This window comes from Boleophthalmus pectinirostris, unplaced genomic scaffold (assembly GCF_026225935.1).
Source record: "Boleophthalmus pectinirostris isolate CB_2022bp ecotype Guang Dong unplaced genomic scaffold, ASM2622593v1 HiC_scaffold_3, whole genome shotgun sequence".
Lineage (NCBI taxonomy): Eukaryota > Metazoa > Chordata > Actinopteri > Gobiiformes > Gobiidae > Boleophthalmus > Boleophthalmus pectinirostris.
In genome coordinates this window covers 22,932,005-23,053,180 of record NW_026571299.1, presented here as the reverse complement: position 1 = coordinate 23,053,180, position 121,176 = coordinate 22,932,005, and the positions used below count along the sequence as shown (strand labels likewise).

The 121,176-nt window shown below is 40.5% G+C and overlaps 1 protein-coding gene across 1 annotated transcript; it reads left to right on the top strand.

Moving 5' to 3' along the window:
• The first annotated feature begins 47,069 nt into the window (after positions 1 to 47,069).
• Positions 47,070 to 105,876, top strand: c1ql4b (complement component 1, q subcomponent-like 4b). Its single transcript, XM_020923244.2, has 2 exons — positions 47,070 to 47,615; positions 105,697 to 105,876. The coding sequence occupies exons 1-2, from the start codon at positions 47,076 to 47,078 to the stop codon at positions 105,874 to 105,876; spliced, it is 720 nt and encodes a 239-aa protein (XP_020778903.1). The 5' UTR covers positions 47,070 to 47,075.
• The last annotated feature ends 15,300 nt before the right edge of the window (positions 105,877 to 121,176 follow it).

Here is a 121,176-nt window from a genome sequence, read left to right as displayed (position 1 = left end):
CAGGGCGTAGCATGGTCTAAACCAGGATTAAATCAGGTCTACACCAGGTCAAACTAGGATAAAAGCAGTTGTCATGCACCTCTGATACAGATAATCCTTTAAGAGTTACATTTGAGTCATTTTTTTGTCCCTGTAAAAAGAATATGCTGTGGATAGTTTGTTTAAATCAAAGAAAAGCAGCAGACTCTGGCAGACTGTTGTGGTGCTGAAAGAAGCTCTGTGCTAATGCCACTTTGAAAGATTTCCTGTGTGAAATAAAGCCATGATTATTTAGCAAAATGATAATGAGGCAGAGGACAGTTCTGAAGATGTACGGCCCGGAGACGTGAGATTTCAGATTTAGAGACGGGTCTGTGAACGCAGCACATTATAACTCAACATCGGCGTCGTCAGGGCGCTCTCTCCTGATCACACACTAAATGAGAGGGTTTTCACATCATTCAGACCTGTTTTTACTCCGAAGAATAGACTCTGAGCTCATAAATATGTACCAGGCAGTCAATGTTGTTTTTTTTTTTTTTTCAGAAACACATTTGTGGCCACAGGTCTTTTCATTTGAACAAAGCCACAGATACAAAAATACCAGATAACCACCGACCCTGTACAGCTAACATCATCATGTCAACAACATGGACGTTGGTTATAGAAACTGTACTGGTATATGAACGCACGGCTGCTTACGGTACGATACAATATTTATTGCGATATTTTATGGGGTCTATGCTATTTTTTCCTTTTAAAATGCCTTGACAGTCCTTTGGTCTGTCTTTTCTTTCATCGTCCAAAGAACGAAGGTTTACACCACTAATTACAGTACAGTACTAATTTCTTCATGCTGAAATGAAGCAGAGGATCATAGTCTATGTAGCTCCCTTGGCTTTTTTAGTTGATGCAATACAAACAAAAAAAACAAAACTAAAAATTTAAACTAAGAGAATTGTAATTCAATATAAATATCTGTGTGTATATATATATATATATATATATATATATATATATATATATATATTTATATTATATTTATATGAATGTGTTGGGAAGGTTACTTTTAAAATGTATTTCATTAGAGATTACTGATTACATACCCCAAAATGTAGTTTGTAATGTAATTCATTAAATTACTTAAAGTGAGTAACGTAATATGAATACTTTGGATTACTTAAGTAATCCAATACTTAATAATAAGTGAAGTGTGTGTTGGAGCTTTGCCTCAGATCCCACTTCAAGTCGGAGCAGGCCCATGCCCCCCATGGCGGGATGCATGGGCCACCGCCAAGGGCCCTGCATACGACCGCCCGCTGGCCAGCCCTGCTTCACTTCTGACCCCTGACAAGATTTGAAATGATTGTAAATATTTGTCTGAATAAATCTTATGGAAATCTGCCTTGGTGCCTTGGAGTCCAAAAGGTCGCTGTCATCGAATTATCATCAATGAATCACTGAACTGTCTTTGTAATAGTTTTATTGTGAACATAAACATCAGTGCACTGCTCCCTGTCAAACATATGGTCTTTTATAGCAGTTTGGACACAACCAGATGTCCATGTTCCATTTTGTCCACGGCTCTTTTGTTAATCCAGTTTTCTAATGTCCTAAAACATCTGGATCTGAACAGCACTGAACAGAGCACATCATAAAAACACTATTATCTTTGGGTAATGTGGGTATATGTCACCGGCAAATTAGCAATACCAAACCAGATTATTGAACAACTGTATTTAATATTTTTACTTTTAAACACAGCAATTTATTGTAATATCATTATAATATAAAGGACACACAAAATGTTCTGTTCTCTAGACTATACATCAAGAAAATGGGGGTTTCAGACTTTACCCTCACCAAATGATTTAACCTCATTCAAAAGTCTGTTTTTGAAGTTCAACAAGATCTGAACTAAACAAAAAACTAAACCTGGACTACAGAACCAGTTTTATTTTGTTGACTACAATGTTCTGGAGCTTTCTACCATGTTATAATGTTCCCTTGTCAAAAACGTGTCTGAAGAGGTTTTAGATGTCATCCATGCATGTTTGAGTAATCTAGTGATCTCTCCTGGGCTCTATTCACACTCTTCTTAAGGTTAGATCAGGGGTGTCCAAACTTTTATTCATTTCACTTTTTTCAAGAGCCACCTATCTAAACACTGTCAAAGCAGAGGGCCGATCAAGGGCAGTAGACTGGTGCTCAATACAGTGAATAATTGAAATATGAGCATGTTTAACACATTAGAATAAGCCAAGATCCTTAAAACCACACACCAATATTTAATATGAGCCTTATCAAAGTAGATTTTGAAAAAACTTGCAGTAAAAAGTTAATTTTTAATTGATGCAAGGTCATTTGGGCAAATTCACCTGGAAAAATTTGTCTGGGGGCCGCATTTGGCCCACGGACCATAGTTTGGACATGCCTGGGTTAGATGTAAGATTCTGTCCAAGGATCTGCCCATAAGCCGTAATCATAATACAAAACAACACACTACAACTTCACAAACCTGATGCGATGTGCAGTTGTTTTGTTCATGGGACGCACGCTGATTGTGTTGTGATGGTGCTCTGAAAGGGGGTTGACTTAGCGCAGAGAGCAAAAATGTGATATGTTAGTAGTTAGTACCCGATAGAAGTAAAAGATCCTCTCTTAAAACTAAAAGAAATACAAATTCCTAAACGCAAATGAACTCAGACAAACCAAGTCTACAGCAGGACTAAACCAGGATTATACCAGGAATAAATCAGGACTGAACCAGGACTAAACCAGAATTAGACTAGGACTAAAACAGGACTAAACCAGGAGTAAATCAGGACTAAATCAGGACTAAACCAGGATTAAAACAGGACTAAACCAGGATTAGACCGGGACTAAATCAGGACTAAACCAGGATTAGACCAGGACTAAACCAGGATTAGACCAGGACTAAACCAGGACTAAATCAGGACTAAACCAGGATTAGACCAGGACTAAATCAGGACTGAACCAGGACTAAACCAGGACTAAATCAGGATTAGACCAGGACTAAATCAGGACTAAACCAGGACTAAACCAGGACTACACCAGGACTAAGCCAGGACTAAACCAGGATTAGACCAGGACCAAACCAGTACTAAATCAGGAGTAAACCAGGACCCAGGCCACAGTTTTAGAAGCTTTTGCAAAGTTGAGCCTGCTGAAATGTTCCAGTACTTTGTGAGACGCAGAGATAAAAATAAACCGACGTGGTGTGTTTAAAGAAGTGAACATCGGAGGAGTGTAGGAGGAAAAGAAAAAGACAGGAGCATTTGTTTCAGTAATAGGGTCACTTATTAAGCCAGCGAGAGAAAAAGGACTGGAGACTAGACACAAGATTTCCAAAGAAAAGTTATCTAGATATAGACTAATATAACAGTCTTACAGTTTTAAACACATCAAGACTTTTAAAGCGGATCTATTCTGCAAAATGGACTTTCAGAGTTTTTGTCCATGATATAGTTGTTTCTTTGTAGCCCTGTTTTTACCTCCACCGGTACACGCCCACTGTGATGTACAAATGTATATTTCAAAAACTGTAATTGAGCTCCTCACTCTATCTCTAAGGGAGCGCCCAGACACCCTGTGGAGGAAATTCATTTCGGCTGCTTGAATCTGCGATCTCGTCCTTTCAATCATTACCCAGAGCTCATGACCATAGGTGAGGGAAGGAACTCAGATTGACGGTAAATCGAGAGCTTTACCTTTTGGCTCAGCTCCGTCTTCACCACAACTGTCCGATACAGAGACCGCATCACTGCAGACGCTGCACCGATCCACCTGTCAATCTCATGCTCCATCCTCCCCTCACTTGTGAACAAGACCCCAAGATACTTGAACTCCTCCACTTGAGGCAAGGACTCTCCATCCACCTGGAGAGGGCAAGACACCTTTTTCCGGTCGAGAACCATGGCCTCGGATTTAGAGGAGCTGATCCTCATCCCAGCCGCTTCACACTCTGCTGTAAACTGCCCCAGTGCACATTGCAGGTCCTGGTTTGATGAAGCCAACAGGACAACATCATCCACAAACAGCAGAGATGAGATCCTGTGGTCCCCAAAGTGGACCTCCTCCGCCCCTGACTGTGCATAGAAATTCTGTCCATAAATACAATGAACAGAACCGGTGACAAAGGGCAGCCCTGGTGGAATCCAACATGCACTGGGAACAGGTCTGACTTACTGCCGGTAATGAACACAGCTCCTGCTCCGGTCATACAGGGACCGGACAGCCCTTAAGAAAGGGCCCCGAACTCCACACGGTCGAATGCCTTCTCCAGATCCATTAAGCACATGTGGACTGGTTGGGCAAACTCCCATGAACCCTCGAGCACCCGATGGAGAGTGTAGAGCTGGTCCAGTGTTCCACGACCAGGACGAAAACCACACTGTTCCTCCTGAATCCGAGGTTTGACTATCGGTCAGATTTTTTCATGATATTAAAATTTTTTGAGACGTATTACTTCATTCATAGTACTACAAATTTTATTTTCTTAATAGTGATACACATAGAATTCAGCAGTGTCGTGTCGTCATTTTGGTACAAATGAAACCAAAAATGCTCTACTTGTTAGTGTGACGTGCAGCTATCCACAGGACGTTACAGCATACAGTGCTCTGTTGTCATGATGTTTACGGCGATATCAGCTCCCACTGGACACTACAGTTTTCTAACATTAAAATCACCTGACTTGTTTCTTTTTTTTTAAGTTATTTTAGATCCATATTGTGATTTAAAATGTCCAAATGATAACATAACAATCCACAGGTGTCATAAATTAGAATCACAGCAGATACAAGCACAATTGTTCATCTTTAAAATGGTAAAAAATGTCTGTTGAGTTTCAAGTTGCATCTTTTCTCGTCTGTGTTTTGCTGTCATTTACTGTTACTACATAATTGAATGTATACTTTCTCCCATGTTTGCGTTATGCTAAATTATGTTAAGCTTAATACAAATATCTTGGGATCTTTACCATAAGAGATTTACATATGAGATCTGCCTACAGGCCAATTAAACCCACATAAATCCACACATGGATCTGAGCAACATGCTGCTGTACACATGTAGAACTAATTGAAAAAGGGTTAAGCAGATGTTTGAATGTTAGAATCAGTAAAAAACACAAAGTATGCAGTTCTTATAGATCATATAATGTCCTCTACAAACAGCATGTTCTTAATCCAGTGGGTCTTAATTGGGTCTGACTTTTACTGTCTTCAAAACGTGAAAAATCAGAACTAGTTACTCACTTACTTTATGGATTCTGAGCCTCCTACTTATTCACCACGATGAATTTAAAAGTGTTTGGAGTAAGAAAACTTTCAGAAATATTTGTGTACATAGGATAGAAATCTATGCATATTTATCTGTAGCTGAGCATAAAATAAAGTATGTTGTGTGTGTTTTAGAATACAAATTGAAAAGTTATGGCATCAGGAATTACAATCTTGAAATGAAAATGTACGATTGCACTTTCTTCAGTATGAACATAAATTCACAGAAGCGACTTTACTGTCTAAAATACAACATCACTTCTCAGGCATTATTTATTGAACAGAAGAAACATCGATCGAGATGCCGGACTTTTGTACCGCACACGGACTGAACCGGGACTGACCCAGGACTGAGTGTCGGGATGGGCCCAGAGGTGCGCCCACATAGACTGTCGGGTGACTGCAGGCGAAAGGACCGGCTAAGCACAGCTGTCACCCGATCGATCGCACTTTGCGGACACCCTGCTCTGCGGCTCAGGGTTCCCTCTCTCTCAAGCCCAAGATTAGTCCTGGTTTAGTCCTGGTGTAGATCTGGTTCAGTCCTGGTTCAGTCCTGGTTCAGTCCTGGGATCAGTCCTGGGATCAGTTGTGGTTTAGTCCTGGTATCAGTCCTGGATTAGTCCTGGTTTAGTCCTGGTTCAGTCCTGTCCTGATCAGTCCTAGTTTAGTCCTGGTTTAGTCCTGGTTCACTCCTGCTTTAGTCCTGGTTTAGATCTGGTTTAGTCCTGGTTCACTCCTGCTTTAGTTCTGGTTTAGTCCTAGTTTAGTCCTGGTTCAGTCCTGGTTCAGTCTGTGTGCAGTGCAAAAGTCCGGCATCTCGGTCAGTGTTTCTTCTGTTCATTAAATAATGCCTGTGAAGTGATGTTGTATTTTTAACAGTGGGTCACATCTGTGAATTCATATTCATACTGAAGTAAATGTAAATGTAAATTTCACTCTATAGAAGTGCTTTTCACAGCTTCCAGAGAGCAGAGTGGAGCTTTACCGTGTGATGGTGAAGCAAACAACATGCTAACCATGCACTTCCTGATTATCGGACAATAAAACGCTTTATAATGTGATGCAGACAGTCTAATTATTTTGACCTCAAGAGCTGCTTATACAACATACTATGCTCCAGCCATAAGCCTACGTCACCCACACTCCCACACAACTGTCCATAAATATACAAAAAAACATGACACAAAACATACACTACGACTTCACAAACCTGATGTGATGGGCAGCTGTTTTGTTAGCAGGATGCACGCTGCTCTGAAGGTGAGGTGACATAGCGCAGTAAGCAAAAACAAGCGTGAAAAAAAACAAAAAAAACAATAAAAAGGTAACATGGTAACAACAATAAAACGCTTGATAATGACATGCAGACAGAACACAGCAGAATTATTTTTACTTTAAGATCTGCTTATATAACATATTTGTACTGGCACACATGTTTCAGATTGTACACTGAACTGAATTTTGACTTTATGTTATGGTATGGCAAGAGGGACCCCAAAGCAGAGCCAGAACTAAGTCAAGTTTTAAACAGTTTATTTTCCAAACCAGAGGCAGGCTGAGGAGGCAGGGAGCTGGCCGGCTTTTCCAGAGGCTACGGCAGACGACCACGGTGACACCTGGGCAAAAACAAAAGCAGGTAAGTCCAAGAAGAACATAGAAGCAGCAAGCAAAATGGATAAATTTCCAAGAGCCTGACAGTAGTGATGTGACATTCCGTATTGAGGCTTCGAAGCGTGTGTCGAGTAGGGAGGGTGCGTTTCTGCGATGCGGGTATCGAGGCTTGTTTCATTTAGGGGAGGAGCTGAAAATGATGACGTCCGAAGCCTCGCTGCGCGGCTGTACCACGTGACTGATTCAGGAAGTGGTTTGGATTTTGCTGCTATTCACATTTTCATCATTTTCAAATAATGATTTTCCCTACTTCCAGTATATAGATTTGCCCAGCACTACCAAACAGGATGGAATTATCTGGCAGAGTAGTGGTGAGAAGACCAGGGCTAAGTACAGAGGCTGATGAAGGAACTGATAGCAGGTGTGTCTCATCTGCTCTGGAAGAAGCCAGCCACGCCCCCTGCCACACTCAAGCTCTGCAACAAAAAGAGGGAGGGGGAGAAAACACAAAAAAAACAAAATACTAACATTTATAGGCGAGTTTCAGCTGACATCATTCTTATTAAATCCCACGTTGCATGCTGGGAAATATTTTGGTCGGAGGCAAGAAACACGATAGCGGTCAAACACAGTGCGTAATTCGCGTATTTATCCTCGATAATGGTAAATTCCTGCTGCATTATCGAATGCACAAAAAGAAGCAGGGAAGAAGGAAAATGTCTTTTTCGTATTCTGAGTGAAAAGAATCGCTAACGGTGAATTAAATGGCTTTCAAACATCCGCAGAGCAAACGTAGAAGATCCAAGCAAACCGTGGACTCCAACAAGTTCAACAACACATCGAGACTCTTGAAGGCTTTCGTCTTTTCTGCTGTGAATGGCCCAGGAGTTTCCACCAAGTCATTATGGATATCGCCAGAAGTGAATATTTAGCCAGGTAGTTGGTGATTCTGACCAGAAATTTGGTTTGGTCCACCTTTTGTAGGGGTTGAAAAGGGTGATTTGTCGTCCATCGATGCTTATGACCAATTTCTGGTCAAATCGTCTTGGGTCCTCTGCCGTTAGAGTTGATAAATAACCGGGATCAATACCCTTTACCCTTCTCGCTCTGTCCATCATGTTGAATTAGTGTTTCTTGCCGCCGACCAAAATAATTCCCAGCATGCAACGCTCGCTTTTGTTAACAATGAAACTCGCCTATATCTTAAATTGCAAACTGAATTAGAATTTAAATATATTTTACTAGATAATTCACAGTTAGTTTTCTTTATTTGGTCTTTTTATTACTACAAACAATGAAGCAGGAAAAACAACAATCTTCTCCCAAGTAAAGTTCAGTTACACTCATTTACTGCTCCATGTGTGAGATGAGCTAAACTAGCAGCCAGTAAATGTAAATGATAAAAACAACTACAAAATAAACATTTATATTGGTATAAAGACAGAAAACTATTATTACCGTTGATTTTTGTCCCCATCCTTCATAAATGATTTGATTCAATCTGTTTGAACTATTAAGTGTAGTAAACATTAGTGGGCATTAGAGGGCGCACTACAGCGGATCTGTGTATTTACCACAGGGCCCAGACGTCCTCTTTGTCCTGGACATGGACATTTTGAGACCCAAACAAACGTTCAGGAGGAATTTCTAAATGAGCCCAAAATGTCCAGGAGTTTGACTCCGTTAGTTTAGGTGACGATCAAGGTTCATCTGATCACATACAATCACCAGTGCTTCTCCAGCACCGTGCGTTTAAACTCTAATACTACAACTACTGCTACAACTAATACTACAACTACTGCTACAACTACTGCTACAACTACTGCTACAACTACTGCTACAACTACGTTAAGACCCAGCTCTGCTAGGGATAGGGAAGTAACAAAAATAAAATCAAGATGTAAAGTGGAATAAATTAAATAATGTTTAATTAACAGGAATGTAAAAGTAAATTAACAAAACAGACTAAAATATACAGAAAATAACCTAAACTAAGAAACAAAACAACAGAGAATGAGTAGACACACCCCACCAATCACAAGCCAGGGCTCCCACAGCAGGAATCAGGAGAGCTCAGCAAAATCACACAAAATGGCAGGCCTGGGGCCGTAACAACAACTACAACTACTGCTACAACTACAACTACTGCAGCCACTACTACTACTACTACTATTACAACTACTGCTACTACTACTACTACTACTACTACTACACTGACACAGCACCTCCTTTTGATCAGAAAAGGCACCTACATATATTACGTGTACTGTGAAGACTCTCCACAACAGTGCACAAACCAAAAATATTTTGTATACTTTCACAGAGCAGGATTTCAGCCGCCTGTGTACTATAGCACAGAGTATTACAGAACAGAGTGTGGAGTGAGTGAAGAGTGAACGTTGTGCTGCTGAGAGGCGTCTAGTGTATGACTTTATTACTGTTATTATACACACTTTTCACTCACACACTCAGAGTGTGTGTGGAGCTAAAGCTACAACAACTAATGAGTTCAGTGAGTCATATGTCACATCCACATATTTATAATCCACAAACAACAGAACTATAGAACCACAGGACCACAGAACCACAGAACCACAGGACCAGAACCACAGGACACAGAACACAGAACTATAGAACCACAGGACCACAGAACTATAGAACCACAGGACCACAGAACTATAGAACCACAGGACCACAGAGCCACAGGACCACAGAACCACAGGACCACAGAACTATAGAACCACAGAACTATAGAACCACAGAACCACAGGACCACAGAACCACAGAACTATAGAATCACAGGACCACAGAACTATAGAACCACAGGACCACAGAACCACAGGACCAGAACCACAGGACCACAGAACCACAGAACTATAGAACCACAGGACCACAGAACTATAGAACCACAGGACCACAGAACCACAGGACCACAGACACAGAACCACAGACCACAGGACCACAGAACTATAGAACCACAGGACCACAGAACTACAGAACCACAGAACCACAGGACCACAGAACTATAGAACCACAGAACCACAGAACTATAGAACCACAGGACCACAGAACTACAGGACCACAGAACCACAGAACCACAGGACCACAGAACCACAGAACTACAGAACCAAAGAACTACAGAACCACAGAACTATAGAACCACAGAACCACAGGAACCACAGAACTACAGAACCACAGGACCACAGACAGGACACAGAACTATAGAACCACAGAACCACAGAACTATAGAACCACAGGACCACAGAACTACAGAACCACAGACCACAGAACCACAGGACCAGAACCACAGGACCACAGAACCACAGAACTACAGAACCAAAGAACTACAGAACCACAGAACTATAGAACCACAGGACCACAGAACCACAGAACTATAGAACCACAGGACCACAGAACTATAGAACCACAGGACCACAGAACTACAGAACCACAGGACCACAGAACCACAGGACCAGAACCACAGGACCACAGAACCACAGAACTATAGAACCACAGGACCACAGAACTATAGAACCACAGGACACAGAATAGAACCACAGGACCACAGGACACAGAACCACAGGACACAGAACTATAGAACCACAGAACACAGACCACAGAACCACAGGACCACAGAACCACAGAACTATAGAATCACAGGACCACAGAACTATAGAACCACAGGACCACAGAACCACAGGACCACAGAACCACAGGACCACAGAACCACAGAACTATAGAACCACAGGACCACAGAACTATAGAACCACAGGACCACAGAACCACAGGACCACAGAACTATAGAACCACAGGACCACAGGACCACAGAACTATAGAACCACAGGACCACAGAACTACAGAACCACAGAACCACAGAACCACAGAACAACAGAACCACAGAACTATAGAACCACAGGACCACAGAACACAGGACCACAGAACCACAGAACCAGAACACAGGACCACAGAACCACAGAACTACAGAACACAGAACACAGAACCACAGAACACAGACCACAGAACCACAGGACACAGAACACAGAACCACAGGACCACAGAAACACAGGACCAGAACCACAGGACCACAGAACCACAGAACTACAGAACCACAGAACCACAGGACCACAGAACCACAGGACCACAGAACCACAGAACTACAGAACCACAGGACCAGAACCACAGAACCACAGAACCACAGGACCACAGAACCACAGAACTATAGAACCACAGGACCACAGAACCACAGAACTATAGAACCACAGGACCACAGAACCACAGAACTATAGAACCACAGAACCATGGGACCACAGAACCACAGAACTATAGAACCACAGGTCCACAGGACCACAGAACTACAGAACCACAGGACCACAGAACCACAGGACCAGAACCACAGAACTACAGAACCACAGAACCACAGAACTACAGAACCACAGAACTATCAGAACCACAGAACCACAGAACCACAGGACCACAGAACCACAGAACTACAGAACCACAGGACCACAGAACCACAGGAACCACAGAACCACAGACACAGAACACAGGACCACAGAACCACAGGACACAGAACCACAGGACCACAGGACACAGAACACAGGACTAGAACCACAGGACCACAGACCTACAGAACGACAGAACTACAGAACCACAGGACCACAGAACCACAGGACCACAGAACCACAGAACCACAGAACTACAGAACCACAGGACCACAGGACCACAGAACCAGAGATCTTCTTTAGTTTAGTCAGGACTTAATGACCATGTGAATTTGGACAGAACTGGAGAACATGGACAAAACCCTCTCTTATTTTCTGGAGAGAGGATAGAGAGACATTTGGGCAGGTGCGACAGGTGATATTGTGTTCCTTTGTGAGTGTGACTTAAGTGAAAGACAAACTAAATAAATCCACAGACTGATGCTGCTCTGTTTGAATCATTTCTGGTGAGAAGATCATGAAAATATGGTGAGGCTAACGAACGAAGTTGATCAACGCAAATTTGATAAACGACTCAAATTAAGCGACTGACACGTTTGGCAACAATAATTCCACTTGATGATGTTAAGTTTTCCGTGCGGTCTGTGCTCCGCTTTTCTGTAACTGACCTCAAAACGCCTCCTTCCCAATTTATCCCAAACAGAAGCCGAGTGTCCGAGAGCAGTTTGACTCTAGACGAACAGAGAATACAAAACTATCCACGCAAGAAACCCGACGGAGAGAGGGAGCGAGGGATGACAGACGAGACAGAGAGAGAGGAGAGAGGGATGACAGACGAGAGACAGAGAGAGAGACAGAGGAGAGAGGGATGACAGACGAGAGACAGAGAGAGAGACAGAGAGAGAGGGATGAGAGAGAGACGAGAGAGAGACAGAGAGGAGAGAGAGACAGAGAGACAGAGAGAGGAGAGAGGGAGAGGGATGACAGACGAGAGACAGAGAGAGAGACAGAGGAGAGAGGGATGACAGACGAGAGACAGAGAGACAGAGAGAGGAGAGAGGGATGACAGACGAGAGACAGAGAGAGAGAGAGAGAGAGGAGCGAGGGATGACAGATGAGACAGAGAGAGAGGAGAGAGGGAGCGAGGGATGACAGATGAGACAGAGAGAGAGGAGAGAGGGAGCGAGGGATGACAGACGAGACAGAGAGAGGAGAGAGGGAGCGAGGGATGACAGACGAGACAGAGAGAGAGAGACAGAGAGAGGAGAGAGGGATGACAGACGAGACAGAGAGAGAGAGGAGAGAGGGAGCGAGGGATGACAGATGAGACAGAGAGAGAGGAGAGAGAGAAGAGAGGGAGTGAGGGATGACAGACTAGATGGAGAGAGAGACAGAGAGGAGAGAGAGAAGAGAGGAATGACAGACGAGACAGAGAGGGCAGAGAGAGAAGCGAGAGAAGAGAGGGAGCGAGGGATGACATGAGACACAGAGAGAGAGACAGAGAGGGCAGAGAGGAGAGAGGAAGCGAAGGATGACAGACGAGACAGAAAGAGAGGAGAGAGAGAAATGAGGGATGACAGACGAGAGACAGAGAGGAGAGAGGGAGCGAGGGACAACAGATAAGAGACAGAGAGACAGAGAGAGAGAAGAGAGGGAGCGAGGGATGACAGACGAGACACAGAGAGAGAGAGAGAGACAGAGAGGGCAGAGAGGAGAGAGGGAGCAAAGAATGACAGACGAGACAGAGAGAGGGGAGAGAGAGCGAGGGATGACAGACGAGACAGAGAGAGAGGAGAGAGAGAAGAGAGAGGGAGTGAGGGATGACAGATGAGACAGAGAGATGAGAGAGAAAAGAGAGGGAGTGAGGGACGACAGACGAGATGGAGAGAGACAGAGAGGAGAGAGAGAAGAGAGGGATGACAGACGAGACAGAGGGCAGAGAGAGAAGCGAGAGAAGAGAGGGAGTGAGGGATGACAGATGAGACACAGAGAGAGAGACAGAGAGGGCAGAGAGGAGAGAGGAAGCGAAGGATGACAGACGAGACAGAAAGAGGAGAGAGAGAAATGAGGGATGACAGACGAGAGACAGAGAGGAGAGAGAGAAGAGAGGGAGCGAGGGACAACAGACAAGAGACAGAGAGAGAGGAGAGAGAGAAGAGAGGGAGCGAAGGATGACAGACGAGACACAGAGAGAGAGAGACAGAGGAGAGAGGGAGCGAAGCATGACAGACGAGAGACAGAGAGAGAGAGAAGAGAGGGAGAGAGGGATGACAGCAGAGAGACAGAGAGAGAGAGACAGAGAGGGTAGAGAGGCAGCTGCGATGGAGAGAGGGAGTGAGGAATGATAGAGGAGAGAGAGACAAAGAGGGCAAAGAGGATAGAGGGAGCGAGGGATAACAGATGGGAGGATAGAGAGAGACAGAGAGGGCAGAGAGAACAGAGAGGAGAGAGGGAGCTAGGGATGACAGAGGAGAGAGAGAGAACAGAGAGGGCAGAGAGGAGAGAGGCAGCTGGGATGGAGAGAAGGAGCGAGTGATGACAGACGAGAGGAAAGAGAGAGAGACAGAGAGGGCAGAGGAGAGAGGGAGTGAAGGATGTCAGACGAGAGACAGAAAGGACAGAGAGGCAGCTGCGTCGGAGAGACGGAGCGAGGGATGACAGAGGAGAGGAGAGAGAGATAGAGAGGGGAGAGGGGCAGCTGCGAGGGAGAGAGGGATGACAGAGGCGAGCGAGAGGGCAGAGAGGCAACTGCAACAGAGAGGGAGCGAGGGATGACAGAGGAGAGAGAGACAGAGAGGGCAGAAAGGAGAGAGGCAGCTGCGATGGAGAGAGGGAGCTAGGGATGATGGGGGCATTCGATGGATGAGAGGAGAGAGAGACAGAGAGGCAGCTGGGATGGAGAGAGGGATGGAAGGATGACAGGAGGGTTTAGGAGAGGGGAGTAGAGAGAGAGAAGAAGAGGGCAAGGAGAGAGGATGAGAGTTAAGGAAAGGGAGAGGACAAAGGTGGAGAGAGAGAGATCAGGGGATGACAGGAGCGTTTAAAAGAGGAGAGGAGGGAGGTCAAGAAGAGAGGGAAAGGGGCAGAGAGACAGCTGGGAAGGAGAAAAGGAGGAAGGGAGAGAGGAATCAGGGAATAAGAGAGAGAGAAAGAGAAAAGGGGCAAGGAGAGAGCGAGGGACAGAAGCAGCAGGAGGAGGAGAGAAATAAAGGACGAAGGATGACAGGGTTTAACAGGAGAGAGGGAGAGAGAATCAGCTGAGGCAGGGAGAGAAAGGACAGAGGATGACGGGGCATTCAAAAGAGAGAGGGAGAGGCACGGAGAGAGGAGACAAAAAAGAAAGGAGGGAGAGATATGAAGGAAGAGACCGAACTGAAAAAAAAAAAACTTCTGGGAGTAAAATAAAATCTATAAATCAACTGTGGTGATTTTTACACTGAAATAACATAAATCTGTGAGAACTACAACTTATTTAACAGCAAAGGACAAAATAAACTTATTGTCATCATGTAGTGGAGGTTTTGTGTGTCATGACTCAGTTCTACTGTAGAAGCACCAACATGTTTTAAAGGTATAGATGTAGATGTGTAGAACTGTAGATCTCGCACTGACGACCGCTGTCTATTGGAACAGATGTGTCAACAAAGCCGCCATCTTGGTTCTGGGTCACGCTGCTTTAAATGAACAAAGACAAGGAGACATCAGTGTTTCCCACAAACCAAAATTACAAATAAAATTGATTTTAAAGTTTAGGTTTTACCTGAACTTCAGATTCTTTGACAGTCAAGGAATGAATTACAAAAAAAAAAAAAAAAAAAATAAATCTTGAGAGTCTTTTTTTTTTTTTTTTTTTTTCAAATCAAATCAAGACCTGCTTAACCAATATGAAGTTGTTCTTGTATTTTACTTTTTTTGGGGGGGGGGGGTAAAACAAAATGAATAGTTTAATGTAACAATTATATAATAATAAAAATGAAATCAATAAAATATTATATAGACCTAAGAAATTACTAAAGGTAAAACAAGGCGACCAAACACTGAAACAGCATGAGTTTGTTTGGTGCATATACAGAACATCTCATTTTACAAGGTTTTCTGAAAAATAACTCAATGCTCAATCATAAGGGAACTCCGCAGGTCCTGGCCCATTTACTGAGTGGTCTCTCTTGGTCTCTCAAGACCAAGATTTGTAATGGTTTAGTCCTCCTGGTTTAGTCCTGGTTTAGACCTGGTTTAGTCCTGGTTTAGTCCTGGTTTAGACCTGGTTTAGACCTGGCTTAGTCCTAGGTTCAGTCCTGGTGCAGAAGTCTGGCATCTCTACGCTACTGTAAGGAGTATTATCTGTTCCATAAGGGTGAGTTGTTGTACAATTGTAGGGAATATTATCTGGTACATGGGGGGGGGGGTTAGACTTTGCGGACACCCTGATCCAATGGCTCAGGGTTCTCTATCTTCTCTCTCTCAAGACCAAGATTAGTCCTGGTTTAGTCCTGGTTTAGTCCTAGGTTCAGTCCTAGGTTCAGTCCTGGTGCAGAAGTCCAGCATCTCCACACGTTGATACTGTGAAAAAGCGCGGTCAGTGACACTTTAGACCATAGATGCCTGTACCAAGATGGCGGCATTATTAATGCACACCAAGAGGCTGAACGTGAGATCTACTGTTCAATATCTATGATACCAAAGTCCTTCTAGATAAATCCAGGCACTCAGTGGCCATATTGGCGATGCCTTCAGGCTTCTATTTTGGGTTAATAAGACCAGGTCCTAAATGAATGGCGGACGAGTTTACACACTTTCCGATGACTGAGGGACATAAATCTACATGGTTGAAACCACAACAAAAACGTGATTATATAAAAGTGGTGTAAACAGTGGTAGTATTTGTTTTTTGCCCCTTAAATGAATGCCTGACCACCCCAGCCATAAGCAGATCTTTTTTTTTGATAGTGATGATTGATGTGTCAGTCTTTCTGCACACATTTATTGTTTGTGATATTGGTGATATTATTGGTAATATTAGAGTAATGTAAGTTCATGTAACTGAGTGAGTGTCAAAAAAAAAAAAGAATAAATAAAAGCTCTGTGTTTGGGATTGGGACGGCGGTAGCTCAGTTAGTCGACCGTTTGTCCACTGATCAGAAGGTTGGCAGTTTGAATCCCACTCTTGACATAAACACCATGGTTTGAGCATCAGATCCACTAACCCATAGGTTGGCAGTGTGATTCCAGCTCCCAAAGATGAATGCTGTCGTCGTGTCCTTGGGCAAGACAATTAACCCACCTCGCCCCCAGTGTCTGTGTGCACTGGTGTGTGTGTGTGTGTGTGTGTGTGAGTGGTTCCTTGTTGTAAAGCACTTTGAGCCTTGAAGGTGGAAAAGCACTGTATAAAAATGTGACCATTTATTAAATATTAGACATATAATATTTACTTAATTATTTCATCACATCATGCTATATATATATATATATATATATATATATATATATATATATATATATATATATATATATATATATATATATATATATTCTAACTGTGGTAAGTGCAGCTGATTTACTGACAAGTAAATATTACAAGTACAAGTAAATTACATTACAGTATTAATTGTATTACAGCAGTAAAACTGACTTTACATGTATGAGTGCAGAAGATTTTTTCTAGTAAATCTTGAGTTATATTTTTTCAGTGTGGAGAGAAAAGAGGAGAAAAGGGGGAACGGAGGCAGCTAGAGCGGAGAGAGATGACAGGAGCATTGAACAGAGGAGTGGAGGAGAGGAGGAGAGAGAGGAGCACTCAAATGAGGAGAGAGACAGACACAGAGGCTGCTATTTTTGTGTATTTTCGTGTCCATCAACCCAAAACGTGCTCCATAGGTCCATAGGTCAAATCCTCCAGCTGAGGTACTCCTGACCAAGATATGGAGATGCTCCTGATAGGGTGAGTTGTTGTACAGTTGTAGGGAGTATTATCTGTTTCATCAGGGTGAGTTGTTGTACAGTTGTAGGGAGTATTATAGTATGATGTAGTCCTGTATGTTTCACTGTTTACCTGGAGCTGTGTTTTGTTTCATTCAGACAAAAATTAAACAAATGATTGTAACAAAGTCCCTCAAAGTCTAAAAACATAGTGGAGCACTCTGAGGCGGTGGCAATCTCAAGTTGCCTCTGACCAGCCCTTCCCAGGCTTCTATGATTTCTGTGTGACAATGTCATATTTTTGTCTGTTTTATGTTTTATTTTATGGTGTAAAGCCGAGTGTCCACTGCACGACTTTGGCCAGAGATTTATGATGATCTCAGAGACACTGGAACAAAGATTACATTTAGAACTGGGAACGACCAAACACGAGCTGCCACTAAAGCTGGGAGCAAGTCGCTGTTTTACAAATCTCAAGTGAGTCTCAAGTCACTGGTCCATAAGTCCAAGTCAAGTCCAAGTCAAGTCCAAGTCATCTGGTATGAGCTTCAAGTCATTTCATGTCTTTAAAAGAAAGTACCAAATATAGCTTAGATTTTTGCAATTTATATGAATTTGAAGCTAAATTGTACTTTAGCTTCATATTCAGTTGTATTGTACTATACTCATGGTATATGGGTGCAGTCAAGTGGTAACGGAGGGAAACAGGGGCAGATTTTTTATATTCAAATAGCTCTTATTCAGAAACTAGAGGGACTATTGAAATAAGTAAAGTATTAAAATGTAGGAAAGAGTTACACTCCAACAGGGTAAAGATAAACCTGTGATATTCTTTCAAGTTGTTGACAAAAAATTAAAAAAACTCATATCGGTAACGGAGGGAATGAAATATGCAGCACTTTTTGGGCAATAAAAACAAACAGCGATAACTAGTGATTCTCACTTACATATCCTTAACAAACTGGTTTGAATATTTGTTTCATATAGTTTTCTACCATATGGTACAAGATTAGGTTGAAAAACCTCTTACTTTTTGAGTAATGAGATTTTTTATTAAGAAAGGTCATGGTAACGAAGGGAAAAGTAACGGAAGGAAAATTGTTCAAGCAAGTAGAAGGTGCTTGCCTGGAAATCCAGAAGGATATTTCTCTGTATTTGTTATACAGCTCCATATCCGCCGCTGGTACAGCAATGAGTCTGGATTCGTCCAGGCAAAGAAGGTGCATGATTTTGCATAATTTGTCAGCTTTTTTCTTCCGAATACTTTAATATTACTTCAAAATGAAAGGAAACTATTTCTATAAAATATGTCAGTCCTTCCAAGCAATATCATTTTAAATACATTAAAAAAAAAATCATGTACCTTCATTAACAGTTCAAAGATCAAATAACACAAGATATGATGAAATACATCAATTTATTTACTTGATTTGCAGGTCTTTGAAATTTGGGAAATAATTTTTGTTCCTTGTTACACACATGGTCTGTTTAAAACTTATGTAATTTTAGAACTAAAAATGGTACAGAAAAAAGGTAAACAGTTTCATAAACTAGAGTACATATGTATCTGTTGAATACATTATATCAGATGCATTAACTTGAATTTTTGGCCTTGCTGTTTACTTCTGCTTGACCGGGCCCATATTTACATCTGAGTATTTATATGAGTTGTATAAATGCTACTTAATGTGAATCATCACAGTTAGAACAGAAAGAATTCAGATTTAAAAGTGCTTAATAGCAGTTATTTTGTTGTGTAGTTTGCACTGAAATGGAAGGATCATGTTCTATGTAGTTCCCTCTGTTTTACTGTATTGTACTGTATTGTACTGTATATTACTGTAGTACATTTGATGATACCATCTCACAGTACTTCAGTTCCATCCAAGGTACTAAGCAGAAGTGGGAGACATGTTCCAGTTTGTTCCTGTAAAATGAATCACCACATTTATGAACTGTAAAGAGAAAAGATTTTTCTAAAAACATATTATTTTAGGAGAAGCATCAAGTCTTATCAAGTCACAGACCCATGTCCGAGTCAAGTCCCAGTCACTGAGCTTCAAGTCTCCAAGTCAAGTCCCAAGTCTTAGTCCACTTTTTCAAGTCAAGTCCTAAAAATAGTGACTCAAGTCTGACTCGAGTGCAAGTCACAACTTACAAGTCCCCACCTCTGTGTGTGTGTGATCGTGTGTGTGTGTGATCGTGTGTGTGTGTGTGTGTGATCATGTGTGTGTGTGATGTGTGTGTGTGATCATGTGTGTGTGTGTGTGTGTGTGTGTGATCATGTGTGTGTGTGATGTGTGTGTGTGTGATCATGTGTGTGTGTGTGATGTGTGTGTGTGATCAATGTGTGTGTGATCTGTGATGTGTGTGTGTGTGATCATGTGTGTGTGATCATGTGTGTGTGTGTGTGTGATCTGATGTGTGTGTGATGTGTGTGTGTGTGTGTGTGTGATGTGTGTGTGTGTGTGATCGTGATCATGTGTGTGTGTGTGTGTGTGTGTGATGTGTGTGTGTGATCATGTGTGTGTGTGTGATGTGTGTGTGTGATGTGTGTGTGTGATCATGTGTGTGTGTGATGTGTGTGTGTGTGATCATGTGTGTGTGTGTGTGTGTGTGATCATGTGTGTGTGTGTGTGTGTGATGTGTGTGTGTGTGTGTGTGTGATCATGTGTGTGTGTGTGTGTGTGTGTGTGTGTGTGTGTGATGTGTGTGTGTGATCATGTGTGTGTGTGATGTGTGTGTGTGATGTGTGTGTGTGATCATGTGTGTGTGTGATGTGTGTGTGTGATCATGTGTGTGTGATCATGTGTGTGTGTGATCGTGTGTGTGTGTGATCTGTGTGATGTGTGTGTGTGATGTGTGTGTGTGTGATCATGTGTGTGTGTGTGTGTGTGTGTGTGTGTGATCATGTGTGTGTGTGTGTGTGTGTGATGTGTGTGTGTGATGTGTGTGTGTGATCATGTGTGTGTGTGTGTGTGTGTGATGTGTGTGTGTGTGTGTGTGTGTGATGTGTGTGTGTGTGTGTGTGTGTGTGTGATCATGTGGGGTGTTGGTGCAGAGTGAGACGTCTGTCATGAATCTGTGACCCTCAGTAAACTCAACATGTCCTAACAACAGAAGAACACCACTGTGAACAAGACCATCTCTACATTTTTACAAATGCACAAACAGCCAGCATGAAGCACTGGCCTCAGTGAAACACTTAACACATGGATCCTGTGGTACTGAAATGTGGCTTGGTGTTTTGTCTTGGTTTGTATTTCATTCTGTTGTCCATGTCCTGTCCTGTATGTCCACTGTGTGCTGCATGTTCTCTCATATTTCTGATACATTCTTGGCATTATTCTTGTATACTGTTGTCTACATTTGTATGTATGGACATTTTTCTAGATAAACACATGTGCCTTTAGGAGAGTTGTTTTAAAAATCTCCTCCTCTTGTCACAATTATGAGCCTGATGAAGTCTAAGAGCCCAATCGTTGTTATTTTATAAATAAAATCACTGGTGCTGGAAGAACGATGTGTAGAGAGACTTGTTCTCTCCAAACCAGAACTCTAACCTGTTTCCTAACTTCAAAAAAGAACAAGATTCATAAACTTCATTATTTTGAATGACCAGTCACAGCAAACACCCTCCTGACCCAACATTATCCACATTAACCGGTCAGAACGCATAAGATACGTGTGGAAGAACTTTACAACTTAAAAAAAAAACAGTCAGACTCAGGTACAGCGTCTTTAAGCAAAGTTATTTTTTTGTTCAACTCCAACATAATTCTGCATTTCACCCAAAATGCCCCGTCCCCTCATGATTCTGATTTGCAAAGATAATACTATATGTCCCTGGTTGCCAGGTTTGTTTTGGTGTCCCAAGGGTTGCCAGATCCATCTCATGTTGCTGTTGAAGCAGAGTCTGACCTCCAGGAGCCGCCACAGCAGCACAGCTCTTCAATTATTCACCACTTCACTTTTTTATTTCACTTTTTTGCTGTGAGTTGGTGGGACAAGGTAATTTACTGTGTCTGAATCAACTCTCTCTCTGTTTCTCTCTCTCTCTATCTCTCTCTCTCTCTGTCTCTCTGTGTGTCTCTCTCTCTCTCTCTCTCTCTCTCTCTCTGTGTGTGTGTCTCTCTCTTCTCTCTTGTCTCTCTCTCTCTCTCTCTCTGTCTGTGTGTCTCTCTGTCTCTCTCTGTGTTTCTGTGTGTCTCTTTTTGTCTCTCTCTCTCTCTCTCTTTGTCTGTGTGTCTCTCTCTCTCCCTGTGTTTCTGTCTCTCTCTCTGTCCCTCTCTCCCTCGCTGTCTCTCCGTGTCTGTCTGTCTGTTTCTCTGTGTGTCTGTGTGTTGATTGTCTCTTCTCAATCTCCTCCTTAAAACAAATCATCTGTACATGTTCTGGCTCTGGTGCGACGGCAGCTTTAAAATCTCCAGGTGCTCGATGCTGCGTCCATGTTTAGGCGACGTCTGTAAGTGTCGTGTCTCCAGTGCACATGTGGGACACTTTTGGAGCGTTTAAAGTTCACAATGGAGATCACATACAAATCACATTTAACTGGAAATGTGAACGACCTCGCAAAAACATCGGATTTCACAATAAAATCCAAATTGAGCATTAAGCCCTGCTGTCAGTGTCAAATTCAACTCTGAGGAGTGTAATTACATCACTTTATCCGGGCTCAACACTTTGGAAAATGTAGTTTTAACACATTCTAGTGTGGACCCCAAATGACACGGTAAAAGTGTTAAAATGAACAATATATGAGTTGGAATGACACTCTTGAATTTGTTGTGTGGTACTGTCTAACAATCAGGAAGTGCACATTTGCATGCTAGTTTCAGAGCTTCTAAATTAAACAGCAGTGAATAATAAGGATGCTCTGAATGCATAAGGTGCGTGAGGAAGAACTTTCAAATAAAACAGCTCTGTTTTTCACGTTTCACGATTTTCAGGCAAATGAGTGACTCCACTTCTTACCAAAAATGTCCTGAATATGTAAAGTTCTCCCAGAAAATGAATCCCCATAGAGTTGTACAGTCCTGCCTTCCATCTGAAAGTATTCCAAAATGTTATGAACCCACCATATATTCTTATCTTCTTGTTTTTCCAGTCTGTGCGCTCTCTGGTCTCTGGTCAGGCATACAGAGCAGCCTCCTCCTGGACACACATTTACATTCGGAGCGCATCCCAAGGTTAAATAAGCCCCTCTCCCATCACTAAATAACCATCTATCTCGCGCATTCATAACTGTATTGGCGCTCACTCATTACAGATTTGTCACCTACACTCTTTAGCTGTTTGGTGTCATTAAACTATTGAATCTCTATGTTCAAAATCAAGTTTTAAAGTCGACATATCTGATTTTTACTGTTTTAAGGGCCGTTCACACCAGAGCATCAGAAATCGCCTTAGACGCCTCTATTTGGACGCCTTTGCATTTGAGTTTAGATACACGATACACGTCACGAACGGGAGAAAAATTCTTGACGCGTATTCGTTGCCCTGGAAACAAGAGCCCGGTCCTGCTCTTTTCCTGAAACGATGTCAGACCAGACTGAGAGAGACTTTAGTGTTTTTATTACAAATAATCATCTGCTAATGACACTGGTCCAGTCCCGGTCTAGTCCCGGTCTAGTCCCGGTTTAGTCCTGCTGTAGTCCTGGTTTAGTTCTGGTTCGGATCTGGTGTTATCCTGGTGATCTCCTTGGTGATTGTGGTCTATACATGGGTCCGGTCAAGTGGTAACGGAGGGAAACAGGGGCAGATTTTTTACATTCAAACAGCTCTTATTCAGAAACTAGAGGGACTATTGAAATAAGTAAAGTATCAGAATGTAGGAAAGAGTTAACACTCCAACAGGGTAAAGTTAAACCTGTGATATTCTTTCAAGTTGTTGACAAAAAATAAAAAAAACCTCATGTCGGTAACAGAGGGAATGAAATATGCAGGACTTTCTGGGCAATAAAAACAAACAGCGATAACTAGCGGTTCTCACTTACATATCCTTAACAAACTGGTTTGAATATTTGCTTCATCTAGTTTTCTACCATATGGTACAAGATTAGGTTGAAAAACCTCTTACTTTTTGAGTAATGAGATTTTTTATTAAAAAAGGTCATGGTAACGGAGGGAAAAGTAACGGAGGGAAAATTGTGTAAGCAAGTAGAAGGTGCATGATTTTGTATAATTTGTCAGCTTTTTTCTTCTGAATACTTTAATATTACTTCAAAATGAAAGGAAACTATTTCTATTAAATATGTCAGTCCTTCCAAGCTAATTTTTATCATAAAAAAAAAAAAAAAAAAAATCACGTACCTTCATCAACAGTTCAAAGATTGAATAACACAAGATATGATGAAATACATCCATTTATTTACATGATTTGCAGGTCTTTGAAATTTGGGAAATAATTTTTGTTCCATGTTTCATACATGGTCTGTTTAAAACTTATGTAATTTTAGAACCAAAAATGGTACAGAAAAAAGGTCAACAGTTTCATAAACTAGAGTACATATGTATCTGTTGAATACATTTTTATATCAAATACATTAACTTGAATTTTTGGCCTTGCTGTTTATTTCTGCTTCTGCTATTTATACTCCGGTCATGTTTGTGGTTCCCGCTCTGGTTCTCGGGGCTTTCTCTTTCTTCCTGATAATAACACCTAGCGCGTTGATGCCAAAACAATGCCAGATTCGAGCCAATCTGATGCCCGAAGACGCGCCGTAAAAACGCCGGATGCCCTAGACGCGCGTCCATACATAGAAACTCGACACTTTGCTGCTTTGGTGTGAACCTCCCTTTACAAACATGAAAACACAACTGGTTCATTTGAAACAGTTTGCAGTCGTCCAAAGTTGTTCCTCACTTATCTAATGCATTCAAAACATCTGAATTATTCACAGCGAAGAGTTTAGTATAAACTCTTTTCACAGCTCTCAGAGACCAGTGTGAAGTAAAGCTAACAACAACTAGCATGCTAACACACACTTCCTACTTCATTATATATCATTATTTAATCATTATTTTAAAAAAAAACAATAACAACAACAACAAGAAAAAAAACTTTAAATTGTTTTCATTGGATATGGTAGTACCCAAGCAGTGATAAGCACGGGCTGAAAACTGAAACTGATATTTGGTGCTGCTGTGGTCCATAATCAATATTTAGAATATAAAGTAACTTTTTGGGTGTACCTGTTCCCAAGAATATTCCACAGTAACATTGTAACTCCATGGAAACAAGCAGTTCATAATAACAACTCCATTGAGAAAGAAGACAGGCTCATGTTGCTCCAATTGCTCAGGTAACTAGTAATTTATCCAAATTCAAATCCATTTTATTTCAACAACACATTTTACGAACAAAGCAGTTTCAAAAGTGCGGCACAGAGATCAGAGAATGAAGACAACAAAAAGGTAAATTGCTAAAAATTTGTCATAAAAATCCTAACACAATAAAACCAGAAAAAACAAATAAAAGCAAGACCATAAAATCATAAAATAGCAGTAAATAAGTCAAATAAATAAAAGGCACAGAGGAGCACACGACTCACACAGTTTTAAAAACCACAGAATAAAAGTGGGTCTTAACACGAGACTTAAAACTCTGCACTGCGGGGGGGCAGAGTGTTCCAGAGTTTGGGGCCGGTCACAGAGAAGGTCCTGTCCTCCTGGTTTTAAATCTTGTCTTAGGCTCCACGAGTTGGAGCTGGACCTCGGACCTCGGACCTCAGAGCACAGAGGGGAGTAAATCTGGAGGAGATCCGAGACGTAATGTGAAGCCAGAATATTCAAAGCTTTAAAAACAAACAATAAAATCTTAAAATCATCTCGAAAATGAACTAGAAGCCTGTGCAAAGACACTAAAATTGTGGTAATATATACACCAATCAGAACACAGGATTATGATTTGGGCAGAGTTAAAGGAGAACTGCCCAAACAAACCAAAACAAACACAGTGTACTTCAGCCTATTTTAGCACAAATATGGGCCAAAGATAAACGCTTTGTGTATTTGTGAACAGGGAAGATGTCTGATATATGCTCTGTTCACGTTTACAGGAACACGTTTACGTCTGGAAACATGCGGATGACGACTTCCAGTGTAGTTACTGAAACCGTGGATTCAGCAGCAGCATCTTCACAACCTGACAAAGGTTTCCAAGGAGGACTGACTCTAATCACAGCTTCAATGTCTCTTGCAGACATGTGGTTGGAACTGTTGATCTGCCGAACATAATGGAACACTACAATGATTTTTTAAGTTAGAAAAATTAATAGGCAATTTATAAAAGCAAAAAAAGAAATAATACATTTGCTACGTTTACATGAGAGCTTCAATTCTGAATAAAAATGATCTGATTCTGAATAAAAATTAATTCTGCTTTAAAAAGACCATGTAAACACTTCTTTCCTGATGAAAATGATTATTCGGAATTAAAGTTATTCCGAATTAAGTGGGTGGTTTATTCCAATTTTAAAGCCAAATTAATTTATTCTTGGATCATGTTTCACGTTTATTCTTGTTATAAAAGAATACTAAAAGAATGTTAGAAAAGAATCTCGGTGTTTCAGTTCATGCTCGTTGTGTCGTCCTTCTGACGTGATCCGGATGATCCGGCTCCACCAGTCCTGGCTTGGGACTTTCATCCACGTCTCTTTGGATTTGTGAGCGGGATGTGTAAGTGGGCTGAGGTAGAACAGCCTCACACTCACTTTGTCTTCTTCCTCCTTCTCCGACACTCTTCCCTCCTCCTCCTCAGCTGACAGACGTAAAGTGTGATGAGACAATTCTCCAGCTGCTGCACAATTATCATCAGAACAACTGAGGAAAAAGTTTGGATCATGTTTGTGTTCGTGGTGTAATGACAGAGATGGCAGAAAAGCCGGTAGAAGCTGAAGTGTGTGTTTTCTTCCAGCCGAAGTAAATACATTGGTGTCTCTGTCCAATCAGAACCTTCCCCACCCCCAGACACTGAGCCACATTAAATAAAGACGATTTAAAGAGTTTTCCATGTAAACCTCGATTCAGAATTATTATTTCCATGTAAACTCCAAGGAGAATATCTTAAGAAACTATGGGAAACCATCCCGTTGACATTAATGGGTCGAATAGAAGTAATTAGAATGAATGTTTTGCCCAAATTCTTGTTTTTGTTCCAATACTACCCATTCTGTTCTCTAAAGAAACTTTCACAAAAATAAATAAACTCATATCAGATTTTTTATGGAGAAATCAAAAACCAAGAATTCGGTACAAGCTACTTCAGAGCTCTAAAGAAAAGGGTGGTCTAAACATACCCAGCATTAAAAAAATGCTGTTGGGCCTCACAGCTAAGGCTACATTCAGACAGCAGGGCTTAACGCTCAATTTGGATTTTTTTTGTGAAATCCGATGTTTTTGCGAGGTTGTTCACATTTCCAATTAAATGTGACTTATATGTGATCTCCAGTGTGAACAGTAAATGTCCCAAAAGTGTCTCACATGCGCACTGGAGACACGATGACGTCAACTGCAGCGAGTGTGCTCTGTGTTTACGGAAGTTGTCCAAACATGGACGCACCATTGAGCACCTGGAGATTTTAAAGTTCCTCTCGTTCCAGAGCCAGAACATGAACAACTTACTTGTTTTAAGGAGGAGATTGAGAAGGAGAAGGACGAGGTTTTTAGTCGTGGTGTTTTTTGGGGCAGCAGCAGCAACATCTGTTGAAAGGAACATGTGGATGTGGAGATGTAGCCAAGAGTGATGAGTGGAGATGTGCTTCGCTTCAGTGACACGGAGTTCATTAACAATTGTCACCTACTTCAGCGCAGAATAGTGATGTTTGTGGCTTGTTGATAACGCGTAGGTGGATGAATGCACTTTGGCCGTTCAGACTGAAGTCGCATGTCAAAAGATCAGATATGTATCGGTTTTAGGAGCACATATCCAAGTAGCCTGGATCGCATTTGAAAAAATTGGATCTGTGTCGTTCAGACTGTCATTAAAAGATCAGATACGTTTCAGATATGGGCCAAAAAATTGGACTGGAGCAGCCTCACACTCAGTTTGTCTTCTTCCTCCTTCTCCGACACTCTTCCCTTCTTCTCCTCAGCCGACAGACGTAAAGTGTGATGAGAGAATTCTCCAGCTGCTGCACAATTATCATTGGAACCACTGCGGAAAAAGTTTGGATCATGTTTGTGTCCATGGTGTAACAACAAACTGAGATGACAGAAAAGCCGGCAGCAGCTGAAGTGTGTGTTTTCTTCTGGTCGACGTAAATACATTTGTGTCTCTGTCCAATCAGAATCTTCCCCACCCCCAGACTCTGAACAGAATTACATAAAGACGATTTAACGAGTTTTCCATGTAAACCTCAATTCAGAATTATTATTTCCATGGAAACTCGAACTAGAATTCAGAACAATTAATTTGGAATTAAAAAACATCATGTAAATGTGGCCAGTGACATCCAGATGAAGAAAACTGGACCATTTTCTCAGTTTTCCCAGAGTTCTCGCCAACAGAGCCCAAAAGTCATCCGCATGTTTCCAAACGTCTTCCGGTTTTGTGACTCACTGCATTTAACCGAAGTTTGATTTTTTGGCTTGTCCTGCTGTTGTGACACTTCGACCAATCAGATCCGAGTAGTCATCCTGATGCTCCACCTTTTTCCTAATCCCATTCAGCAAGAGGCGTTCCGGTGAGCCAGACAAGCCTGACGTGTCTGACGGGAATATTCATCTTCATTATTCAGCACTGAAATGATCATTGCAGCAACTTCAAATCTAAAACTGAAAATTTTAATAAAAATCTATATTCACATCCAGGGAAAAAAGTACTGTTTTGTCATATCCCAGTACTTTAGTTCCATAAATACTTCCATAATACCAGAGGAATGAGACACGAACTGATCCGAGAGAAAGAGGGAGAAGTGGAGGGAGGAGAGAGATGAAGAGAGAGACGAAGGGGAGCAAGAGAGGAAGGAAGGAGGAGAGAGGAGATAAGTTGAGAGGAGAAGTGAGAAGAGAGAAAGAGGAGAGGGGAGAAAGAATAGGTGAACAGGAAGGAGGGAGGAGAGAGGTAAGAGGAAATAGTGGAAAAACGAGAGAGGAGAAAGAAAAGGTGGAGAGAAGACAGAGAGAGAAGGAAGGAGGATAGAGGAGATGAGGGGGAAGAGGAGGAAGGAGGTCAGGAGAAGGAGACAGGAGTGTAGGGAGAAAAGGAGAGAAGAGTAAGGAGAGAAGAGGAGAGAGGGAGGAGTGGAGGGAGGAGAGAGATGGAAGAGAGAGATAAAGGGGGGCAAGAGAGGATGGAAGGAGGAGAGAGGAGATAAGGTGTGAGGAGAAGAGAGAAGAAGGAGAGGGGAGAAAGAAGAGGAGAAGAAACAAGAGGAAGACAGAAGGAAGGAGGTAAGGAGAAGAGGAAGGAGGGAGGAGATAAGGAGAGAGAAGGAAGAAGTGGGGTGGTAAGAGGAAAGAGTGGAAGAAGGAGAGAGGAGAAAGAAAAGGTGCAGAGAAGACAAGAAGGAGACAGAAGGAAGGGGAGAGGAGGAAGGAGGGATGAGGGAAACGAGAGGAGAAGATAAGATGACAAATAGTCAAAGAGAAGGGGAGAGAAGGGGTGAGGGGGCAGGAGAGGAGTGAGGAGAGAAGAGAAGTGAGGGAGGAGATAAGGAGAAAGGAGAGAGAAGGAAGAGAAGGAGGAGAGAGGAAGGAGGGGGAAAGAGAGAGGAGGGAGGAGAAAGAAGAGGTGGAGAGGAGACGAGAGAGTGAGAAGGAAGGGGATAAGGAGACGGAAGCAAGGAGAGACCAGAAAGAAGAGGTGGAAAGGAGACAAGAGGGAGAGAGAAGGAAGGAGGTAAGGAAAAAGAGGAGAGAGGAGAGGAACAGAGAGGAGGGGGTAGAGGAGGAAAGAAGTAAGGAGAGAGGAGAGGAGGGGGTAGAGGAAGAAGAAGGTAAAGAGAAGGAGAGGGGAGAGGGTAGAGGAGGAAGGAAGGAAGGAAGGAGAGAGGAGAGGAGGGGGTAGAGGAGGAAGGAGGTAAGGAGAGAGGAAAGGAGGGGGTAGAGGAGGAAGGAAGGAAGGAGAAGGAGAGAGGAGAGGAAAGGAGAAAGGGGGTAGAGGAGGAAGGAAGTAAGGAGAAAGGAGAGGAAAGGAGAACGGGGTAGAGGAGGAAGGAAGTAAGGAGAGAGGAGAGGAGAGGAGGGGGTAGAAGAAGAAGGAGGTAAAAAGAAGGAGAGAGGAGAGAGGGTAGAGGAGGAAGGAAGGAAGGAGAAGGAGAGAGGAGGGGGTAGAGGAGGAAGGAAGTAAGGAGAGAGGAGCGAGGAAAGGAGAGGAGGGGGTAGAGGAAGAAGGAGGTAAAGAGAAGGAGAAAGGAGAGGAGAGGAAGGAGAAGAGGAGGAAGGAGGGACGAGGGAGGGAGAGGAGGAAGGAGGGAGGAGGGAGGAGAGGAGACACGATGACAAATAGTGATAAATGGGATGTGTCCGGGGCAGCAGTGTGGAGCGCGTCTCATTAATACAGAGAATTAGAGAAGCTGTGCAACTCAATCTGTGCAGTGTCACCGGGAATCAGGGACAATGATCCGATCGACGCCGGACCAGGAGGAGGGAGAGGCCGAGACAGCCTACTACATACCTTTATTTATTTATTTATTTATTTATTTATTTATTTAAAGAGGGGTACTTTGCGTCAGTGGGGGATTATCTGCTGCAAACAGAACACATTTAGATGACTGAGTTACATTATGCTGTTTTGAAAATGCAAAATTTTATAGAAACAAAGTATGAATGTGTAACATGTAAATAACTCTGCGCTAAGTCACTCCCCCTTCAGAACGGATCACTAAATTACTGAAACATGTCGGCTGGGGCATGTTTTTGTCGAGGGAACAGTGTGATAAATGTTTGAATAATACCCCCTCTTTAAAATTCTCAGTTCTACATGTAGCGTTAAGCGATATAAAAATAAATGCATTCTGTGGAGGATTTACCATCACGGAGATGTTATTATTCCACAGTATGGCATTAAAGGTGTCTCTCAGTGGAGACAGGCAGGTCAAGCTACAGGTCAGATCTGTGGAATACAAGCCCCCTCACACTAACAATGTTAGTTGGTAAGGGACCATCCTCCAAGTGCTTGTCTCCATGGAAATGTTTTAACTTCCTGGGTTCTTTTTAAAGACAATACAGTAAAGTGTATTTTCCTTGATAACATGTTTCTGCTGCTGCTGCATCTTCAGAACCGTCACCAGTGTTGATGGTCTCCTGTCAATTATCGTGATCAGTTTTTTTTATTTTATTTTTTTTTATTCTGTAATTTTATACATGGAAGACTAACTGGTTCAATGCCACACTGTGGAACTTTCCAAGCAAAAATAACAACCAAAGAGGTTCATTTTGTCTTCTTATGTACTTTAACTTCTTCTTTTTTTTTTTTTAAGACAATACAGTAAAGTGTATTTATCTTGTTGACATGTTTCTGTCGTATATCAACTGTTGTTACTTCCTGTAGGTGTGGTCAGCTGTTGTTACTTCCTGTTCTCTGGATGATAGAGGAACTCTCCTCCAGAGAACACCGGGTGACAGGAGACCATCAACACTGGTGACGGTTCTGAAGATGCAGCAGCAGCAGCAGAAACATGTTATCAAGGAAAATACACTTTACTGTATTGTCTTTAAAAAGAACCCAGGAAGTTAAAACATTTCCATGGAGACAAGCACTTGGAGGATGGTCCCTTACCAAAATGTTACATCATTTACACTGGACTAAATATGGACATCTCCCCTGTCAACCTAAAACATACACAACAGGTCAGATCCTCCAGATGACCCAGACCAGCTCAAGATCTGGAGATGTCCCTCTGCTCCTGACAGGTCGCCCCAGCAGCACTGAAAAATGACTCAAATGAAGAGAACTGTAGGCCTATACCTTTTAATATAGTAGTAGTAGTAGTAGTAGTAGTAGTAGTAGTAGTAGTAGTAGTAGTAAGTTATTCTGTCTTTTTGCAGCTCTAAAAAACAAAATAAAAACATAAACTACATCCTTATGGATCATGACCGAAAGGGTTTAAGCTGAAGTAAAAGTATTTCTAACACCAAACCCTACAATGACAGAATTCCAAGAAAGAAAAGCAGAGTATAATCTGTAAGTTTACATTTACAATTTCACTTCTGACGATAATTTGATTATTGTTTTATCTATTTCAAAAGAAAATACTTTTTTTTTTTTTTTTTTTTTTTATAATTCTTTGAGAGTTTAATAATATGGAACCACTCCTTTATTGTCCAGAGTTATTCTCCAGAACACTGACATGTTTTGTGGCCTGGGTAAATTGAGGAAGGGCATCTGACATTAAACCTGCTAAATTATAAATAAAGAACAAGACACTGGCCAGAAGATGATTTTCTAGTGACCGCAACAGGACAGAAGCCAATTGAAAGAAACATCTCGTTTCTTCCTACGCGGACCGGTCTGTGCCGGTCTGTGCTGTTGTATGTAATGGCATGTTGCCCGCTGACCCCTACATTTCAATTACTCTTGTGTGACCTGAAGATTGCAGGTTGCGCTCTGCTCTTTCCTCTGCCTCTTACCTGGGCAATGTATGTGTGTCGATAACACTTCCTGGTTAAATGTCCTCGTTAACGCCATGGTAACCGCAGCTGTCACATGATCACTCTGGAGTTTAGATCGGATTGGTTTCGCTGATTGTTGTCCAGTTGTTAAATGGATTCTGTGCTGTCATTCTTATCTCATCACACCGTACAGCTGTGGGAAAAAAAGTGAAAAATGTACATGCAATAAAAAAATAAAAAAGAAAAAAAAGAAAAGAAAAAAAAAATCTAAATTGTTGTATAGAAATGTTCAATTCCCACTGAGGGATGTTTTTCCTGTGTCTGGGAGTGGATGTTTTTCTCTGTGCACTCCGGTTTTCCCCATCAATCCAAAATATGCACAACAGGTCAGATTGTCCAGCTAAGGTAGTCCTGACCAAGACTCGCTCGAGATCTGGACATGTGCTGTAGTTGCTCCAGGTTCAACTCCAGTGGTGTTAAAGTATCAGTCAAATGTATTAAGTCAAAATAAATAAGTTAATAAATGAATAAGAACACAAGTAAGGGACTATTGGATTGGGTGAAATGAGTAGTTTTTTTCCCCTGATATCCATGAACAGGACTGTCGTTCCCCAGTACGCACATGTTGCAGAAATTATCGTTATTTCCTTAGCCAAGACACTTCACCCACATTGCCTAGTATGAAAGTGTTGTGTGTGTGTGAGTGATGGCGGTGGTCGGAGGGGCTGATAGTGCAGATTGGCAGCCTCGCTTCTGTCAGTCTGCCCCAGGGCAGCTGTGGCTACAATAGCATTTTAGTGTGAAGTGAATGAATAATGATCTATCTTTGAGTGTCCAGAAAAGTGCTGCATAAAACTGTTGTATTATTTTTATTATTACAGTTGTCCTGGGGCAGACTGATGGAAACAAGGCTGCCAATCTGCGCCATCGGCCCCTCCACCACCAACACTCTCACACACACCACTTTTATACTAGGCAATGTGGGTGAAGTGTCTTGCCTGAGAATACAGCAACGGAACTTTGTCCGAGCAGAAACTGATTCTCCGACAACCTTTGGTTTGGGCGACCTGCTCTAACCACTGAAACACCGTCGCCCCAAACTGCCCTGACACAGATCTGACCAGTCCTTCTGTTAAACTGCACTAATTTGAATTTCTCCTGGGATCAATAAAGTATCTCTCTCTAATCAGATAATTATCTGGACTCCAGAACATGCCATGAGCTGAGAGAAGAGGTATTATGACACGTATACAGTTTACATTTTTGATCAAAGCCTAATCGAGATGTCTCGCGGCTTCACTTTGGCTTCATTTAGGATCAAATTGAGTAAAAATCTCTCATTTGCTGGCCTTTAATAGCCTAAACACTTTATAGATTAATCGAAAAATAATTGCGAGACAAACCGATCACCAAAATAAAAAGTTACTTGCAGCCATAGATTCAACAGGTTAATACGACTGTACCAAAGGAACTACCAATGAAAAACTACACAAAAAACACCAACACCACATCTTGAAACCCGCTCTTAAAACCCTTTCTTTTGTCATCTTGATTTTTAATTAAGCTGAAAAGAATCGTGACGTGTGCGTTGGTGAAACATCTTTTGTCGTAGATCACGCTGAAGCAGGCCCCGTGACAGACGCTATGGGCGGCCGCTTATATATTCACCACTTGGTTAATATTTCATGTGGCTCTAAAACCCTCATTCTGTGTAAATTGTTCCTCCTTGGTGGCCGTGATCATTTAAATGCAGGTATCGTCTCAGGATGTGCCTGCCACACATGTAAATTATATGTATATCTGGGCACATATGTATGCACGTCGCCCTCGCCAAGTCGCCATAAAACACACATAAAAACGCAACAGCTAAATGAAGATAGGAAGCAATGAGAGGGCCAGGTACAGTTGGCGTTAGCGTAGACCCATAGCATGCTTAATAAGCTTTCTGAGGTTTTGCCATGTTATGATGTTGTTTCCTCATCAAAATGTGTAAAAATGTTTCCTTTCATTCACAAATGTTTGGGTAGTTCCGCATGTTTATTATTGAGTCTAGCTTTTTTAGAGATCCCATAAGACCAAATAACTGATTTTGTCACAAGATCAACAATACATTTAAATTATATTGGAAATGGATATTGAAAACTTTATTATTCTTATTATTTGGCACCGATATTTAGCACTTTCTGTCTTTTATTCAATTGCAGGTGTTATCATCAAAGGAAAGTATATATACCTTGCATGGATTCTTACTGTGAGCAGGGTCTCCTCTCCACAGATCTAACCTGTAACTTGATGGTGATATTGTCAGTGGCTTGTTTTTCATGACCTATGAGAGAGTGTTTTAGAGACAAGTAGCACACTCAAAATTCACATTCCGTATATTGAAGCATACATTTTCAGTTGGGGGGCAGACTGGACACTAGTGTTGTACTCGAGACTGCTCTTGGTCTCCAGACCAGCACTGGGACCGTTTTTTTACAGTCTTGGTCTCATCTCGGACTCAGCCACGTTTGGACTTGATCTTGTCTTGGTCTTGAAGACACTTGGACTTGGTCTTGTCTTGGTCTTGAAGATGCTTGGACTTGGTCTTGTCTTGGTCTTGAAGGTGCTTGGACTTGGTCTTGTCTCGGTCTTGAAGGCACTTGGACTTGGTCTTGTCTCGGTCTTGAAGACGCTTGGACTTGGTCTTGTCTCGGTCTTGAAAACGCTTGGACTTGGTCTTGTTTCGGTCTTGAAGGTGCTAGGACTTGGTCTTGTCTTGGTCTTGAAGACGCTTGGACTTGGTCTTGTCTCGGCCTTGAAGACGCTTGGACTTGGTCTTGTCTTGGTCTTGAAGACGCTTGGACTTGGTCTTGTCTTGGTCTTGAAGACGCTTGGACTTGGTCTTGTCTTGGTCTTGAAGTGCTTGGACTTTGGTCTTGTCTGGTCTTGAAGACGCTTGGACTTGGTCTTGTCTTGGTCTTGAAGACGCTTGGACTTGGTCTTGTCTTGGTCTTGAAGGTGCTTGGACTTGTTTGACACTTGTTGATTGCAATCATATTTCATTACAGACGCTGCTGTCGACAGTAGGGATGGGCATTCGATAAAATTTTCTTAATCGATCTTTGGAAAAATGTACAATCGATTATCGATTAATCATTAACGTTTTTATATTAAAATGATCATCATTATTATTACTATCTGCACTACTAATCTGCATAAATAAATTCAACTTTATGACATATAAACCATAACCACTCTAGAGCCACATCAGCCCGTTTGACATTATAATGTGTTTAATGCAGATTTGTGCAAGTCTCACAGAAACAAAACTTAAAACCTCATGGCTAATTTGCATAAACTAAGCAAAGAAAAAAACAGCTCTTGTGCGCTGATGCGGTTCAACTTCTGTCAGACTAAAGGACACAACTCAGTGGAATATAGGATGGGGTGACCATATCTGTGTTTGTCAAAACCAAGACACCGTACGGGGGGTGGGAGGTGGAGCCTTGTCATTGACATTGAGCAACTCTCACCTGGCAAAACCTTTTCATGTTTTTCGGTGTCCTGGTGAACTTTGAGGGCCCTGGCACCAACACTGTGCACATGGCCTCCCACTTGTCTCAACTGGGAACAGAAAGCGGGGAATTTCTTGTACAAGTCATCGTTAACTGTGCATTTGTGCTTCGGCGTGTTGCAGACTGATCAACTGTTTGTGTCTGCTCGCTCCTTCTGAGTGCAGAGAGAGCTACAAGAGACAGGACGTGGAAAACTGACATGTCCGGGGAAAAACAGACGTTTGGTCACCCTGCACTATGCACAGCAACCCACATTCAGATTGTTGATTAAAAATTAATGTAACTGACAAAATTCTTAATGATCATGCCCATCCCTAGTAGGCAGTGAACTTCTTACTGTGACATGTGCCTGAAGTTTACCTAATAAATTGTACAAATGCATGTGTATTTGTCACATCGTGCATTTGGTAAATGTGCAGAGGCTGGTAAATCCCATTGCAAAACCAGGAAGAGAATGGAACTTGAAAAAAAAGGTTTAAAAATCCTCTCCACTTTTTTCATTTTATTCACAGTTTTTTGTAAAATGCCAGTTGAAGTGGGATTAAAGACGGGCGTGGGTGATGGTCAAAAAAATGGGTGCAGAGTGTTTCAGTGCAGTACAGTTACCTTGGATTATTTTAAGTGAATGAACATTAACCAGATAAAGTGGAAATAGATTTATAAAACCACTGATATATGTGCCAAAATAACTGTAAAATACAAATAAATGTAGAAAATGACAAAGACGGTCTCAATTTTGTCACGATGGGCCATGGTCTTGGCCTTGTCTCAGTCTCGACCTTTAAAATTCTTGATCTTGTCCTGGTCTCTGGACTCTGTGGTCTCAGACTGGTCTTGGTCTCGATTAGTGCCGTCTTGACTACAACACTACTGGATACACAATGGGCCACTATAACTTTTCAGGTGGAGGGGACCGAACCGACACAACCTTTTGCTTCTCTGACAGTGTTACTGCATTACTTAGAATGTTCCACAATATATGTTTCTTTTTTTTTTACCTTTAAAAGAAAATCATCAAACCTACAGTATGTATCTCCACCATCAGGCCAAGTTACAGCTCTTTGAAGAGGCAAACTTGTTCACAGTAATTATGTATATTTCTCAGTGTATTTCTGAGCATTTACACCACCACAAATTGACAAAAAAAAAAAAAAGCTAAAAGTAACTTGAGTTTAATGCCAAAAGAAATGCAATATTATCTCCATGGAGACAAGCGCGACCATGTATCATTTTCTATGGGATTTATTTAAAAGGTGCTTGTTTGCTTTGCCCAAACCTTTCATATTTCTGCAGGGCAAATTCATGTTCCACTACATTTCTTAGATCCAGTGGTTATTTTTCTAAATGCAAATGGAGCAGAGGCTCAGTTAGTGCCTGGGGGCTCTGGAGCTGACAGTGTTATCTGCAGGGGGAGGGAGGGGGCATTGATCCATATTCAATCTACTCAACACTTCTCTACTACACTCCTCTACTACACTCCTCTACTACACTCCTCTACTACACTCCTCTACTACACTCCTCTACTACACTCCTCTACTACACTCCTCTACTACACTCACTACTCTCTACTACACTCCTCTACTACACTCCTCTACTACACTCCTCTACTACACTCCTCTACTACACTCCTCTACTACACTCTCTACTACACTCCTCTACTACACTCCTCTACTACACTTCTCTACTACACTCCTCTACTACACTCTCTCTACTACACTACACTCTCTACTACACTCTCTACTACATCTACTACACTCTCTACTACACTCTCTACTACACTCTCTACTACACTCTCTACTACACTCCTCTACTACACTCTACTACACTCCTCTACTACACTTCTCTACTACACTCCTCTACTACACTCCTCTACTACACTTCTCTACTACACTCCTCTACTACACTCCTCTACTACTACACTACACTCTCTACTACACTTCTCTACTACACTCCTCTACTACACTTCTCTACTACACTTCTCTACTACACTCTCTCTACTACACACTCCTCTACTACACTTCTCTACTACACTCCTCTACTACACTTCTCTACTACACTCATCTACTACACTTCTCTACTACACTTCTCTACTACACTCCTCTACTACACTCTCTACTACACTCTCTACTACACTCTCTACTACACTCATCTACTACACTCTCTACACTACTACACTACACTCTCTACTACACTACACTCTACTACACTACCTCTACTACACTACACTTCTCTACTACACTCTCTCTACTACACTCATCTACTACACACTACTCCTCTACTACACTCCTCTACTACACTCCTCTACTACACTCTACTACACTCTCTACTACACACTCTATACACTACACTACACTCATCTACTACACTTCTCTACTACACTCCTCTGCTCTACACTCCTTTACTATACTCCTCTAATCTACACTCCTCTGCTTCACTCGTGTACTCTGCTCTACTCTGCTCTACACTTGTCTACTACACTCCTCTGCTACACTCCTCTATTCTACAATGTTCTCACTCAGTCCGCTTTACATGATCCTGACTTTTTTTTCTTTCAAGTATTTTGTCTATCAAAAAAATCCTATTAATAACCTAGATCCTGGCTCCAGATTGGCTGCTGTAACCATGAGCATCGTGAGCCTCATTTGACCGACGCTGAACTCTATGAGTGACGTCACACTGACTTAGTCCTCTTCTTTTATACGGTCTATGATTTAGACGTACTACCGCAAACAGAGAAGTTTTCATCGCATGTTTCCAAACGTCTTCCTGGTTTGTGAAGGAAGCGTGAATAGAGACTATTTTATTGGAGATGGATTTAAAAGTTTATCAGCACAAATCAGATCATCTGTTGTAGTTGTATCTAAATCAGTTCTTTGTTGTCGATTGTAAAAAAAACAAAACTCAAATTAGGATACTCCTTAAATAATAATAATTTTAGTCATCTGAACACTTTTTCTCTTTTATTGTTCAAGTGAAAGAAACACAGAAGATTGTGAAGAGCCCAGGGACGTTCATGTCACCATCAATCCATCTGTCACCTGTAACCGAGTCTGAAAGCAACTCTCACAATCACTCTCTCCTTTCTTTCTTCCTCTCTCTCTTTTCTCTCTTCTCCATCCCCTCTCTTCTCTTTTCCTCTCTGTCTCTCTCCTCTCTCTTCTTCTCTGTCTTCTTTCCTCTATCTCTTCGCTCTCTCTTCTCCCTCTTCTGTCTTCCGTCTCTCCTCTCTCTTCTCTACTCTCTCTTTCTGTCACTGTCTCCTGTCTCTTTTCTCTCTGTCTGCTCTCCTCCCCCTTTCTCTCTCTCTTCTGTACTCTTTCTCTTTCACCGTCTCGTGTGTCTCTTCTTCTTCCTCTGTGCTTTCCTTACCCTTTTCTCTCTCTCCTGTACTCTCTTTCTCTCTGTTCTGTTCTCTCTCTTATCCCTCGTCTGTCTTCCCTCTCTCCTCTCCTCTCCTGTTCTCTCTCCTCTCCCTCTTTTGTCTTCCCTCTCTCCTCTCATCTCCCTCTCTTCTCCCTCTTCTGTTCTGATCTCTCTCCTCTCTTTCTTCTCTCTCTCTTCTGTTCTCTCTCCTCTCCCTCTTCTGTACTCTCTTTCACTGTCTCCTGTCTCTCTTCTGTCCTCTTGCTTTCTTCTCCTCTCCCTTTCTTCTGTTCTCTCTCCTCTCCTTCTTCTCTCTCTCCTTTCCTCTCCCTCTTCTCTCTCCTCTCCTTCTTCTCTCGCTCTTCTGTTCTCTCTCCTCCCTCTCTTCTCCCTCTTCTGTCCTCTCTCTTTCACTGCCTCCTGTCTCTCTTCTGTCCTCTCTCTTCTTCGTCTCTTTTAAACTTCCCTCTTGGTCGTGTCTGAAGTCTTTGTGAAGTCCACGTCTCTCCTCACCTGCTGAGAGTCTTGTACTTTTAACTTAAACTGTAACCATGGCAACACAGCCACGCATTTGGACTGGAAAATAAAATGACATATTTTATTTGAAGTTTATTTTCTTGTGAATCATCGACGTGAATGTGAAAAGAAATTTTGCTAAAGCGATAATCAGTTGAAAAATTATGATCCATTTTGATTTTTGTATTAACTTTAAACTTCAGGATTCAGTTTGAGCACAGAGCAGGAGCGTTTTTGAACTTCTAAACTACAAGAATCGAATCATTTAAAGGTGCATTGTGTCACTTTTCTGGTGGAGGGTCCGTCAAATGCTTTTCTCTGTGGAGATGTTATTGCTTTGTCTAGAATGTTTCACAGTATGGCATTAAACCTTTCTTTTTTATAACTTTGTTTTTATTGGTTTTAAGTAACATTTCAAAACATACAAAAACAATATAAAATCTAAAACAATGTAACAACAGTCTGGAGTAACAGGTTCTTATTTAAACATGCATTTGGTGTTGACATTTTTATGTACTATGTTGTTTTACTGGTGTCATTTTGAATACATTCCACTTTTCCCATTGCTCATCGTATTTGTACCTTTCAGTTTAAAATTATAAGTTATTCTTTCCATCACTGAAATATTCTCCACAATCCTGATCCAGTCTTGTTGTGCAGGTGGATCTGTTCGGTCAGACTGCAGGGCTTATTGCTCAGTTTGAATTTTTTGTGTGAAATCCGATGATTTTGCAAGGTCGTTCACATTTCCAATTAAATGTGACTTGTATGTGATCTCCTGTGTGAACATTAAATGGCTCAAAAGTGTCCCACATGCTCACTGGAGGACACAATGACGTCAACCGCAGCGAGCGTGCTCTGTGTTTACGGAAGTTGTCCAAACATGGACGCAGCATTGAGCACCTGGAGATTTTAAAGTTCCTCTCGTACCGGAGCCAGAACATGAACAATTTACTTGTTTTAAGGAGGAGATTGAGAAGGAGAAGGACGAGGTTTTTGGCCATGGTGTTTTGTGGGACAGTCCAATGAAAGGAACGTGTGGATGTGGAGACGTAGCCAAGAGTGGTGGGTTGGAGATGTGCTTCACTTCAGTGACACAGAGTTCATTAACAATTTTCGTATGACGAGAAGAACGTTTGTGTACATTTGTGGCTTGTTGATAACGTGTAGGTGGGATGAATGTGACTTGGCCGTTCAGACTGAAGTCACATGTCAAAGAGATATGATCAGAGATATGTCAAAGAAATATGATCAGATCAGATATGTATCGGTTTCAGGAGCACATCTCCAAGTGTCCTGGGTTGCCTTTGAAAAAATCAGATCTGTGTGGTTCAGACTGTCATTAAAAGATCAGATACAGGTCACATAGAGGCCAAAAAATCGGATTTGGGTCACTTCAGGCTGCAGTGTGAACGTAGTCCAACTCTTTGTAATTCCCTTTTTAGATGCAGCTAAAACAATTTTTTGTCAAATACATGTCATCCTTCCTTAATACATCTGATATATTTCCCAGATACATCACAAGTGTTTGGAATTCCACATCCCAGAATACTCATTAAGGTTGTGTTTAATTGTTCCCAATATATCCTCATTTTCAGGCAACTCCAAAACACGTGTGTGATCAGCATCCATTTCTCCACACAACCTCCAGCTCTCCTGCAGGTTGGAGCTCTGCCTACTCTTGATTTTAGGTGTAATGAAAAAATGTGTTAAATTCTTCCAGCAATACTCCCTCCACAACAGTGAATTCTGCCATTCTGCTTTAACTGACAACTCTGTTTCCCATTTCCTTTTTAGGTAAAGAGTTGTTTCTTCTCTACATTCCCCCAGAGAGTTGTAGAAAGCATTAATGCATTAAAGCATTACCTTTGTATCTTCATGGAGTCCAAACCAGACCAAGTTACAGGTCAGATCTGCGGAGAGGCAACTCCGCTCACAGTCACAATGTCTGTTTTTCTAGGGATTTTGAGCTATAAATCCAGCTGTAATTGAATAAATGTAAGTTAGGCCTGTTTAATGTCACACTGTGGAACATTCCAGACAGAGCAATGACATCTGCAGGTAACGGAGCCCCATCCAAAATGTTACACAGTGCAGCTTTAAGAAAGTGTTTGTAGGTCTGAGGTTCGTCACAATACTTGTTATTTGCAAAAGACGTGAATCCAATACTGAACAGCTCCCCTTTGGTTCAGATTGGAAATTCCAGAGCTGAAATGATCCAAATGATTCTAGTGAAGGTGCATGGAGTTTAAAAACACATTCTGCATTACCCCATGACATCACAGGGTGGAACAGAGTGTTTTCTGTTTGAAAGAAGAGCAGGGTTTGGGTGTTAAACATTAGAACAGAGATCAGAAAATACCGTGATATGTAGGGGTGTGTAAAAATATCCAAATATTGATTTATCGTATCGCTTTATGTGATGATACAGTATCGATATTATACTGCTGTATCCATATGTCGCCACCAAGTATTTTTTTTGTATATTTTACTACATTATTTTGTTACAGCTCTAGGCAAGGCAAGTTTATTTGTAGCACAATTCATACACAAAGTCATTCAAAGTGCTTTACAGAAAAAGAAATTTACATTAAAATCACAATAAAAACAAATCAAAACATAAATAATCATCAAAATATTAAAAACAGAGAGACATTAAATGAGAGAGAAGAGTGTGGAATGAAAACCTTTCAGTCATATGCAGCTGAACAGAAGTTTTTAGAGCCTGGATTGAAACAGACTTTACAGTTTTGTTGTTTGTTTAGTGGAAGGAAACTTGTTTATGCAACTGCAGCACATTTGACATTTTCACTGAGTAAAATGTTTGTGTTTCATATGAACTTTGCACAAGAAGTGGTTTAACAAAGACTTCTAGTATCACAGCCATGATTTAGAATTATTTTTTACTGAACCGTATTGAGTCGATTTGAAATATATTGTATCAAAGCAAAAGTGCACTGTATCGTGGCCTATGTATCAAGGTAGACAATTTCTTAATGATCCCCAGCTCTAGTGACATGGGTCCTTTAAATAATTGCAGATTCTGAAATTAGTTAAATAATTTTGCAGTTTCATTTTTGATCTGATTTGACTGTGATGAACTGGGCAGTCCTACTGTCATCATTCATTTCTGTGATGTTGGAATGTACAGTGTGTTGAGTGATTTAGTGTTCAGTACACAATGTGAAGAGGCAACAGGAAGAGCTGTGTGTATCTGTGTGTGGGGTCAGTGTGTGTGTGTGTGTGTGTGTGTGTGTTTGTGTGTGTGTGTGCATTGGCCAAACATTCACAGCCTCAAGAGTTTTTGCAAAAAATAAGAAAAATAAAAGTACACAGATAAAGTAATAACTGTAAAACATAATATAGCAATACAAAAAAAGACAGAAATTGTGCTAAAATGATATTTAGTATGCACAGTGTGTCATTTATCTTACTATAGCAAAAGGAGAAATTCTGGACTAAAGTTTATTTGGTCAAATACGTTTCGCAGCTCATCCAAGCTACTTCTTCAGTTCTTGCTATATGTAAATATTTGTCAAGTTTTGTGATCAAGGTTTATAAGTTTCATGATCAATGTATTTTATTTAAGTTTCGTGATCAGTGTACATAAGCAGCCTCATTTTTGAAACCATGTCATGAACAGGAGTGGGTTCATCTAAGTTTTTCTTCTTCTACTCCTTTTCCACAAATGTTGATGTATGTGATTATTGTTTCTCTCTTGGCACAAAGTCAAATTAAAGTGAATGACTGAATCAGTGTATCAATTCTAAACTATAGACGTGTTGCTTTAGCTGAACAGGAGCCTCATTAGAGGGAAAAGGAAATATCCATGAGGCAAAACTGATCAAATACAGATGGAGAAAACTAAACTGAAACACGATTCTGACTTTGGTACATGCAGAGGTCAGGGCTCAGTCCACTGCATTGTGTACATTCATTTCACTTTATTTTATAAACTCACATTGTCCATAACCTGTAAACCCAAACTGTCCTCTGTGGCTCTGACTCCACAAGGACATTTTCCAATCATTTTTTTCCCCACAGACTTTTCCTAAATATCAAATATTAAAAGTTCAAAAGAGTTCAAAGACACTGCAGAGGTTAAGTTGCTACATGCCGACCACAGACTGTATAAAGAAGTGCACCAAGAGAGTGTGATGTCACCCAGAGCATTCAGCGTTGCTCAGATGATAAACTCTATCATTGTCTTTTCAGACAAATAATAAGAATTATAATAATAATGCATCAGTTTTATATCGCACTTTTCTTTACACTCAGACACTTTACAGATTATTATTCATTCACTCCAGACTCGGTGATGGTAAACTACTATTGTAGCCACAGCTGCCCTGGGACAGACTGATTTAAGGGCGGCTGCCAATCTGCGCTATCAACCCCTCCGACCACCGCCATCACACACACTCCACTTTCATACTCACCAATGTGGGTGAAGTGACTGGGGCCCCCTGTGGCTCCTGATTTTCCAGTGGTCTCCATCCAAGTCCTGACCAGACCCGGACCTGCTGAGCTTCTGAGATCTGACGGGATCAGACTCTGACAGGCCGGGATGTAAACGTGCCAAGAGCAGGAGTTTGCTTTCATACGTGACAGTTTGTTCTGCTGCGCTCTTCCTCAGGGTCACGTGTTGTTGCTGAAATCAAACTCTTGGTCTGAAAAAAGAACCTAATAACATAAATTATCGGAAGACCAAATGAACCTTATTGGACCAGTCCAGTGATGTTCATGATGTTCAGGAGCCTATTTGGAGCCAGGCTCTATGTTTTGAACAGGATTTTTTTGATGGACAAAATAGTGAAAAACAAAACACCAGGATCATGTACAGCGGATTAATACAAACATTTTAACACCAAAATGACGAGGCTCACGTCCATAACACAAATGATTTAAGTCCAACAATCACATTTAAAATGCAAGATTCTGGAAATCTTTTAATAACTTGGTAGTTTCTGATTTTAAATAAAGTTAAAGGTCTCGCTGTCATCAGTTCCCACGAAGCTGATTAGCCGCAAGCTTTCAAACTGTTCACATTCATTTTTTTTTAAGTCTACTGGAAAAACGGAAGAAAGTGAGTTCTGGCAGTGGAGGGTGAGCGCTCACTGTTGAGCTCCATAAATAACTTTTTTGAAGGCACCACTTCAGGCCAATGAAATATTATTGTTAGTGCAGAGTGACCAGATTTTCAAAAACTGGGACACCCCTTGGTTTATGGTGACGGTAATAATAAAATTGTGAACAAGTGCGTAATAGGAAAACTGCTGTGCACTCAACCCATTCATGACTAACAGTTTTAATCACATTTTCCTTGGGTTTTGTTCATTTTTAAGCAGCTTTTCTGTATTTTACCTAAACAAAAGACAGTTTATGTCTCTCTTTACTGTTGACAGGGATCAAATTGGTTAAAAATAGAAACACCTGGGACATTTCTTGTATAAAACTGGGACAAATCAGTGGTTTTGTATAAATGTGCTGGGACAGAGGACACAGGCTCAAAACTGGGACTGTCCCGGGTAAACAGAGACATCTGGTTACACTACGTTATCGATTCTACTGAAGACACTTAGAGTTACATTTAAGATAAGCCTGTTCGTTAGGGGAAGTGTTGCCTATAAGCTATATTACATTAAATTAATGAATAAACAATAATAATAAATAATAAAATAATAAAAAATAATGATAGGCTCAGTAAACGATATTGTTTATTTGAAGAGTGTGTGGGGCTGCTGCTACGGAGTCAGTGGCCAATTAAAATGTCAGGAGAAGATGTCAATTCAAATTCAACTCGTGGGCCAAATCTAAACTCCACCAAAAAAAAAAAAAAAAAAAAAAAAAAAAAAAAAACAGACAAAAAAACACTTGCTTTAACTGATGTGCTCGGCTCATGCGGGCTTTTGATTTGAAAGGACAGTCCAGAGACAAGAGACTATAGAGACCAGAGACCAGGGACCAGAGACCACGGACCGGGCGGAGAGGGGCTGGCTGGCGCAGAAGGGCGGGGGCAGAGGAGCTGGAGGCAGGCGCAGCGAGGAGAGCGACTCGGTGAATGGACACAACAAGTGAACGAACTGTTGCACCGCGGAGAGAACCATGACAGGATAGAGACGGAAAATAACGCTCGAATTGCGATCGAAAAGACGAAATGTGAGCTTTTTCCTCACCGTAACTCCGAAGACAGTCCGAGCGCGCGCTGCCATTGTTGTCTTTTGGAGAGCAGCGGAGACGCGCAAAGAGTTCTGGGTGAATAAGTTTTTAATCTCGGCGTTAACGAGACTTTGGAAGAGCAACAAGCGGGCTCCGGAGCGTCGTGCTGCAACTTTGACGGGAGCGGGAGAGGAGAGAAGAGCTGAGCCGCGTTTGGAGACAGTTTTCCCGTTGCGGTTCCTCCAGAAGCTGAGGAGAAAACGAAAAGCGACAACCAATAATAATCGGACGGAGTGAGTCAATTTTGTTTTTTATAATTTTTCATAAACATGTTTTACACAAATTGCACAAAATCGAAAGTTTGAAGGCGCTATTATTTGCGCAATTTCAAGTAGCATGGTAAGGATACAATAATGACAATTTACTACGCTACTTTTACAACTTTTTAACCGAATTTTATTGATTACTCATATACATATCAGATAATAAAGGAAATTAAAAGGTATTTGTAAATTATAGTTTATAGGTGTAGTTTTAAGGCCTACGTTTCTACATAAAAATATCAGATTATTGTGTAATTATTGTCACATACACTTTTTAAAATTGCATTAATAAATTGTTAATAAAACCATTTCTTATTACTTTATTATAATTGCTTTTTATTTTATTTTATTTTATTTTTTCTTCCACAATATGTGGATGGATACAATGTTTTTTTTTGTTTTTTTTTTAATAAAGATTGAATTAAATATTGTCTAAGTATAGAATTATAACCTAAGATGTTTAATTTTGTGCTTTTTTCTGTTCTGTTTTAGATATTTCTGACAATGTCGTCAGTCGTGAATCTACGTTAAGACGATTCTTCTACAAAATGGACGATAAAAATACACTCTCCTCTTCGCTGACAACTCCTCGGGCGCAGAGAAGAGTGGACTGAAGTAAATCTATCCTCCAAAACAAAACAAGCGTCACTGACTTGCAGGCCGCAGACAGGAGCAGACAGGTGCAGACAGGAGCAGACAGGAGCGGAGCCAGAAGGAGCAGACAGGAGCAGATAAAAGTAGACGGGGCAGACAGGAGCAGAGCCAGAGGAGCAGAGCCAGAGGAGCAGACAGGTGCTGACAGGAGAAGAGCTAGAGGAGCGAGCAGGTACCGGCAGGAGCAGACAGGAGCAGACAGGAGCTTTCCCCCTGGCTGTGGACGCTCTGTTTGTCTGTATGTGCGGTTGAGATGGACTCCTGTGGGAATGACCCCACCTGACAGCGCTGTGCTTCAGCAGCTCCTCCTCCTCCTCACGCACACAGGCCAGACTCAGGCTCGACTCTCTGGCCGCTCTGTGGAACCAACAGCAACGCTCAATTTGCTTTATTCAAGTGTATACAGTGGATACTGTGCTGTTGATGAAAGTGAACTATACGGATACAAATCAAATGGAAAAGCCTCATAGTGAATTCTCGTTAGCTGTGTCCTGATCCTGAGAGCAGCACAGTCTCTTCTACAGTGAATCCTCACACACTTGAGTAAACTGATTTCCTGCTGTGTAGTCTCTGCCCTCAGACTTCAGCCTGGCCGGTACAAGCGTCCCAGCGAAAGGCGAGGAGGACTTCCTCACGCTGGCCGCGTCTCGCATCAGCCGAAGGAAGCGCGTGATCGGGGCGGCGGTGGGCGTGGCCATGGTGCTGGTGCTGCTGGTGGCCATCCCTCTGCTGGTGCACACCACCAAGGCAGGGGGCAGCGGGGCGGGGGGCACGCACTACGAGATGTTAGGCAGCTGTAAGATGGTGTGCGATAGCTTCACTCCACCGCAGGGGGAGCTCACGGCTGTGTCGCCCCTGCCCCCGGACTATTCCAACCGCAGAGCCAAACAAGGCTACAGAGGCAGTCCGGGGCTCCCAGGACCCCCGGGACCCAAGGGACCCCCCGGAGACCCCGGTAAACCAGGCCCGCCCGGTCCTCCAGGGCCCGGAGCAGGGGGCTACGGCCAGTCCGTGTACAGCCCCAAAATTGCCTTCTATGCCGGGCTGAGGAAGCAGCACGAGGGCAGTGAGGTCCTGAAGTTTGACGACGTCGTGACGAATGTGGGAAACTACTACGAGCCGAGCACGGGGAAGTTCACCTGCCCTCTGCCGGGCATCTACTACTTCACTTACCATGTCCTGATGAGAGGGGGCGACGGCACCAGCATGTGGGCCGACCTGAAGAAGAACGGACAGGTGAGTCGCACCTGTCAGTCACACTGATGTTGGTGTTAAATTAAAAGACGAGATTCCCGTCAGTCTCGAGTGAAGGTGAGGGCTTAGAGTCAGGACATATTTTTTCATAAATACACCAAGTTTGCTTCATATGATTTAATGAGGAGTCATTAATAATCACATGAGGATCATCACGTGAATGCCACGTGTCATACAGTCATGTTTCATACAGGGCCCCCTTGTGGTGCGAGTAAACATTACACATTCCCACACTCTTCCCCACACTTGTGATGTGCATCTACAGTGCACACGGCCTCTGGAATACACACACTTAACATTAGGCCACTGCTGGCTTTGAACTGTTAGTTCATCTTTTGTTTGGAACTAACCTGAAAAAGCTTTTGCTTTTGAAACATTCAGATAATTTTGTGATATCAGAAGACTGGATTTAAAGTCCCATTCTAATACTATGTACCCAAATGTTCATATAAGTGTTGTGGCTGTGCTCTGGCCTGTCTGAGTGAACACGGAGCATAAATCACTCATTAATTCTGCTCAATGGGGACTGACAGTGACAGGGATCCTCCACATGTGTCTCACTGGAGCTGAGCCAAACCACAACAGCTGTGTGCTCTCCTCTGGGAGACAGCGCTTTACACCAATAAATAAATAAATAGAGAATGAGTGAAAACACAATGAAACGCTCCCATCTGGAGAGGGAACCCTGACAGGCTCAAAGAGAGAAACCACCGAACGAAGAATCAAACCAGAAAATATTGAGTGCTTCACTCTTTAAAATGGAAGTAATAGGATTTATTACACTTTACTCACTATTGCACAGTTGAAGCAATAGACTCGATACTCAATACCCATCCTGATACCACAATGATAATATCTTCATATAGATTTTCAACATTAAATGGTGGTATTTTCTTTTCTGTTCACATGTGTCTTATGTATGTGAGTAATACTCAGTGGGCTCATAGTGTCCATGTGTGTATACTAGTCTATGTGCTCTTACACTACTCATACAGCTCAACAACAAAGCTATTAACACTGACTTAAATGAGTATCTATAGTTTCAATACCAATTTTAGTATCAGTTAGTATCTGTTTTTTGATACTTTTGACATCCCTGGTTTCATTTGTGTGTGTCAAACGTTTTGGGGCAGTGGGAGGAGCTGGGATATGTTGTTGTTTAAATGATTTAAGTGTTCAATTGCTGGTTTAAGATGACATCACAACATTATATAGGCTAATAATGTTTAATACAGATGATTTGGAAGTACAATTATTTCTTCCACAAACAATATATTATTGTATACATAAAAACCTGTGTGATTCTTGTATTCGTTTATCAGTCCATATTTCAGTCTTTTTGTCAATTCTTTTGAACCAGTTTCAAAGCTAGGGCCCCATTTATAATCTAGGGATGACTTCAGGGGTGTGCTATTTACAAAAAGTAAAATTTCCTAAATACAAATAAATGTTGTCATTTTGCAATAAAATAAATACATAACTTTAAACAGAATCCTAACATTAAAACGTAACATTGTAAATTTGAAAGGGAAATCGTATCGTGATCATGGTATTGGTATCGAGTATCAAATCTATTAATTACTATTACTATTAAGTCAAAATCGCATTTGAAATTGTGAGAGGGCTCTGGCCGCAGACCTCCACCCAGAGGAGCCTCACCTTACGTCCATCCACAGGTCCCTAAAGGTAAACAGACAGAAACCAAAAGTGCTCCACTGTTTGCTGTCTGCTGGTTTCTACATAATGCTACAAAAGCTGACATAGTTTTACACAAAGACAAACTCAAAACACTTTTCCTAAACTGTACCACTACAGGTTTATCCCTCTTCTTTACAGGTTTATTCCTTTTCTTTATGCTTCTTTATCTCAATCAGACTCAAGGCCTACAGCAACTCACACGCTCAAAATGCCAATGTTATTTGTATTTATGCAATTGTGGGCTCCATGTTACCAGTTAAAGATGTGTTATGTTTGTGACAAATTTTTTTAAACTGTCTCTAGAGTAGAGACAACACACATACTTTCAGATTAGGACTGTTTTAGACAGGGGTGTAGCGGGCGTGGTACACGGGGTACACCCTCCACCCACTTCTCCTGATGTGAGATATAAAAAAATAAAATAAAATAGCTACAACTTAAATGTCAAATGTTTGTGGAGCTATGGGCAATGATGAAAACAACCTGCATAAGCTCATGATATCTGCAGAACTGTCCTATAGAGACTTGAACCAGGACTGAACCAGGACTGAACGAGAACTGAACCAATACTGAACCAGGACTAAACCAAGAATGAGTGTTGGGACGGGCCTGTGCCCGCATAGACCAGGAATCAGGTGACCGCCCCACGGGGCTAAGCAAAGCCGTTGCCCGATTGCGCTTTACAGACACCCTGCTCCACGATCAATCCTGTTTTAGACCTGGTTTAAACCTGGTTTAGTCCTGGTTTAGTCCTGGTTTAGACCTGGTTTAGTCATTTCATTCATTCATTTATTTATTTATTTATTTGTTTGAGCCAGGTACGACAAAATTCAAACACAATAACAAAAACTGTGATATGTACATTAACTTATTTGGGACCTGGTGCTCAAAAGGAGCAAGATGAAGTTTAAAAACCTTATAGAGTACTACCTCAATTGTTTTACATAATCACATGGTTTATAACACCTCTGGAGTGCGTACCTGTCATTATGCATAAATATACACACATGTATACAAAAACATATCCACACATACATACATATACATGTATACACACTTGTACACACATACATACATATACGCATCATATATATCCAGTACATATACTCAGTATAAATGTTTATACACATGTGCATAACACACATATACACAGTGTTGGGAAGGTTACTTTTAAAATGTAATCCCCTACAGATTACAGATTACACACCCCAAAATGTAGTTTGTAACGTAATCCATTAAATTACTTAAAGTGAGTAACGTAATCTGATTACTTTGGATTACTTGATATTGTCATGTTTTTTTAAACGACATGAATGTAGCAACCACATCCTGAAAATTCTTGTTTGTTGTCTTCAAATTGTCTGAGCCCAAGTCTCCATGAATAAACAACTGTTTGCTGTAGAGAAACAAAGACCACGACATCTTAATATAAGAGGTTTTGTCTGTTAAAAGACAGAAACAAGATCAGTCTTTCCTTCACCATATTAAAAAATATTATTGATAGAGAAATTATTTTTTATATGAGATCAACTTAAATTATGTCAACCTACTGTTAGGTGTCATGTTGTTTAGACCTGGTTTAGTCCTGGTTTAGTCCTGATTTTTAGACCTGTTTTACTCCTGATTTTAGACCTGGTTTAGACCAGGTCTAGACCAGGTCTAGATCAGGTCTTTAGTTCTGGTTTAGTCGTGGTTTAGTCCTAGTTTAAACCTGGTTCAGTCCTGCTTTAGTCCTAGTTTAGTCCTGGTTTAGTCCTGGGTTAGTCCTGGTTTAGTCCTGGTGTTAGTTCTGGTTTAGAGGCGCGGTTTACGCGAGAAAACACAGTCCACACGCGGCGCACGAGACGGCGGTGTCCACGCAGTAACTACGGAAGGAGACGTGGGCCGTGGTTCTCAGGTTGATGACGATGATGAAGGTGTGTGTTTGTGTGTGTTTGTGTATAGGACGTCGTGCAGATATTATGAGTCTATGCAGGTTGTTTTCACCAGTGCCAGTAGCTCCTGTTTCACATTTAAGTTGGAGGCGATTTTATATTTTGTTTTTGTTTTTTATATATATCTCACATCGGCGTTTGATGACGTTTCCATCGCTCTTATTGTCGCGTTCTGTTTGGGTTTCCGGCAATAAGTGGAATTACCGAAATAAAAAAATAAATAAATGGGATGTAGCACAAAATGTGAAAACAGGAAAATACCGCCTTGTAATCCACTTATTTCAGCAAAGTAACTGTAATCCAATTACCACTCATTGAAGCAGTAACTGTAACGGAATACAGTTACTCATAATTTGTACTCTGATTACATAACGGCGGTACATGTAATCCGTTACTCCCCAACACTGCATATACATACATGCAGAAACATATTTTCGTTTATGGTCGTACATACTAATAATAATGTTAATGTAGGCACAAACTTTATCATTTATGATTGTATAAAATAAACAGTAATGAGAATGAAAATTTAAGGATTTTTGTTGTCGTTTATGATTGTACAAAATAAAAGTCCTGGTTTAGTCCTGGTTTTCAATGGTTCGTCACATCGATGAAGTCACATAAAAAATCCTGTCACTTAAAAAATTACATCACTTAAAAAATCCCCACTACAACACATTTTAGAAATGTATTGGGGAATAAATGTGCAGTATGTGATTTAAACTGCATTGAAATGAGCTTTTAATAATATTTAATAGAAGGAACGAGGGCAAAAACTGATTAAAAATCTGTCATTAATTTCCTTATAAAGAGTAAACTTGTGAAAAACAGTGAGGGTCAGTTGGGTGGAGGTGGATCCTGGTGGAGGTCTGCTGGGTGGGGTCCTCTGGGTGCAAGTCCGCAGCCACACTCTGTTGGAGATGTTTGTATATCCTGACAGCACTAACACAGTGAGTACAAGTACAGGAGAGCAGTTTCCAGTTGGTTTGGAGCTGAGAGGAGAGGAGTTTGATGTAACTTTCTAAAAACCATCAGATGTGAGCAGGTTTGCGCTGACAGCAACGTGAGGCTCCAGACTGCCGCCCTGCTGGGAGATCACGGACACGCTTCAGTGGGCTCTGTTAAAACGCTTTAAATAAGAGTGTGGGTGTAATTCAAGAGGGACCCCGCTCCGAGCATCTGCATACATGTGTTTAATCTCTAATTAGGCTCTGTGTTAACAAGGATGGAGTGAACGCACGCAAATATGAGATACTAGTGAGGTCTCAACAACCTGCTGAGGGAATATCAAATGATACTCCATGTAAAGTGGAGCCAAACAAGACTAAACCAGGACTAAACAAGACTAAACCAAAACTAAACAAGACTAAACCAGGACTAAACAAGACTAAACCAAAACTAAACAAGATTAAACTAGGATTGAACAAAACTAAACCAGGATTAAACAAGACTAAACTAAAATTAAAGCAAGACTGTATACTAGGAATTAACCAGGACTAAAGCAGGACTAAACTGGAATGACTAAACTTAGACTAAACTAGGACTAAAACAGAACTAAGCAGGAGGACACAAACAAGACTAAACCAGGACTAAACCGTGACAAAACAACGACTAAACAAAGATTAAAGCAGGACTAAACCAAAACTAAACCAGGACTAAACAAGGATTTAACAAGACTAAACCAGAAGAACTAAAATGAGACTAAACTAGGACTAAACCATGACAAAAACTAGACTAAACCAGGACTTAACAAGATTAAACAAGGATTTAACAAGACTAAATTAAGACTAAACTAGAACTAAAATGAGACTAAACTAAGACTAAACCAGGACTAAACCATGACAAAACAAGACTAAACCAGGACCAAACCAAGATTTAACCAGGACTAAACCAGAAGAAGTAAAATGAAACTAAACTAGGAGTAAACCACAACTAAACCACAACAAAAACAAGACTAAACCAGGACTAAACCAGAACTAAGCAGAAGGACACAAACAAGACTAAACCAGGACTAAACCATGACAAAACAAGACTAAACCAGGACTAAACCAGAACTAAGCAGAAGGACACAAACAAGACTAAACCAGGACTAAACCAAGACTAAACCAGGACTAAACAAGGATTAAAGCAGGACTATTTACCAGGACTAAACCAAGGCTAAACCAAAACTAAACCAGGACTAAACCAGGACTAAACAAGGATTAAACCAGGACTAAACCAGAAGAACTATAATCTAAACTAGGACTAAACCAGAACTAAGCAGGAGGACACAAACAAAACTAAACCAGGACTAAACAAGAATTAAAAAGACTGAACCAGAAGAACTACAATGAGACTAAACTAGGAATTAACTACGACATGCACTTTAATTATCAGGATTCACGCTGATTGTGTTGTGATTGTTGTGTGTGCGCTCTGAAGGGGGAGTGACTTAGCACAGAGAGTAATTGGAGTTGGAGCTCAAAGCACCAAAAACGAAATTAAAGCAAATTTTCAACACGGTCATGTGAAAATGTTATATATGTGTTATTCCCCCTTTCTAAAGCAGATCGATTCTATAACATGGACTTTTCAAAACTTTTAACCATGTTATAGTTGTTCCTCTTCTCAACTGCTGAAGTTGTATTTGGAGTGATTTGTGCATGTTTGAGCAGTCTTTAATTGTTTATTTTCAAGACGCTATATTGCAAATAAACGCTGTTTTCAGTGCCACTGTCACACGGCCACTGTCACATACTTACTTTCATTCTCGGCAGCTTGGGCAGTCATTTCTAGCCTGATTCATCAGCTGGTTTCAAACCATCTGAACTCACAGCATTAGAATTCATTCGCTCAACGGTAGGCGGATACTTTTTTTAATTTAACCAATCGCTGCTGTTCTGTCGTGATGTATGTAATGCACTGCTAATGGGGCTAATCCACGTATCGTTCGTTCATTCGTTTTTCAATATAAAACCAAAAATAAGAAAATGAAAAAAACAACTATTTTCTTCATTATTTGTCTCCAAAACCAAAATGAAAAAACAGATCATGATTTGTTTTTTCAGTTTTCGATTTTGTGTTTAAATGAAAAATGAAAAAAACAGATAACGGACGTTTCCCGTTTACGTGACTTCTGTGACTGCGATGCCGAAATTTTGCACCGCATACCAACTGTACCAGGACTGATCCAGGTCCAGGACCATACTGGGACCAGAGCGCACTCCAAGCTTTGACTTTGCGGGGTCTGAGCCTCAGCTTCGAGCTCCGGCCTGCCATGGGCTCTGAGGCTCCGGTCTGGTTCCGAACTTGGATCAGTCCTGGTTCAGTCCGTACGGGGTGCAAAAGTTCGCCATCGCAGTCACTGAAGTCATGTAAACGGCCGTTATCCGTTTTTTCCATTCTTCATTTAAACACAAAATCGAAAACTGAACAAATTGTTATCCATTTTTTCATTTTGGTTTTGAAGACAAATAATGAAGAAAACTGTTGTTTTTTCATTTTCTTATTTTTGGTTTTAAATTGAAAAACTAATGAATGAATGAAACACGGATTGGTGATAACTGGTATATTAAGCTTTTCCCAATCCCGTAGGAAGAAGGACAATAAAGTGTTTCCCCTTGATAAAATTCACCAAACATTCTCTTTGTTCCGGCTTTAAATCCTCGATCTCTGGAATCGTTGCCAACACAGAATATATGTCTCTTCGCTGATTGGCTGGTGCTCGGACTCACACTTCCGGGATTTTTGCGAACTGTCTAGTGTATTCTGATTCCTGATCTAGTCACTGGAGAGAAATGAAATTGAGCAGAGGCACTAGGTGGTGCTAGTGGCTAAGTAATTTTGGTACAAATGCATGTGGAGTTTTGTTGTGATGACGTTGTTGTGGCGGCATCAGTTTTTCAGTTTTCTAACTCAGAAGTCTGTGCACTTGTTTCTTTGATTAAGATGTTTTAGATGAATATTGTGTTTAATGTGACAGAAAGATCCACAGGTGTCATAGGTTATAACTACAGAGCAGAGACAAGCCAAACAACAAAATGCATGATTCACTTTTTATTTATTTATTTTTACGATCAGATAATAAAGTGACTTGAGTCCAGATATCGAGCTTCCTGTTGCGTTGATGAGCTGCAGTGGGCGGGTAAGTGGACATCACGCTAAATGCCATCTTTAATTTGCCCCTGGTTTGGTACACATTGTCATTCCCGTCATCTCTGCATCTTAAATCTTTTATAAGCTTTAGATTAGCTATTCTCCGCTCCACCTGTGCTGGCCTTTTTACACATCTCCTGTACCACACTGGCAATCCACTTCCTACATTAATTATCTTTTCCATCAAATAAATTATTTAACCCAATTCAGAGCCAATCGGTCGGGTGATATTGGACAGCGCTGTTTTCCTGGGGGCAGATAGAAAGTGAGAGTTTGTGAATTGGCAGAAAGTAAATGACAAAGAGGAGAGGACAAAACATGCAGCGCTTTGTGAAGGAGGAAGAGGAAGAAGAGGAGGAGGAGGTGACTTTTACCTGTATTTGAGGAAAACTATTCAAGTATTCTGCAAAATCAACTTTTTGGAGCTTTCTACCATGTTCTAACATTGTTCCCTCATCAAAAACATATGTCAAGTTGGTTTAGATGTCATCCGTGCATGTTTCACTAATTTAGCGATCTCTCCCAGGCCCTATTGAAACCCGTCTTAGCTCTTAAGATTCTGTCTGATGCTCCACCCACAAGCCTACATCACCCATAATCCCATACAACAGTTCTCCATAAATATACAATTAGTAGTGATGGGCAAAGTGTGGAAGTGTCGGTCCCTCCCCCTACTGCTTCTCTCTGCGTGTCAATCGCTTCAGTGTGTCGAAGTGTTTCATTGGCTCAGTGAATGTTCCGCTCTGCGATTGGTTCAGAGTGCGTCAGAGTGTTCAGACCATGTCCGTGGTTTGACAAGAGCTAAACTGCTACAGTATAAAAGATGCACAAATATTTCTTTAAAATGTTGGGTAGTGAGGAGTATTTGTCATGTCCCGTTTGGTCCCTTTTATTTTGAAATTACTTACCCTGTTTTCTATTGCAGTTTACTTCCTCCCTCTTGTGTTCTCGCCTTTGATTACTGCCCCGCCCCAATGTGCTGCACCTGTGTCCCATTAGCTCCCCTTTTTAGTCTGTGTCTTGTCTTCCCCATTTGTCAGATTGTCTTTCTGTTTTTGTGGATGTTACTGTGTTTCTCAAGTCTTTTTGGAATCATTAAAACCAGTTAAAAACTTATTCGTTACTCTGGGTCATTTTGGAGCCAATCTTCGCACTACCTGACAGTATTGTGCGACGTTAGTGGTAATTTTTGGCATCTTTTGGCGACTTTTGGCGTTTGTTTCATTTTTGATGGCATCTACAAGTGGAAAAAAGTAATCCATGGTTTGGGATCACTTTGATCTAATTCCACCTAACAAGGTAACACCTATTTTCTTATTTACAGCTGCTATTTCTGTTGCTCTTTACATATTATTTTTAATCATTATTATTATTGTTGTTGTTGTTAGGTACAGTGTATGCTCTGCACACAAGTATTGTCCACTAGAGGTCAGTGTTTCTCCAAGGCCTCAGACATGTCGAACTATTTGAGACAATTTTACGACTGACGTGTCAATGCTTCACGAGGCTCCATTCGCCCATCACTAACAAACAGAGATGCACTGATACCACTTTTGAAAACCATATACAAGTACGAGTATAATCATTTCTGTACTTGCCGATACTGAGTACCGATACTGATACTTTAAACCCCCCCCACCCCCATGAACATACAATGACTAGAATGCAGATTTTATTTTTACTCTCCGATCATTACAAAATTTTATGCACAGTTAGCACAGCCAACTTAGCTGTTCCTCCAAATATCAGTGGTGAAGCTTGATGTCATGAAGCATTGACCTAACATGAGTTTTCAGAGCATCGAACACTTTAAGTAACATCACATCTGTGCTGTAGCGATGACTGGGCAGCTTGTATCTGGGCTCTAGAACATCTATAAGACACTGAAACCAAATATCGTCGACGACTGAAAATGGCTGCTCACTATCTTTGGACATTTTCTCTCGCTCCTTAAAAATTTTGGTTAAATTTGTCTGTTGACGACTTGTTCTGCTTTGGTGAACTCGTGTATTTATCAGTGCGCTATGTCTTCAAATGTTTGATTAAATTGCTCATTTTAAATGAGGTGTTTTCCCTTCCACCTCTCGACATTACATCATTTGCAATCTGCCTTACTCCTGTCATCCTCTCTGATAATAAAATACTTCCAAACTGCTGACGAAGACATGATTGAACATTATTTGCTCATATGAAGAGCCGTGTTTTGATTCTTTGTCTCCCCCTGGACACTTAAGCCGGTAGAACAACAAATGACCTCCTGAACGTGACTAGTGATGTTGTGTAGTGTCGTATAATAGTAATAGTATCAGTGCGTGGTATCGACAAATTTTTAACAAGTATATTAAGGAAGTATTGGGCTAATACCAGTATCGGTATTGGTATCGTGCATCCCTGTATACAAAAACATGATACAAAACTGTACACACCAACTTGATGCAATATGCACTAGTTTCATTAGTGGGATGCGTGTGCTGTGAAGGGGGAGTGACTTGGTGTAAAGAGAGCAACGGGAGGGTGGACTGAGAGCATCAAAAATAAAAGTGAAACTTATAAACATAAAAAGGCAACATGGTGATCTTACCAGTTAATTCTGGTCCCATTTTACGAGGAAATAAAGGCATGCATATATTTGTTTTTAACTAAACTTATTATTTCAAAAAGTATTTCACAATAACATTATTGCAATAAAAAACAGTTTACAGTTATCGAATACTGCATCTATATATCAGTATCATATAAAAAATATGTTATACTTATCAAATACTGTGTCTATATATAAATATCGTATCAAAAACATTTTATAGTTCTCAAATACTGCATCTATATATCAGTATCATATCAAACCCATGTTATAATTATCAAATACTGCATCTATATATCAGTATCATATTAAAAACATTTTATAGTTATCAAATACTACATCTATGTATCAGTATTGTATCAAAAACATTTTATAGTTATAAAATATTGCATCTGTATATCAGTATCATATCAAAACCATTTTATAGTTATCAAATACTGCATCTACATATCAGTATCGTATCAAAAACATGTTATAGTTATCAAATACTGCATCTATATATCAGTATCATATTAAAAACATTTTATAGTTATCAAATACTGCATCTATATATCAGTATCGTATCAGAAACACTTTACAGTTATCAAATACTGCATCTATATATCAGTATTGTATCAGAAACATGTTACAGTTATGAGATACTGCATCTTTCTCTCACCGTGTCTCCCTAATTGGCTTGTACAGTTTAGTCGATACCGTCCTGCTCTTATTATGATGTCATCTGAAAGCCGCTCGCTCTGGTCCATCTCTGCTTGTGTGTTTACCAGAGCTGTCGGGGCCTAACATTGGGCTGATCGATGTCTCGTCACGGCGCGGTGTCACTTAGCGGCGCCCCCTAGAGGGACGGGAGCCTCTGACAGACAGGCGGGGGACGGGGGGGAAGGGCATTTGTGTATTCACCAGAGAAGAGGCGAGGCGCTGCCGAGGAGGGGACAAGAACACACCCTCTGTTCTGTGTGAATGAAGGCAGAGGATCCAGAGGCCAGAGCTGTCACTCAAAGTCTCAACCCAACTGCACACTTGCTCATATCCAAATCTAACAAAAAAATTAATAAATGGAATAAACTTACCGGTGACAGCTTTAACGACATAATTTTGCATAGTGATGTGGTCTGCTTAATTATGGACAAATGGACATTAAAATGAAAGCCTAAAAAAAAAAGTTACTATTGAAATGTATTGTACTGTATGTAAATGTGAAAACTGGAAGATGAATATTTATTTTATGTTCCTGTTTTGCAAGTGGCTCAGATCATTCAGAAAAGAGTTTAGTTGTTTTTCAGTTACATTATTTTTAGCCATGGGACAAGATCTCGTGAGACAAAATTGCCACAAAATTGTGCACACATGCTCAAAAATCTTGTGAGGTTTTTTTCCCATGTTTTTACATTTGCATTGGATACAAAATGAAGTTAAGTACCAGCACTGCAAATTTCTCTGATCTGGCCAAGATTTTAAAACTTACAATATATCAGGTTCTTCATCTTGTTTTCAGATTTATTATCTACGTACGAGTTCTGAGATGCTTCATTCTAGTCAAGAAGTCATTTATGTCTAGAGAACTTGTCAAGTAAAATGATCTTGCTGCATGGACAGAGAATTTGATTACTTTTAAGTCATTTTCTGATAGATTTAAGTGTTTATATCTTAAATTTTGTCCAAGCTTTTTCGCAGTGTGTGAGTTACATTTTTTTTAGATCCTGTAGTCCCAAAAGGCACTGCTACAATGACTGTACAATCCCTCAGTGGTTCAGGTAGAATCCATGGCAAAAGAAGAAATTTAATTTGTCAACTGAACAAAAGTTTATTTGGTCAAATACATTTTGCAGTTCATCCAAGCTGCTTCTTCAGTTGTGGTCAGATGCTGGTGGACACTTCCTTATAGCTGCCTGAAGGGAAGAGCTAACTACACTGAAACTACTTGGTTTGGACATTTGCTCACTTACAGCTAACACAAAGCTGAAGAGCTAACTACACACACTAACTACTACACTGACTCTGAAACTAAACACACACACACTTGTTTACAGTTTCTTTTAGTTAATTAAGTATTGAACTTGCACTGAGTGTGGGGTGATATTAGCAGAATCATTCATAATCACTCAGTGCAAGTTCAATAGGCCTGTGAACTGTAAACAAGTAGGTGTTAATTTCAGAGTAGTTTCATTGTAGTTAGCTCCTCCTTTCAGCATTTTGACCAGAACTGAAGAAGCAGCTTAGATGAGCTGTGAAACACATTGGACCAATTAAACTTTTATCCAGTTGACAAATTGAATTTCTCCTTTTGCCACTGCTGCAATGACAGCAAAAATATTTAGTAAAGTAAATCAAAAATGGTGAGGCCAAAATTGGGAACTGGATTGCAAAATGTATTACTTATAAAGAAAGTCCAAAATCTCGTCTTGTCTAGTTCTTGTTGTGGAAATTTTATCTCGTCCCACTCCTAATCATTTCATATTGGACTGGAGATATAATTATTGTTTTGTAATGTACAGAAACTTCCCTCATGGATCGATAAAGTTTGTCTAATTGCAATCACAAATGAGATTGTGCGGTCGCTGATTGTCTGAGGACGAAGCATTGACCAAAGACGCCAGTGCACCAAATGTTCAGATTCCATATTTAGTTTGACTTAGATTTCACAAACTAAAACTCAGTCTGACACATGGAACTATTTTAGCTGATGACTCTTGTATTAACTTGACAAAAGTGTCTGTGTTTACATGGAGGCCACAAAAGTCCAGTGACAGCTGAAGCAGGTTTCTTTGGCGGCGGGGGCCTATAACTCATCACAGGACTCCTGTTGAGGTAGATGACCTTTTCAATAGATATATAATTCACCACCAATATGTACAGTGCCCTTTAACTGTGAGGAGCATGAATATTTATGGAACAGTGTGCGAGGGTCAGTGGTAATTCTGAAGGCACCATTATGCGGATAGTTACGGTACAGCTAACAGAGACACGTATTGGATCATTGTTAGTTTGGGTCAAGTTTTATTTACCTTATTTTTCAGACCATAAGGCACAGTATCAATAATGTTGAATTCTCTCGTCTATTTTCATACATAAGTTGCACCGGATGATAAGACGCATTAAGCGAAACAAACGGACAACACTTGAGACTGATCCTTAGCCCAGGCGTCCACGATCCATCGGCAGATCGTGGCATAATTCTCCCCGGTGTTGCCTCCCTGTCTTGGTAAATGTGGATCATGAATGTGAATGTGGCTGGATCATTTAAATTAGTTTTTTTTATTTCCTATGAGGGTGACTCAAATATGCACTGAGTAATAATGTGTTTAATGCAGCTTTGTGCACATTTATTTACATTTTACAGAAATTAAACTTTAAATCACATGACCCATTTGTATAAAATATAACTGAAAAAACTGAAACTGAAACTGAAAAAACAGCTCTCTCCTTGGGCTGCTGATGCAGTTCAGCTTCTGTTGGACTCTGTTGGACTCCACGAGGCTCCTGACTACAGCAGCCCTAATGCTCCAACAATCCATCAAGTGGAGCAGCTTTGAGGTTTACCAAAGTCATACAAAACATTTTGACAGATTTTTGAGCACCGGTTCAAGATCAGTAAGCACAACGGAACGAATACATACATACACAATTATTACGTGCTCTGGATTTTAAGGCGCTCTATCGATTTTTGAGAAAATTAAAGGATTTTAAGTCTGCCTTATAGTCCAAAAATACAGTATTTCAAATTTGACCAAAAATCATGACCTATCAGTGCCTCTAGGTAGTTAATCATGTTCAGATCAAATATAACAATTGTAATGGAAGTTTATTCTTAGTTACAAAAACACTGGACATGATTGGATGTTTTGGTTCTCAAGAGGATTATCCAATCAGAAAGCAGAATTAGCCTCACGAGTCCTCAGTGCTGAAATCCAGTCGGTTTACAGGTAATACATTACACTAATAATGACTGGTGGTGATAATTCTCAAGGCCCTTTTCTGTAAAATAAATAAATAACTATAGGTAAGTCTTAGATGTTGACCCCCAAATTTCCTAAAGATATGGTACAATTATAGAGTTACACAATGTGAGTAATGCCGCGCTGTTCACTGAGAAATTTACTTTTTGCAACACAGTGATTGCTTTGTAATTTTATTGTCATTTATGAGACCTGCAGTTTAGACGTTCATCAATCATGACTCCTAAAAATGTTGTTTCGTTTACTCTTTTAATCTGTATCCCCTCGATTTCTAATGTCATGTTTTCTTCTTTCTTTTCATCAATAAATAACATGAAATGTGTTGTTTTAACATTAAGAATCAATCCATTTAAATCAAACCAGTATTTTAACTTTTTTTTAGCTCTTCATTTTCTTTATTTGTGACTTTCCCTAAATATAAAACATTTTATTGTTCGCAGTCTCTCTGTACATTTAGGAATGAGAGCCTGTTGACTGTGTTTTTGGAAAAAGCTGCTTTAAAACGGTGCTTAATTCTTACTTCTAACTTAGAAACTGAACATCCTAACTTATTTACAGTTATAATGTGTATGTGGAATAATGGTTGAAACAATTGCTGCTCGTTAAATGTTTTTTTGTCAGCAAGAAATACTGAAGAAGTGAACGTAATCTCAACAATGGAATGATTCATGTCTGGTGAAAGTGTGTGGTCTTTAAAAACACAGAGTAGCATTTCTGTTTTTGATGAAGAAACAACATTCGTAAAACAGGTCAAATCTGAAAAAGCCACTTGAGCTGAATATAAAACAGGACCTTTAAAACTCTCCCGTATTGCACTTTACCTGAACGCTGCCCCCTGTTGACAGATGGTAACCTCATTATTCAGAATGTCTCCATAGAAATGCAGCGAGCGCAGGGAGCAGGCCTTATTAAACACTCTGCTCTGTGCTGTAGCTTTAACTATATAACTGTATAACAATATAGCAGGAGCACAGGTCACATGGAAATGACGGGGGGAAACCAGACGTGCCAGCTGGTGTAATAAATTCTGTCCTACCTTTACAATTATGTGCTGAAGAAGGTGTGATTTTAAAATTGTAGTGATTATTGATGAAATCTACTGAGCAAAATTTACTTTTATGAAATTTTAAAGTACACAATGTAAGTTTTCTCGTGAGGGGGCAGGCTGCTAGGGAGATGTTATTGCTTTGCTCTGGAATATTCCACAGTATTGCATTATACGGTACCTGGAATATTTTTCCTTTAAAAACTGAGAGTTGCTAGCCAGGCTGGCACCACCTAGTGCCTCCACTCAATGTCATTTCTCTCCAGCAACTAGGTCAGGAATTAAAATACACTTAGATGGTTCACAAAAACCCTGGAAGTGCAAGTTTGGGCACCAGCCAATCAGCGAAGAGTCATATATTCTGTGTTGGCAACGATTCCTGCGATCGAGGATTTAAAGCCGGAACAAAGAGAATGTTTGATGAATTTTATCAAGGGGAAAGACGTTATTGTCCTTCTTCCTATGGGATTTTGGAAGGGCTTAATATACCAGTTAGCCCTGTTAATGGCGCATTACGTATGTCATGATCAAACAGCAGTGACTGGATTTTTTTTTAAAAGTACAAATTTACCCGCCTACTGTTGAGCGAATGAATCCTAATGGGTCAAACGGTTTCTACAAAGTGTAACCGGCTGATGAATCAGGTTAGAGAGTTGCGGCTTTCCGAGCATATTTCCGGTATTATCCTACATCACATGCATCCATTTTGACTGGGCCAAACTTTGACAAAGAGTGTAGTGAGTCAAAATGGTCGATGCTCTGAGCGTCTGTGTTCGTAACAATTGAAAAAGTTGCTCTAAGTGCAGATATTTCTCAAATAGATGGAAAATTATGCATCTTGTTTGGTGTAATTGCGCATCCCTTCGTTATTTTTTATTTCAGTCCAAATGTCCAAATCCAAATGTAATAAACCCCATGGAAATGCAGGAAGTGATGTGTCTCTGTGTCCTGGACCTGACACCAGCTATTTCCATGACTGACACCAGGAAAGCCATAGGGCCATTGCACTTTTTTTTGTTTTGTTTTGTTTTGAGGCAATAAGGAGATTTTTACTTTACTTAGACACTTGATATTTTGCACTTTTGTAGCTAAGGCCCTAAATTAAGCATTTTTATGACCAAAAAGTTGTTTATACTTCTTCTATATCCACATCTGCTGTAGGTTTTGAATATGAATTTTATTTTATTTTTATTATTTTTTTACCTGTATTTCTGGTCCTGTAGTTTTTATTGCAGCCATATGACACAACTACAGCAGCAGGTTGTGAAATAACAGGTTGTAGTGAAAAAAAAGGATGTATAACACTTCATTAGAGGGTAAAAGGGAGAGTTTTAATTGCAAAATTAAGAAAAAAATCCAGGACAAATGTACTAAAATTGCATCCACTTAGGTCTGGAAGGTTTAAACACAGCTATGTAGCCTTCATTTCATTATATTCATTTTTTCAGTCCTAAAATACCTTTAGAAACATGCATTCTTCTGGGAGCAGCCTCTTCACTGTAATGTCACTTGGTGACAGTTTTGTCTCTTGCTTGTCTCCATGGAGATAGATTTAATGCTGGACTGTGCCACTAATCTGGCAAAACGATACATGTCATGATTCAAAATATCACCTGATACTAAAACAAAGGATAATATCTGTGATTTATCAATAATGATGTAATATTATGATTGAGTACACATTCATGAGAACAAAATTGAATGAAATACTGTTTGTTTAAATTTTAAAACATGAAAACAGTAAAAAATTGATTTGGACACATATTGAATCAATACGAGAATCGCGCTATAAAGTATCTCTTTATATCACTGAATCGATTTTTTTCTTACACCCCTACTACAGTGTGGAACATGCAAATCACATGTATTGCAGTACAGATATATTGTATAAAAAAAATAAAAGTCTGCTGTGTACTGCATTAAATTAAAGCATTTTTTTGGTCCCATAATCAGGAAGTACATGTTGCATGCTAGTTGTTGTTAGCTTTACAGTCCACTCTGGTCTCTGAAAGTTTGAAAAGTGCTTATGGTGGTGAATAATGAACGTTCTCAAGATAAGTGAGGAATAACTAAGGATTTTTGCAAACCTTTTAAATTGAACTACTTGTTTTTCTTGTTTTCAAGACAGTAAAAATTTTCAAGACAATAAAAATCAGGTACGGTGCCTTTAATTTGCAGGTTAAGTCAACCTAGCGTCACTTATGATTGTAGTTCATTTGTTAACCCAGTAAGAGCTCAGATTATACAGCCTACCTTTACAAATGGAAAGAAATGAGCTTTTGAATTCAACCCTCAAAACGTGTTGCTTTTGACGATAGGCACGGGGATTACAGCTATTATAATGATCATTAAAATTGCACCAAAAATGAAAAAAAAAATTGCAAGTATAACACGTTCTGAAAACAGGTTCGGAGATCGTGTTGAGAGGCGAAGGTGGTGACAGTTTTAGGCTCAATTAAAACCCGGAAATGTGGAGATGTGGCGACCGCGCCGCCTCAAAGCTGATAATTACTCTGCTCCTGACAACGTGCCAATATGAACACAGCTAATTAGACAAATGTAAGAGTTTTTTTTTACTATTATTGCTGCATTTAAACGTGTAATTAGTCCGACCAGATTTCCTTCACCAGTCGCACGTGAATGAGTCTGTAGTGAAGAGTGTTGTTTTGTGAGGAAAGAAGCAGTGTCCAGGGCGAGTGTAAAAGTACAGTTATATTTAGCTCAGAATGATTTTGTGTTGACACATTGTAGAATTTCCAGTTAGACTACAGTTAAAGACACAGTATGTAGCATTTTTATTTCAAATTTGACCAAAAATCATGACCTATCAGTGTCTCCAGGTAGATAAACATGTTCAAATCAAATATAACAATTGTAATGTTTCGGCAAAAAGTCTTCATCAGATTGTTTCTCTTCCTTTGGACCACAGTATATCGCAAGAAAAATGATCTGATGAAGCTTTTGGACATCGGCCATCTGAGTGTGCTGTGCTGCTCCTTGCATTTGTACATCCACAACAACTTCAGTGTGCGTTTTCTGTTTCATTTAATTAAAAATGCTTAACAAGTGCTTACAATGGCAGCCATGAACAGGAAGCTAAAAGTGAGATCTCTCAGAAACTGCGGATGGCTTTAGTTAAAAGGCAGTGTAAAGATGCTGTATGAAAAACTGTCCATTTGTTTGTGATAAAATTGTAATCTAGGTTCGAAGCAAATAAATCATACATTTTCTCATTCATACATGTACAGTAGGTTTATAGGGCTTGTTATTTCATTTCACATTCTTAATACTATGCAAAACCAGAATGTACTTCTCTTAGCCTATGTAAAAAGAGCTGTTTAGCACTGTAAGCATTCTTAATCCTCATATTTTATCTGTACTACCTGTGTGACATTAAAAGTGTTGTGCCTGATTTTTAGAGACTGTGGGTTCTTCCACACCGACAGCAGCTGGTGGTCTCCAAACATTCCATTTGAACCAGAAGCTCTTAGTTTCGGTTGTTTTTTGTTGGTGTGAAAGCTTCAATCGCACTTGGATCTGCACTAAATCAAGTGGACCGAGACCTCAAAAAAGCGGTGGTCGCGCTCCACTTGATTTAATGCAGATCTGTTATGACTCCGCTTCAAATGCCAAACTTTGGTGCGGTCCCTCTGGTGTGAATGACAGTATGTCCTAACCAACTATTCCAAATGCATCGTTAAGGGGTGTAAGGGGGGCCAGGGTTGGGTCCGGACACCTGCGAGTCCAAGTTCCGGGCCGGGAGACACTTAAGGCCAATTTATGGTCCAGCTCTAATCGTCTGCGTCACGACACAGAGAGTCTGTGTCGACGCATACCCGCTATGCAGAGCCTCTGCGTGACCAACGTGCACCTCCGAAATGTTCTAACTACGTGTCGAAACAATGCAGACAGCAGGGGTGTGATTGTGAAGTGACGCAGACGATAAGAGCTGTGATTGGTCCACTCTATCACTGCTCTACAAACATTGCTTGTACTCGGCTTTCCTTTCTTTCAATATACATTGAGAAATAATGTGTTTAATGCAGCTTTGTACATATGTGTTACGTTTTATAGAAACTAAACTTAAACCTGCATGGCTAATTTGCATAAACTTAACCGCTCAAAAAAACAGCTCGCTCCTTGTGCCCTGCTGCGGTTCAGCATCTGTCAGACTTAAAAAGGACACGACTCTGGATTATATGTGTTCTTTCTGTGACAGAGGGGTGTTCTGCTGATGGTGAGTCTTTTCTGTGCTTTTATCACGTTAGAGATGGTTCATGTTAAACTTTTGAGAGATAGTTCTACAGGTCACACGCATAGACTGTATATATGAATGGACATATATTCTAGCCCCCTAGCATTTTGGCGGTGAATTACTTCATGGTGCAGATCCATAAATCAAAAACGACGGCGACAAGGCAACGCGTTGAGTCGATGCAGAACTATACTTCACCGTCTCGACAGGGGTTCGAGAAACCGTGTCAGCTGGAAGGGCTCCATGGGAAGGCTACTGGGCTGGTGCATATGGGCCTCTCTTCCAAGATGTCTGTCATGTGGGAGAACCTCGGCATCCTCGAGCCATGTGCAGTGGAACCCACAATGCCTTGGATATATGTCAATCGGAGCAGTTTTGGTTGGTTTGCAGGTGTGAAAGGACCACACTGGAGTCTATGATACATAATAACAATTTTATTGCCTGGTGAGGACCAAATAATCGTAACAGCGATGTGAAACTGCCCTTAAAAACTGTTTCCAGTGGTCCAAAGTTCTTCCTCACTTACCTTATGCATTCTGAGCATCCTATTTACTCACCACGATGAGCACTTTCACAGACCAGAGCGGAGTTTTGTCACCACGGCAAAGCTAACAACAACTAGCATCCTAACCATAGACTTCCTGATGATCAAACAATAAAAATTAGACACAGTACAGAGCAGACATTTGTTGACCTGAAGAGCTGCTTGTATAATGCATCTGCACCGGGGCAAGACACATTTTAGTCATATTTATTCATATACGTGGAAAAAAATCAGGTGCAGGCCCTTTAGAAAGACACGGTGTATTTTCCTGTCCCCTTGCAGAGAACAAAGTGTCCTCTCTCACATACTTTTGTCCTGCTGTCTGCTTGGTCGGTGTTTCTTTTAAAACGCACTCTTTTTCCCACTGGGTGACCACCACCACCTCCGCTGCCGCACCGATGCCAGATTATTATTTTCCTATATATTCTTGCACTAATGGCCCTGTTATATTCAGCGGCCCGCCCGGTTGGTTGTTAGCGCGTCGTGTCCTTTGTTGTGCCTAGCTTCCCCCGCTACATTATATAATTATTTGTGCCCTCATCAAGAAGCAGCCTCGGCTCTCACTTCCTCGCTGCGTTTGATGGGGAGAATGCAGAGGTAACAATGACACAACTGGGCTATAGATTTAGAGTTTAGCCATGATAATTACAGGGCTATTAGCCATCAAGACGCTACCGCAGAGGTCATACTGTGGGCAAATGTATTTTATCTGGGCTTGTTAGAGAATATGTTTTAAAATGCACCTGTGTTGAGATGTTTGCAAATGTCAGTGTTGGTTAATGAGGCAACTTTTCTTTTTTTTTCTGTTTGTGGTGCAGGTGGGCACACAAGATCTGTCTATTGTTTCTTGAGAATAAGATTAGAAAGTCAGTATCGACCTGCTCGTACTAAGACAGGTTTCTAGACTTGACTAAACAAGGAAACAGATTAGGGCTGTTGGATTAAGCGCAATCGAAAACAAAAATGTGTTTTAAAAGGACACAATTAGCAAATTGCAAAAGATGTATAAAAAGTAGCATAATTTACTCACAAACTATAAAATAATAAAAAAAACAAAAAACAATGTGCATAAAACTTGTTACACTGTAGTAATTTCAGTCTTTTTGTCAATTCTTCTGAACATGTTTCAAATGTGAACAGAATCTATAAAATCTAATCACGATGCTGGTCAGAAAAATCCTGATTTGATGTTCTCCCTGATAGTTCAACCTTAACTCGGATCATGAGCCAGACTAAACCAGCAAAGTGTAATACACAATTACTTTTGTGAAAGTTCAAAATATTGACACTGTTTTGAAATTCAAGTTGATAAAAATGTAATGTAAAATATTTACTTCTACTTTTGTCAGTGCTGTTCCAGACAGTATTATCCTGCAGACAGACACAATGTGTATGGACTTTTACACCTGATCATATCTCAATATGAAACACCTCTCAAGTAAAGACCAGGCTGGACCAGTGCACTGTGAGTTTATAGTGGTAGAAATATTCCAATTCGCAGTAAAAGTACTGCCTGTATACGACAAGCCCTGGCGCTTAAACATGGCCGCAGATTCAAGTCAGTGGGAAACCATTCTCATTTCACCACTGCACTATTTTAGACAAGTATAATTTGCTTAATTTTAATAATTTTATTGGTTTTAAATATGGATGTTTTATCTATAAAGTTTTGCATGGACTCGCCCCTCCTCCATTACAGGATTTTATTAAAGTAAAGACTGTGAGGGGGATGGGAACTAGGGCCACAGCCCGGGGGAACTGTGACGTCCCACACAGACGCCAGACGCTCCACATTCGGACAATGTGTGTCTCAGTCAGAGGCGCAAAATTTTGGAACAGTCTGCCACTATCAATAAGAGAAACTCCAACTCTAGCCACCTTCAAGTCCTACTTAAAAGAGTGGCTAAAGAAAAAACAGACTTGTGGACACTTTTAGTATAGATTTGTTACTTGTTTTTGCTTTGTTTAAATTTGTGGTGTTACCTGCCTAGGGACTACAGATGGAAATTAGCAGTCTTGCTATAATCTGGCATATTTACACTGCAGTGTTGTAGATGTTCATTAATATGCACTGTCCCTATTAAATAAATAAATTAATTAATTCAAAAGATTAGCCTAGCCTGACTTCTCTGTCCACTGAGCATATGCAGAAGTGCTCGTCTCTCACACGGGCGCCAATCAGAGTGTGAGTAGTTAGAGCATTAGAGCAGAGCCAGAGCTAAGGATTAAAAAGGTGTTTTAAGACAAATGAAGGATTTTGAGCTGAGAAAAAAGTTTATGATGAAAATAGGTAAAAGATTTTAAAAGCTGTGATCCCTGTCTGCAGAACATCAGCAGTTTGTGATTACATTGTGCTCTGTGGGAAAAATCGTTTTTTTTTTCTTTTTTTCTGAAATATCAGTGAGTGGCTACTACGCCAACTCAAGACAGCTCAGAGTTCACAATATCCTCCACGTATTTTAAATGATCCATGTTATACGAGCATTTGGACTATGACTATAGGGTAATGATCAGGGACACTACCACAGACCTAACAGACTAATCAGTGCCAGAGGAATTAAAGGTGAACTGTGTAACTTTTCTGGTACAGGGTCCGCCACCTGCTTGTCTCCATGTTTTGTTTTTTTTCTATTGTTCTACAGTTTGGCATTTAATTTGTCTATCTCCATGGAGACAAGAAGGTAAAATCACTCGACCAAGTCCCAGGTCAGATCTGTGGAGAAGTGGAACTGCTGACAGAAATAATGCAACATCTGTCCAGGGACTACACATGAACATCTAAAGCTAAATCTGGTGCTTTAACAGAAATGTTCATTACTGTGCACTGTCCATGTCTAATAAATCAATACACAAAATAAATTGGCTGTAGTTTTGAGGAATTAAAAAAATCTGCAATTGAATAAATATAACACATATTTGTTTAAAGCCATATATCCTAAACAAAGCAAATAGTTACACAGTGCACCTTTAATGTGGTTCTAACAGACTGATCAGGAACAGAGGACTTAAAGTGGACCTAACAGACTGGTTGGGGACAGTTCAGAGGAGAGATGACTTAAACACAGGAGGAGCAGAACAGGAGAAGTGTTTTGATTCAGTTTGTTTTGTTTCACCGCGGCGACGCTCTGATCCTGGGCTAATAAAAGTGACAGGACTGTTTGGGCGTGATGTAGAGACCTCTCAGAGCGGAGCGGGCAGAGCAGAGGAGGAAGGGATGAGGGGAGGGAGAGAGGGGGAGCAGACATGGGGAGAGAGACTGGGAGGGGACAGAGAGATGGAGAAGGGGAGAGATGGAAGAGAAGAGAGTAGTAGAGACATTTTGTTCAGTTACATGGATGCTGAAGAATTTCAATTGTAGTTTAACAGTATTTGTACTGTACAGTGACATTAATGTGTAGAATTTCATTCAAAAAGTCTTTACAAAATCTTTGTCTTCATATTGTTTCATTGGTTATGCAGAGTGACTTTTCCAGTCGTGTACATCAAGGGGGGGGGGGCTCCTTTGTTGAGTTGTTTGTGGCTACACTGACCATATGTCCCCACATCCCCTCACCTGCCCAGATTCTGTTTTATTTTGAAGTTTAGAATTGTTTTTCCATAACAAGACCACTACTAATACTAACTAGCATGCTAACAGCACACCAGCCTTAATGTAGTGCTCAGCGGCCTGTAGAGCTGCTCGTACAGTGTATCTGTACTGAGGTTTGGATAGATTGAAACTTGTACAGAGTGAAGGGCCATAGACACAAGTGAATACTTCAAATGTTACATGTGATGAGTGTTTGAGCCACTAAGACTCACAACATTTATGTTAAAGCTATTGTATGTAACTTTTTAGCCAAAAAAGAGTCAAATAAAGCTTGTTTTTCATTATGGATGTTTTTATCACACTGAAAAACAACAACAACAAAAAAAAAGTGTTAGTCTGAGCAGGCTTGCATCTCCACAAACCTGACTCTTACTTGGCCTGGAGGAAAGCCAATCCTCCTGCTTGTTTCTGTGGAAAAACTGTGGAAAAGCTGTTCATTCAGCTAATATAACATAAAATACATTTATCTCCATGAAGAATATTCCGAAGTATGATTTTAACTCTCTATTTCCATAGAATCCAGCAATGACGTGTCCAAACAGTCACACACTATGATTTTAAAAACATGTTAGACAACTTAAACAAACTATATTGATCCACAAGGGAAATGGAAAATTTGGATACAGTATCTCACTCATCACAATATAATATAATTAGTGCTGTGAAGCAATAAATAAAAAAAAGAGATTAATTAATTATGATCTGTAATTAATTAATCTAATTAATCTCTTTTTTAATCTCACCTAAAAATTGCTGAGAAAAGTTTCAATTTGAGATATTTTCTAGAGCCCGACCGATATGGATTTTGTTGTGGCCGATATGATACCGATATAATGGAAGTTGGAGCTGCCGATAGTCGATATAATCGCCAATATATTTAGTGATATAAAAATTCACTGTAAATCTTTAATTATTTAAAAAAACTCAGGTTTGGCTCTTGTGGATTTTAAACTGGGTTTATATAGGCAACATTTATTGTTATTCTGTCTCTTTACATGATATGTCATAGGACTAAAGCAGGTTTAAGGCAGGTCTAAAGCAGGTCTAAAGCAGGACTTAACCAGAACTGAACCAGGACTGAAAAAGGACTAAACCAGGACTAAAACTGATTTAAACCATGTGTAAAACGGGACTAAACCAGAACTGAACCAGGACTGAGTGTCGGGACTTGGTCTCTATCGCCCTCCCTCTCTCGACCCCAAGATTAGTCCTGGTTTATTTATTTTATTAAATATATATACGCACACTTTTTTATCCTATGCACATGCATATTTTTGAAAGTTTCGTTGCCGCTGCCGCTGTCAAACTCCCATGAGTCTGCACATGGCGTGAAGAGAAAAAAAGTGAGAGAAAGAGAAAACACGACTCCCAGTCCCAATAAGGATCAGGCTCCCGTCGTTTGCTTCAAAGAGCCGGCTCTAAGAGCCGCTTCCTTCTCGACCGATCCATCACTACAAGCTAGTAAATAAACAATCGCTATTAACCTTTAGCCGTAAATGCTGCTCACCGCGGTAATTAATTATATGCGCAAATTTTATCATTCACACCTCTATTCACAGCTCATTTACATATCAATTCAGGTCCAGTAACAAATATATATAGTCAATATAGTCACTTTACAACAGACCAATAGAAAACAGCCTGTTTATGTGTGGGAGCTACAGCAGCTAACCGCTAACCAATCAGAACGAACCAAAACTAGCTTCAAAGTTGACATATTTCCAAGACTCACCGCTCACACAGGCTCCTCCTCACATCACAAGTCTGCACTAATACAGTCCCTGACAAAAATCTTGTCTCTTATCCATTTTGTAGAAACAAAAGCTTATAACCTGACTTTAAATTAATCGATTGGTTTTAGAAATGTCTCATATGAAAGCTAAAACCCTCCCAAATTATGCTCAATAAACTAACATAAATTTGCTTCACTGAAGAAAGATTGATCATTTAATGAACACAGAAAGGTCAGATTTTGGCAAGACAAAAGTTTTGTCGCCTACAGAAAATTGAACAAATAATTTACTTCAAATACAAAAATATGTTGCATAACATCAGTGAATTAAGTAGTGGTGCTGTGAGATCCATATTTAATATCTTGTTTGACTTCCATGAGCTTGAAGGACGCATCCATGCGGTTCAACAATGATTCATACAATTTGTTGATGAAGTCATCAGGAATAGCAAAGAAAGCGTCTTACATGCCTCCCAGAGTTCATCAAAGATTCTTTGGTTTTGCCTTCCATGCTTCCTCTTTCATTCTACCCCAGACATGCTCAATGATGTTCATGTCTGGTGACTGGGCTGGCCAGTCCTGGAGCACCTTGATCTTCTTGGCCTTGAGAAACTTTGATGTAGAGATAGAAGTATGTGATGGAGCACCATCCTGCTGCAAAATCTGACCCCTTTTATGGTTGGGAATGTAAGAGGAGCTAATACTTCTTGATATTTTAGGTTATTGATATTGCCTTCCACCCTGCAAATGTCTCGCACACCCCCATACTGGATGGAACCAAAGACCATGATTTTTCCACCACCAAACTTAACTGTTTTCTGGGTGAATCTTGGATCCATGGGGGCTCCAGTAGGTCTCCGGCAATATTTGCAGCGGCTGTGATGTAATTTGACCGAGGATTCATCTGAGAAATCCACATTCTGCCACTTTTCCAGTGTCCATCCTTTTATCAGGCTGTGGGCCTTGGCAAATGCCACACGTTTTTTTAATTGCCTTTTGTTTAGTGCTGGTTTCTGTGCACTGATTCGACCATGGAGGCCATTTCGAGACAGAATTCTACAAACTGTTGTGGTTGACACAGGGACTTGAGGTGACCAGGCCTGGTGGAGTCTGCTGCAGTGGAAAAGGGGCTGGCCTTGGATTTTCGAATCAACAAACGGTCCTCCCGAGCAGTTGTCTTGCGGGGTCTGCCGGACCTGGGCTTGTCAAAAATATCTCCACTCATTTCAGATCTTTTTCTTATTCTTTGTACTTGACGCTGAGACACATTGAAGGTGTCACCACCTCAGCAGTGGATCTGGTCTTCAGCCTCTTGATAATTAACGCTTTGGTCTCAGGGTGGATCTTAGGCATGTTGTCAGAGGTCAAGTTGCAGTTGATGTGAAGGTCTGGTGTGCTGGGGTTCTTTTTATACACACCCACTAATTGATTGATCAGTAACTGATCACAGGTGAGGCTGTAATCTAGGATTGGGTGCATCATATGACAAGGCGACAAAACTTTTGTCTTGCCAAAATCTGACCTTTCTGTGTTCATTAAATGATCAATCTTTCTTCAGTGAAGGAAATTTATTTTAGTATATTGAGCATAATTTGGGAGGGTTTTAGCTTTCATATGAGACATTTCTAAAAGCAATCGATTAATTTAAAGTCAGGTTAAAAGCTTTTGTTTCTACAAAATGGATAAGCGACAAGACTTTTGTCAGGGACTGTAAATGTCCTTTTAACAAACGTGTAAACAAACGCACGTGACTCTGGGGGTGTGTTCAGGGACAGTACTGATCCATGGTATTGACACACACACAGACAAATGACTCCGCAAATAAATAGTGATGAGGAGCCACATATTAGAACATTTATCTGACTGTAAATTGGATTAAATTCAGAATTGAGCGTTAAGCCCTGCAAGTCTGAACGTAACCTAAAGGACACGACTCAGTGGAATATAGATGTTCTTTCTGTGACAGAGGGATGTTGATGCTGAAGAAGAGTCTGTTCTGTGTCTGTGTCGCGATGTTTTCAAAGATCAGACATGTGCAGGTTTATTGCAGATGCTGTGGAAAAGAGAATGAAAATTAGGCTACAATTTTTTGCGGGAGCGAGCAGAGAAGGACTGTACAGTGTGGGACTGTGGCACATAAAAACAAATTTTATAATAAGGCAACTTGCTTACAGAAACAGTACAGTTAGAGATTAAAAATAAGATTAACGCGATTAAAAAACACAATGCACTAAATATGACTGTAATTAATTAATCACAATTAACGTGATCATTTGACACCCCTAAATATAATAACAAAGAGAAAAAATATAAATGGTAATGATAAATTCTAAATAAGTAGCAAAAAAGAAGAGACAGAGTCAAATAATACATAATTATGTAAATGTATATGTACAAGTCAGAATTTAATAGAAAGATAAGTAATAAACTATAATAAAATATAAATTTACAGTAGATCATGTCCTTCTGAACTTGTGTAGCTATTGGAATCCTTCCTCGTCTAAACACACGTCTGCATTTACATAACACATCTGAACATGGCTGGAATGAACCTCTCATCCATATTCCCAAAGGTAAAACCCTAAATGAAATCTGTGATCCCAACATGAGACTGATTTCTATAATGCCCTAGACCCTCATGTATTTCCCCCTGTACAGTCCCCCTCTAATGAAACGTGTGGTCCCCGCTCTGGGCCCCGCAGTCCCCTGGGTCTGTGCTTCCTAATAGGAGCAGTTCAAGTCACTGGAATTGGACGAACAGACAGGAATCCTTTCACTTTTGCATTCCGTCTTTGCCTCTGTTTACTATTCCATGGATTTTCCTCTCCCTCATGTATTCTCCTGTCTTCACAGACCAGCGTTTTCCTATAATTGCATGGAAACAATAACTTGAATGTGCAAAGCGTATTTTGGTTTGTGCACTCCTTTTACATGTGTGTCAGATATAACCAGAACTATTCCTCTTTCAGGATTTACAGCGTTTCATTAGGATTTAATCAGGAGACACCAGGGTTGAACTATACAAGAGAAACGCTAGGACTAAACCAGGACTGAACCAGGACTGAACCAAGACTAAACCCAGACAAAAGCAGGATTAAACCAGAACAAAACCAGGAGTAGACTGTAGCCAGGGCTGGACCAAGACACACACAAAAAAAAGAAAACCAGGATTTAACCAGGACTAAATTAGGATTAAACCAGGACCTAAATATAGGTACAAGATTATAGCACTGAGCCAGGACTAGAACCAAGCCAGAGCTAGACCGAGACTGGAACTGAACCTGGACTTGCTTAAAGCCAGGTCTAATTAAGAATTTAACAAGGGCAAGCCAGGACTAAACAAGTGTTAAACCAGGACTAAACCAGGGTTAAACCAGGGTTAAACCAGGGTTAAACCAGGGTTAAACCAGGGTTAAACCAGGACTAAACCAGGACTAAACCAGGACTAAACCAGGACTAAACCAGGGTTAAACTTGGGCTGCTCAATTATGGAAATAAATCATTATTACAATTATTTGGGTCAATATTTAAATCACTATTAATCAGACAATAAATTTTTTAGTTACAGGATGCATTTATTCAGCATTTCTCTCTCAAAAACACTTTGTTATTGATAATTTACGCAAAACTTCCAAACTTAAAATAAATATAGGCTATAAATCTGAACTGTAGAGCAGTTCTGCGATGTATAAAACAAAAAATGAATAAAATACTTTGAACATGAAATATGGCAGAAAAACAAATATATCCAAAATAAACTATATAAAAAAATAAAATAAATATACTTATTTATTTATTTATTTTATTTTATAAATAAAAATATCTTTTGTTAATCTTTAATCGTTTCAACACGATTATATGAGTTTGTAGATCGTTTGACACACAAATTGAAATCACAATGAAAATTCAATTAAGTTAAACCAGAAGTAAACCAGGGTTGAACTAGGACTTCAGGAGTAGACAAAGATGGCTAAAGTTGGACTACTCTTAACCAGGACTAAACCAGGACTAAACCAAGTCTTAACCAGGACTAAACCAGGACTAAACCAGGACTAAACCAGGACTAAACCAAGTCTAAACCAGGACTAAACCAGTCTAACCAGGACTAAAACCAGGACTAAACCAGTCTAAACCAAGTCTAAACCAGGACTAAACCAAGTCTAAACCAGGACTAAACCAGGCCCAGTCTAAACCAGGCCCAGTCTAAACCCTAAACCAGGCCCAGTCTAAACCAGGACTAAACCAGGACTAAACCAGGACTAAACCAAGTCTAAACCAAGTCTAAACCAAGTCTAAACCAAGTCTAAACCAAGTCTAAACCAAGTCTAAACCAGGACTAAACCAGAACAAAACCAAGTCTAAACCAGGTCTAAACCAGGTCTAAACCAGGTCTAAACCAGGACTAAACCAGAACTAAACCAAGTCTAAACCAGGACTAAACCAGGACAGAACCAGGACTAAACCAAGTCTAAACCATGACCAAACCAGAACTAAACCAAGTCTAAACCAGGACTAAACCAGGATTAAACCAAGTCTAAACCAGGACTAAACCAGCCCTTATTTTGTTTCCCTCACTGTATTTTGTCTCCTAAAGGCCAGTGTTGCTTCTAATTACTTGAAAACTAACAAAGCTTAAATTTAATGCCATGTATGATCTATAGCAGTATTAGATGTTTTAAAATGTCAGCTCTTTAAAATATGTACATAGTAAAATATTAAGTCTGGCTAAGTTCCCCACTGGGTCGGAGCCAGCGTCGCCATGAATAAATGAGCAGCATCTCCACTGTCTTAAACGGAGTGTTCGGCTCAGTGCAGATTCAAGCACAAACCCATAAATAACACTGTCCTTTGGCAGAAAATGTAATTAGGCAAAGTTCATGTTTAAAAGGCCAATTCAGCGAGATGCGCTGCTTATCTGCACACTGCTATTTTAATACCAGCTTTAATTATTATGTTGTGCAAGTCAGGTATTTCTGTGGGGTGTCTATTCGGAGCTGTAAATGTACACTGGATAGAAATATATATGAAAAATACATTTAAAGCAACACTGTGTAACTTTTTGGAGGTGGCATGTAGTGTTGTCTTGATTTTGATACAAAGGAAGAGACTCGATACTCAATACTGAAACTGATACTACAACTGTAATTTAAAAAAAAAAATCTTTAGACAATAGAATGTGAATTTCAACATTTCTTTTATATTACTGTATTTTTCAGACTATAAGTTGCTCCGGAGTATAAGTCGCACCAGCCAAAAAATGCATAATAAGGAAGAAAAAAAACACATCAAACCGGACTATGAGACTATCACACTTTTTGAGGAAATTATTTTTAAAAAAAATGTCGCACCGGTGTATAAGTCACAGGACCACCCAAACCATGAAAAAAGTGGGACTTATAGTCCGAAAAATACGGTACATGTGGTCTTATGTGTGTAAAATCCCTCAGTCGTCCAGATAGAATCCATGGAAAAAGAGAAATTCAGTTCGTCAACTGGACAAAGTTTATTTTGGCTGAAAACGTTTTAAAGCTCATCCAAGCTGTATCTTCACTTCACTGGTCAGAATGCTCCTTAGCTCCTCCCTGCAGACAGATATAAGGAAGTGTCCTCCAGTGTCTGAAGCATATCACACATTAACAGAGCAAAGCATTAGGTATTTACAGCATCACAAATTTCATTTTATAGAATACACATTAGCCTACCATTTCTACATATTACCCCTCCCCCTTTCTACAGGTTCACCCCTCAGGATGTTTTTCTATCTTTTTTTAACTATTATTTCCTGTTATCTTATATCTTGGGCCATCATGAGTTGATAGGAACCAACCCCCAACCAAAAAAAACCCCAAAACTTTTTAAAGTTTTATTTGCGAAATTATGTAACTGTAAATATTAAGGTACTGTAACTGCATACATGGCCAAATAACCTTAAAATATGACATGGTGTATCCTGACACATGGGGGAAACTAGCAGAAAAATATTCTGGGCCTTGCTGCCTTTCTACTGCCAAATATCACTGTCAACATACACCAAAAGACAAAAAAATGCCTGTCCACCTGTCCAATTGTCATCAAACGTGATCATTTTCAAGCATTTTAATACATAAATCACTGCCTCAAATGTACATGAAAATCTCCAAGTTTATAAGCTTCAATTTAAGCCCAAGATGACCTTTGTATCTGGAAGGAAACAGCTGCTCTGACCAAAGTTCTTCACTGTACCTCAAATCAGCAGAAAACAGAAATTTCAGGCATTACCATTACCTCTCATACATATGAGATTAAGCAGGATTTTTTTCATAGAAACAATATTTGAAAAGAGTTGACTTATGTACTGCTGCACTATATGATGTGAATTACATTAAAAGTGAATAATATTAAAACTCCAGGTGGACAGGGGTCAAGGTGCAAGGTAAGTGAGTCCACAGCTTGCAGAAAATACAATATACACACATTTCTATAGCGTGTGTTACTCACTCATTATCAGTGCTGCAGGTTTGTTTTTTTTTTAGATCCACATAGTTAGTTTGGCTTTTTAGTTCAGTTGGGAGATTGTTCCACTCTGTTATTGCATTATAATAGAAAGCTGTTTTTACGAATGGGATTTTGCATTTGATTATGATACACTGCCCCCTGGTGGAGGCACGTGTGGCTCTGGTTGTCACTGCAGAGGTCCATGTGTGTATACTAGTCTATGTGCTCTTCTACTTGTTCTGATACAGCTCAAGATCATTCTTAAAGACATTCAGGAAAGGTTCGTTTTTGTCCTGTGTATATGATGTTTTTAGAATCAATACCTGCTCAAACGAGGATGTAGTTAGTATCTGTTTTTTTGGTACTTTCGACAGCTCTAGTATTCTGATATTTGATGATCACTTTCAAATCCCCAGCAAACATGTAAAGACCCCTCTGTCTCTTCTGTCGTTTTTAATGAACCTCCCATGAATGCCTCGCAGCACACACGAGGCGTTTATGGTCTTACAGTGATGGGAGAGAACAGTTCCCAGAAGAGGGCTAATGGTGTTTAGGAAAAATCTGAGCGACAAGTGAAAGTGATGCGTTGAACATGGGGCATGTGTCTGTACAAGGCTCAGAGCAGACTCTCCCCAGACGCTTCACGCAACACACAGAAAGCCTGACGAGCTGCTCCGAGCCAGTACAGGGCTGAGGGTCTGTGGGTTGTAGGAAAAAAAAAAATGCACTAATGTCATTAGGATTATCAAAAGTATTGAAAATCAGATACTAAAGCTATATCGAAACTAGATACTCAGTTGAGCAGGTATCGACACTAAAAATGTCTCAGATATAAGTCACATGGGAAAGATAGAAAAGAAAGTACTACAGTTTAATTTAATTAAATAATTAATTAATTAAAATTTACAGCGATAAATTAATTAAAGAAAGAGTTTTGTATTATCATCGTAGTGTCAGATACAGTATTGTGTAGTGAGTCTGTTCCTTAGTATCGAAATCAAGTTTGAAATTTTACTATCATGAATAGGGATGGGCATGATTAGTCGATTAATCGATAATTGATCATTAAGAATTTCATCAATTACATTCATTTTAATCGACAAACCGAATGTAGGTTGCAGGGCGTAGCGTGACCAAACAGGAGTCCGTACATGTAGTTCTCTGCACTCAGAAGCGATTATTAACTATTCAGAGCGAGTCTGAGTCTGAAACATGCCGAAGCACAAATGCGTATTTAACGATGACTTGTACAAGAAATAAAACGCTTTCCGTTGCGTTCGGGACAAGTGGAAGGCCATGTGCACAGTGTACAAAGCAGCACATATGTTTTGGTGTCCAGTGGGGAAAAGTTTTGCCAGGTGAGAGTCGCGCAATGTCGGTGACAAGGCCCCACCTCCCACCTCCCGTACGGTGTCCTGGTTTTGACAAACGCAAATATGGTCACACTAACCTGTATTCCACTGAGTCGTGCCGCATCAGCGCACAAGAGCTGTTTTTTTTCTTCGCTTAGTTTATGCACATTAGCCATGTGGTTTTAAGTTTTGTTTCTGTGAGACTTGTACAAAGCTGCATTAAACACATTATAATGTCAAATGGGCTGATGTGGCTCTAGAGTGGTGATGTTTATATGTCGTAAAGTTGAATTTATTTATGCAGATTAGTAGTGCAGATAGTGATAATAATGATACATTTTAATATAAAAAAATGTTAATGATTGGGGCGGCAGTAGCTCAGTTGGTAGAGCATTCGCCCACTGATCTGAAGGTTGGTGGTTTGAATCCAGTTCTCAACATAAACATCACAGGTTGAGCGGTCAGATCCACTGACCCACAGGTTGGCTGATGTGATTCCAGCTCCCACAGATGAATGCTGTCATTGTGTCCTTGGACAAGACACTTAACTCACCTTGCCCACAGTGTCTGCGTACACTGGTGTGTGAATGTGTGTGTGAATGTGTGTGTGAATAGGTGAGTGGTTTCTTGTTGTAAAAGTGCTTTGAATGTCTTGAAGGTGGAAAAGCACTATAGAAAAATATGACCATGACCATTTAATTGATAATCGATCATTAATTCTCCCGATGATCGATTAAGAAAATTTAATCGAATGTCCATCCCTAATCGTGACCAGACTCCTCCCATCACTATCATTGACTGCACCAAACACCTCATGAACACTGAAGAACTGACAGAAGAATGGTGTGTGCTCTCGCGGTTGAGCTTGAGTGGATAATGTGAAAGCAGAGATCATGGGGCCTTGATGAGAGTCCATGGTCCAATTTGAAAACTGACCACTGGGAAGGAGGGACTGAAGAGGTGGAGGGATTACACGGAGCATTTGACACTATTTCAAGTACAAGAAGAGAGGAAGAAGATAAGAAAGATGAAGAAAGTGGTCATGGTCATGTTTTTATATAGACTTTTCCCCCTTCAAGCCACTGAAACATCAAGAGATTCCTTGATACGCTCCCATTCACACACTCACACCAGTGTACACAGATAATGGAGGCAAGTGAAGTGTCTTGCCCAAGGACACAGCAACTGCATTCATCTGTGGGAGCTGGAATCACACCTCCATCCTGGGGTCAGTGTGGACCTGACCACTCAACCAATGATGTTCATGTTGAGAGTGAGATTCAAACCGGCAACCTCTGGAGAGAGAATACTTTTTAACCCTCTCCAAGCAGATGTTGCAGATTTGCAACAGCTAAATGCCAATTACCTACTTACTCCAAATCCATATTTTATGAACCTTTTTTACTCAGGAGCCTTTTTTCCCATCCATGCTGATAAACAAGGACGATGCAGACTGTGCAACAGTGGCTACACGCAAACGGCCTGCCAGAAGTGCAAAGTACTTTTGTGCTTTACAAAAGGATAAAAATTGTTTCTTGGAGCACCACACGAAAAAGTTATGTTGTTCTGCCAGTGTAAAGCTCTTTTACACTGTGCTTTATGTGTATACCACTTTTCATAACAATGAAAACATAAAGTTAGCATTCATATCATTTTCAGTCTTCAGTGTTAATTTACCACACCGGACCAATGCTGCAAATCTGTAACATCCCAGAACGCATTGGATGTGAAGGTCTCTCACAAAAAAAAAATTACGACTGTATATTGCTACCCCATATGATCATGTTCCCCAAATATTAGATTTTTTCCTGTTACTAAAACTTAATTTGAGCCTGAGAGGGTTTTAAACTTTAATCACAAACCTTATGGCAGAAAAATCATGAGTTTATGTTTAGATGGGTTCAAATAGGCTAAGGTTAGTACTTTCAAACAATGTCTATTGTGCTTGTGCTCTAGAGTTATAATCTATGACACTCGTGGATCATTCTGTTAGAGTGTGCACCTTTAAAATAATAATAAAAAAATTGAATATATATTACATATACACACACACACACATATACATACACACATATACATATACATATACATATACATATACATATACATATACATATACATATACATATACATATACACACACACACACACACACATACATACGTGGTTCTCACCTTCCACGGTGGTAGGTCTCTCTCACCCTCATTCAGCTCCTCTACCAGAGGCCTGGGAGCTTGAGAGTTCTGCGCAGTATCTTTGCTGTTCCCAGTACTGCACTTTTCTGGACTGAGATGTCCATTGTTTTTCCCGGTATCTGTTGAAGCCACTCTTCCAGTTTGGGGGTTACAGCCCCGAGTGCTCCGATCACCACAGGCACCACTGATGCCTTTACTTTCCAGGCTCTCTCCAGCTCTTCCTTGAGCCCCTGGTATTTCTCTAGCTTCTCGTGTTCCTTTTTCCTGATATTACCATCGCTTGGTATTGCGATGTCAACCACCACGGCTCTGCTCTGTTTCTTATCCACCACCACTATGTCTGGTTGGTTCGCCATCACCATTCTGTCAGTCTGTATCTGGAAGTCCCACAGGATCTTGGCTCGGTCATTCTCCACAACCTTTGGAGGTGTTTCCCACCTTGATCCTGGGGTTTCCAGCCCGTACTCTGCACAGATGTTTCTGTACACTATGCCCGCCACTTGGTTATGTCGCTCCATGTATGCTTTCCCTGCCAGCATCTTACACCCTGCAGTTATGTGCTGGACTGTCTCAGGAGCCTCTTTGCACAGTCTACACCGTGGGTCTTGTCTGGTGTGGTAGATCTGGGCCTCTATTGCTCGAGTGCCCAGGGCCTGCTCCTGAGCAGCCAGGATCAGTGCCTCTGTGCTGTCCTTCAGACCAGCCCTCTCAAGCCATTGGTAGGATTTCTTGATATCAGCCACTTCAGTTATGTTCCGGTGGTACGCCCCATGTAGGGGTTTGTCCTGCCATGATGGTCCCTCCAGCACCTCTTCCTCTGGACCCCACTGTCTGAGACATTCTCTGCCGGGGGCCTTGTCCTTGATGTACTCAAGGAGCTTGGATGTTTCATCCTGGACAGTGGTTCCCACACTCACTAGTCCTCGGCCCCCTTCCTTCCGGCCTGCGTACCAGTCTCAGGGTGCTGGATTTGGGATGGAACCCTCCATGCATGGTCAGGAGCTTTCGTGTCTTAACATCTGTGGTCTGTATCTCCTCCTTTGGCCAGCTTACAATCCCTGCAGGATATCTGATCACTGGCAGGGCGTAGCTGTTGATTGCCTGCACCTTGTTCTTGCCATTGAGCTGGCTTCTAAGGACTTGCCTCACTCTTTGCAGGTATTTGGCCGTAGCCGCTTTCCTTGTTGCCTCTTCAAGGTTGCCATTTGCTTGGGATACCAAGGTACTTGTAACTGTCCTCAACATCTGCTATTGTTCCCTCTGGGAGTGACACCCCCTCTGTGTGGACTACCTTCCCTCTCTTTGTCACCATCCTGCTACATTTCTCTAGCCCGAATGACATCCCAATGTCTGTACTGTAGATCCTTGTGGTGTGGATCAGTGAGTCGATGTCTCGCTCACTCTTAGCGTACAGCTTGATGTCATCCATGTAGAGGAGGTGACTGATGGTGGCCCCGTTTCTGAGTCGGTATCCATAGCCAGTGCGGTCGATTATTTGGCTGAGGGGGTTCAGGCCTATGCAGAACAGTAGTGGGGACAGTGAGTCTCCTTGGTATATGCCACATTTGATGGACACATGTGCAAGTGGCTTCCCCTTGGCTTCAAGGGTGGTTTTCCACAACCGCATCGAGTTTGCAATGAACGCCCTTAGAGTCCTGTTGATATTGTACAGCTTCAAGCACTCAGTGATCCATGTGTGTGGCATTGAGTCATAGGCTTTCTTGTAATCAATCCAGGCAGTGCACAGGTTGGTCTTACGGGTTCTGCAGTCGCGGGCGACTGTTCGGTCAACCAGGAGTTGGTGTTTGGCTCCCCTGGTGTTTTTGCCGATACCCTTCTGTGCTGCACTCATGTATTGATTCATGTGCCCACTTATCTTAGCCGCAATGATGCCTGACATGAGCTTCCATGTTGTGGAGAGACAGGTTATTGGCCAATAGTTGGATGGGACTGCACCCTTTGAAGGATCCTTTAGGAGCTGGTTCATTTGTGCTGCCAGGCAGTGAGCTTCATTATCTCGTGTGTACCTCTTTAGGCGGCTGGCCAAGGCTTGGAGCCTTTGTTTGGGCAGTTTCGAGTGCTTCAGGTATGGGCAAGCTGGTTGTACCTCTTGGGGGGCTTTTTCATTGCACCTTTCTGGGCCTCTGACAGTTGGCTCACTTCTCTCCGCACCTCCTTGATTTTAGCCTCCCATGGTTGCTCTTATAGCCCAACACATCTAGGATCACTGCTGCTGATTGGTTTCAGTGATTGTTGTGGTAGGGATCACTGTCAGTGCTGCATTCACATCGTCTAGGAGACTTTCAGATGGTACTTCACATAGCCTCTGTAACCGGCATCGGGGTTGCCTTGTGTTCATTCGGGCCATGACCTTATCTTTCAGGTCAGTCGCTGCCTCGCTCAGTGTGATACTTATTGGGGCTTCGTACCCAATCTCTGACCTGGCACACTGGTTCCCCCTTGTGTTGTACCTCATCAATCTCTAGTTGTGATGCAGTTGCTGTTTGTGGATGTTGGAACACCTAGTTGTTTGGCCGTTAGCTTGGACTGTGGGTATCGTAATAACCATTTCTCCCACATCCTGTTCATGTAACCCCTCTGACTAGGGTTACTGTAGTAGTAGCATTCCAACAGAGCCTTGTTCTCGCATCTCGCCCATTTCCGCCGTGTTCCAGTAGCCCATTTTTCATCAAGGTGCCCTGGTTCCCCAGCACCTGATGCAGACCTTGTTTGGCCGGGCGACGTCTGAGCCGGCATGTCATACGTTTCTTTCTCTCTCATCATTGTATGAGGTGGGCAGTAGCACAAAGGGTCTTGCCCAAGGACCCACACTGGTTAGCTCATTGTCCCCCCTGCCCCGTCAGAGGGGGGATTTGAACCCGGGTCTCCCATGTGAAAGTCCAGTGACTTACCAATTGAGCTAACCAGCTAACCAGCTGCTCCATATGTATATATGTATATCTATCTATCTATCCATCTATCCATCCATCCATCCATCCATCCATCCATCCATCCATCCATACATACATACATACATACATCCATCCATACATCATCCATCCATACATACATCCATCCATACATCCATACATACATCCACATACATCCATCCATACATCCATCCATACATCCATCCATACACATCCATACATCCATCCATACATCCATACATCCATACATCCATCATCCATACATTCCATCCATACATCCATACATACATACATCCATACATCCATCCATCCATCCATACATACATACATACATACAGATTTTTTTTTTTTTGCAGAATAGCTCCACATCAGGGTTAAACTCAGTCTTCAGGAAATGAATGTAAGTCAGTGTAATGTCCCCAAGAAGCACAGTGATGATCTTCTCCCTCCTGAAACTGATACATATCTGATCTTTTGACATGCGACTTTAGTCTGAACAGCCAAAGTGCAGTCATCCACCTACACGTTAACAAGCCACAAATGTCACTATTCTGCACTGAAGTAGGTGAAAATTGTTAATGAACTCCGTGTCACTGAAGCGAAGCACATCACCACTCACCACATCCACATGGTCCTTTCAACGGACGTTGCTGCCACTGCCCCACAAAACACCACGGCCAAAAACCTCGTCCTTCTCCTTCTCAATCTCCTCCTTAAAACAAGTAAGTTGTTCATGTTCTGGCTCCGGTATGAGAGGAACTTTAAAATCTCCAGGTGCTCAATGCTCGCGTCCATGTTTGGACAACTTCCGTAAACACAGAGCACGCTCGCTGCGGTTGACGTCGTCGTGTCTCCAGTGCACATGCGGGACACTTTTGGGCCTAATCACAGTTTATGCAATAAATATTATACTGTGAGATGTTTATCGTGAAAATATCGTACTGAGAGATTTGGATATTGTTACATCTTTAATTGTGAGCCTCCCCAACATTTCGTAAACTTCCCACGATAACGCAGTAAATATCGTAATACCATGATGATATTGTATCGTGAGACTTGGATATCATTACACCCCTACATGTAAGATAGATACTGTATGTCTTATGCCATACTGTGGAACATTCCATGCAAAGCTGTTGCATCTCCATGGAGACAAACAGGTGGCGGATCCCCTCTTCAGTCAGGAAAGTTACACCGTGCATCCTTAATTGTTATACTCCACTGGAAATTATAATAAAAAAAGCCTGCTAAGTCACAAAATAAACCTTGAAAAAAGTAATGAAACAGTATCCAAAACTCACGATAGTTGAGTTGTGTGGTCCTCTGTGTCTTTTATAAATTTTATTTATTTTTAATCTATTTTATTGACTTTATTATTATTATTATTATGGCTATTCTATGATTTTGCTTATTTTATTTTATTTTATTTTACTGGTTTTATTATTTTAAGACTAATATTAAATCTGAGCGTTTTATTTTATAATTTTATTTTTGTTGTTATTATTATGTATTTGTGCAGCACTTTGGAAACTGTTTGTCTGTGAAATATGCTACAGAAATAAAGTGGATTGGATTGGATACGATATTTATTGCCAATATTTTGTGGAGGCCAACAAAATTGTGAACATGTGAACACTACTTTTTTTTTTTGCCCTGATAAGCCTTTACTAGTGTTATAATACAAAGAATTAAGATTTAAAAATGCTTAATAAGAGTTGTTTCTTCATGCAGTTTGCAAAGGATCATGGTCTATGTAGTACCCTCTGTTTTTTTTTGGGTTTTTTTTGTCTTTTTATTCATAATCTGTTACTACCCAGCTCTTCTAGGGACAGGGGAAGTAACAAAATAACCAAGATTTTAAAATGGTAAAACTAAAGTTGTGACTTATTTAAAAGAATTGTTAAGGTGAATCTAACAAAAAAGGGGAATATTTACAATAATTAGCAAAAAGAGGCTCTAAACAGAGCAGCTGAATGCATAACTTCAAGTAGGCTAATAAAAACAGAATAAACACTAGAAAAGCACTCAGAGAGCGCCTGACCTCCGCCAAGGACTACCCCCATTTTTTTTATATAAATTGCGATAAAATCAGTCTTCTGGATCAGATCCGGATCAGCCTTTGGAATATGAAAGAGGATCCCATTGTCCATCCCTGAGTCAAATTTCATGGGATTTGGTCAATAATTAACCGAGATATTGAGAAACTAAATTTTTGGCCCCATTTACCACAATGTTAACTAAAATTTCAAAGTGATCCAGAATCCAGGATTTCTTCTGGATCACCCCCAAAATGAAATCAGTTCTTCCTTTTCACATTTCCAACAAATCCTGAAAATTTCATCAAAATCGGTCCATAACTTTTTGAGTTATGTTGCTAACAGACAAACAACAAACAGACAAACAAACAAACAGACAAACGCCGGGAAAAACATAACCTCCTTGGCGGAGGCAAAAATGACAATAGAAAAACAAAACCAGTCTCAAAACTCACAAAAGTCAGAAGGACCACTAGTGTGTCTAGGTTCACAAAATGAACCAGAGCAACACAGCACAGACAAAGAGACACGGCAGAAGTGGCAGACAGTCCACAGACAGAACAGCTGCCCTGAGCGGCAGGGGGCGGGTCCTTTTATAGGGCGGGGCTCCAGGTGTAGCCCAGGATTGGCCAGGTGTTACCACCACCAGGTGTTGGTGGAAACCAATCAGCTTCTGAAGAACCAGGTGCCAGATGAATTGAACCCTCCAAACACAGCCAGGGGTCTGGAGATGGAGGCTTCCACAGACACAGATCAAAACATATGTCTGTAGAAGGAGCTGGAGACCCGTGGCCATATTCACGCTTACGTCACAAACCAGGAAGACGTTTGGAAACGTGATGACAACTTCCGGTGGGCTCTGTTCACAGTAGTAAGTCTGACAGAATCTAGGAAAAATGAGAAAATGTCCCAGTTTTCTTCATCTCCATGTCATTGTAGTGTTTCGTTATGTTCGGATAATCAACAATTACAACCACACCTCAGTTTCATCATTTCCATTTTCCCACTGACCGAACAGAAAGGCAAAGACAGGGTATAAAAATAAGTTTAAATCTAATAAATTCAAAAAAGAGATAATTTAACAAAGGCTCAAATTAGGTCAATCAACTGGGGTAACTCAAATCAAACTGAGCAGAACAAACTAACGCAACCAGACAAAGGAACAGGGCTGTTTAAATACTTAAATACAACTAAAACTCAACACAAGAGGGCAAATAATTATCAATGAATCTTTTATGGATACATTGATGGTCTCTCCCAAGGGTCCTCTGTCTGGCACTCAAAAAAAACCCCAAAAAGAACAAGTGTAAGTAAGTATAAGTCCATTTTTGGAGACCCGCACCCGCCCACACCCGCGCAGTACAGCACCACACCCTACCGTTAACCCTTGATTATACCAAAGTTAAGTCCACACCCGCCCAGACCTGTTAACATTCCACCTGTTACCCGCCCGTGCCCGTGATAAATCAACTAATGGGTTAGCCCATTAGTCCAGGATTAAACCAGGACTAAACCAGGACTGAACCTACACAGCTTCATTAATGGCTTATAAATATATACAATCCAGAACTGCAGAACTGATCACCAGGACTACACCAGGACTGGACCAGAACTGAACCAGGTCTAAACCAGGTCTAAGCCAGGTCTACACCAGCCATGTCTTTAGCGAATTTTAAATATATACACGATGCAAACCACAGAACCGATCAACAGGACTACACCAAGGCATGGACCAGGACTACACCAGGTCTGAAACAGGACTGAATCAGAACTAAACCAGGTCTAAACCCGGCCTTAACCAGGTCTAAATCAGGACTACACCAGTGGCATTTGCACAAATATATACACACCGCAACTGCTAAGCTAATCGCCAGGACTACACCAGGACTACACCAGGACTGAACCAGGACTAAACCAAAACTGAACCAGGACTAAACCAGAGCTGAACCAGAACTGACCCAGAACTAAACCAGGACTAAACCAGGACTGAACCAGAACTAAACCAAGACTAAAGCAGGACTAAACCAGGACTAATCTTGGACTAGAATTTGGAATCTAGAACCGCCCCTGAGAGAACCCTTGAGCGCGATCAGGCGTCAGCTGCGTTTAGCTCCATGGAGCCTGGAGTTCTGCGCCGATCATTGACTCGTGATCACGCTCTACGTGGGGTGGTGCACCTCCGGCGTTTCACCACTGCTGATAATGCAGTGATTTTAGCGAATTTGTATGAAGAAAAACGAAAAACTCACCACTTCAATCCAGGTTAAAAAAGCATTGTAACGTTACTGACATTTGTACACAGTAAAATATTACCACTTTTTTCCCCTGTAATGCCACATTACTGCATTACAACAAAAAGCAGTGCATTACAGTGTTTATAACGCGTTACTCCCTTCAGAGCGCTGTCACAGCACAATCAGCGTGCGTCCTGCTAATGAAAATACAGCACATCGCATCATGTTTGTGAAGTTGTAGTGTATTTTTGTATGTTTTTGTATATTTTTATGGAGAATTGTGGTGTGCGAGCATGGGTGATGTAGACTTGTGGGCGGAGACTTGTACAGAATCTTATAGCTGATCATAAGGAGGGTTTGAATAGGGCCCAGGAGAGATCGCTTAATGACTCAAACATGCATGGATGACTCTAAACCAGGACTATAACAGGACTGGACCAGGTCTAAACCAGGACTAAACCAGGACTACAACAGGACTGGACCAGGTCTAAACCAGGACTGAACCAGGACTAAACCAAGATTAATCCAGGACTAAACCAGGTCTAAACTAGAACTAAACTAGGACTAAACCAGAATTTTTATAGCGCGTTACTCCCAACACTGGTGATAACACACGATATTACTCTGAGACATTACATCCCTAAAAAAAATAGAAATTAAAAGAGTTCTCAAATCAAGATAGATATATACACTTCTTTTTTTTACTAACACAACGTTGTAAACTCTGCGTTTATCTTTTGCTTACTGCTCTAGTCCCTCTGATTGAGAAACACTCTGGTCCGGGCCTTATCTTCTCCCATAATCAATCTGATTTAGTCGGGACAGGGACAGAAAGAGCCGCTGTTCCCTCCGAACCCAACAGGGGGGGTGTGCGTGCGTGACCCGCATCTCATTGCACTGACACGGCCCCCAAAGATGGATGGATGAGGAGGAGAAAGAGAGGAAGAGAGAGAGAGAGAGTGAGGGAGTAATGGAGACGTGTGCGCTGAATTCAAACAATATCGATTCATTTCAGGAACAAATAAATGAGCCCGAATGTGTTTTAAATGCAACAAAGGAAACACAAGATTTATTTGTGGTGGAGCATTATTTCAAAGCAAGAAAAGTGATGTTCTAGTCATTTGTTCTTCTAATCACCAGGAATTATGTGAATTTTGCAAAACTATAATTATGAAAAGAATAAGAGAAGCAGATGTTTTTATTTACTTTATGGAAATGGTTAACGGTTATGATCCATTCTTCATTTGGCTCATTTAAAAGCAGACTAATATTTGTTATCATGCAACTGCTAACATGTAACACTCTAACCCAGGTCTAACCCAGGACTAACCCAGGACTACAACAGGACTTACAACAGGACTACAACAGGACTGGACCAGGTCTAAACCAGGACTGAACCAGGACTAACCAGGACTAACTAACCCAGGACTAACCAGGACTAACCCAGGACTAACTAACCCAGGACTAAACCAGGACTAAACCAGGACTAAACCAGGACTAAACCAGGACTGAACCAGGACTTACCCAGGACTTACCCAGGTCTAGACCAGGACTAAACCAGGTCTAAACCAGGACTGAACAGGACTGAACCAGGACTGAACCAGGACTGAACCAGGACTAAACCAAGATGTTACAGGAGAGATCGCTAAATGACTCAAACATGCATGGATGACTCTGAAACCTCTTCAGGCATGTTTTTGATGAGGGAACATGATAGAAAGCTCAAAAAAGTTGATTTTGTATAATATCCCCTCTTTAAAGCTGTACTGTGTCACTTTTCTGGTGAAGTTTCCATGGAGATGTAATAGCTTATCCATGAAAGTTCCACAGTATGTCTTTAAAATGATGTATTTCTGTGAAGATAAGCAGGTGAAGTCTCCAGACCAGGTTAGAGGTCAGATTTTCTCATAGTTAAACTCACAATACATGTTTTGAAGTTATTTTTAACAATAGAAACACCTCAAGAAGGATTATGTGAAATGCCATATTGTGGAACATTCCAGGAAGTGCAGTCACATCTGTGTAGAGACATGAAGCAGCAGAGCCCAAACAGAAAAGTTCCAGCAATGGACCTTTTAAGATGCAATGATGTGAGATTAATTCAAACACAGTATTCATTCATTCCAGGTCTAAATGATGTGTGTGATGTTGCATTGAACAAAACGACAATTGATAGTGGAATCAAGAGTAAAGCTGTGATATTAATTTGATTTGATCATGATTTGTGTGTCAAACGATCTCCAAACTCATGTAATTCCAAAATAAACAAAGTTTATTTTAATTTAATATAAATAAGTAAATTGATTTTATTTTATTTTATTTTTTTATGTAGAGATTATAGAACAGCTGCATATAGTTTAGTTTGGATACATTTATGTTTTTGTACCTTATTTCATGTTCAAAGTAAATTTTATTAATTTTTATTTTTATAGTTTTATATATCTCAAAACTACTCTAAGGTTCATATTTGTAGCCTATATTTATTTTCTATTTGAACGTTGTGCGTAAAAAGAGAGAAAATGCTGAATAAATGCAGCGTGTAACTGAAAAATAATTGTTTGAATAATCGTGATTTCAGTATTGACCAAAATAATTGTGATAAATATTTTTTCAATAATTGAGCAGCTATAAACAAGAGTAAGTAAATCAGTAAATAATTTACAAATATTTAAAAGTCTCATGTTCCGCTATTTTCTGATCTATGTTGGTAAAATTTTAATCACATTTTTATACCGTGCTTTTTCACCTTCAATGCTTAAAGTGCTTTACAACAAGGAACCACTCACACATTCACACACACACTCATACAGCAGTGTAACACAGACACTGGGAGTAAAGTGGAGTAAGTGTCTTGCCCAAGGACACAACAACAGCATTCAGCTGTGGGAACTGGAATCACACCGCCAACCTGTGGGTCATTGGAACTGACCACTCAAACCGATGAGAGAGGGAGTGAGATTCGAACCAGATCGGTGGACAAACGCTCTACCAACTGAGCTACTGCCTCCCCAATGTTCTAAAGAAGTTTCATCATCACAAACAAACCTGGAGTTATGTTTTGTTTCATTCACACCTGCAGATTTAGGCTGAGCTCTTCTCTACCCTGTTCCACCTTGTGATGTCAAGTGGTAATACAGGAAGTGCTCCGCTGTGTTTCTTACATACACCTTTACTGGAATCATTTGGATGAGTTCAGCCCTTGAATTGCCATCTGCTGGTGTAGATGATGTGCAGTGTGAGGTTGTGTGTAGATGATTTTCAGTGTGAGGTTGTATGTAGATGAGGTTGTGTGTAGATGATGTTCAGCGTGAGGTTGTGTGTAGATGATGTTCAGTGTTGGTTGTGTGTAGATGAGGTTGTGTGTAGATGATGTTCAGCGTGAGGTTGTGTGTAGATGATGTTCAGTGTGAGGTTGTATGTAGATGAGGTTGTGTGTAGATGATGTTCAGTGTGAGGTTGTGTGTAGATGATTTTCAGTGTGAGGTTGTATGTAGATGAGGTTGTGTGTAGATGATGTTCAGCGTGAGGTTGTGTGTAGATGATGTTCAGTGTGAGGTTGTATGTAGATGAGGTTGTGTGTAGATGATGTTCAGCGTGAGGTTGTGTGTAGATGATGTTCAGTGTGAGGTTGTGTGTAGATGATGTTCAGCGTGAGGTTGTGTGTAGATGATGTTCAGCGTGAGGTTGTGTGTGTAGTGAGGTTGTGTGTAGATGATGTTCAGCGTGAGGTTGTATGTAGATGAGGTTGTGTGTAGATGATGTTCAGTGTGAGGTTGTATGTAGATGAGGTTGTGTGTAGATGATGTTCAGCGTGAGGTTGTGTGTAGATGAGGTTGTGTGTAGATGATGTTCAGTGTGAGGTTGTATGTAGATGAGGTTGTGTGTAGATGATTTCAGCGTGAGGTTGTATGTAGATGAGGTTGTGTGTAGATGATGTTCAGCGTGAGGTTTGTGTGTGTGATGTTCAGGTGAGGTTGTGTGTAGATGATGTTCAGTGTGAGGTTGTGTGTAGATGAGGTTGTGTGTAATGATGTTCAGCGTGAGGTTGTGTGTAGATGATTTCAGTGTGAGGTTGTGTGTAGATGAGGTTGTGTGTAGATGATGTTCAGTGTGAGGTTGTATGTAGATGAGGTTGTGTGTAGATAATGTTCAGCGTGAGGTTGTATGTAGATGAGGTTGTGTGTAGATGATGTTCAGCGTGAGGTTGTGTGTAGATGAGGTTGTGTGTAGATGATGTTCAGTGTTGAGGTTGTATGTAGATGAGTTGTGTGTAGATAATGTTCAGCAGTGTGAGGTTGTGTGTAGATGAGGTTGTGTGTAGATGATGTTCAGCGTGAGGTTGTATGTAGATGAGGAGTGTATGTGATGATGTTCAGTGTGAGGTTGTGTGTAGATGAGGTTGTGTGTAGATGATGTTCAGTGTGAGGTTGTGTGTAGATGAGGTTGTGTGTAGATGATGTTCAGTGTGAGGTTGTGTGTAGATGAGGTTGTGTGTAGATGATGTTCAGCGTGAGGTTGTGTGTGATGAGGTTGTGTGTAGATGATGTTCAGTGTGAGGTGTGATGTAGATGAGGTTGTGTGTAGATGATGTTCAGTGTGAGGTTGTATGTAGATGAGGTTGTGTGTAGATGATGTTCAGCGTGAGGTTGTATGTAGATGAGGTTGTGTGTAGATGATGTTCAGCGTGAGGTTGTATGTAGATGAGGTTGTGTGTAGATGATGTTCAGTGTGAGGTTGTGTGTAGATGAGGTTGTGTGTAGATGATGTTCAGCGTGAGGTTGTGTGTAGATGAGGTTGTGTGCAGATGATGGACTGTGGATTAAGTCAGAGCCAAAGACAAAGGAGAATCAGGATCAGTCCCATTTACATTCATTAATATGTATGTTGCTGGCTGTAGTTTATTTCTCGGTGTAAATGATGGCCTCTTTGAGTCATTGTTTATTTACAAAGAACAATTTGTTTCTGTGGCAGATTTGCTCACTCTAGTCTGGGAAAAAAAACAAAAAACATTGTCTTAACATCAGCAGCGCTCTTCTACTGTTTTATAAAAGGCTTTACAATCACAACCATAGACTGTATATATAAATGGACATGGCTGACGCACTAACCGGAGCATTGCAAATAGGAAGTTCTGGCTCGTACTGACTCTGATTCCCGTTGACTTACTCTGGAATATTGTGGTCCCTCTCTGTAACTGCTGCTGTGGGCCTCGTCATTTTGGTCTTAAAATGTTCATGTTGTTTTTTTTTTGTTTGTTTGTTTGTTTGTTTTTGTTTTGTTTTTTGCAATTTTCTCTATCAAAAAATAAATAAATAAATAAAAAATCCTGTTCATAAAATAGAGCCTGACCCCAAATTTACTCCTGTAACCATTAACATCACGAACTTCATTTGATTGGAGCCAAACACTGTGGGGGACGTCACACACGATTAGCAGTAGCTCAGTTGGTAGAACATTCACCCACTGATCTGAAGGTTGGTGGTTCGATTCCAGCTCTCGACATAAACATCACAGCTTGAGTGGTCAGATCCACTGACCCACAGGTTGGCTGATGTGATTCCAGCTCCCACAGATGAATGCTGTTGTTGTGTCCTTGGGCAACACAGTGTCTGCGTACTGTTTTAATGTGTGTGCATGGGTGTGAATGCGCTTTGAGTGCCTTAAAGGTGGAATAGCGCTATAGAAAAATGTGACCATTTAGTCCATTTACAGCAGGGTTGCCAGTAGCACTCCACCTCCTTCCAAGTAGCTCACATATTATACATATTGCACTGAATAACTCAAATTTGATTGATTAAATGCCAGTTTTTTTTTGTAAATGTATAATTTTGATGCCTAATTTTGGGCTCTGATAACTGGATAATGGTTTATATTTTATAGACGTCTAACTGTACCTCATTTTTGGCTCACTACATCTCCTATGTTTACAAAATTTCTGGCAACTGCTAAAATTAGTAGCTCTCTGGCATTTTTGTTTTACATTCCGTAGCTCACAGGAGGAAAAAGGTTGGAAACTCCTGACATACAGTCTCTCTTAAACCACTTTGTCAGTCTTATAGTCAGTCTATGATCAAAACTGAACCTATGTTACCAAAGTCTTCACCTGCAGATAGAAACTCATCCAAGTGTGTCTCATTCTCAGTTTATGGACAGACCAGGTCTCATGTGAAGCTCAGAACCTCTAAAATTCCCTTCCTGAGCTGCAGAGGCTGCACTAGCACAAACTCAGGACTGGTGCAGATGCTTGTGTTTAGGGAGCGACCATTCAGATCAGAGAGACATTTTAGGTTTAAACACACTGGATTGAAACTGGCAACCCAAACAAGAGACTCATGTGAGGCTCATTCTGCTTTCTGATTGCATAATTGATTCATAAAATTAATAAAAATTGTTCATCACTGTCAATGTTTATAACTAAGAAATCAGCATTAGCATTGTAAAAGTTATCTTTGATCTGAACATGTTTACCTTGTGTCTAGGGCACACAGAGGTCAAGTTTGTGACATTTTAAATCCAAATCTTACAGTTGCGAGTTCTGTCTGTTTCAGGGAGGCCTCAGGTTTCAGATATTTATCACAATAGGCCCATTGCACAATACTGTTAGTTCAGGTTTAGTGAACAGTGTGGATCTTCTTTGACTCTTCCATTATTTTTCTATGGAGAGTCCGCAGAGTCTCTTACAGAAAGTTATTAAACATGTTGTTCAGTCAGAAAGATGGTTAAAAGTTCTAATTTCTACTGTAGTTTCCCCATCACAAACAGACCTGTTGTGTTTTGTTTCATTCACACATGAATGACACAAAACAAAACAGGTCAGCCTATATGCAATTTATGTGTTAAACATGTGTGAATGAAACATGTCACACATGTTTAATACATAAATTGCATATAGGCTGAGTTCAGGAGGCATCCAGAATATATGCTCTCCCCTCAGCTGCTCCTCTCCACATGGAGGAGCTTCTTCTGTGTGACTGAGCTCCTCACCCTGTCTTTAAGGTAGCGTTCAGCCACTCTGAGGAGGACTCTCATTTCTCATGTCTATAGGTGAGGGTTTGAGCATAGATTGAGCAGTAAATGGCGAGCTTCGCCTTTGGACTCAGCTCCTTCTTCAGCACAACAGCCTGTTATATCACATACATGCATCACTGCAGATGCTGCACTGATCCAGCTGTCAGTCTCAGGCTTAGCCCTGGTGGAGTCCAACATGGTTTGACTTACTGTCGACAATATGAACACAGCTCCAGCTCCGGTCATACAGGGACCGCACAGCCCTTAGCAAACATGGGTATCATTAAGAAGTTACAGATATGATACGTCCCTTGATAGACAGGCCACGATACGATACTTATCTCGATACTGTGCCCTTCCAATTCAATATGATAGATTTCAAATCAACTTGATACGGTTCAATAAAAATAAAGGCTAAATCATGGCTGTGATACTAAAAGCTTTTGTTTAAACCACTTCTTGTGTAAAGTTGATATGAAACACAAACATTTTAATCATCAAAACAGTGAAAATCTCAAATGTGTCGCATAAATGAGTTTCCTTCTGCTAAAAAGCAACGAAACTGTAGCTATAACAAAATAATTTTGTAAAATATACCAAAAAATACTCTTAGTGATATATTGATACAGCAGCCCACGATGTCGATACTGTATCATCACATTAAATGATACAATATTTGGATATTTTTGCACACCCGTCTTCTCCACGTCCACAATGCACCTGTGGCCTGGTTGGGCAAACTCTCCTGAGCCCTCAAGTGCCTCATGGACAGTACAGAGCTGGTCCAGTCTTCCACGGCCAGGACGAAAACCACACTGCTCCTCCTGGATCCGAGGTTCTACTGTCGGTCAGACTCTCCTCTCCCCTCACTCCAGACCTCACTCCGGGGAAGCTGAAGCGGGGGCTGAGGAGTGTGATTCCCCTGTAGTTGGAACATACTCTCTGGTCCCTCTTCTTAAACAGTGGGACCACCACCCCGGTCTGCCTGTCCAGAGGCACTGTCCCCGACCACCACGTGATGTTACAGTCAAGACCCACAACATCCAGAGAGCTGTCCCCAGACTAAGAGCATTATAACATGGCTTAAAGCTCACAATAGTCCATTTTGTGTAATGTAGGAATTTAATAGGAAAGAGAATGTGTGGATCTGTAAACTTGCCTTCGCGTTGTCCCTTGTGTATTCCTGTAGCAGAAAGGTGGCAGTCTCAGATGGAGGTTTGGTCCAAAGATCACTGCACATCTCATCTCAGAGTGCAGTGGTCATCAGGCTGCAGACTGCACGAGCTAAATGCCAGTCCAGACTCCAGACCCCGCATTTATATAGAACACATGAAGAGTGAGAGCTATAGACCTGTCAAAAGGTCAAAGGTCTTAATACAATTATTGATTATTTATTACTTTCACATTTCAAGTGTCAAGATCTTTAAGGAAACAGAAGATGACTTCGCTCATCGAGTCATCGGGCTATTTTCTAGTATGAACTAATTTGTTGTTAGTTTGTGAAAGGGGAATGAAAGTTTTTAATCAGTTGGACCCATATGAAGCGTTAATATCACTTGGCTCCATCTTGATTGAGTACACACACTTTTGCAGATTTCCTGTGTCATTTTGATGTACGGCTTTGTTTGAGTCATAAAACCTCTTCTTTCAGTTCATGGCATGTTTTGTACGTCTGTTGTTACTGTGCAGTGACATCACGCTGGGGGAGTTCTGAATGGATGTGTATGGTAATGTTCAGAAGTTACCATGAGACACAATGTACACATAAGCAAACAGTGTCAAAAAAGTTTGAAAACTTAAGACAAAATTCAAAATGGATTTAAAGAGCACGTGTTCAGGAGCCTGTGATCAGTCTGAGTGTTTGTGGTTCTGTTTAGGAGTTTGATTTTCAACAAAAAGAGGAGAGGGACTCACTGAGAAACTGTTGGTTAATGCTCTTGAGATTGAGACTGTAATGTGATTTGAGAGAGACTTTAAAGCACAAATCATTTCAGCTGTTGTAATTTAATTAACTAAGTCAGTTCTGGTGAGACTGTGTTAAAACAAAGCTCAGGTTAAAACCTAACAGAGCTTCAGACAGAGCAGTGCCTACAGTTAGCATCACACCACCAGAGAATGTTGATGACATCAGCTGCAAAGTATCAATAGATAATGATTATTGGATTACTGAATTTATTGTTGCATATTTTAATAGACAATATCATTTTTTAGTATCATTATTTTAACCATTTTGTAAACTCAAAGATAGTGTGGCTATGAACAGTTCGTTAAAGGCCCTTTATTACACTAAATGGATTCTTGTGAACTTTAAGCCATGTTATATTGTTGTTCCCTCAAAATCAGACCTGGACTGCTTTTATTATGTTGAAGAAAAATTCCATGTTCATATCTGGTTTGCTGTAGTGGTGTCTTTATTGGTTGGAAATTCCATGTTGTAAGCAGGCGGATGGTGAGCTTCTGACACACATGGTGTCTGTGGAGCTGTGAACCTGATCATGAGCAAAGGTATAGCAAGCATTTTATACACAAAGAGGTGGGTAAAGTCTGCAGATTAACATTTGGAGGAATTTCACAGCAATAACAAAGCACCCCCCTAAACCTCCTTTTGGTAAAACAGTGTCATTGTTTCAAAGGATTAACATATCAGGTACAGATGAGATAACGAAGGACAGCAACAGGGGGCAACAGGTGAAGACCCCAGGGACCTTTGATGGTGTCATGGGTAAAGTGTAAAACACATCATATGTATTTGTTAACCAGAATGAAAACTAAAACCAGAGAATAATTACTTTTCTTCCACAGTTTCATTCACACACGTAATCCATCCATCCATTTTTTTCTGTTTATCTGAAGCCGGGTCACAGTGGGCAGCAGTTTAAGCAGGGACTCCCAGATTTCCTTCACCCCAGACACTTCCTCCAGCTCCTCTGGCGGGACCCTGAGGTGTTCCCAGGCCAGCCCAGAGACATAGTCCCCCCAGCATGGCCTGGGTCTTCTTCAGCGCCTCCTCCCGGTGGGACATGCTCAAGGGAGGAGCCCAGGAGGCTGCTTATATCTGCGATCTCTCCCTTTCAGTCATTACCCAAAGCTTATGACCATAGGTGAGGGGAGGACCGTAGATTGACAGTAAATCCAGAGCTTTGCCTTTTGACTCAGCTCCCTCTTCACCACCATGGTCCAATACAGCAACAGACTAATAATAAAGGATTACTCAAACAACTGTATCGGGTCGTTTTTTAAATAATCCTTTATTATTAATCTGTCTACATCTCCAAAGATCAAAATGCTGTTCCACCTTTTTATTTTTTAAGTTAACAACTAATTTTACCTTTTGTTCAGTAATAATTAACCATTCCAGGGCTGAACCAGTGTATGGAGTTTAAAAACAAAGTGGAGTACTTCCTGTACAGAGTGTTTTCAGTTTAAGAGAAGAACTCAGCGTGTGTGTGTGTGTGCGCGCATGTACGTGTGTATGGGTGTGTGTGTGTGTGCACGTGTGCGCAACAGAAAAAGTAAAAATGTTAAAATGTCAACATGGCGTCAGTGAAAAGCTCAGAATATGGAGTGCTGTGACTGTGCCCATAACACTGGACAGTGTTAAATTGGGTGTCATTAATTACACAGACATTATTTGTTATTGCGATGCTTGGTGGTTTTATAATGAGCTGACGGTCATTAGAGCAGTGAGAGTGAGACTGGTCTGTGCGAGAGTGGACGGGAGAAACTAAAGCACAAAATACAAAATACAAAATACAGCAGGTTGAATCATGGTGCTGGGATTTTGTTTTGATAGAACAAAATGGATGCTTATTTTTGTTTTCTTGCATGATGCTGAAGACATCAAATAGTAGAAAAAGTGGGACAAGCTGATGCATGTGGCGGGATATGAAGGAAAATATAAGATCATAGATAATTATTACAGCAAAAACAACATATGATTTTATGACAAATGCGATGATGTCATACTCCCAGAGCGACAAGAGACACATTTTTCTGCAGATGTAAAAAATAAATAAATAAATAAAGCAGGGTGTGGACAGAAAATGTCCATGAGTTTTGTTTGTTTGTTTTTTCTTCCAACTGGACCACACCACATGGTCATTTTGTCACCGTGGTTTGTTTTTTTTTCTGTTCCAGGACACTGGGTAGATCCATTTTTGTGTGTTAAATGTGACTCCATCAGACTAAAACTCTGATAGAGTCTGACAATTTTAAGATTGTAGGAGGAATTAAATTTGTCAACTGAAACTGAAGAAGCAGCTTGGATGAGCTGCGAGACGTATTTGACCAATTTGTCAACTTTTTCTTGACCAAAAAAGCTGACAAATTGAATTTCTCCTTTCACATGGATTCTACCTGGACGACTGAGGGATTTTACACACAAAACTACACAACCAAATGTATTCATCTCAAGTTTTATGAAGTTCACTGTAGAAGTTCACAGCCAAAGTGCGTCCCCAGTGCTTGCTCATATACATGTAGTTCATTTACTTGTTGCCATCTACATTGCAAATTTTAATAAATCATAATATTTAGTAAAAAAAAAAATAAAATTAAAATAAAAGATTGTGCCATGAAATCTCCAAAAGGTAAATTCACAAATGTTGAACCTGATCATTTCTATTAGTGACTAAACCCAAGAACTCACTGTATCACAACACAAATCTGCATTAGAACTATATTCATTGAGCTGCTCCATCTGTATTAAATATAGTCTATAGCACGTCACCTAAAAACAGTAACACACAGAGAGATCTGAACAGAAATTGGCTCCAACATTTTCCAACGCCGAAAAAGTCTTGATTTTTTTGCGAGAAAAAAATAAAAATAAAGATCATGTAGGTAAAGTTCACTTTTTATAATTCATGTTGCATCATTGAAAAAGTGTGACATTGTCTAAGAGGGACAGAGGACAGAGGACAGGGGACAGGGACCCAGTGCTTGTGCAGGACAACTCACAAAGACACAGATGCTCATTGGAGTGGGCAATGGTTTGAGGTGAAAACTATAATTATACACATTATTTAGAACATTATCATTTTATTTGGCAGCTCCCTTTCGAACAGTACCAATCACACACACACACACACACACACACACACACACACACACACACACACACACACACACACACACACACACACACACACACACACACACACACACTCTCTACATATTTGCACTGGGCAATCTTTGGTTAGAAAGGGATTCAAATCACCAACCTTTAAATCTTTCTGCATTTTACTGTCAACATCCTGAATCAGAATATTTGAATTGTTCCTCTACATCAGGTTTGTCCAAACTACGGCCCGTGGGCCAAATGCGGCCCTCAGACAAATTTTTCTTGGCCCTCAGGCTTCCAGGTGAATTGGCCCAAATTACCTTGCATCAATTAAAAATGTACTTTTTACTGCAAGTTTGTTGAAAATCTACCTTGATAAAGCTCATATTTAATATTTAGTGTGTGGTTTTAAGGATCTTGGCATGAATAAAGTCTGATAGCTCACTCTAACGTGCACATATTTCATTTATTCACTGTATTCAGCACCAGTCTACGTCCCTCAATCGGTCCTTTGCTTCATCTGTGTTTAGAGATGTGGCCCTTCATGAAAAAGTTTGGACACCCCTGCTCTACATTCTCTGCTCATGCATATTGAAAAACAGTAGCTGTGCCTTAATACAGGAGGTCTCAGACTTTTCAGACTAGGACCCACAAAATGACCAGACAACTGACTTGAGACTAGTGATTTTCGGCTCTTTTATGGGATCTGAATCTTTTGGATGTGTTACTTTCAAAGAGCCGTTCTGAAAAAAGTCTGGCTCTTTTATGGTTTATTTATATGACAGAAGCCAAAGTGAGAAATGACCAAGACTCAGGTTTAATTTAAACTGTTCAAACTGAGAGATTGAGTGTGTTAACCCTTTGAAATGATGCAGAAGCTAAACAATCTAAATCTCTCACTCGTGTTGCCTGTTCTTCTCTGTCGATTTTTGTGTTGGTTCAGTGTTAATTGGTATAAAAATTAATAGACATTTGAAAAGAAAAGATCATAGTCTTTCAAAAATTTAGATCCGGTTCATACTGAAAAACCATCGACTCATTTACAAACGTCACATCGTGTTCACTCTTGGGACCCCTCTGCAAAATGAAACTAAGTGCTAGTTTATTGTATTATTGCTGGACCTAATTTCATGTAGTAAAGTAAAATTAGTTTTGCCCCAGTAAAAGTATATTGTATAAACAGCTATAGGGTTACCTCTGTGTTCTGTCTGCATCTAATTAGAAAAAGTTTGTTGTTAGCATTACCGTGAAACACCGGTGACCAGACGTCCCTGTTTACCCAGGACAGTCCCAGTCCCCAACCCTGTGTCCCCTGTCCCAGTAGATTTATACAAAACCATTTATTTGTCCCAGTTCATACAAGAAATGTCCCAGGTGTCTCTATTTTTGACCAATTTGATCCCTGACAACAGTAAAAAGAGACATTAGTTTAGGTAAAATACAGAAAAAGGGTGATGTGGCCTTGATCCAGCAGAGAACTAAGGATAGAAATTAGTTTTGGTTACAATCCTGCATATTTATAAGTCCATATTTGTCTCTTGAATGATCTTATCTTTTAATAATATGGACTGTCCCTTTAATAAATAAATACAAATACAAAAGCTGCTTAAAAACACAGAAAATGTGACTATAGTGACTCATGTTCGTCATGAATGGCCCGAGTGCAACAATTGTCCTTAATTACACGTTTCACAATTTTATTATTACCAACCACCACAAACCAGGGGTGTCCCAGTTTTTCATTTTGAAAATCTGGTCACCCTTGGCAAAACTCCACTCTGGTGTAAAAAGTTGTAAAAAGGCAAGTTTATTTGTACAGCACAATTCGTACACAAAGTAATTCAAAGTGCTTTACAGAATAAAAATACATTAAAAACACAATAAAAACAAATTGAAACATAAAGAATCATCATGAAATAAAAAAATAAATAAAAAAAGAGAGATTAAAGGAGAGAGAAGAGTGTGGAATGAAAAATGAAAACCTTTCAGTCACCTGCAGCTGAACAGAACTGAGTCTGGATTTAAACAGAATCAAAGTAGAGGTCTGTATATATTCGGGAAAACTGTTCCAGGTTTGAGCTGCATGAATCTGAAACTCTGACTCCCAATGTTTAGTCGTGACTCTGGGTACCAGCAGGAGGCCGGTCCCTGAGCTCCTCACAGTGCGATATGGTTCATGTGGCCCTAACATGTCACAGGTGGACTTTGGTGCTCGGCCATGGAGAGACTTTTACAAGCAGAGCCGCAGGGGGCAGAGCACAGGACGCATGTGCTCGTACTTCCTAGTTCGAGTCAAGACCCGAGCTGCAGTGTTCTGGATGTTCTGCAGCGTCTCACAGTTCGTTTGGAGAGACCAGTGAGAGGCCGTTACAGCCGTCTAACCTACTGGAGACAAACACATGGAGAAGTCATTAGGATGCTCAGAATGTGTTAGGAAAGTAACAATTAAGTTTGGACTAGGGATGAGCATGATTAATCGATTAATCGATAATTGATCATTAAGAATTTCATCGATTAGGTTCATTTTTAATCGACAAACCGAATGTAGGTTGCTGTGCGCAGCGTGACCGAACGGGGTCCGTACATGTAGCTCTCTGCACTCAGAAGGAGGGAGACACAAACATTCGGTCTGCAACATGCCGAACATGTCGGGACATGTGTGAGGCCATGTGCACAGTGTACAAAGCAGCACATATGTTTCGGTGTCCAGTGGGAAAAAGTTCACCAGGACACCAAAAACATGAAAAAGTTTTACCAGGTGAGAGAAGCTCAATGTCGATGACGAGGCCCCACGTCCCACCCCCCGTACGGTGTCCTGGTTTTGACAAACGCAAATATGGTAACACTAACCTGTATTCCACTGAGTCATGCCCTTTAATCTGACAGAAGTTGAACCGCATCAGTGCACAAGAGCTGTTTTTTCTTCACTTAGTTTATGCAAATTAGTCATGTGGTTTTAAGTTTTATTTCTGTGAGACTTGCACAAATCTGCATTAAACACATTATAATGTCAAACAGGCTGATGTGGCTCTAGAGTGGTTACGGTTTATATGTCGTAAAGTTGAATTTATTTATGCAGATTAGTAGTGCAGATAGTAATAATAATGATGATAATTTTAATAAAAAACGTTAATGATTAATTGATAATCAGTTGTTAATTCTCCTGATGATCGATTAAGAACATTTAATCGAATGCCCATCCCTAGTTTGGACCACTGCAAGCTGTTTACGTTGAACTCGCTCTGCTTTTAATCCAATGTAGTCTCCTCTCTGAATACCCACATGTGCCTTGTGTGTGGTGCAGGTGCGGGCCAGCGCAATTGCCCAGGATGCGGACCAGAACTACGACTACGCCTCCAACAGCGTGATCCTCCACCTGGACGTAGGAGACGAGGTCTGCGTGCAGCTGGACGGAGGGAAGGTCCACGGAGGAAACACCAACAAATACTCCACCTTCTCCGGCTTCCTCATCTACCCAGACTGAGCGCGCACTGCTGAACGTGTGTGTGAGGCACGAGTGCGAAAAGTGTGTAACTGCCACAGGGGAGGGTGGGGTCATGTGACATCATACACATCATTATAAACAGCCTATAGTTCAACACTGAGCTATAGGACAGTTGAGACGTCTATGGTGAAGTTTGGTTTATGGTTCAAATCTCTGTAATTACTGGACCTATCCACATGAAACAAACTGGCACAAAGTTACAAAATTATTTTAAGATGTTACTTTATTATGTCAATTGTGTAATCTATTATATTTGGAATCATGAGAGTTTGATGGTATATACAGTAAATATAGACACACAACCTATCAGGGATGTAACTCTGTATTTTAAGTTCACATACAATCTTATTTCTAAATCACTTTTAATTAGATTACACATGATGAAGTACAATATATGTCTGAAGATATAGATCAGGGGTGTCCAAACTTTTTTCATTAAAAGCCACATATCTAAACACAAACAAAGCAGCGGACTGATTTTTTAAAAAATCACAGTCAGATTAGTTTAAATGACCGGATGCACTGCTTTGAGTGTTTTAAGGTCTAGTTTTCCAAACCTCTCCACAAAAAATAGTACATAATAGTACTTTTTTTTAAATCATTTTAAATTAATAATTATACCCTAATACTTATACTAATAATACCCAAAACTAATAATACCCTAGCTCAAATCTTACATTATTACATAAAAATAGCACAAACTTCTCCACTTTAGCAAAGAAACTGTACATACAATAAATGTTGAGAGCCCAAAATATACGATTCCATCTTTCTTTCATATACTGAACGAAGTCGATGTAGTGATTATTGACAGGCCTACTTTTCATACTTAGCCTATAGCCCAAAATGCTGACTTATTTTTTATCAAATTTAAATATTAATGTTTTAGGTTCTATAGCATTGAGCTTCAAATTTCATTATAATTCAACATTATATTTTCAGATTGTGAATACATTGTTACATCTCTGTACATTATAACGTCTTTATGCAGTTTACATTTCATAAACTGTGTGACCAACAGAGTTTAAGGTGTAAATACGACTGTACATTGAGACAAATGATATAACGTCTAATATAATAACTCTGTGCCATGTTCTGCAGGGCTCCATCACAGTGGTACATACATATAATCAGAAAATCCACTGATGATATTATTATAACTGACACTTTGTTCCCCATCACAAATGAGCTCTGTGTACGTGACTGGAGTCGGATATTTGAACCGCAGATATTCAGGTTTGTGGGCGAGAGCAGTACCACTAAACCACTGCCGTAGTCCCGCAGATACAAACTGACTTGTTATCAGTTGTGGATGCAGTGACCAGTGTGAAAATGACCTCAGATTTGGGCTGTAGCTTCTTCACGGGGAGATGGGAACCAGGATGGAAGCCGACACAAAAACTGACCCCATCTGATAAAACAGATTTATGGAATCACATTCTCAGCAAACGAGTAGCACCAAGAAACATGACCATGTATATAGATTTACTTTTCAACGTCTAAAATGCAGTAAAATAATGTCCATATTTATATATATTTTTACCCTGCTTTAAAGGTGCACTGTGTAACTTTTCTGGTGTTGGATCCGCCGCCTGTTGTCTCCATGGTGATGCCATTGCTGTGCCTGCATGTTCCACAGTATGGCATTAAGCTTTGTCGTAACTTGTCCGGCTAACGTTACCTACTTGTCTCCATGGAGATAGATATGTTTACTGCCATACTGTCAGTGGTGGAATGTGATGAAGTAAAAGTAGTAAAGTACTACACTACAAATTTTAGGCATCTGTACTTAACTTGAGTATATTTTAAAGTGGGTACTTTTTACTTCTCTAGCTTTGAGAGCAGGTGTCTGTACTTTCTACTCCACTACATTTTTGAACAGGACTGAACAGTAAAAGTATTTTTTATGATTGTGTGAGACCTGCTAAAAAGGCTGAGGGTTTATTTTGAACACATTCATAGTTTGAGCAAACACAAATGTACTTATAAAAACAGCTAGGGAAAACGATTGATAAATAAATTTTAAAAAATAAATAAATTGATTACCATATTTTCCGGGCTATTAGATGTGCTCTTAAGCCTTTAGCCGCATTAAAAAAGGACTGCGCGGCACAATCCAGAGCGCCTTATACAGGAATCCACTCGGGTGTCCCAGCACAACTTCAGTAAACTACAAAGCTGCACCACAAACAGAACACACAAACACACACGGAGCAGACAACGACCACACAGCGAAACACACCCACAGACACATTCATCACTCCACGCCGACGAGGAACGGATCGAAAAAGCGAGTGCAATGTGCCACTTCTAGACACAACTGAACAACTGAGTCACTGCGAACACTCCGACAATCCAGCGGTCCCAGACAGCACCCTCCCTACACGCCACAACTGAACAAAGCCCAGAGTCACCGTGAACGCGACAAACAAACAAAACCACTGACCCATCACACTGTTGTGTTTCCTTTAAAGTCCGGTGCGGTTTATTTGTGAAAAAAGTTCAAAAATAGACCATTTAATGACAGTGCGCCTTATAATCCAGAGCGCTTAATAGCCCAGAAAATACGGTAAATAGTTTCTATAGAGAGATTATCAGACAGATTATCAGACAGATTATCAGACTATGTCACTTTGCGTTACTACTACTGTGCATGTCTCCTGCAGAAAGAGTCTCTGTTCTGTCTGTATCATGTCAGTGTCTTGGAGGATTTCAGCAGATTTCAGACTCTCTTGGGGGCGGGGATAGGTGTATGGATCAGGTATGAGTGGATGTCCGGTTACTGAAGTTTGAGACGTTTACGCACTCACCTGATTTAACACATACGGGTCATTAAGACATATGCCACTCACTAATGTTCATTCAGCATCAGAATTAATTTTATCACACGCTGATAAATTGTTTTAGTGCTGACAGGAGTGCGAGCAACAAATAATCCATCTGTAGTTACAGTTTCTAGTTTCTCTTTACCAAAATCACTACAAGTGCAGCTTTCTTAGATCTCAATCTGTGCAAAATACTAACAATAATAATGACTTTTTACTCTATGAGCACAAATTTAAACAGGTGCTTTAATATTTTTACTTGAGTATTTCTTTGCTTTGGTATCTATCTTTTTACTTAAGCAACAAAATTGAGTATGCATACTGCGAAACATTCAGCAATCGCAACTCCATGGACCAGCCCACCAGAAAGTTACATCGTGCAGTGAAATGCATCTTTAAAGGTTTAAATGTGACTCTATGTTCTGATCTGTTCTAAAGTTGTTTCCTCATCACAAACAGACCTGGAGTTGTGTTTTGTTTCATTCACACATGTTTAACACACAAACCCTGCACTTTTAGATTCTAGAGTTCTTCTCTCAAACAGAAAACACTCTGTTCCACCTTGTGATGTCATGTGGTAATACAGGAAGTGCTCCACTGTGTTTTTAAACCCCATACACCTTCACTAGAATCGTTTGTTTAATTACAATTGCCAATCTGTACTGAACAAGGTGGAACAGAGCATTTTGAGGTTTGCAGATGTAAGCAGACTAATGTTAAAGAGTTACTCAAACGTGTGGATGAAACAAAACACAACTCTAGGTCAGTTTTGAGGATTTAACAACATTATAACATGACTGAAAGCTTAATAAGAGGTTGTTGGGTTTTTTTGCATAATATGGGACCTAATTAATTAAAGGTTGTATGGAGGCTGCCTTGTTATCTATTGGCTGTTGGGTTGTAAATCAAACTCCCTACATTTTTTGCGTAACAGACTTGCCGGCACTGGGATTACTTAGCTTCCTCACAGTTTGCACAAAGTTTGTTGCAATGGCAGACAAAAATCCACAACCATTTCACCGCAAAAGAAAGTCAGTTTATGAGTTCGCTGAAAGAAGAAAAGAGGAAAAGGGGAAAAGTAGCAAAGCCGAAAGGTAATTCTTGGAGACTGCTTCCAGCGATGGCATGGACTGAAGCAGACGAAGGGTCTAAAGCAGTGGGCCTCAACCTTTTTTGCGCCATGGACCAGTTTTATGTCCAACAATATTTCATGGACGGGGAGGAGCGCGGTGCACTTAGTGACAATATTTTCATGGACCGGCGACGTATGCAAGAAGATGCGCCACACACAAGGAGGTGCGGTGCGCATGGCATATTACTCTTGGTTTTAGTTCTGGTTCAGTTCTGGTTTAGTTCTTTTTTTTTGTTTTGTTTTTTGAGGCGCGGTCCATGCAGTGTACCCAAGAAGACATGGTCCATGCGGCGTACAGGAGAAGGCCTATGGAGGGGTTGCGGTTTCGCGGCCCGGTACCATACGACTTGTCAGCTTCTCCTGGAGGGGCTTGAAAAGAGTCTTAAAAGAGAGTTCAGAAGGATTAAAGCAGTTCACAGACATGTCTCTTTATTCAGCTCACACAGGTACAGGACTCTGATTCAAGTTGATTCACACAGCATCTCTCCACGTCACCCCCTTAGTACAGCTGAGCAGGCAGCTTTATACTCGACCATCTCGTCAAAATATTGACATGCTGTATAACTGTTTTTTGCAGGAAATTCACAGTAATGTTGACCCAGACAGTGTTATCATAGATTGGCATATGTTAAAGAGTTCAAACACTCCCCCTTAATGTCTTGTATACATCACAAAGTCCATCATAACACATCCCAACCTCATTGACACTTTAAAGTTCAGACATTGACTTCTCTTCATGACACAAGTAAAAGAACATTACCCCTTCTATATTGCATGATTGAATTAACATGAAACATTAAAAACACAGAGAATAATTCCCACAGACCCACTGCCTGGTACTGGTCTATGACCCGGGGATTGGGGACCCTGGTCTAAAGCCTGATGTGTTGGTCGCTAAATTACTTCTGAACAGGGAAATTCATCAGCAGTTATGAAGTGCACTGGATGGAAACAACATAATTTGTAGCCTAAGGTGGAGGGAGGAGGAGGCGTTTCTACTTAGGGAGCTGGGGAGGAGGCAGGGTTAAGTTTAGGGTTAGGGTTGGGAACATTTCAAAAAGGACAAAAAGTCACTGTATTTGACTTTCCTTGGAAAATCCTCCATACAACCTTTAAGAAAGTGTACAATTTTGGATGAATAAAGTATTATTTAGTAGCATATGTCAACTATGACTATACCTATATATTGTTATGGACCAAACTGCTGTACTGACATCACCTATACCGTAAATATGAGTGTAAAGAGGCACCTACATCTCTGTAAATCTGTCCTGTGTCTCATTATGCAGCAGGTTTTCTGTGCCTTACATGGACATTTTCATTTACCAGCTCTGTCTTTATATCACCGTTTACCTAAATCTTTTTTTATTTGAATTCAGACTTTAGGGGTGGGCAGTACTGACGTATATTATCTTTACTGTTGTTTAGAAGATAGAAGATAAAGATTTCAGGTTCAGAGTCTATAAAGATGAAAGGTTCACATCGCACAAAGAAATTACAGAAATATCTCTAACTCTGTTTCTATTTTTTTTTTTTTTTTGTTTTTAAAGGTGCACTGTGTAACTTCCATCCTTGTCTCTATGGAGATGTTACTGCTTTGTCTGGAATGTTCCACAGTATGGCATTAAACTTATTTGGATGTTTTTATTGCTGAAAATACCCTGAAAAATCTGTGTTCTTACTACTCCGCAGATTTGACCTGTATTTATGTCCTGCTGGTCTATGGAGATGAATGCTTTACTAGGGAACATTCAAAGCAGTAGTATCGCCATGGAAACAAAGAATTAAAGGACCATTCATTAGAAAAGTTACACAGTGGGCCTTTACTTCTCAATATATTGTCCACCTCTAGGCTTCGTTCACACACCGCATCAAAGATTAGACTCAAGTCAGACTAAACCAGGACTAGAACAGGACCGAACCAAGTCTACATCAGGACTAAAGCGGACTTAAACCAGGACCAAACCAGGACTAATCCGCATCCATCAGTGCTATGCTTCAGGACTTTTACTGTGAAAATCTGTATGTAGCTTTCCTAACCTACCTATCTACCGCTGTAAATAACGAAGCAAATTTCAAAACAAAATTTGCAGAATTTGTGACAAAGCCCGAGCATGTGTTTCTTATTTCAGATGCATCCAGGGACGTTGCGTATCTAAAATGCTATATTCAAATGTGGGTGCAATGTTGAGGTATTGTCGTGTGAACGCTTCAAACGTGGCCCTATGTCCTTAAAAGATTATTTTGAAAAGCATGACTTCTTCTTTCAGACCAATGGGGTGTGAGTATTCATGAATCTGTGCTGTGATTGGACACTTCTCTATCTCTGTGTAAAGTAACAGACGCTCCATAAAGTGCATATGACCGGTTAGCTCGGCTTTTGTTTTTGTTTTTACTTCCTTTTTAAATTTATATGTATTTGTATTAACTGTATTGCTTATATACATAAAAAATATTATAAACAGATGAACAATACACAAAAACCCTATTCACACAGGTTTAGTTTGACCTGTGGACCTTTGGTGATTTGTAATATTTGTGGAGGAGCCTGAGATCTTAATCCTGTGCGAATGCTCCATGTCTGTCATTTGTAAAGTAAAAATTCTGCTGCAAATGATGGACTATATTTCACCAAACACAGACGTCCCTTGATAAAACTTGTCCCGTGTGAATTTGCATCTCAGTGTTTGGGGTTGTAATTGTGCATCTTTTCTATCTCTTTCTTTTCTTTCCACGTTCTTTTCTCTTTCTATCTCTGTATCAGTGTCAGTAAAATAGAGTCATTCACAGACTTAAGCCCTCTTCACACGGGACAAGTACAACCTAAGGACCTGGTCATTTGCAAATTACCGCCCCACATCTGTGTGACTTGCAGCTCATTCACACTGGATAAGTAAAGTTAGTAAATTACGGCTTGGTCCCTCCAGTGTGTCGTGGGTGAAGACCCAGGGCCTCCTTCTGGTGGGACATGCCAGGAACATCTCCTGAGAGAGACGTCCAAGAGGCATCAGAACAGATGCCCTCCCCTCAGCTGCTCCTCTCGACATAGAGGCTAGGAGTAGAGCCTCTGCTCCTCTCGACGTGGAGGAGCAGCGGCTCTACTCTGAGCTCCTCCCGTATGACTGAGCTCCTCACCCTATCTCTAAGGGAGCACCCAGCCACCCTGCGAAGGAAACTCATTTTGACTGCTTGTATCAGTGATCTTGTCCTTTCGGTCACTACCCAGAGCTCATGACCATAGGTGAGAGGAGGAACGGAGATTTACGGTAAATCGAGAGCTTCGCCTTTCGGCTCACCTCCCTCTTCACCACAGCTGTCCGATACAGCGACTGCATCACTGCCGATGCTGCACCGATCCACCTGTCAATCTTCTGAATTTTAGTTGCTGAAATTTTAAGTATACTTTTTCAGTAGTTAAAAAAAAAAAAAAAAAATCACCTTTTAAATATTCAGCACAAATATTTTCAAGTCCTCAAATTCAACAGTCAAAATTCAAAGTGTTAAATTCGCAGTGAAAAATTTTTAAACTAAGAGATCCTGTGTGAGAGAGGAGGACAGAGACTGTTCTCTGTTGGCTGTTCTCATCTGTGGGCGGGGCTTACACTTAACAAAAAAAGAGTTGAGGTTTTAATGAGGCAAATTCTGACTAATCAGATCGCTTCACTGCATTATTTCCTGCTTGTTACTAAGTTAGATCAGATCACTTTGGATCGATGCTTCTGCCTCGGCATCTTGGCTCTTTCTTGCAAAATTTTCACTGTGAATTTTACACTCTGAATTTTAACTGTTGAATTTGAGGGCTTGAAAATATTTGTGCTGAATATTTAAAGTTTTATTTTATTTTTTTTTTACTGAATTTTAAACATGTTGAAAACGTGCACTTAAAATTTCATGAACTGCCTTTCAGAATAAAACCAATCCAAACATGTTTTTTCAGAGTTAAAGTGAGAATGCAGCAAAGTGGGATTTCAAATTCAAAATGTGATGAAAGTAATGATCTTTTAAATCTTAATTATTTGAATTATGATGAGAGAAAAGTAGCATATTCACACTTATATTCACCTACACAAAAAATTGCAATAAATATCGTACTGTGAGATGCATATTGTGAAAGTATCGCATCGAGAGATTTGGATATCGATACATATGTAGTGAACTGATGTAAAACTACGATAAATACCGAGCGATGCTTCTATCTACCAAACTAAATCAGAATTAGAAGAGCGTGAAAACCTGTCACATGCACTTTCCGAGTGTTTAAAGCTGCATTTTAATGTGTGTGTTCCAGAAGTGTGTGTGTGTGTGTCACTGTGTTTGATGATTCTGTTTAAATCTGTCTGTTACTTATTTATGACATTGCTTTGTTTTTGTTCATTTGCTCTTAAAATCATTGGTCAAATAAAAAGAAAAACGTGGAATAATTCTGTCTCATTTTGTGCTTTTTAAATGTGCAGACCTGGACTTGTGTTTTGTTTCATTCACACGTTCCTGCGTTATTCGTCTGTCTACATGTCCAAAGATCTAAATGCTCTGTTCCACCTTGTGATGTCATGATGTGGTAGTTTTCAAGTTCCTTTTCACTTTAGTTCAGTAGAGATTGGTGATTCCAGAGCTGAAATGATCCAAATGATTCAAGTGAAGGTGTGTGGAGTTTAAAAACACAGTGGAACTCAGACTAAATTTGAGTTTGGGGTTTGTGTGTTAAAAATGTGAATGAAACAAAACACAACTCCAGGTCTGTTTGTGTCTGTTTTTATATGATAAGTATCATCATCATCATTATTATTACTATTACTAATCTGCATAAATAAACTCAACTTTACAACATATAAACATAAACACTCTAGAGCCACATCAGCCTGTTTGACATTATCATGTGTTTAATGCAGCTTTACAGAAGTCTTACAGAAACAAAACTTAAAACCACATGGCTCATTTGCATAAACTAAGTGGAGAGAAGATAAAAAATGCTCTTGTGCGCTGATGTGGTCTGTTGGACTAAAGGACACGACTCAGTGGAATATAGTTGTTCTCTCTGTGACAGAGGGATGTTGATGCTGAAGGTGAGTCTGTTCTGTGTCTGTGTTGCGATGTTTTCAGAGATCAGACGTGTGCAGTTTTATCACAGATGTGAGCGGGAATGGGAATGAAAATTACAATGCTTTGCGGGAGCGAGTGGAGGAGGACGCACAGTGCAGAAGCAGGACTGTGTCCCAATAACAAATAAAAACTGATTTTATAATAAGGCAACTCTTGTACAGAAACAGTAAAGTTAGAGATTAAAAATGAGATTAACACGATTAAAAAACATAAATAAAAAATAAATGAAATTAATTAATTGCAATTAACGCAATAATTTGACACTCTTAAGAATAATTTATCAGTCAAGAGAGGGATATACAGAAGCTCTATGAGGATGTGACCAAAAGGGATTTAAACACAGACTGTGCTTTAATAGGCTACGTCCAAACTGCAGGGCTTTATGCTCAGTTTCAATTTTTTGGTGAAATCCAATTTTTTTGCAAGGTCATTCACATTTCCAATTAAATGTGACTGTATGTGATCTCCAGTGTGAACTTTAAACACCCCAAAAGTGTCCCACATGTGCACTGGAGGACACAAGGACGTCACACACAGCGAGCGTGCTCAGTGTTTATGGAAGTCGGTTCTTGGTAAAATGGACAGGTTACACGTCCACATCCGCTTTGTTTGTTTGAGTCTTTATCCTCCTTGTATTTGGCTTGTAGGCTCTTTATTTTTCATTGACGTTGGATCCAGGACCGCCTTTAGCCGCACTCAGACATCAATTTCAGAAAACACCTGGTTCCGATAAGACTCCTTCAATTTGTCCTGAATACAGAGATCCCCCTAAATATGAATAAACTCTCTAGCATCGCTTTCCCTCCATTGATGAGACTCTGAGTCTAACGTGTAGGTGAATGAATGTGACCTGACCGTTCAGACTGAAGTTGCATGTCAAAAGACCGAATATGTTTGGATTTTAGGAGCACATATCCAAGTGTCCTGGGTCACATTTGAAAAAAACAGATCTGTGTCGTTCAGACTGTCATTAAAAGATCAGATACAGGTCACATAGGGGCCAAAAATCGGATTTGGGTCACTTCAGGCTGAAGACTGAACGTAGCCATAAAGAACTTTTCAGATCTCTACTTGGCTGCTCTACATACTGTACACTTCTTTGGTGAGTTGATTTTATTCTGTTTTTAATTTCACATGTTTGGATTGCTCAGAAATACACTGAAAAACACACACTCTGAGCACATTAGTTTAGTTTATTTGTTTATTTATCAAGGACAATGCACATAAAAAACATTGAACTACACAAAGAGGTCATATGTTTGTGCAGGTTAGAGCAAAATTACCAATTTCCACCTTCAGTCCCTGGACAGGTTGATGTCATAAATGGTGAACATGCCAATAAAATAAAACACAGTGTATATTGATGCAATCATTCCTCCAGTCAATCAATAAGTAAAACAATAGTCCCATTCAGTGTGAGTCACCACATCCACACTCCATTTACATATGTACAGTTTATACTGGTGCATTGATCCAGGGCAGATTCATGTGTGCAGGTTTGTTTGGTTAAAGTCATTTGTTCAGGCGTGTAAACATTTCATAATTAGTACATGATATAATTTCATGTGGGAGGCTGTTCCAGAGGCTCTATAGAAGGATGATGACTGATCAAATGTCCTTCTGCACATCCTGCAGTAGAACACTCTCTGTCTTATTGAACTCTAATCGTTTTTATTTGAACCACGGACAACAATCAGAGACTTATATATATTTAAATAGTCCTCTGGGATGCATTATTTTGAATACCAGTTTGAGTCCTGGTTCATTTCTACTATACATTTAAACCAACATATGTGCAAATATTTCCTGCTTTTGTCTACAACACCTCGTCTTTTTAAATAAACTGCATTGGGGCCATAACAGAGACTCAGGAATGCAATGAAAAATGACAAGTCCAGACTAAAGGCCGCCACACACTACAGGAGAATTTGCCTGATTTTGGCTGTGATTTGCTTCTCCTCGACTTTGTGTCTTTGTGTCTTAGTGTGTGATCATGAAGCTGTTGTGCTCTTCGTGTGTGTGGTGTCAGTGTGACTCTGAGCTACTCTGTCACATCAGAACCACCAAACATCAACAACGCTACAGTAACAGCCAATAAAACAGAGAGTCATGTAGGCCTACAGATGGAGTGACAAACACAGAGGAGCAACAGACAAACTCAGGATCTAGCCAGTGTTCCCACTCTTTTTCACTGACAATATTTCAAAACTTTTTCATGACATTTTCATGACCTAAAGTGAATTTTCCATGACTTTACGGCAGGGGTGTCAAACTCATTTTGGTCTGGGGGCCATATCCAGCCTACTTTGATCCCAAAGGGGCCGGATCATAAAACTCATGGCATATATACCCCAAAAATAATAATAAATTCAAATATTTGTGCAGAGAAACACAAATCTATTACAGAAATCTGTTTTAATTAATTAACTCTTTCTTTTACAAAATATTATAATATTAACCTGAAACTTTAAGAAAAATACAATTTCAACACAAAGTTTGAACATGAACTTGTGTGCAAATAGGAATAAGCTGATTTTTCTTGGAAAATCCTGCACTCAGTGTCCAATTTTCTCATGTTGGACATTTTTCTGATGAGGGTGTCACGATCAACAGTCAAAACGATCGTCCTTTAAGAGCGTTTGGAAAGAGACAAGTCTTCATTTGTGCTGCTCTGGTGGGAGGGGCCACGCACAGAGACGCTGGAGACGCTGCTATGATAAGCTGAAAATTACCAATACTTTAATTGAAAATATAATTAAAATATTTTAGGGGAAAATCAGCCGAGGGCCAGATTAAAGGTCTTGGAAGGCCGGATCCAGCCCCCGGGCCGTATGTTTGACACCCCTGATTTACGGCACCTACATGTGTAGAACTGATCAGACTTTTAGGGCTAAATATAAAATGTTAACTCTTTCCATTCACCTTATGGTTTGGGATTATAGTCAGTGCATTTATTGTCGTCTCTGATAAACAAAAGACGCAGACGTAATAGACAGAACAGCCTCATGAGAACTAAACAGAACGCCGGAGTTGTGTGAAAGAGATACAAAAATTCCATGACTTTTCCAAAATTTTCATTGAATTTATAAAATTCCATGATTTTCCCAGGCCTGAAAAACTATATTTTCAATTTCCATGACTTTTCCAGGATTTCCATGACCGTGGGAACCCTGTATAGCAAAAATAATTATTACTCACCTCTAACAAAGTTGTAATGTGAAATTTTGTGATATTTTTTAATCCGTGTATCATTCGTTTATTCCTTTTTCAATATAAAGCCAAAAAAAAAAGAACATGAAAAAACAACTATTTTCTTCATTATTTGTCTCCAAAACCAAAATGAAAAAACAGATAACGATTTGTTTTTTCAATTTTCAATTTTGTGTTTAAATGAAAAATGGAAAAAACAGATAACAGCCGTTTCCCGTTTCTGTGACTTAAACTGCGATAAACCAGGACTGAACCAGGACTAAAACAAAACTAAACCAGGACTAAACTGGTCTATGGTCTCAGTCCTGGTCTTGGTCCTGGTCTGGTCCCGGTCTCAGTCCTGATTACCCGACAGTCTACGCCGGGCCCATCCCGATACTCCTGGTTTAGTCCTGGTTCAGTCCTGGTTCACTTCTGGTTCAGTCCTAATTCAGTCCTGGTTCAGTCCTGGTTCACTTCTGGTTCAGTCCTAATTCAGTCCTGGTTCAGTCCTGGTTCACTTCTGGTTCAGTCCTAATTCAGTCCTGGTTCAGTCCTGGTTCAGTCCTGGTTCAGTCTTGGTTTAGTCCCGGGTCAGTCCCGGTTTAGTCCCGGTTCAGTCCCGGTTCAGTCTTGTCCTGGTTCAGGCCTGGTTCAGGTCTGGTTCAGTCCTGGTTCAGTCCAGGTTCAATCCTGGTTCAGTTCTGGTTCAGTCCCGGTTCAGTCCCGGTTCAGTCTTGTTTTAGTCCCGGTTAAGGCTTGGTTCAGGCCTGGTTCAGTCTTGGTTCAGTGCTGGTTCAGTCCTGGTTCAGTCCCGGTTCAGTCCCGGTTTAGTCCTGGTTCAGTCCCGGTTCAGTCCTGGTTCAGTCCCAGTTCAGTCTTGTTTTAGTCCCGGTTCAGTCCCGGTTCAGTCCCAGTTCAGTCTTGTTTTAGTCCTGGTTCAGTCCTGGTTCAGTTCTGGTTCAGTTCTGGTTCAGTCATGGTTCAGTCCTGGTTCAGTCCCGGTTCAGTCCCGGTTCAGTCCCGGTTCAGTCCCGGTTCAGTCTTGTTTTAGTCCCGGTTCAGGCCTGGTTCAGTCCTGGTTCAGTCCTGGTTCAGTCCCGGTTCAGTCTTGTTTTAGTTCCGGTTCAGGCCTGGTTCAGGCCTGGTTCAGGCCTGGTTCAGTCCTGGTTCAGTCCAGCATCGCAGTTTAAGTCACGGAAAGGGGAAAATGTTATCAGTTTTTTCCATTATTCGCTCAAACACAAAATCGAAATCTGAAAAAAAAACAAAACAAAAAACAACAACAACAACAACAACAAAAAAAATCATCCAAATCAGTTTTTTTTTTTTTTTTTTTTTTCATTTTGATTTTGAAGACAAATAATGAAGAAAATTGTTGTTTTTATTTTTCATTTTCTTATTTTTGGTTTTATTTTGAAAAAAAGAAAGCACGAATGACACACGTATACATGATTTTTTTTCCCTTTAGTTTTTTCCATATTTGTTTTGACCATGCTTATCCCTGATTGGCTAATCCACCTGTCAATCACAGCGCTTCCCCTGTGACCAGACTAATACTCCAGACACACTTCTGGAGTCGAGTGTGTCGTAGATCCAGCACGTTTTTTTTTTTTTTTTTACTCTAGTTTTCTGTGTAATCCTGAACATGTCTGAACAGATTCCCTGAAGTCCTGATCATATCCTGAATGTGTGTGTGGTTTTTTTTAACGTTACACTTTCCTTTTCTTCTTCTTAAAGACTTTTGTGCAGCAGACTTTGTTCTTTTGCCTTGGTGCAAATCAAACGTCTCCGGCTGAAGTGAATTCACACCTTCCACGATCCAAAACACGGCGCCCAGATTCACGGATGCTTAATTAAACGTGGTAAAGCTTCCGCTGTTTCTGTTCTGTATGGGAGGGAGGAAGGGAGAGACTGAGAGAGAGTTAAAGATGGAGAAAAGGAGAGAGAGAAGGAGGGAGGGTCCGAGGGAGAAGTGTGAGAGATCAGGGAGAAAAAAGGTTGAGAGAGAGATAGAGGGAGATCATTTGAAAGAGAGAAAGGAGGAAGGGCATGGAGGGAGAGAAGAGGAGGAGGGGAAGAGGAGGAGGAGGAGAGGAAGAGGAGGAGAGGAAGAGGAGGAGAGGAAGAGAAGTGCACTAGTGAAAGCATTAGCAGTCCCAGAGCAGAGGATCAGACTCACAAACAGGAACATTAAAATAATCAATAAACTCACATTCTCAACAACATGGACTAAACCAGGACTAAACCACGACTGAACCAGGTCTAAACCAGGACTAAACCTAGACTAAACCAGACCTGAACCAAGACTAAACCAAAACTAAACCAAGTCTAAACCAGGTCTAATCCAGGTCTAATCCAGGACTGAACCAGGAATGAACCAGGACTAAACCAGGACTAAACCAGGACTGAACCAGGACTAAACCAGATCTAAACCAGGACTAAACCAGGACTAAAACACTTAGATGAGAGAATAATATACGTGGATACTTGGTCTAACAGTTAGATTCTTTCACAGACCGGTGGTGTGTCTGGAGTTCTCCAGGTGGTGCACGATTCACTGGTAAACTACAATTCTGTCTCTAATTATAACGAAGGCTAATTTAAGGCCGACTTAGTCAAAAGGTCACACATGAAGTGTCCACCTGCAGATGTTCACACCTTCTTCTGTCCTTTTATTTCTAACACTTCATAAATGTCATCATGAGAGGAGTGGAGCGAGCCACAGGCCTGCTCCGTGTCTCTGAACAACAAGAAGCACAAGATGGATTTTTATGAGCTGGCTTTAGGGGGGGGAAAAAAAGGTTCATACGTCATATCTGCAAGATATTTAAGGATTTATGGGTAAAGCACACTTAATATGACAGCAAAAAGTGAAGTGTTCAAATGGACTCTCACAGAATCAACTTTAACATTTTCTCAGAGTTTATATGACTCCAATCTGTTCTAGAGTTCATTTAACTTTTTTGGAAATGTTCATTAAGTAACACTGGACCAAAGTTCCTGTTTAACCCTGAAATCAAGAGTTATATT

Coding starts and splice junctions, on each gene's coding strand:
- c1ql4b (XM_020923244.2), top strand. CDS start 47,076: ATGGTGCTGGTGCTGCTGGTGGCCATCCCTCTGCTGGTGCACACCACC. Junction 47,616..105,696: donor ACCTGAAGAAGAACGGACAG/GTGAGTCGCACC, acceptor TGTGTGGTGCAG/GTGCGGGCCAGCGCAATTGC.